This window comes from Manis javanica, chromosome X (assembly GCF_040802235.1).
Source record: "Manis javanica isolate MJ-LG chromosome X, MJ_LKY, whole genome shotgun sequence".
Taxonomy (NCBI): domain Eukaryota; kingdom Metazoa; phylum Chordata; class Mammalia; order Pholidota; family Manidae; genus Manis; species Manis javanica.
In genome coordinates this window covers 62,638-201,235 of record NC_133174.1, presented here as the reverse complement: position 1 = coordinate 201,235, position 138,598 = coordinate 62,638, and the positions used below count along the sequence as shown (strand labels likewise).

General features: G+C 56.4%; 4 protein-coding genes and 1 long non-coding RNA gene across 22 annotated transcripts; 3 read left to right on the top strand and 2 right to left on the bottom strand.

Moving 5' to 3' along the window:
• The first annotated feature begins 27,469 nt into the window (after positions 1–27,469).
• Positions 27,470–72,750, top strand: PPP2R3B (protein phosphatase 2 regulatory subunit B''beta). 3 transcript variants are annotated; one of them, XM_017681347.3, is made up of 13 exons: positions 27,470–28,043; positions 48,349–48,534; positions 60,546–60,649; positions 60,849–60,951; positions 61,744–61,818; positions 62,910–62,996; positions 63,381–63,537; positions 66,615–66,663; positions 67,181–67,270; positions 67,492–67,667; positions 68,790–68,908; positions 68,998–69,104; positions 72,020–72,750. In XM_017681347.3, exons 1-13 carry the CDS (start codon positions 27,732–27,734, stop codon positions 72,162–72,164), a joined length of 1,710 nt encoding a protein of 569 aa, XP_017536836.2. In that variant the 5' UTR covers positions 27,470–27,731; the 3' UTR covers positions 72,165–72,750. The 3 variants fall into 3 exon arrangements, with proteins under 3 accessions (XP_017536836.2, XP_017536835.2, XP_017536838.3); XM_017681346.3 differs by having other exon boundaries at positions 27,471–28,046; XM_017681349.3 differs by lacking the exon at positions 27,470–28,043 and adding an exon at positions 39,183–39,699.
• Positions 72,253–101,835, bottom strand: LOC108410330 (cohesin subunit SA-2-like). 10 transcript variants are annotated; one of them, XM_037013503.2, is made up of 32 exons: positions 99,153–100,199; positions 98,365–98,485; positions 97,582–97,731; positions 97,184–97,280; positions 96,786–96,862; positions 95,075–95,146; positions 92,287–92,491; positions 91,534–91,670; positions 90,419–90,492; positions 90,215–90,338; positions 89,718–89,816; positions 88,618–88,697; positions 88,223–88,330; positions 87,403–87,532; positions 87,013–87,127; positions 85,538–85,641; positions 84,538–84,630; positions 84,319–84,408; positions 83,375–83,581; positions 82,557–82,633; positions 82,111–82,198; positions 81,925–82,005; positions 81,431–81,523; positions 80,201–80,363; positions 79,656–79,801; positions 78,622–78,723; positions 76,174–76,325; positions 75,886–76,017; positions 75,385–75,563; positions 75,025–75,130; positions 74,421–74,502; positions 72,657–73,615 (listed from the first exon to the last, which is right to left on the bottom strand). In XM_037013503.2, exons 1-32 carry the CDS (start codon positions 99,173–99,175, stop codon positions 73,049–73,051), a joined length of 4,074 nt encoding a protein of 1,357 aa, XP_036869398.2. In that variant the 5' UTR covers positions 99,176–100,199; the 3' UTR covers positions 72,657–73,048. The 10 variants fall into 10 exon arrangements, with proteins under 10 accessions (XP_073084336.1, XP_036869398.2, XP_073084333.1 ...); XM_073228235.1 differs by lacking the exon at positions 72,657–73,615 and adding an exon at positions 72,253–72,569 and having other exon boundaries at positions 90,215–90,439; positions 99,153–100,205; XM_073228232.1 differs by lacking the exon at positions 99,153–100,199 and adding an exon at positions 101,799–101,835 and having other exon boundaries at positions 90,215–90,439; positions 97,582–97,762.
• On the top strand, positions 76,205–83,414 carry LOC118971545 (uncharacterized). 2 transcript variants are annotated; one of them, XR_012127603.1, is made up of 3 exons: positions 76,205–76,342; positions 81,400–81,541; positions 82,730–83,414. It is a non-coding gene; the product is annotated as an uncharacterized lncRNA (long non-coding RNA). The 2 variants fall into 2 exon arrangements; XR_005060022.2 differs by having other exon boundaries at positions 76,219–76,358.
• A 103-nt stretch (positions 101,836–101,938) lies between the features above and the next one.
• On the top strand, positions 101,939–120,635 carry GTPBP6 (GTP binding protein 6 (putative)). Of its 2 annotated transcripts, XM_073228113.1 has the most exons (11): positions 102,165–102,304; positions 105,017–105,157; positions 105,798–105,935; positions 106,365–106,537; positions 106,696–106,826; positions 107,185–107,255; positions 108,092–108,250; positions 118,580–118,788; positions 119,291–119,439; positions 119,888–120,040; positions 120,382–120,635. In XM_073228113.1, exons 3-11 carry the CDS (start codon positions 105,866–105,868, stop codon positions 120,503–120,505), a joined length of 1,239 nt encoding a protein of 412 aa, XP_073084214.1. In that variant the 5' UTR covers positions 102,165–102,304; positions 105,017–105,157; positions 105,798–105,865; the 3' UTR covers positions 120,506–120,635. The 2 variants fall into 2 exon arrangements, with proteins under 2 accessions (XP_073084213.1, XP_073084214.1); XM_073228112.1 differs by lacking the exon at positions 105,017–105,157 and having other exon boundaries at positions 101,939–102,304; positions 106,467–106,537.
• Positions 120,636–123,824: 3,189 nt separating this feature from the next.
• PLCXD1 (phosphatidylinositol specific phospholipase C X domain containing 1) lies at positions 123,825–135,321 on the bottom strand. 5 transcript variants are annotated; one of them, XM_037013419.2, is made up of 8 exons: positions 135,097–135,275; positions 133,987–134,036; positions 133,284–133,425; positions 131,920–132,056; positions 129,858–129,986; positions 129,103–129,258; positions 127,909–128,092; positions 123,825–125,056 (listed from the first exon to the last, which is right to left on the bottom strand). In XM_037013419.2, exons 1-8 carry the CDS (start codon positions 135,248–135,250, stop codon positions 124,818–124,820), a joined length of 1,191 nt encoding a protein of 396 aa, XP_036869314.2. In that variant the 5' UTR covers positions 135,251–135,275; the 3' UTR covers positions 123,825–124,817. The 5 variants fall into 5 exon arrangements, with proteins under 5 accessions (XP_036869314.2, XP_073084215.1, XP_036869315.2 ...); XM_073228114.1 differs by lacking the exon at positions 135,097–135,275 and adding an exon at positions 134,998–135,015; XM_037013420.2 differs by lacking the exon at positions 135,097–135,275 and adding an exon at positions 134,786–134,977.
• Positions 135,322–138,598: the final 3,277 nt, after the last annotated feature.

Genomic DNA, 138,598 nt, shown 5'->3' with positions numbered 1-138,598 from the left:
CCACAGCGAGGCTCAAGAAGCATTTACAAGCCTGGAGGCAGTGAGGCTGAGAGGCAGCAGCAGAAAGGAGACAAGCATTTTCTGGGCCCATCCAGGTGCCAGAACAACTTCCAGCCTGTGTTTTCCTTGCCCATCTCTGAGGCCACGCACACAATAAATCTTTCACCAGCGCTGCAGCCCACCAGGCTGGCCCCTTGCACATTGAAGCCAGCAGCCACCTACGTGGTGTGGCTCCGGGGACACCAGGAACAGCTCTGCCACCTCCAAGCCCACTGCATGCAGAAGCATGGCTCCCCCTGCCCTGCCCCAGGTGCCTAGGGACCCTGCTTTTTTTTTCAGGAAGAAATTGAAGGCAGCTGTCAAAACACGTCTTGTCTGGGTGGCAAAACACATTAGACATGGGCCAGCCATTAACACTTTTGCCCCAATGCGTTTATTGGGATTCACGGCAGGACCTGGGGGCCTGAACAGGAATGTCCTCGGGGATCCCCAGAACCAGGAAAGAAGGACAAGATGCAGGGTTTTGCAGGGCAAGTTTGCAAAGCAAAGATGCCCCCTCAGGCCACTGGCCCCAGACCCCAGCCTCACCTGGGGCTGCTGCACCTGGAGGGTCTGTGTCTCCTCCCACCCTACTGGACTGTCCTCAGGACACCTCCCAAGCCCTGGCCTGTGTGCTCAGCAACATCTGAAACAAACACTTGCAAGGAACCCACAGCCCCAAATGAGATGACGCTGTGTGAGGGTCCACAGTGCAGAACCAACCAGGAAATGGATAACAAGGTCCCAGCGACCTCGCCACTTAGGGCCGAGTCATCAAGTCAGAGACCCTGACAAAGATGTCTCCGTGAATGCTGCATGGATTGAGGCCTCAGTGCAAAGTCAGAGCATAACGAGGCGTCTGAGGAGGCACACGAGAGCCTTTCTGCAACGCTGGGACAGAGAAGGCCTCCATGAGGACGGGCATGAGGCCATGGTTTGGTGAATCCGGTGGCACAAACATTTTAGATGCAAAGATGTCAAGAAAAATGACAAGGCGAATGATCAAGCAGGGGCATCTTTCTTCCACAGCGCTCAGCAATCAGAAAAAGACACCAGTGGATATTTCAAGGGGGGGTAACACCTCACTAAAAAAAAATAGGAAAGTTTAACCCCATTGCTGGTTCCCAAAACATCCAAATGAAGCTATAAAGAAACATTGTTATGTGCTGAATTGTGGCCCCAGAAAAGGGACCTTGACGTCCTAACCTCTGGAACCTGGGAAAGGGACCTTATTTGGAAACAGGATCTCTACAGATAGAAATTAAGTGCAGGATCTGAGACGAGGTCGTCCTGGATGAGGGTGGCCCTAAGTACAATGACAGGTGTCCTCATGAGAGACAGAAGAGGAGAGACACAGACACAGAGGAGAAGCCACGTGGAGATGGAGGCAGGGAGGGCAGGGCTACAGCCACAAGCCCAGAAACACCTTGAAGCTGGCAGAGGCAGGAAGGAGCCCCCCCTGGAACCTGTGTAGGGAGGAGGCCCTGCCCTGCCTGGACCTTAGAGCCCCGCCTGGACGTCAGATGTCTGGTCTCCAGACCTGGGGGTGGATGATTCCTGTTGCCGTCAGCCCCCTGGTCTGTATTGCTGTGTGGCAGACACCCCAGGAATCTCACACAGAGCCGTTTTCAATCACCGAGTTGGCAGGCATTAAGGAAAACGATAACCCAGCAGGAAGACAGCTCTTCAATGGTCATGAGGAATCTCGCAGTGAAGCCTTCTGGGGAAGCAATTTGGCACTGGGCATCAAAGACTTCAAAATGTTCATCCCGTCCTTTCCTTCCAGGGATGGCTCCCAAAGTCGTAAATCAGAGCTGTGCCCAGAGTGCCTGCGTGGGCACCGTCCTCCCAGAGTGATTCACCGTGTTGAATTTGGAAACAAGAGAAATGCCCAACATCAAGGAAACGGTTGAATCAACCATTGAGTAGCCACTCCATGAAATATTATCCTTACTTTGAAAAACTGCTTTCAAAGAGTTTTAGTGGCAAGGGGGACGCGCATCACACAATCGAGGCAGAAAACTTCTGGATATATCTTCACACCCCGTAACTCAGTGAGATCCCGTTTGCAAGAGGACATGTGTGTTATCTGTTCCCAGAAGGGAAGATCGGGATGGGGGCGTTGTCACTGCCTAGAGGAAGGGCAGGAGGCCACACCGTGAGCGCCCACCTGAAACTCTCCAGGGGCTGGGGTTGTGGAAGCCTTTCATGTCTTTCAAGGTGGTCTCAAATTTTTCCCTTTATTGTTTTCCAGAATGTTCTACAAGGAGCCTGTCTAGACACCTTTTGTGATTGAAGGGGAGCCCCTTGTGAATTTCAAAAGACAAGACAAGGTTTCTGTCTTTGTTGGGAGGAAGGCAGTGCTGTGACCTGCTCCCGCCACCCCACAGCCCCATTTCAGGACACGTGTGGGCACAGCTGGACCCCATCAGAGCCTCTACAGGAAGACTGGAGGCCCCTCTCCTGAGACAACACCGAGCCTCCACCCGTCAGGGAGATGGGCCAGCATGGGGGACAGAATACCATATGCACCACCCAGCCTGCAGAGCCAGCAGGTGCCGGGCCTGTGGGCAGAGCCCGGCCACCCACCTCTGCGGGGCCAATGCCCACACAGATGAGTCACAGGTGAGGCACCCGCCTGGCACTTGGTGTCTGCCAGGCAGGGCCTCCACCCAGCAGCCGCAGACACACACGTTCTTTCGGGAAGCCCTGAGCGTCCTGTGTGCGGAGGTGGCCTGGAGGTGCAGCAGGATTAGCACCTGCAGATGTGGGCAGACGCAAGCCTAGGTCGCCGGGACCCCTGGGAAGCGAACCGTTTCCTCAGACACAACCCTGTGATGTGGGCGGCCGGCCTCGCCGTGCTGCGTCAGCAGTGTTTTCCCAGAAGAGAGCTCTCGCTGTTGGCCTGGGCCTCCACGGCCACTAAAGACAGACCACGGATCCTGGCCATCGGGAACGCAGCCACAGGCAGGATTTACTGTGTTTGTTCAGTTGTCTTCAGGGTGGGCGCCGCGTGAGGTGGAGCCATGCATCCGGGCCCTGCTTGGTCTCAGCGGTGTCCCTGGTGACCCCATGCTGCGGTGGCCACGGGCTGCCCTTTGCCATCTGCTGGCTGGGCCTCGGGTTTCTTCCTGTGTCTTCCTCCTGTGTCACCTCCCTGACTGGCCACGGGTGCTCAGATGCAGGAAGAAGCAGGTTTGAATGTGGCTGCAGTGGAATTCATGCTTTCTTTTCAAAACCACCACTAGGCCGGCTCTGAGTGGACACTTGTGAGGGCGGAAGGAAAGAGCACTTATTTGGGCTCCACTCTGTTTTGTGGGGGCAGCGTCCTCTCCATGCCAGGCACAGCACTCCACATCGGCTGGACAGAACTCCGGACAGGTGACAGGGGTCTCCCAGGACTTGGCATACCCACCGAGAAACCATCTGGCCCTTGTGGGCTCATAAACATTGCCGCCTCTCCATAGAGCAATGCTGGTCGGCCCCGCACTCTGGTGATCGTCCCCCACTCCCCCACCTCCACTGTGTGTCTCCCAAATCCGGGACGATGGGAAACGTGTGAGTGCGTATCTGCTGAACAGCCTGCCAGAAATACAAAGAGCGAGAGAAGGTGACAGTGAAGCCAGGTCTGAGGATGGTGGCCTTTGCTGGGGGATGGGCAGTTGGTAAAACCCAAGGAGACCTTTTCGATAAGCTAGGATCAGAGGGCAGAAGACAGAACCAGATGGGTCCAAGGCATGTGGTGGGGAGACGCGGGTTCCCACATCTGCATCTTTTGTGGACAGGGCGGGGGCTGGTGTTCCATGGGGACAGAGCTTCTGTGTGGGGAGATGGAAAGTTCTAGAGATGATGGGAGGATGCTGCCAACATGGTAATATACTTAACGTCCCTGAGCTGTGCACTCAGAACCTGTTACAATAGAAACTGTCATGTTACATATTTTTAGCACCATAAACAAAGGGTAAACGGCAAACAATACTTAACCAGGCACACCTCACTTAGCTTAATTTGTGTTTATAATTAGTCTGCCAAATGCTTTGGGTAGCTCGAAAACTAGGCATTTTGTTTGTCACCTGCATGAATTCATCCCATCTGGGGCGTCAGATGCAGAGCTGGAAAATAGTCAGAGAGAGTGGGTGACTTCTTTCATCCACGTCTGTTCTTCATGAAAGACGTGCAGCTTCCAGGGCTGGGATTCAGGGAAGGATCTGAGATGAGGTGGTCCTAGATGAGGGTGGCCTTCAATCCAGTGGCAGGTGCCCTAATGAGGGACGGAAAAGCAGAGACACAGATGAAGAGGAGAAGCCGTATGGAGGTAGAGGCAGAGATGAGAGGGACATCATCACAAGCCCAGGACCACCTGGAGCCCCCAGAAGCCGGCAGAGGCAGGAAGGAGCCTCCCCTGGAGCCTGTGGAGGGAGCTCAGCCCTGCCCGCCTGGACCTCAGACGCCTGGTCTCCCTGGGACATTAAAAATCCCCAGGGTTCAGGTCTTACTCTAGTGCTATTCAGCATGTGGCTGCCGAGCTTCAATAAATAAAGCAGGCAGAATGTTGGTAATGTTTCGGTTTCTCTTTTATTTAATAAGGAAAATTTAATTTCTTTTAATTAACTGCCTTCAAAGAGCCTATCCTTTTCATTGCTGGGCAATTCATAGCAAATAAGTACCACTGGATAGCAATTTTACTTTTACCCATAATAAACTCAAAAAAGGAACCAGAACCACAACATTGGCAGAATTCTCTAAAAGCCTTGTTCAAAATTAAGTAAGAGTATTTGTAATAGAGAATCATGTTCTGCATTTGCAAACACAGAGCAGCAGAGCAGCAGAAAATGTCACTGTATATAAATCATTTTATATTTGAACAATGTGTCAATTGATATTTCTAGAGCCCCTCCTGCGGCTTGAGTTAATTATATGGCATCAGCTAATGTAACATTCAAGGAACTGGGAAACCCAAAAAAAGTTATGACCACAGTTGAGAAAGTTAACTCTCCATGCAAAACAATTTTTTGGTTGTAATGACCCTGTTGCATTCCAAAACAACATGCAATAAAAATGTCCTGTCCAAATGAAACACTTAGTAAACTTGGGGCAAACTTTCTTAAAGAGTGAAACAGGATTGATTCCACACCTTCATGAAAAAAACCATACTCAACACCGTCCTCACACCAACAGGAACCCACCACAGCATTTGATTTTATTGTCATTTATCTTTCACAGAAAAAAAAGGTGTCATCGTGGGTTGAACTGGGTCCCCTCCATAAAAAGGACACATCCATGTACTGGCTGCAAGTACTAGTCAGTGTAAGCTCACTAGGAAGCAGGGTCTCTGCAGATGGGATTCAGGGAAGGATCTGAGATGAGGTGGTCCTAGATGAGGGTGGCCTTCAATCCAGTGGCAGGTGCCCTAATGAGGGACGGAAAAGCAGAGACACAGATGAAGAGGAGAAGCCGTATGGAGGTAGAGGCAGAGATGAGAGGGACATCATCACAAGCCCAGGACCACCTGGAGCCCCCAGAAGCTGGCAGAGGCAGGAAGGAGCCTCCCCTGGAGCCTGTGGAGGGAGCTCAGCCCTGCCCGCCTGGACCTCAGACGCCTGGTCTCCAGAGCTAGGGAGGATGGTTGCTATGGTTTTCCCCCTGTTGGTGGAGTGGACCTTCGTGATAAAAGCCAAGGGATCTCAGAAGCTCCACTGAGTCGTCAGGGAGCTGAGTCAGCTCTCCGGTCCTGAGGCACTGCCGTCTCCCTTTCCAGGAAAAGCCGTAAATCTTGTCAGCTCAGGAGCTTCCCAGGAAGTCAGCTGAGCCTCACTGGCTGTGGCCCGGGTCATCCCATCCACCACAGAAGGCCCCTCACACCCACATCCCTGAGTTTCAGAAACATTGAACAGTCACTCTGGACTGTCCTGTCACGTTGCTGGTCTAACGTTGCATCAGGAGTGCTGAGATACCCTGGCTTTCAGCTCCTGAAGGGCAGGGACCGGTCCTGCCAGCCTGGAGCCCCTGGTCCAGTCCAGGCCCCAGGAAGGGTGTCCTTGTGGAGATCCCGGCAGCGACCCCAGTGCACAGGCAATGTCAGCTCAAAGCACTGGCAGGATGACCTCCTGACCCGCAGGGTCTCGACGCTCCACGTGTCACAGCCCTGCACCATGGTGGCCTTCCCTCCTCCCCCAAAGTGCCCTTGGCACCACCACAGGTGCATGTGGTCCTCCTGGAGCAGAAGGATGGAGGCAGTGATGCCCGCCTGTCACGGAGCTCTGGGTCCCTGGAGTGGGAGCTGCAGTTGTCCCCGAAGTGGCAGCCTTGCATGAACCAGGACAGACCCGGGTGCTGCTGGGGCACCCCAGCTGGCCTGGAATGCTCACCAGACCTGTGGGCGGGTTTTTGGGCCGGCACAAGTGTGCCTTGTTCCTGGGCTCCCAGCCACTCCGGGACTACATTCTGCTGTCCCACAGGATGCGGGCCTGCTTATTCCAAGTGTAGCAGGCACCAGCCCCAGATCGTTGGCTGGCATATCCAGGCGGATGCAGGGCTCCAGAGCATCCCTGGCAGGGGGGCAGGAGGCAACAGCTCAGCCTTTGGCAGGGAGGGCACCCCATGTGGGTTTTCTGGGTGTTCTTGCCTCTGTCCACACCCGTCTGCACCAGGATGGCACACGAGCCAGAGCACAGGACTCTCATAAAATCCCGTTAGAGGTTTTCAGGCCTCAGTGCTTTCCTGTTCCTTCCTGACATCATCAGCTAATAGAGGTCCGTATCTTCTGCAACCGGACTTGGGGGTGCTCACTGAGGCCCCCTTCTTCACCCACCCACACTCCAGGAACAGCACACAGGCTGTGTTTGGAGCCACACTGAACATGCACGGACTGGTCTGCCTGTGGGCAGTTCCTGAGAACGGAACTGGGAACGCAGGGTGCCTGACCCTGTCCGTCAGGGTCTCCATCTCCCTGGCAAACAGACCCAGAGACACCTGTCCTAAGAATGCCCAGCAGCCTTGGCTCCTGGCTGCACCGTGTGCTCCTGGGCACCAAGCATGGACACGCTCCTGGGCACTTGGGGCCTGAGCTACGGCACTTTGTGTGGGAGGCATCAGAGTCCCCTACTGACCTGCAAGGGGCCATTTGCCCTGAGACCAGCCCCGCCCAGAGACACCGGGCCCTGTGATGTTGCTGTTTACAGCAGCCGGCCCGTGGCGCCCACTCCCAGGGCCCCGGCTGACCCTCTCCTATTTATAGTTCCCGGCGTCTCCCAGCTCACAGCACAAACACGGCTCAGCACAACAGCTGAAGGGCAAAGGACGGGACTTGCCAGGTCTTAGATGCACAGGCCCAAAACAGAGCCATGTGCTGAGTTCCAGGGGCCCCCACTCCTGAGCAAACTCTGGGGCAGCTGGATTCTCTGCACGTGAGTGCCCAGGGCCGGGCCTGCAGGATGGAAGTCAGCCGTGCCCTCTCCCCGAGAGGGTGGGTCCATGCCTTCCTAATCTGGAGGGTGTTATGTCCCCAAGGCTGAGGTCCAGCTGGCTGCTGGCTGCGTGGGGGCAGCCTCAGGGTCATCTCTCCAGTGGCCTGTGCGGGGAAGGCACCCGCAGACACTTACAGACCCAGGTGTGTGTCTTTAGAAGGTGCATGACACGGTGCCTCTGATGGGCTCTCACATTCCACTGATCATCTGCTCCAGCGACTCCCTCCCTCAGGCCGCCTCCTGGGCTCCTGGGAATGTATGAGTGAAACGTTTCCACCAGGCGACCACATCGGCCCCTACTCTGTGCCTATTCATAGCCACCAGCTTTCAGAAAGTCCCCGCAGCCCAGACACCCGCGCCAGCCCCTTTAAGCTGCAGGAAAGCAACAGCTTTGGAATTCCGGGCAGGCCACCAGCTGGCGTGGAAAGAAGCCGAGCATGGCAGCTGTCCCTGGCCACTGCCTTCTCCATTTTGCTTCCATGTCACTCCCTGGACACCTCACAATGGACCCACTTCCCCTTCCTTCTGCGGAAACAACCTATTTCACATCTCACGAGAAAGGGCGTCTCATGCTCCTCGTGAAGGTCCCGATTGGTGAAAGGCAGCACTGAGCACCCTGTTGGCCAGGTGGCCCTGTGTCCACCCTTTTCCTCACACCCACATCCACCCCACCAGAAGATTCTGGGGCCCTGTCTATAAAACGCGTCCCCACTCCAGCCACACGCTGCCCCCTCAGCCATTGCCTGGGGTGTCTGCTTCCTCGGTGCCCGTGATGGCTGATCTCACAGGGTGCAAAAGGCATACCCCCACCTACTCCATGCCCCAAATCATGCCTTTTCACAAGAGCCGGATGGACCCGGATGCTGCAGTTGGACGGGTGACGCACACAATGGGGTACATGCACACACAGGAATATTACTCGGCCCTAAAGAGGAGGGGCCCTGACATGCACACAGCATGGATGGACCTGAGCCCACGGTGCTCACGGAGAGATGCAGACACACGGGGACACACAGGGTGGGATCTGCTCACGGGAAACACCCAGAATAGGCAAATGATCCAGACAGAACATGGATTCATGGTTGTGAGGGGCTGGGAGCGGGTGGGGAGGCCTGCTCGTGGGGACAGGTCTCCTTTGAGGGGAGGAATGTTCTGGAACTAGACAGAGGGGCAGGTTGTACAATACTGTGAATGTGCTAAATGTCACAAAACTGTTCACTTTAAAAGGATTAATTTTATGGTATGTGATTTCACCCCAATAAAAATAAATGAGTTAAAAGTACAATAAAAATCTACCTATGGCCCCTTGTCTCACTCAGAGGAAAAGCCCAAGCTGGCAGCAGCCTTCCAAGGCCAGCGTTCTGCCCCCATCCTGCCTGGATTTTCCCCCCATTCCACCTGGACCTGCTCCCCAACCCTACCTGGACCTGTCCACTCCCATCCCCACCTGAACTTGTCCACCCCCATCCCATCTGGACCGCCACCCCCATCCCCACCTGGACCTGTCCACCCCCTTCCTCGCCTGGACCTGCCCACTTCGGCTCATCTGCTTCACACCTTCCCTCACACACCCTGTAGGGCCTGCGTTCAGGCTGCTCCTGTGCCTGCACCTTATCCTTCAGGTGTATGCACAGCACCTCCTTCACAAGCTGCAAAACTCTGCTAAAACACCACCTGGCCACGTGGCCTACCACACACAGACACGCATGCACACACAGACACCGTCTTGATATGCTCTCATCTGCTTTCCTTTCCTTCACAGCATGAATCTCTAATGGATGGATGGATAATAGAGATGATAGATAAACACATGGGTGGAGATACAGATCCCTGATACATAGATAGATGGCTAAATGCATAAATGGATGGATGCATAGATGATAAACAGGTGATGTATAGACAAAAGACACAGAGATTACTGATAGATGACAGATAAGTGGATGGGCAAGAAGATGTCTCAGCTGGGCAGCCCGCCGCTAGGAGAACTGCCTCTGGACCTCCCACAACTGCCAACGCCTCCACCCAGAGCCCCTCACTGAGCGTCCTCCACCTGTCCCCTGCTGTCCTTTCCTGGAGCCTGTCCACCTGCAGAGGGAGCCCATCCCTGTCTCCTTTGCAGGACTGAAGGGCCCCCACAGGGTGGACGGGGCAGGAAATGTCACGGGGAAGCCATAGCAACACACTGGGAGACAGGTCAACAGACTCACCGCCCTGCAGACAGGAAGGTGGCCTGAGGTCACCTCGCCAGCCTGGAGGTCAGCCCCAGCTGTCCCTGGGCTGGGCAGCGGCTCGCCCCCTGCCTCCAGCACCTGTTTGTCCAGGGCCACGACCTATGGTGAAGACTGGCCAGACAGCAGAACAGACACCTGAACGGGGCCATGGTCCTGGAACAAAATGATAACGGGGCAGGGTGCAGAAAGCAGCATGTGGGTAAGGATATTGAGCATGGGTCTTGGGGAGGCTTCAGCTCGGAAGGCCGCGTGACGAGGTCAAGCTTCCACGTAGCTTTAGGCGAGAACCCAAAGACACTGGTGCGGGTGAGAGGGAAGGCTGGACTCGGCCACAACTGCCTTTTCCCTCTGGCCCAAGAGGTGGCGCCCACCCCTCGGGCAGCCCTGGCATGCCTGGCCTCGTCCCCAGCACCATGGGGTCATCTTCATGCCACGTCCCTGCAGCTGCCTGGAAAGTCAGTGAGATTGCATGCAATCAACACGAGTGAAGTGAACACGAATGTCAGCAGCAAACATCGGCTTCCCACCACTTTCAACAGAACTTTTAAAGGCAATTATCGTGGGTCACTGGTGAGGATGGGAAACTATATGTGGTGGTTCCTCCAAAATTTAAATACGGAGTTAGCATGGGATCCAGCAATTCCACATCTGAGTGTGTAGACCTGAGAACAAAATCGAAGTCTCGAAGACATATTTGCACATCTGGGTTCAGAGCAGCATTACTCACAAGTGCTGATATAGGGAAACAACCCAGTGTCCATGGACGGTGGGATACCCACAACATGGTCCTTGCACACATGGGAATATTACTCAGCCCTGAAGAGGACGGGAGCCCTGACACACGCACAACATGGATGGACGTGAATACACGGTACTCAGGGAGAGATGCAGACACACAGGGACACACAGTGTGAGATCCATACACAAGCAACACCCAGAACAGGCAGATCCACACACAGAATGTAGATTTGTGGTTGTGAGGGGATGGCGTGGCGGGTGGGGAAGTTTTGTGGGTTTTGGCAAATTTTGTGTACTTTTCTGAGGAACACGTCCTGATGTTCATTGTGGGGAGTCTCTCAATTCTATGAGTACATTAAAATGTCCCAAACTGAACACTTTAAATGGGTGAATTGTGCCATGTGAATTACATCTCAGTGAAGCTCTTTTTCACAGAATTGATCCACAGTGTACACCATCTGCATTGAATACAGGACAAAATGGCACTGTCATCGCTGTCGGTACAGAAAACACATGAAAACGCTTTTCATGATAAAAATTCCATCAAAGAGCAATGAAATTGTACCTCCTCAACCTGGCACAGCATCTATAAAACATGTGCAGTTGAAGCCCCCTAATGGTCAGGACTTAAACTTTATTTGAATTTCACCTCAATTTGGGAAAAAGAAAGAGAATAAAAAAGCTAGCCAGCTGGTGATGTAACGAGCTTTGGGTGTCTGTGGTCCCCCAAAACCAAACCGGGGAGGATGGCAGAAGCTGCTGAGGGACGAGAGGGCTGCAGGAGGGTCTGGCTCATGGCACCCACAAGCCTGGGGTGACCCAGTCGGACGAGGACACATGGGGACCCTGCATGGGGTCCTGGCAGGAGCCTCGGCAGCATCTTCAGGCCCCGGGAAGAGGAGGAGTAGAGGCAGCACGTGGAGGAGAAGGGACAGCGGTGACCTTGACGAAGGTCGCCGGCCCTGGATCACCTCCCTTGTCGGAGTGAGGGGTCCAAGCAGAGTCTGGAAGGGCCGCTCGGCGTCTTTCTCGTCTGGCTGCTGACAGTCAGTCTTGTCTCGGGCTATTCTCGCCCCTGCGTGCCTGGGAAGGGGTGGCCAGCGGCGGACGAGGAGGGCGGGGGTGAGGCAGACCCTGGACCAGGCCTGAGACCTCAGCCAGGCCACTCGTTGTTTCTCCATTTTCACGCCTTTAAGGTTGAGTGACAGCAATGGGGGCCTTTTCCCAAGACGGTGTGAGAAGCAAAGGAAGCCACCTGTGCGGAGGCGGTGACTGGAAGGTGCTAGACGCGTGAGCACATGCAGGGCGCGTAAGGATGCGGGACCACAGCGCCATGTGAAAGGCCACACCGCGTCTGTCCTGCCAGCAAAATAAACAGATGACCCTTGATTGATTTTGATTCATCAGCTGCACATCACCCACAGCGAAAATTCCTGACAGAACAAAATTTAAATGTCTGGGATGGAAATACATTATGTTTTATTTAAAATACATAACAAAGCAAAATTACAAATGCTACAAGTGACAACCAAGCACATTTCTGTTACTTTGAAAAAGCGATGACAAAACGCTGGCTAAAGATCCAGGGGAACAAAAGTCACTGAAAGACTTTCGTGTGAGTTTTTTGTTTTTTTTTTTAACAGAACTTTTTCCCATTAAAACGATTAAGTTTTGTCCAGAATTATTACCTCCTTGAACAAAAAGCACATTTTTGTCTCAGGAAGAAAAAACAATTATGCTATTCAATTTGTGGCTACAAAGATGTACTGTAATATGAAGTAATAAAAAAGAAAAACAATATAAACTAAGAGTTAGACAGATTAAATTACGTGACAGAAACCGGAGAGAAGCGAGTTTGCTTTATTGAGAAAGCTTTTACGAACGAACCTGTAATCGATAATAAAGTTTATACATCTTGTCCTACGACTTGATTAAAAAATTCTTGTATTTATGAAATCAGCCCGCATCATTCTGAGAAGCGATGAGCCAGCCGCAGAGGGTCTGGCAGCGTTTCTGTGCAGAGGGCAGTCAGGACCCCACACACGCCTCCTGTGTCTCCGCCTGCCTTCCTCCAGCACCGGCTTCTGAGGCTGGAACAATTTGAATTCTTCTCAGACCGTCACCCCTAACTGTCCTTGAAGGAAGTGGGAAGACAGACACGGAGAAAACAGGTGTAGCAGGCAGGACCCCGAGTTACCCAGACAGTGTCACTTGTGGAACAAAACCGCATGGCTGTGACTCAAAACGATTTTTGTTTCCAACTGTAGGAAAATAACAGGGACTTGATTCCTGAGCAGGGAGACCTGAGGCCAGGCCATTTGGGCTGGACCCCTATTCCCCAACCAGAACTTTTGAGTGGCCAAAGACACGTTTCCCAGTGAGAGTAGCTGTAGCCTCAGGGAGCTGCTCACCTGTGCAGGAAGCATCAGGTGCCCAGCCAGCTCTCTGCAGGTGGCTGTCGACATGCAGGGTGGGTGGGAGCTGGGAGGTATAGACAAAGAACACCCACCTGCCCCCGGCCTTGGGTCCCAGCTCCACTGCATGCACCCCGACTTCAAGGGGGCTGCCATGGGATCTCACGGTCCACCCAAGTGTGGGGTACCCACCAAGATGGAAAACCAGGCTGCTGCCCACCTGCCCTCAGCAGGCACCTGCCCTCAGGCCCTCTCCCAAGACTTGTCAGAAGGGGCAGCCACTGGGTTTGCTCCCACAGGGCTGCCACGACAATGTCTCCCAGCCCAGTGATATACACTCACACAATCGCACACGCACATGTGTGTCATTACACTCATATGAATACATGTGGTCATACATTCATACCTAAATATCTCACACTCACACACATACAGTCACACACATAAACATACACATACTCACACACTCATTTCTGTCCACCGGTATTTCACTTCTAAAACCAAGGTACAGACAGGCAGCAGTGGGGAGCAGGGGGATTCTGGGCTGGTATCTCCCAGCACGGGGCACGCAGCCTCCATGCTGTGGGCACGTGGCTCACCCTTGAGGGAAGGGCCCTGGGCTCCGGCAGCCCCACCTCCTGGCAACATTCAGGAAAGGTGATCATTGCTGGGGCGGTGGGAGCGTTCCCCCCTCCCCCCGGCCCAGCCACCGGGAGGAGCTGAGAAACACCCCATCTCGCTGAATGAATAAACATCCCTTTCCTCAACTCACCCCTACTGCCAGTCAGTTTAAGGGAAATGCAAGGGCCGGGATGGCATGGTTTGCAGCCATAAAATCACCACCAGCAGGGGACACACAGCACCATGCGTGGTCTCCCACTATTCTGAGACAGGCATGGGGCCCCTCTGGTCCAGGAGAGGCTCCATGCCCACCCCGTCCGTGAGCTTTCACTGCAAACACACTCTCGTCTGTCCCTTCCAGTCACATACTGATCCGAATGCTGAGTGGAGACCTGCCCGGGCTGGGCACGTGAGGGGGCTGGGGGATGGGGGCCCTGCCCTCCTGGGGGTACGTCCCCACCGGGCTCCAGCGAGAACATCAGAGCAGAGTCAGCACACAGCTTCTTTCCCTCAGCAGCCACTTCATTCCCCAGAAAGCCACTCGCCAGAGCTTCACTTCCAGTCTGTGTGGAGTGACAGGGACCAGCTTCCCTCCCCTCCCCCCCGCAAACAAGCTGTGACGTGTACAAAGGCAGCAAAGGACGCACTCTGTGTGAGGGTCGTCTGGCGCTGACGGGGCAGCAACCCCTGAGCGATGGAAGCCAGCTGGCTGGATCCCCAAGTGCTGGCACACTGGGGCGTTTCCAGGCACCGGGAGGGGACCCAGGTGGGGCCCGCAGACCCCAAGCTGGGGAGACCCAGGAGGTGACATCCTACAAGCCAGTCCCAGACACAAGGCCACTGCACTGCCACCAGGGGCCCCTCCATCCTCACGGGGCTCCTTCCTGTGCGCACGTCTGTGTCCTGACTGGCCCTTGTTGGAAGGACGCTGGCCCTGGGGATCAGGGCCACCCTATGACCTCATTTTAACTTGACCACCTCTGTAAAGACCCCAGGTACAATGCAGCCCCATTTGAGGGCCTGGGGGTTAGCGCTTCAGCCTGTCAATTTGGGGGGCCCTTTGCAGCCCACAGAGGGTATCAACTACACACATCTGCCGTGTCCGGCTTCCATCCCCCTGCACGAGGGGGTCTCCTCTATCTGGAATGCCCCCCCATCACCCATCCTCCCTGGCTCCCTCCCACAGTGCTGACAGGCCCCCGGCGTGACTGTCCACCCGTCCATATGCTGCCCACAAACTCTGAGCTCCTGGAAGGTGTATCTCGTCAGCTCGTGTGTCCTCAGGATTCAACACATGGCCTGTGCCCCAGAGGGTTGTGGAATGCCTGTGGCCACAGGTCATTTTATTTCATTAAGACTGGGAATATGTGTGTGCACGCTTCCATCAAACAAGTCTACTGAGGACCCAGGAGGCCAGCTCCGGGGAGAAGGTTGGTATGGAAGGCAGGACAGACACCCTTGGGACTGTGTATGTTAAGAAGTAGACACTCCTGCGGGAAGAGAAACAAGACAAGCTCTCTGCGGCCTGTCTGTGCTGGGAAAGCCATTCCGCTGCCTCTGCTTAGACCAGCTTCCCTCGAGGCCTCAGCAAGAACTCCGTGCATCTCTGAGATTCCAGTGGGGCCACTGTGGTGGTGCGCTGCAGTGAGGCCTGGGTGAGAAACGGCCCCAAAGGGAATGATCTTCTGGGAATGGATGGCCTTTGGAAACAGTTCTGTGTTACGAACCCAGGAGAAGAATGTGGACCCCACATTCTGCAAAGCGATAAGCTTTCAGGATAGACAGGGGAGTCAGCACTGAACCTGGGTTGGGGTGCACACGACTTGGTGAGGACCAAATACATCCTGCTCCTCCACTTGAGCGAGCAGGCACACCAGCAGAGGGAGGGAGCGTGTGCCTCAAGGTGCAGCAGGGGGACGTCACCTGCCTTTGGAGTCCTGAAGAGACAACATGACCCTCTGCCTCAAGCACAGACCCACTACTGCAGAAGGCCACCTGGGGCTGGCGACCCTCCCTGTTCTCAGACCCTGAAATCAGAGATTTTGTGCTTCATAAGCAGAGGACATCTAAGAAATAAAAATGCTCAAAGGATGGGAATCCCTCAGTCTTCCCACCCCAAGCAGCAAAAGGGCACCATGCCACCCTTCCTCCAGCTGCCTTCCAGAAATAGAGTCACTCAGCAACCCGGATCAAGTGACGCCCGAGGGATGCGGCAGGGCCGGGTGCACACTGGGGAGGGACGCTTTTAGAGTGTTGAAATGCAGTCCACTTGTGCTGTGGCCAGAAATAAACTTCCCGCTCAGATCCAGGCGTCCGGAGACGTGGGCTTGGCCGCCCAGGGGTGGGAGGGGGCTGAGGTACAAAGCGGAAGGTCCTGTTACCCTGGCAGGTCCCAGCTCCTGACCAGGCCTTGCTGTTCCCCGGTTCCCAAGGACTCCCAGGGACATTTCCCTGCAGAAAACCAAACCAAACCAGTGTTCCCTGTGCTCATTCAGCTGTGTCTCTACCTTAGTCTTTTACTCAAGAGCAAAACATGTGGCTCGGGAGTTCTTGGCTCCAGGCATCTGTCCAGGGCTCCCTCCCAGGCAGGCTTTGCCTAAGCTTGGCCGTGTCCTGAGCGTGCCCCTCAGTGCCATGGTCCCTGCCCAGCACAATTTGGTGGACGCCTTGATGGTGGCACCATTACTTCCATATGGTATACCTCCCTATGCCCTCAGAGCCTATAAGATGGGTGCAGTCCATGTGTGTGGATCCGACGTGCTCCCTGCGTGAGCAGATGCGTCTCTGCTCGGGAGGACAGGGCTTCCACTCCTCAGGAAGAGTCGTAACTACTGCAGAGCAGTGGGTGGGCAGTATGGACGATGGGGAGCAGTTAAGAACGTCATGCCAATGCGTGCAAGGTCTCGGCATTGGGTGGCTCTCCTGTGCAGGGGGACAGGAGTGCGTGACGGCAGATGAGGAGTGGGCGGGGGACTCTCAGCCTCTGGGGATGAGGCAAGGCAGGAGGGACTGGTCCCGAATCCCCAGCCCATTAGGCAGGGGCAAGACACTGCCCAGGCCCCCGTGAGAGGGTCAGTAATGACACAACCTCACAGCCGCCCTGTGGAGAGTCAGGTTCCTGAGAATTTGCTCCGTGGGGCAGGTGCAGGGTCGAAATCCTTATGCGCAATTTTGAGGCCATCATGATGAGTCCTCAGGTTATAAAGATGATGCAAAAAGAGAAAACAAATTCGATGCAATAGAGCATACTACTGTACTGTTATGTATGCATGTGCGTATGCTATGTATATTACATATTATGTTGTACTGTTAATTATATAATACAATATGTAGCAATATACAGTATGCATATAATGTTACATGGCACACATGCTTGTATTACATAAAGTTATGCTATGTAAGGCATACACGTATGTAATGTATACTTTTAATGAAGTACTGTATCATTATGGAATATGATATGTACTATATATGCATATCATAGTATATATAGACTGTCCATACTATATAACACACATAATTTTTATGTATACATATACATGTACCTCAGAAAGTGTTTGCTTATCTCCAAGCCAATGAAACCTACACTTGCAGCCTCACACCCAACTCGTAAACAAGTGGCATCCACATATGTATCTTAAAGGAAACACATCTATCATCCTTCTGCCTGTCTGGCATCTATCAATCACCTGTCAATCTGTTATGTATCACATATGTGTCTATCCATCTATAGACCCACCTATCATCTATGTAAGTATCTCTCTGCATCCATCTATCTATCCATGTAGAATCTAGATCTCCTTCATCCTCAGGTCTGGATGGAAAATCAAACTCGACATGTGAACTGCTTTTCAAGGCTTCAGGGGCTAATCATCTCTGTGCATTTGAAAGAACTTAAACTGGTTTGGGCAAAGCCATCACATCTGCGTGTAAAGTGGGTCAGAAAGGGTTGGGAGTTAACAACCCACTTCTTTACCGTGACCCAGTTCTGACTCAATCATACTCCCTGTCATTAAAAAATGGCAACTGGACAGAACAGTTCACATGCCATAGGAGCAAGCATTGCTTGAACCGCCCATATCCAGGAGTATCCTGGGAACACGAGGTTTCTGGGCACTGCCTGGCTCCCTGAAGGCATTTCCTGTACTGGGACATCAGAAAGGCCAGAGACCTTGGAGACCTTTCGTGTCGTGGAAAACAAGACCAAGAAAGTGTGTTGGGAGTGGGGCAAGTCGCCTGCTCCCGACACCTCAGAGCCTCCTGTCCTGCGATACTGAGCCTGGCACAGCACAGACGATGCCCAACATCGCGTCTGCCTGAACCCATGAGAACTGTGTCTCCCGTGACCTAGTGAAAGGCTTGAGACAGCATCTCTGCCACAGAAGTGGCTGACTGCTGGGACTCTCAGGATCAGAGTTCATTACATACCTCACATTCTGGAGCCAGTCAGTAATGCGGCTCTAATGCCATGCGTGGTTGTGATTTCCTGAAATGTGCTGGTACATAACCTTTGGGGCACGAGTAAGAGCCCTTAAAATACCCAGCGTTATGAGCTGCCAGAACCCGACCTGGGGTCAGCTGTTGTCTCCAAGGGCATTCTTTCGCTGTTGTCTCCAAGGGCATTCTTTCGACACGGGCTTCTTAGGAGATGCGGCAGATGGTGGGGGACAGCTAAGTCAGGGTGCCCTCTCCAACTCTGAGGATGGCAGCAAATAAAGGACCGTGATGCCCAGGGCAGCCAGTGTGACATTTGTCCCAACACACCCACTGACCTGTTTGAGATCATCATCCAGTCAGACTTACCTGCTGTGGTCAATTTCCCAAGACCCCCATGGGGGCAGTGTCCTGGGGCAGCTATCATAAATGACCACAAGCTGGGCACTTAAAACCACAGGAATCACTCTTGAGACCAAATATATGAGATCCAAACAGTGTTCTAAGATCCAGGTGGGGCTCTGAGGTCCAGGCGGCAGGGCAGTGCTCCCTCCCCAGGCTGCAGGGGAGGCTCCTTCCTGCCTCTTCCAGCTTCTGGGGGCTGAGAATTTGCGGCCCTGGGCCTGTGGCCACATCCCTCCCGTCTCTGCCTCCATCTCCACATGGCTTCTCCTCGGTGTCTGTGTGTCTGCTTTTCTGTTTCTTATGAGGACACCTGTCATTGGCTTTAGTGCCACCCTCATCGAGGACGACCTCATCTCAGATCCTGCACTTAATCACACCTGGAGAGACCCTGTTTTCAAATAAGATGCCACCCTGAGCCTCCAGAGCAGTTCTGAGGGCTTTTCCCATGTCAGCTCACCAAATCCTCATCAGCATCCACGAGGTAACAGCTACGATGAAGACAGGGGCCAGGGAAGAAACTGACACTCAGGGCAGGGTCTTCAGGGCCCTGGTCAGCCGGCAGGTGGTGACACAACAGGATGAGCTCTTCTCTCCACCACGGCTTCATTGCAGCACAATAACAGGGAACAACCCAGCGTCCATGCACAGGCACAGATGGGCGGACACCATGTGTGTGCCCATCCACACAAGGGAATATCACTCGGCCTGAAGAGGAGGGGCACCCCAACACACGCACAGCGTGGATGGACCTGAACCTACAGTGCTTGGGGAGAGATGCAGACACACAGGGACACACAGGGTGGGATCCGTTCACGGGACATGCCCGGAACAGGCAGGTGCACAGACAGATGTGGATTTGTGGCTGTCAGGGGCTGGGAGGGGTGGGGAGGCCTGCTCGTGGGGACAGGGTTTCCTTTGGGGGATGGAATGTTCTGGAACCAGATTGAGGGGGTGGCTGTGCAACACTGAATATGTGATAAAGGTGTCTGGATTGTATGCTTTACAATGGTTAAAATGCTGATGGTGCACCACATACTTGCACCACATACACACTGCCTACTGTATATGGTCCTGTGTGTGTTAAGTTCTCGAAGACTCTATAGTCACAGAAAGTCTCTGCTCACTGCACTTTGAGGTAATCCCAGGAGAAAGGTGTGCTGGGCACTGTCTCAGCCACCTGGATTTCCACCTGTGTCCAGGTGCGGAAGGGCTGGCAAAGCAGGAACCTCAAAGAAAACGTGCATGTAGCAGGGGTCACAGAGGCCCTCCAGGGGACAGTCACAGAGTCACTCTGACTTCAGGTCACTCCTCCCCAAAGGTCCACCCTGTGTCTGGGTGTGCAGTGCGCCGCTTTGCCATTCAGACCCCATGAGGCCAGGCTGACCCCCTTCTTGTCCCTGAAGGCTGGAAATGTCACATTTTCAGTGGAACTTTGATGGGAAACCAAAGTCTTCCTTCTCAAGATGCCACAGAGAAGGCGATGCTGCTGCCCAAGGGGGCTTGCATGGGCCCTTATCCTTCCTCTGAAATGTGGCCCATTTGGTGAGGATGGGAGATAGAAACCCAACACCCCACATTCGCCATGTAAGGAAAAGCTTGCCCTTGGAAAACATATTCCAGAGCTCCTCGACGGGCATGTGCAATTAGACACATAGGCAAGGTTGCTATTATCACTAATGACACCAAAATAGATGGGGTTCCGGCACCCAAATGGCAGAGGCCACCGCGTGCAGTGCCTACGTCTTTGCCCCATTTCTCAGGATAATAAAACAGTACAGCCACCTGGAAACTGGTCGCCTCCTTCCAGGCTCCACATCTTTTCACTTTCAGATGCTAATTCTTGACCCCACCATTTTCATGCCCCTCAGTTCGGGTCCTGCATTCGCCTAATTTCTGAGGGAATTGGCCAGAAGCACCATCTCCTAGGTTCTCACAGGGTTCCATTCTGCAGGATTTATCTGTAATGAGGGGCTTCTCATTCTCCATCACCTCAAAAGAATTCATCTTTCCTTCTCCCTAAATCCTTCTTGGGATGCACAGTGCCATCTGGCGAGATTCAGCTGCTTATTTTTCCCAAGGAGACCCGCTTCTCTCTGGAATTTGTTCCCATAAATAGTGGCAGGCGTCTGCCACCTTTGCCCCATGCGGTGGCTGCATTCTACATGCCATCACCTACATTAACTCTTAATTTGTGGCCGCCTTCTTTTCTTCTGTGATGGAGCTGTTATTGGTAATAAGAGAATGCGGGGTCTCCTCAGCATAATGTTCATTTCTGCACTTTATGAGAATATTGAATAGACTTCATTATTTCTTTCAATACTTGAGTGCATTCTGCCACTTGATTACTTGAACCAGAAGCATTTCCATATGCCATCCATCACCCTGACCAGTGCAAAATGCTGAATATTCAGATTAAATTGGAACTTTTTCCCTAGGAATAAGGAATTTGATTCTTTTCTATAATGTGCACTGTCTCTGGGGACAGGAAATTGAGTTGAAGGTTGCTGAAGGCTAGTAAGAAAATTTTATTATCCAAATACAAAATTCTTTTCCTGATCATCAAAACCTGGAACACAGCCGTGGGGAAGCAGGGGGTCAGGAGAGAATTTGATTAGCGATGAAAATGGAAAAGGGGCATTTTCCAAGTTACCTTTTATTTTTCCAAACAAGTGTCGTCAAGAAGCATGTGGGACAAAGAGGCACCTGTCAAGCTGTGTAGCTTTCTTCCAGTAGACCAGGAGGCAGTCACGGTGAGTTCCATGAGGAGGTAAAGCGCCTGTGCATGCCTGGTGCTGCCAGGCCAGACCAGGCCCTTCCTCCAGGGAGCCCCCCTGCAGACCCCAGGGAGCCAGACAGAACTCGCTGTAGGGTGCCTTGGGGAGGCACCCTGAGCTCATTGCCAAGTTTGCTGCAATTAGTGTCTTAAACATTCAGGCAGTGAGGAGGGGGTGCAGTGGGCCTTTTCAAACGTTCCTGCTGTGGCACAAATATTCATGCATTAGGCTAGGGAAATAAATTTCAAACATGACTCCCATCAGTGGGAAAGTAGAAACTCTCGCGGAGTGCAGGTCCACAGGACTTTGTAAAAAGAAACCCAGTGCTCATGAGACCAGGCACCAGGCATCCTCACTTTCTTTGGGAAAAGGATTAATCTCTTTTGACTTGCCCCTAATGTTTAAAATGCACAAACTTGACAAAATGTACTCATTAGACAGAGTTTCTCAGAGCATCCTCAGAGGGCCACCTTTACCAGGCTGGATCAAAGCACCAATTCCTGGCCTTATCCCAACAGTCTTCCCATTATAGCAAGTACCCTTGCTGGGGGATAAGTGGATGGGGCGGGGACGGCAGTTCCCTGAGGCAGCTTGCAACAACGGACCACAAACCAGGGGCTTAAAGTACAGGAATCACCCTCCTCCAGCTCTGGAGACTGGACGTCTGAGGTCCAGGCAGGGCTCTGAGGTCCAGGCGGAGCAGGGATACGCTCCCTCTGCAGGCCCCAGGGGAGGCTCCTTCCTGCCTGTTCCACCTTCTGGGGGCTCCAGGTGGCCAGCCCTGGGCATGTGGCTCTATGTCTCCCGTCTCTGCTTCCATCTCCACATGGCTTCTCCTCCGTGCCGGTATCTCCCCTCTTCTATCTCTTATGAGGACACCTGTCATGGGATTTAGGGCTACCCTCATCCAGGATGACCTCATCTCAGACCTTGCACTTAATCCCACCTGCAAAGACCCTGTTTCCAAACAAGGCCCCATTGACAGGTTCAGGGGTCAGGACATAGGCATAACTTCTGGGGGCTTCACTGCACCCCCTGCATACAGGGTGAGAAGGGAACAGACATCTACATAAGAACATCATTCCACTTTTCCAAGGCAACGCTGGGTTTTCATTCACAAAACGTGATGCAAAACCCCCACCCTGCCATGGGAAACACCTTCTTCCAATGTCTGGTTTATCCATCATAAAAGAGGCTGGTTAATCAGACCTGAGTCACCCGATGGTTTCAAAGATTACACACGAATTGACAAGAGCGTGAGTGCTGTCAGCATCAGCCATGACCGCTCCTTCAAAAGTCATGTGTTCAGAAGCAGCCAGGTGGAAGCAGAGAACACTCCACAAACACAGAAGGGAGCTGGGGCACCCAGTCAGGTGCTCATGCCCACGCAGCCTTGCCCATCACCGTGAACAGTCATCCCCACCCCTCCCAGCCCCAGTGACCATGAATCCACGTTGTGTGTGTGGACTTGCCCTATTCTGGGCATTTCCTATAAGAGGAATCATCTGTGCCCAGGCATGGGACTCACACCATGGCTTTAAAATGACCTCCAAACTAAGCCCTAAGTGCTAAGGTTGATCTGGACAATGATGTCTCACCAAACACAGTATCTCTTTAAAGAAACAAGTTACATAACAAGCAAATAGAAACACAGTGTCTTCCCTGCCCCTGAGCTCTTTGCTGCCCTTTGCACAGCTTGTGTTTCCAAGTAACACATGTTGCTAAGACTCTCAGCACTTCACATGGACAAGAACCCCCACCCAACCCCCTGCCAAGCCCACCCTTTCACTGTTAGGGTCTGAATTATGTCCCCACCAGATTTTACATGTTGAGGCCCTCACCCCAGGACTTCAGAATGGGGCTGTATTTGGAGACAGGTCTTTAAAGAGGGGATTAAATGAGCTCATAGGATGGATCCCCCCAGAGGACTGGTGTCCTTACAGGAAGAGGAGATGAGGACACAGACTCGCCCAGAGGGACCACCACAGGACATGGGGAGAAGACGCATCTGTACACCCAGGAGGCTCCACCCTGCCCTCACCTGGACCTTGGAGCCCAGCCTCCAGGATGGGGTAAGGACACATCTGTGCTGTGAGCCGAGGCATCTGTGGCATTGTGTTACAGCAGCCCAAGGCCACCAACAGCCCACCAAAATCCAGCAGCCTCCTAACCGCGACCTAGACTCTCAGGCCTATAACTGACCTCCCTCCTCGCTGCAGGGGCTGAATGCCTCCAACACACCTGCTCCCTTCAACACCCAGCTTGGAAAGCTTCACTGGCTCTGCATGCGTGTCAGTCAGCTGTCAACGTAACAACCATCCCCACACTCGGTGATTAAAATAGCAATCTCTCGTTCTCAGCATGTGTCTGTTCCATGGCTGGGATTGGGCCTGTGTGGGCTGGCCTTGCCCCCCCAAACCCGGTCACAGGGCCTCGGGACTGCTCCTGGAAGCCCATTTGCCCTGTCCATCTTATTTTTTCAAGGGCGACTGCCCCTGCAGAGGGTCATCTCCCCATGTTGTGATGGACATGCTTCTGAGAAATGGATTCTTTTTCTAACCCTGCAATTGTGAGGCTGTCTCATTCTCTCTCGAATCTGGATTGCTAACTGGCCCACCCTTTTCTGAACTTGTGTGTTGCATGGCGCAGCTTATCCAAGGCAGCTGGTGACAACCAGCCTACGGTGCTGCTTTCAAAGCGGCAGGCAAACCGGACACATTCTCCACCTCCCAGGGTGTTGCGGGCAGGTTTTGCCCAATGTTTCACCACCACGGGACACAGATGTGCACTGCTCCAGCCTCCTAGGTACCTGTCTCTGGCCAGCAAAGCCCTCACAATAAGGCCTCGCATGAGGTTTCCAGCTTTTTGTCTTGTGTTCTGCAAGGCCCCTGCTTTCCAGGACCAACTGTCCTTAATGACTCCTGAGACAACACCACCTTGACGAGGCTTACCTTCCCTCCCTTCGTCCAACTGTCCTTTCTTCCCATATCTACTTTTTCTATTGGCACTTCCACGTTGCCTGTATAACTACATACTGAATTAGCCAATTATGTCATTCCCTTCTCCTGCCCCATTAGACAAAATCTCTTGAGATCATGAACTGCCTTATTTGTGTATGTCCTCAGGCTCATGGTGTACACTAAGACCCAATACTAACCAGTTTAATTATGCTGCATTCCAGTATAATAAATACATTGTAAATAAATTAAGAGAGAAAAGCTGATGGCAGGAGGCTCTAGCTAACAGCCGACCTGTGGACAAAACAATGAAAATGCTATACCTCTCAACAGCCAGCCATCTAGAGGATGGGGGGCCCCATGGCTCTACCGCCTCTGAGTTCTGAGCCTCCACAACTCAGTGTTTAAAACTGGGTATTGACTCAAGAAAGCACGTGGATGTCTGATAATGTCCGTCACGAACAGTCCAATACCACACACGTAAACCTTGGTGAAACTGTCCTGTGGATAAAGACCAAATGTGAACACTTCCCCACAGTTTATTTATCAAGTGTGTTTTGTTTGGTTAGCAGTCCTACAAATTCACTTTTCCTCTTTTGTTCAACACCTTTATTCTCCTCTGAAAGCTTACGAAAATGGGTGCTAACAATTAATTTTTTTAATTGCCCGTCTATGAGGCATTTTGCCTCAGACACTACAGCTTAGGTAGGAAACTATAATGGACGTTTTTTCCTCCCTTTTGTCCCATGTACTGTGAAACCATAGCACAGAAGGAGTGACCCTAAAACATCTTTGTTGAAAAACACCTTCACATGTCATTTCATCAGGATCCTGTCTCTGGAAACCCATCACCGAAAACAGCTCTGCTTTTAATAAAGGGAACAGCCATTCTGGGTCTGAGGTTGTCAGCATCCTGAAGGTGGGAGGGCAGGGCTGACGGGTCCACACGAAGGGAACATTTTGGCAATAGTAACTGAATATTTGATATTCCTGTAATGGGGTGTATCTGCGGGGCAGACCCTTCCATCTGTCTCCCCATATGGAGCCAACACCACACAGCACAGGAAAGGAGCAATTCCTCCATTTGCAGAAAAGACTCACGTGGAGCCAGAGGAAACCAAATGTCAGCCTGGTTAGCCACCGAGTGAAGCAGACAGAAATGAGGAAGGGGAAGGCCGACGCAAATTCACAAACAGCATGAGGAAGGAACCTGGACACAGTCTTTTACTGAACTCCTCACCAGCTGAATGGAGACATCAAACATACGCCTATTTATGGCTATTCCAGAGTCTGTTTTAATGAAAAAAGGTTTTTAAAAAGAAGAAAAAGCTCATAATTTCCCAGGCAGATATAAACTTGATCACCCCTGACCCCTCAGGGCACAAAGCAAGTGTATCTGGAGCTTAGGGTCAGCCTGGCACCTGTGAGATCTGACCTCTCAGCACACGCACTCTCTGGGGCGTCTTCACCCCTCAAGCCTCAATGCGCAGCAAACCCCCTGGGGCTCAGGAGAAAGGCAGATTGCGCTTCAGAGCAAACGGATGGGGAGAGGTCCCGCTTTTCTTAGCAGCCAGTCCCGGTGGGGCTGAGGCTGCAGGTGTGCAGACCAGCTCTGAGGGGCCAGGTGGGTTCAGGAAGGGGCCTCCTCCTTGCCACCTCCCCTCGATGACCTGATAGGGAAGCCAGCTCAGTGCTGTCCCCCACCCTCCCCTCTGTAGAAACGCCCACCCCCTTGCAAAGCCCTCTGGAATCTCCCTTTTCCACCTGCACCCTCCCCACCCAACCCTTCTGTCCCAGGACCTCCCGTCACCCCTGGAAACGGGACAGCAGCAGGTCCATTGTGCAGTTAGTAGACTCCCTGTCCTGTTTAGGGCAAGCACACACATCCTACCCTGCAGACCTTGGGGTCCCACAGCACCGCCTTATCCTCTTAGGGCTGCCCTTCACCCGGACAGCAGACAGAAGGTGCATTCTGTGTCTGTCCCAGCGTGTATTCTGCTCCCTTGGCAGCCGCACTGGTACCACCATGGCCTCACCACTGTTCTGGGTGTACAAAGCTGCCCTGTGCAGGCTCCCAGAGACGCCGTCTCTCCCACAAACCACACGGATGACTAGAACAGTAGCTGGCAGCTCGTTTACAGACCAGACTGCACGGCACGTTCGCTCTTGGACAAGAGGTCTGTGTGTGATAAACCAAGTAGGCATCTGGGTTACTATTTACTTCTCTGCAGAAATGACAGCATGCACAACCATTTGCTTCCCAGTTAACAGAAATACTGTACAGGATTCCTGTGGGATGGCCCTCACATGACTGAGTACACACACGTCTTTACCACCAATCAGGAAACACAGAGAATGCTGGAAAAGGTGACACAAAATAAACCCATGGTTGGAGAGTTTGGTGACTCCAGATATAAGGAACTGCTGAGGAGGGGGAAAGCCAGCTCACAAGACCTTGAAATTACCTCCTAAAGGGAAAGAAAACCTGAAAGTACGTTTATAAAATTATAGTAAGAAAAAACTATCTCACCAAAGGAAAAAAAGGCAAGAGGTGAATGTGTGCAATGCGGATGAAGTACGGGCCCCGTTAAAAGTAAACGCTGAAATGAGGTGACCGGGTGATGGAAGGTCATTTAAGTAATTTCACCTCCACCAAAAATAATGTGTTCTTGCAATCGTAAAAGCGGTGCACTCTCATCCTATAGAGCCAATGTTTTATGGAGGCGCCCGCCTCCAGCCCATCATTACCGTTTTAACGTTAACGTGAACGTGAACGGGCCCCTTGGGTCCGAAGCTGCCCGCTTTATCCAAAAACTTCATCCCACAGCACCGTGCGCGCTCCCGAGCTCCGCAACACACACGCTCAACCCCGTGCTCGGCGGGCACGCTCCGCGCATACCCGCCAACTTCCGGCGGGTACTCACTGCGCATGCCCCCCTCCGTAAGCTTCCCTAGCCGCCCTCTACGCTGGGCCTCGGGCTCGTTCTCGGCGGGCACGCACAGCGCATGCTCAACAGACGGGACTCCCGGAGAGCTCTACCGCAGGCCCGCAGCACGCCTGCTCTAGTCATTCGCGGGGTTCCCTCACTATGGTGACGGGGCTCGGGTGCATGGTCGCTCCGCCGCGGCCCAGAGGTCGCCTCGCCGGCGCGCGCCGCATGCCTAAGACAGTCCAAAGTTAGAGCTCGGGTGGGGCGGTCACCATGCCTCGTCCTTGTCCTCATCCCGGCTCCGGAACGCCCCCCTGCCCCACCAATCCTCCCCCAGACCCCACCACATTCCGGCAAGTCCCGGCAGCTCGCCGTCATCAGAAGACTCGAAAGCATCCGCGACGGCGTGCGCCCCTTGATGACGCCACGCGTCTCGGTGACGCGCGACGTAAGCGACCTTCTTCGGGAGCGAGGCCGGCGCGCCCGTTTTGAAGCTGCTGTGGACAGTTGTTGGCCCCGCGGCGGTCCCGCCCTCCCATCTCGGTCCTGACCCCAGGCCCGCTACTCCCTCCAGCGGAGCGCCGTCTGCCCCTGGCACTCTGGTCCCGGATCTCTGGCCCGCGCCGCAGTCGGGCCAGCACCTCCGAGAACCTCGTAGGCCGCTCTCGGGTACCTGGCGTCGGGCAGGGGCCTCCTCGGGAAGGAGGGGCCGAGCCTCGGAGATGCCGCCCGGCAAAGTCCTGCAGCCCGTCCTGAAGATGAAGGTGGATGAGCTGTTCCTCTGCTGGCTCAGCGAGTCCAGCACGCAGACGATGCTCCAGGACTGCTTGCAAAGGATCAAGATGCCCGGGAGGACCGAGATGGGCGATGGAGACTCGGGACAGCCCGGGCCCGCAGTGGCGGCTGCAGGCCCCGCCTGCAGGCAGAGCGTGTTGGACAGCCCGGGCGCGTCCACCGCGCTCCCGCTGGGAACCGGTTCAAGTCCCAGACTCGGGTCCCACGTCCGGGGAACTCGTAGATCCGCGGGGACGAGGGTAGTAAGTTGCTCTTAACTTATGCTAACGCCTACAAAGGTAACTCGGATCGCAGGTCGACTGGGCAGTGGTGGCGGAGGAGGCTGGTAGAGCCTCAGACGTTAAAGCACGTCCACATTTAGTCCGTCCCCCAGTAGAGTCTTCCATGCTTTAAAATTTCACCATTGACAGGAGTCTCAAGTAGGTGGTAACGTTCGAGTTGGTTTCGAGTTTTCTGGGTTCGTTTTAGTTACCCACTTACCACAGTGTTTGTATTGGGGTTATGAACATAGAGGTTTTATCTCCAATTTGTCCACAGTAATTAGAGTTAGATAGCAGTGTTTTAAAACGGTGCTTTCTGCCACTTAATGCCGTGTTCAAACGTTTAAAGTAATGGAACGTTGCCTCCAAGTGTTGGAGAAAACTTACGGTTGGTGGATATTGTACACCTGGAACTCCTAAAACATGAAATATTGAGAGTGTTCTATGGGAACTTGTGTATGACAATGTGGTTAATTTGGAGCCAGGATCCCATTAACAGCACTAAACTATCATGAAGTGACATTTGTGTCATTTAAGCTGAGTTTCCCAGCCACAACGAGTGAAAGGAGACGGACAGGTGGACGTGCATCCAGAGAGCTCTTTGCCTGTGGGTTGCTGTGGTTTTTGGACATGTGCTAGTGGATCTAGGAGAATTAGTCTCCTCGGAGAATGGGAAGTAGGTCCGGAGGTAGCTTTGGAGACCACCAGGCATAGACCCTCCATACACCCACAGGTGACTAGTGTGGACCTGTGGGGGTGCATAGCCCTGGACCCATCCCCAACTCCTGCCCGGAGCATGTTCCCATGAGTGCAGAAGCAGGAAGACCTGCCTCCACCCCTGCTTTTACTGAGGCAGCAAGCACAGGAGGCCCAGCGCCCGGAGAGCTCGCTGGGGTGCCAGCCATGTTCTACCTCCCCCAGCAGGCAGTCCCCCTCCCTGGGATCACTGAGAACTGACTTACAGGGCTGCCCACTTTGCCATCAGTTAGGTTTCAGTGACAGAACCCAACACAGCATGAAAATAAATTGTGTCTCATGACCCCATGGCTGTGAATCCTCTTAGGACTGGAAATATTCTTAGGTCAGCTCAGCAAGGAGGGCAGCTTGGATGCATGTGAAAATGTATTTCTGTGAAGCAGGTTTTGAGCCTCAAGGGGGTGGACATTACATTCCCCACACATGCAGAAGAGGGAGAGGCTGTTTTTCTGCTTGGAGGGAGATTTGTGGAGGAAGTGAGTCGTGGGGAGTGCAGTGCACTTAGGGGGCACAGGGCAGGGGCCAATTTCTAGAGAAGGCAGAGAAGAGTCCTGCTAAGTCCACAGCCACTGGAGGGCCGAGGCAGGCTGGTAGCTGGGCCATGAGTGCTCTCACTGCTGACTAGGCACGCAGAGTTTTGGGCTGCTAACTCGCACTTGGTGCCGTGGCTGGTGGCTAGGTCTGTGGGAGGGGGATGCATGGTGGGAGAGCTGCATTGGCCAGGTCCTCGTGGTCCATGCTGTGGCTGGAGTGTGAGGGGTGGAGGGCAGGAAGGTAGGAAGGACAGGTCATGATCAGTGGGGTTGCGAGGTGAAATGAGAGCCCCCTCCTCTGGCTGCAGGTCCTGGGATCAGTAGAGTGAGTTGGCAATAGGAAGCAGCTTTGCTGGGGAGCAGAATCATTTTCTCTTAAACATCCCAAGAGTTTTCAGTAGTAGTGATTGGTCTTGTCTGGGGCCTGAAGTTGGCTTTAAACATGTCTTGGTGTGTCTGGAATTGATGGACTTATTCACTGAATTTCGAGAAGGGAGTGACCCAGAAGGACCCATGTTTTCATCGGGACCAGTGGTAAGAGCTCATTTCTGTTCCACATAAACGTAGGTGTGGGGCAGTGTTAACAGGCGCAGTTCCAAACACAGATGCTGGGAGTTGTCAGGCCTGAGGAGCTCTTGGTGGGTCAGGTGCCCAGCCACAGAACTGCGTACAAGCTGAGCCATGTGACTCCCCAGCCAGAAGGAGGGACACCCACAGGAGACAGCACACGGGATGCCCATACCCACTCGTGATGAGTGCTGGGACTGCAGGTTTACACTGCCCAGGAGTGACACAGTGGACATGGTGCACGATGTGTCACAGAGCACTCCATATGTGGGGGGCAATCACACCATCCAGGGTGTCAGGCCAGGCACAGCCCTTGGGGTGTGTACAGTTGTCCTCTCAGGGGCAAGTATAATGTGGACGCCCTGTCCCTCCACATGCTCAGTAACCTAAAGGACCCCTGGAGGGTGCAGTCCAGGGGTGCCTCGGTTGACCTGCCACCTCCTTCCTCTCTGGCTCACCACCACACACACACACACACCTGGTCCTGGCACAGTCTTCCTGAGTTGGGGGTCCACATGTCACACATGAGGAGCAGGAAAGGGTGCTTGGGCGACACCAGGGTTGTCCCAGGCCGCAGCTGCTGCAAGCTCTTGGGGGCCTCCTTCCCTCCCACTCCTGCCACTTGCGGGGGCCTGCAGCTTTCCCCAGGACTCAAGCTGCTGAACGGCTCCCCAGTACCTATCGCTCCATTGGGATTCTGGGTGTCTGTGAAGAGACGTAAGCGTCTTCTTGATACAGGCCTACTTTCTGCTATTCTACATGAATATGAGTGGACTTAACTAACGTGCAAGTGATTTTACCTCAGACGTGGAGTCCGTACGTGGATTCACATGCAGCTGAGGCTGGTCCAAGGCAGTGAGTCTGGGGCAGCTGCCTCATGTTAGGGTGACAGGAATGCGCAGAGCCCTTCCTCTGCCTTCTCAGCATCGCGGCACCGTCGGGAGAGGGGCCGCTGCTCAGCGAGAGCTGGGCTCACGCACCGGCCACAGGAGGGGCGTGCCTGGTACATACGGTACCGAAGTTTGTTGTCAAATCCGACCTTCTGCAACTATCCAGGGTGCTGCTTGACACACAGCTCCCACCAGGCTCTCCTGTACACTCGCATGTAAGTATGTTGCCCCAAGAACTGGATAATGACTTCCAGAACAACATCCATACGTAAGCGACGTCCTAAGTCATTTTCTTTAAGAACTACTAGGAAGTGACGAGTCCGGCAAGGCCGTAGGGTGGGAGGTTATGGGGAGGCGCCTGGGTCCTGGATCATGTGTGCAGATCCCAGGGCCGCCCAGAGCTGCGGAGAGCTATGGGTGCTGACACCACCTCCCAGCACCTCCCAGCCCGCGGGTCCTGTGGGGTCCATCCTACCTGGGGTTGGACCCAGCAGGAGGCCACTTCTTCCGGGTGCAACCCCGAAAACGGGTATCAGACCAACGTGGAGAGCTGGTGGTCCCATGGGACTCTCACTTGCCTCCAGCCCTAAAGGACATGTGCACGCTTCTCACAGACTGAACAGCAATGTGCACTTGTCAAGGAGCACCTTACGTATTTTAGGAAGTTGGATTTTACTGCCAAACTTCAGTGCTGAGTGTAACAGGCAAGACCTTCCTGTTGCTGTCCGTGAGCCCGGCTCTTCCTGAGCAGTGATGCTCTGACATGAGCCCATCTCCATCCTCGACAAGTCCCATTCACAAAGACCCTGTTCCCGGGTGAGGCCACTCTGAGGCCTGGGTGGGGACATTCCTACCCCTACCCTGGGTACTGGTCCTGCCCCTCCCTAGGTCCATCACCCCTGTTCCATCTGAAGTGGCTTTGGTGGGTTCCTTTCCCAGCCGCCCTTCCCCACCTGGTGAGGAGCCTCTGAGGGCACACATTTTGTGTGTCAGCACTAACACTGGTCCCTCCGTGAATGCATGCAAATGGGGACCCCCAGGGCCCCACGGGACCAGTGATACCCAGGTGTGTGGACGTAGAGACGCTGGGGAGGGGTTGGTTTTTGGTATCAGCTCTGTCCTGGCCTTGCGCGCACGCAGGGAACAGGGCCCTTCGAACGTGTGGGGTGTTGGCATACCACGTGTTCATGAACCCATTGGATGCAGGACGTGTCCCTCCGCCCAGAGTTCCCCGCACCCCTTGGCCCTGGGCAGGCACTGCACTTCTGGAATCTCCTCTGCCCCTGCCTACCCAGCCCAGTGTGTTTGCAATCTGCACGCAAGTATTAGATACGCGTCTGCACCCTCCCCTTGCCCAGTAGGAGTCCATGGTCTGGGTGTGCCAGTCTGCTTACAGTTCAGCTGACAGCTCTGGCCCATCATTCCTGGTGAGCTGAGCTGCTGACGCCATCGCGTGGGCCTTCTGCGCAGGTATGGCATTTTTCCTGGCAGGCAGCCCAGGGCTGGGATGCTGGCTATGTGGTAAATGTGCCTAACTTGCAAGTGTGAACGCTTCAGAAGCCCCAGGCTGCCAAGGGGTCCATTGTACACCTGTTGCCGCGGACAGGTGCTCTCCCTCCACACACTCACTGGATGCCATCCCCAGGTTCACTTGGCCGTTCCTGCCAGCCTGCCGCGTGTCGGCCTCCCAGCACCTTCGATTGCTGGGGGAGTGCAGTGTCTTCTCACATGCTCACCAGCCACGTGAGGCTTCCCTTCCACTCCATCCCCAGCTTTAAAATTGGGTTGAGCTTGGAGGTGTGAGAGCCCTTTCTCAGATTCAGGTGTTACCCATTTTTCTCCGCTTATGGCTTGTTTTTCATTTTCTTGACTGTGTTTTTGAGTAGAAGTTCTAAGCCTTCAGTTTTTTCTTCCATGGTTCTTTTATTACATCCTGCCTACAACATGTTTGCCTTTCCCAGGGTCTCAAAGGCTTTCTGCTATGACTCTTCCAAAACTGCGGGTCTCAGCTTTTCCTTTGGACCTCTGGTGCATTTCCAGAAAGTTTGTGTGTATGGTATAAGCATCCAGATCCTCCAGCAGCTTTTGTGGAAAACTCTTCCTTTTTCCCGAGTGGCATTATTAAAATTCAACTGGCCGTGTGTCTGGGTCTCTTCCAGACCCCGTATTCTGTTCTGTTGACCTGCAGGTACCCTGTCACCTGTACGCACCGTCTAGAAGCATGTAGTTTCATAGTAACTGTGGAGAGCAGGTAGTGCGAGTCCAGCTTTGTGCTTTTAAAATGGCTCTGGCCCTTCTGAGACATTTCCATTTGCCTGTAATGTCAGCTTCCACAGAAAAGCCTATTGGAAGCTGTACTGGGATGGCCTTGAACCTATACATGAGTTTGAGGTAGTCACTACCTTAAAAACGTGGAACTGTCCAGCGTGTGAACACAGGTGTCTCTCCTCGTAAGTCCTGTTTCTCTAAGTGTGTTGTCACTTTGATTGTACAAGTTGTGTAGCCCCTTGGCTGAGCTGGTCATGTGCCGACTTGAGTCTTTAGTGTCCTGCATCCCTTCAGTAGTAGTTTTCAGTATCTGGTAAACCACCAATTTCCTCAGAACACGGGGCTACATTCTGGGATGTTAGAACTGGGCCAGTTGGAGAGAGAGCTGTGGCTCTGGGGAGCATGTGCGTGCACATGTGTTACATTTGCACACGTGCATACGTGTCTGGTGCCTCATTTGATGTTCGTGCTGAACGTGTAGGAAACAGATGGGCCTGGAAATGCTCAGAGCTGGAGCTCGGATTCTGGAAGGTTTCTGCCAGAACCTCGAGTCTTCTCTGGGTGGCCTTCTGCGTCGGGTTCCTGCTTGGCTGTGCCAGCGGGAGGGAGGGTGTTCAGAGCATCCACACCCCTCAGGACCTGCAGCCGCAGACACTGGGTGAAGCAGGGGTCTGGTTTGCTTCTGGACTCTCAGCACTGGTGCAGCCCTCTGTTCACAGCAGCATCTCTCTGTCTGGTCTGCGGGAAGTCAGCGCCCACCGAGTAGCATCGTGGTAGTTTCTCCAGGCCTTGGCCTTTCCATGCACTCCCCTTGTAAGTGTTACACAGAAGCCGCTGAGTTTTTCTGGGGACTGTAGTGCGCTGAGGGCATGTCTCAGCTGTGTCGAGTGCCCAGCCCGTGTGTGAGACTCGCCTCCACGTGGGGGTGTTCAGCTTTTCCCAGCAGTGGTTCCTCAGTCGGGTGCAGGTCTGGCGGCTCCTCTGTGAAACGGATCCGCCCAGTGCCTCTGGCCTTCAGCACTGTCAGGAGTGAGCTGTCTTCTCCCTGTCGTCTGAGTTGTTGCTTGTTTATGCAAACACTCCATTTCTCATGGTCGCTGTGCATCCTGGGAAGTGGCTGACCACGTACTGGTGTTGGGGGTATGGGGGCGCCTGAGGGCTGTCTGCTCACAGGCTCGCGGGATCAGAGCAAGGCGGTCGGTCCCACTGCTTCCTCCGGGCCCTGTGCCTGTAATATCCTTGTCTGGACTGTTTTCCGGGCTGGGACCAGCCGCGTGCCCTCCCTGGTGGAGCCGACAGCAGACACCCTCGCTTCTCCCGTTGTAAGTGGGCTGCCTCCAGCCTTCCTCGAGGACAGAGTCCGTGCCAGGCTTCCCCCAGACAGATGAAGTTGCCTCACACTCCTAGCTTGCTGGGCGTTTCCACATGAACCCTGTCAAGTTCCTTACGATCGTGTCGCTAGTCATGTGGTATGTTGCTCTTTGAACTCTGGATGTCAAACTGATAGCGTCCTGGGAGGGGTGCGCTGGATTCTAGCGCTGACCCCAGACGTCACAGGGCTTGTGCATGGCCAGCCTTCTGGGTGAGGTCCAAGTGTCTGCCAGGGCCCGGCTCTAGCTTCTGTCCTGATGCCCTGGGCTGTGGTGTCATAGTGGTGCTGCCCTTGTGAAATGAGCCGGGACACGTTTTGTGCCCCTTTTCTGCAGGAGTGTAACACTGGTGTCATTCCCTCCTCAAGATGCTTTGTGAAATGTGGGCAGGTCGGAAGGCTGGGGCCTGACCTTTGCTGGTGGGAAGTGGGGTCTGCCCACTGCGTCTGGGGAGGTCTCAGGTGGGAAGTGCTCACCAAAGAGCAAGTCTCACAGGTGCCACCGTGTGCCCTCATGTGCCCTCCTGCGGCCCGTCCTCTAGCCATGGAGTGGTTGGGCTGTCATGTTGGCAGAGAAACCCGGAAACCTAACAACAGGCTTCTGAGGAACTCACTAGTCAGAAGGACACTGGTGGGCGTGAGAGAACTGCTAGGAACGTCGCGCTGGCCGATGCCCCATCACCCAGCTGTGTCCCATGCAGGCCATGGCGCCTGTGGCCCAGCCTCCAGCCCGTCCTCCCCAGGAGCCAGGAAAAAGGCTCAGAGCGGACCCAGGCCCCCTTTTGTGCCTGCTTCTACCCCCAGGCATTGTCACACAGGTCTGAGCTGATTGTCAAGAATAGTTACTTACAGTAACTTGTGGGGAACAAATCACCTTTGGGTTTTTCTGGCCAACATTTGGATCCCTGCCTAGAGACTCATGGGATGAGAATGTGGCCTGGGGGATACTGTTGTCCCTGCTGGAGCCCAGGGACTTCACTCCTGGGCAGGGGACCCAGGCCCCAGAGGTGCTCTCTCCTACTGCCACCCAGGGCTCCCCACCCCCAGAGCCAGTGTGCATGGTCCACATCCAGCAAGGATGGGAGTGGCGTGTGTCGTCGTCCCGTGGGGTGGGGATACTGACTGCTTCCTCGTGTGGCTGGTGGGATTGTCGTGAGTACATACCCAGGAGCATGTGCTGCCTCCCCACGGCAGTGGGCTACCTCCCTGTCTAGTGCTGTGCTTTGAGTGGCCCATGGCTCAAGTGTGGGAACACAAGGCCCTGGGCTACTTCACTGAGGTGGAACGCGGACTGGCCCCCATTTGTGAACGACTGCATGCTGGGCTCTCAGAGTGCCAGCACAGTGGGGTACGTCCTCCCTGGGAAGCAGCCTCCATGGCCAGCTGGGCCTGGGGTCGCCTGCCCGCCTGCCTGCCCCAGGCCCAGGGCACCCCACTAGCATGGACATGGGCACCGGGCCCTGTGCCCCATTTCCTCATTTGTAAATGCCACACAGCCATGCTCCTGGGCGCTATGGGGGTTTGCAGTGGCTCCTGGGAAAAACATTTTCAAAAATTAGTCAGGAAGTGGAAGCCTCCCGCTCCTAAAATACCTCTGAGGTTGAAAAGCTTCTCCTCTTTCTGCAAGTTTATTTACAGGTGGGCAGGGAAGTAAAAGCTTTCTCTTTGTCTGGAGTAAAACCTCTGTGACCTGCCTGTGCTGTTTCAGGGCCACTGTGCACTCCCCACACTGGAGCTGGGACACAGGCCCTTGCATCCATCACTAGAGGAACAGCACGAGTCGTGTCGGAGCGGCAGGTTCCCTGACCTGGGGGAGCAGCCAGCTGGTGGCCGTCCTAACTTCCCCACCAGCCTGAGCCTGGGCAGCCCCCGCCAGCGACGCGGTGCTCTGCCTTGCTGCGTGGACAGACCGCCCCACATGCAGGAGCCGCCCACTCTCCCTGAGCTGACCGTGTGTGCTGGGCTGGCCGCAGTTCTGTGTCTGTGGGACAGCGTCTGCTGCAACGGGCTGTCACCCCAGCCCACTGGCCTGTGTGTGGGATGTGCGGCCACCACCGAGGCCAGGGAGAGTCAGGTGGCCCAGCCCAGATCTGAGGGGGGTCCACACCCTGCCTCCTCGTGGGACTCGCCACACTCATGTGGCGGGTCGGGGGCTGGCAGAGGAGGCCCTCGCCACTTTTTCAAGCACACGAATCGCATCTCTTCCAAAAGGTGTGCAGGAAGGAGGGAGGGACAGAGAAAACCCAGCAAGGTCATCCTGTGCGTGGTAGAGCAGCAGGTGTGAGAGACGTGTGCATGGATCTGGCCCGGGGCTTGCATCCTGAAATGGGAAGTTTGCTCCCAAATCAGCGCCATCCCACAGTGTGGCATTTGGGTGGCCTTCCTGCATGTGGTGTCCAGTCTGAACCAGCAGCAGGCCCTCTCCCCACGGCCTCACACAGCACCTCCTGGGCGGCACCCTGGTCCCTGTGGCCCCGTGACGTGCAGACCGCACCCAGGTCTCTGTGCACACAGCTTCCAGGGCTCAGCGGCAGACCTGTGGATCCTTGAGCACCCTCCAGCATGGGGAGGGCTGGGTGGGGCAGACACAGAGGCAGAAGAGAAAGAACCCGGAGGGCTCCCCTCAGCAAGAATGGGGTGTGCAGAGAGGCCCAGGAGGCGGGAGGGAGAGGCTCGTGCACAACAGGCTGCAGGCCGGGCCACGGAGGCAGGCGCAGGAGCCACCGGGCCAGTCTGGCCAGGGGTGGGGAGGGAGGAGTGGCCAGGGGGACCACAGGAGGCTCGGGGGTGACCATGGCGGCCTTGGGTGACTGGGTGTGTTTGGGGAGCTCAGTGGGAGCAAGGGGGGCCTGGGAGGTTTGTGGGTGACAAGGGGACATGGGGTTAAGGGGTGATGGAAGGGGCAGGGTGCTCGGGGGTGACTGGGGGAAGCATAGGGTTCAGGGGGACAGGGGACTCGGGAGTGTCTAGGGGGCTCAGCTTGGGGTGTCGTGGGGGTGGGGGGGCTGAGAGCTCAGGGTGACCAGAGGGTCACAAGGCTCAGGGGTGTTGGGGGGAGGCAGGCGGTTCGGGACAGTGACATGTGGTGTGTGACTCTGGTGGGCATGGGACATCACACCCTGAGCCCTCCGGGATGCTGCCCTTGGGGTAATGAGGTCATGTCATCCAGCCTCTTCAGTGGTGATGGGGTTACCACCCCGTAGGATGTTGATACAGAATCTGAGGAGGGTGTCGAGGGCTCCTTCCTGCTGGGTGTTTCTGTAAACCTCATGCTGCCCAGAAAAGAAAGAGAAGGTGAAAGAGCAAGGGGGGGTGGGGGGAGGGGCCATGGGCTGGCGCTGCGCGCCGGCTGTGGTTTCGGGGACGTCCCTTCCCGGGGGCAGGGGGCAGGGAGGGTAGTGCGGGGCCTGGGCCCTGTGAGAGCAGCATCCCTGGTCCTGCCGTGCTGGGGAGGGCAGCTGGCTGTTGGGGGGAGAGTGCCATCCAGCGCCCGTGGGCCCCATGGTGCCCGGCTCGCTCCTGTTCAGAGAGGGCCCTCGTGTTCCCCTGGGGGGAGGGCAGCCCACAAGAGGTTTTGCAGTCCTGCTCGTGGCCGAACGTGGTGCTGCCCCAGACCGGGTATATCTGCCGGCCGCAGGGCTGTCCAGTGCCCTTCCCCAGAGCACAGCCACACACTCAGACCACACGTCCAGCAGAAAGGTTCTCTGGGGCAGGTGGCGATTGCCTAGTGCAGCCCATTTCGTACCCTCCATTACATTTGGGTCCAGGACAGGGTGTGGCCAGGCCTGAGGCTCTGCTGTGGTTCATTGCTATGCATGCTTAACATCGGGGTGACCTCTGAGCAGTTCTTCCAGGACCCGCCTCAGGTTCCCCAGGCCAACCTCTGGCAGGCGTGCCAGCAGCATCCAAGGTGAGCAGTGTACACAGGACTTGACCCTCCCAGTGGTGGTGGCAGGGGGTGCCTGGGACTCCAGTTCATCCTGCTTTCACCCCACTGTCACCTGCTCCCATGCGTCAGCCTCGTGTTATATTCTGTGCTGTCTGCATTGTCTGTTATATTATGCACTGTCCATGTTCTGTTCCGCACAGTCTGCCATCTGCACCATCTTCATGGGGTTCTATATCCTCATCACCTTCTACACCCCCTACAGTGTGTCCCACACACAGAGGATGCACATCACCTCCTCACTCACTACACTGTGTCCCACACGACCTGCAGGATGCATGTCACCTCCTACACTTGTTACACCGTGTCCCATACAACCCACAGGATGCATGTCACCTGCTACAGTCCCTACAGTGTGTCCCCCATAGTCCGCAGGATGCACGTCACCTCCTACACTTGCTACACCATGTCCCACACGACCCCCAGGATGCACGTCACCTCTTAATGCGCACTGTGTCCCAAATGACCTACAGGGTCTGTGTCACATTCTCTTATCTGTGTCACACTGCACTGTCCACATTCTTGTGTTGGCACAAAGTTATGAAGTCTGAAAGGAGCTTCCCTTGCCTCAGTTTTTCAGAAGGAAGCCTTGGAGTGCACATTAAGTTTATTTCTCAAGGCTTAGTGTGCTTAGGAAGGCATTGCACACAGACCTGGTTTTGACCTGTGGTCTGGGAGGGAACAGCTGCTCTGGGGGGCATCTGGGCCCTAGGAGGCCAGTGCAGAACCAGAACCGCGAGCCCTAAGGGGATCTGCAGCGTCCTGGACAGACGTGGCCGCTTTGGGGAGTGCCGTACCCCGCCCCAGCCCCAAGACCAGCAGGTGCCTGCGCGCCCCGTTCATGTGCGCGGTCCGGCAGCCGGCACGGCCCTTGTCCCTGCGGAGCTGCTCTGCGCGCCCACCCACTGCTCGGCCAGATGCTCGGGAGGGCGGTGGCGGCTCCTGCACAGCCCGGCCTGCGGGGAGGGGCTCGGCCGCCTCCCCTCCCTCCACCATGTGCCCTCCTCAGCCTGTGGAATGCGCGCGGCCCGGGGCCGGCCCCCAGAGCACCGGCCGAGTGTGCGGAGCCGGGCCACCCAGACTGTCCCGCTGGGCGCACGCAGCTGCCGCCCGATCCTGCCGGCCCGGCAGGCCTAGCCCGGAGAGCGCAGCCCTGTCCCGGCGGCCGATGCGAGCCGCCATGCGGCTCCGAGAGGTGTCCCTGCGCCAGGACCCCGACCTGCGGCAGGAGCTGGCCTCGCTGGCCCGCGGCTGCGACTTTGTGCTGCCCTCGCGCTTCAAGAAGAGGCTCAAGGCCTTCCAGCAGGTGCAGGGTGGGGGCAGCCTAGATCCTGCCCCGGGGCCCCTCTGCAGGGCCCCGGAGGCCAGCTTGGGGCTGCTCAGGCCCCAACTCCCAGCCGTGCGTCCCTCCGGACGGCGCGTCTGTGTGGAGAACCAGATGCCCCGTGTGGCTGGCTGGCTTGTCGGGGAGGGAGCGCTGGAGCAGGACCCAGCATTGCCTTCCGCGGCCCCGCGGCAGGCGGCTGAGCGCTGGAGGAGGCACATACCTGGGCTGGGACTCTGGGGAGGCCTGGGTGACCCGTGGAGGGGGTGCGTGAGCCCCTGGGCCGTCGCGGGGATGCTGGGGGCCTGCACCTCCGTTAATGCCCATGGCGACTGGGGTGGAGCTGCAGTGTGCCGCTCGCTGGCGGGCTTTCCAGAGGGATTCACTGAGGTCTGCATATACCATCCCAGCCCGCTGCGCAGTTCCGGGGTCCGGTCACCACCCCCTTTTAAACTGCACGGGCCTTTCCCCAGTGCTCAGAGAACTGAAGCCTGTCTGCGCCGGTACCGCGTGTGACTTTATGATGAGCTTAAGGAGCCATCATTTAAAGGTTGTGGCCTTGTGACCACGTGGAGTCACTTTGTAAGCAAGGTCTACGTGGTGGGGGTGGCCCGCGCGGGGGCGGGGCAGGGCTGCACCCTGTCCACAGCTCCCAGGGCCTCGCGTCTAGGTGTGCGGACGCTGGGCGGGTCAAACGCTTGAATTTTCTCTCCAAGCAAGTGCTCTGTCTTGTCGTGTCCCCAGATCAAATTGAATCAGACAGTGCCATTTGGGGCAAAAAGGCTGCTTCCTGAGGATATCTTAGTTGGAATTGTTTCTAGGTTCACATCTCAGCTTTTACAGAATTTCTGAATTTCTATCCGTTCTGTCTTCCAACTTTTGAAATTTTCTCTGCAAGTGGGTTATGTTTGTAAGTTTGCTCCTTGTTTTTAAGGAAAGTCTATCTAAAATCATGTTAATGTGGAGACCTTAAAAACAGTCACGAGAGGAAAATGGATGTTTGCTATTTAGCATTTTCATGTGGTTTGCTAGCATGCTTGCAGATTCGGACCCCTTCTGCCTTTCCCTAGATGGTCGGGACCTGATACCAGGTCCCCGGCTCCTGGCAGCGCCCACCCATGATCCTCTGGGCTGTTTTAGGACTGTTCGTCTTACAAACACCACTTTTTGGAAAACAGATCTCATGATTCGTTTAACAGGAAGCTGTCGCAGTGATGTTTTCAGGAGCCATCCTGGGGGCTGTTGCCCGGGAACAAGGGTGTTCCTCGGGTGTGCCCGAGAAGGAGAGGGTCTTTTCTTGGGGAGGAGCAGGGAGATTTCCTGGATTCCAGATGCAGCCCTGAGGGGTTTGCAAGTGTCTGTTAGAACTGGTGGGAGGTGGGACATGGAGGGATGGAGGAGAGTGGAGCCGGGGGGTGGGGGGGGCAGCATTGGGGGAAAGGGCGGATGGGTGGGGTGCAGTGGGAGCTGAGAGGGGTGGGGTGTGGAGAGGAGTCCGGAGTCTGGGATGTGGAGGGATGTAAGGACATGGAGGGCAGTGGGAGACCCAGGGGAGGGAGTGAAGGACGCGGAGGGGCGGGGAGGCTCGGGAGGATCGAGCAGATGGGTGGAGTGCAGTGCAGAGGGTGGGGGACGTGGAGGCATGGGGAGATGGGGTGCTGCTTCAGAGGTGACAGCCATGGTCAGTGTGAGCCCACTGGCCTCTGGAGGGTGGCCACCTGGTCCGTCTGTCCGGAGGGTGGCGGTGATCTGTCTGTGGGCTCTCCCTGCTTGCAAGGGGCCTATCCACCTGCCCAGCTGCCGGGGATTCTCCGCCTTCTGTGCTGAGCAGCCCTGTGCCCCAGCCTCCTCTGTGCTCGCCCTCAGTCCTCCACGCTATCTGGAGGGCTATGCTGCCTGGCCTGCGTGCCAGTCTTTGGCCTTGGCGGGGGCGAGTCACCTGCTCTCCACGCAGCAGCCCTGTCCCCACTCTCCTGGTCACCTGGTCAACATGCTCCGGTCCCATACACACCCCAGCCAGTGCAGCCTCCTTGCAGGGTCCTTCAGGTGGGTGCACAGGCCCTGCAGAGCGCCGTTTGAGACCCCCAACCAAGCCATCCCCCAGGGACCATCCTGGATGTGGAGATGGCCTCTCCTCCTCATGGGGACAGTCTGGCCTTGGCTGACACCAAGGGGGTTCCCTTAGCACGAAGCTGTCCCAGCAATCACGCCCAGCGGGGTGGGCCCTGCCTGCCCCCCTCCATCCATGCTCCCTGAGTGGGAGTCGGACATGACCCTGCCTGCCCTCTGGGCTTGGGGAAGCCACACCATGTGTGCCTGGCTGTGGGTACCGAGCTGACGTCCGTGGTCAGGCTGTGGAGCACTGGCCTCATGCCGTTTCTGTGCGCTTCCTCCTCCGTGTGAGGGGCTCTTCTCCAGCCTTGGTCGCTCCTGTGGGCTCGGGCTCTCGGGGCAGCCCCCTGGTCTGTGCCACCCTGCAGGCCATCCCACCGAGGCAGAGGAAGGACTTGGGGACGCCTCCAACAGGGCCTGCCTTGCCTCCTCCACTAGGCTCCTCTGCTTTACACTCTGACCTTTGACCCCTGTCCAGTGTGCTGTCTGTAGGGGGGCCTCCTGTCAGCCAGTGTGGGGGACCCAGCAGCTGAGAAGCCTCACAGTCTGCAGGGGCCTCCCAGCGTGTGGGGCACGGGGTGGGTGCCTTGCCTGGCTCCACGACCCCATCCTGCTCCCAGTCACCCAGGGTCTCGCTGCTGCAGCTGCGGCTCAGGTGGCGTGCCCCCTGGGGTCCTGCCGAACCTGGGTGCCGTGTCGGCAACCCTCTCCCTGTCCTGCTCTGCCTCGTCTGCTGCACCGCCTCCCAGCTTTCACTGCCTGGCTCGCCCGGTCAGAGTTGGAGCTAGGGCAGCTGCTGACATCCCAGCACATGCCCCCTGACCCTCTGCTCTCTGGCCGACCACCCAGCACGAACCCCCTGACCCTCTGCCATCTGGCCACAGCCAGTGTTCAGAGATGTCCCCAAAGGCACACGACCTCGGCTGAGTCTCATGGGACTTCCACCACTCACAGCACTCATCTTTCCCAAGGCCCTGCTCTCTGTTGTCCATGGATGTCCTGCGCTGTGCACCCTGTGAGGCCGGCCGGCATATTTTTGATTTCTGGGTTGTGATGAGTCAGTGCATCTGCAGAAATAGCTCCTTGTGAGGCAGGGTGTCATCTTTATCCATGTGCTCGAGTGGCCCACGCTTAGTGAGTTGCTGACAGGTGAGGGCACAGTGTAGTTAAAGGCCGTGCTTTGGAGAACACACACCACACCCCTTGTTCCCATGTTGCTTTTTTTTTTTAAGTCATTACAAATGTTTTTATTTTTATTTATTTATTTTATTTTGGTATCATTAATTTACAATTACATGAAGAACATTTTTTACTAGGCGCCCCCCCTTCACCAAGTCCCCCCCACATACCCCTCAGAGTCACTGTCCATCTGCATAGTAAGATGCTGTAAAATCACTACTTGTCTTCTCTGTGTTGCGCAGCCCTCCCCATGTCCCCCATGCACTATACATGCTAATCGTAATGCCCCCTTTCTTTTTCCCCGCCCTTATCCCTCCCTTCCCACCCGTCCTCCCCAGTCCCTTTCTCTTTGGTAACTGTTAGTCCATTCTTGGGTTCTGTGATTCTGCTGCTGTTTCGTTCCTTCAGTTTTCCTTTGTTCTTATACTCCACATATGAGTGAAATCATTTGGTACTTGTCTTTCTCCACCTGACTTATTTCACTGAGCATAATACCCTCTAGCTCCATCCATGTTGTTGCAAATGGTAGGATCTGTTTTTTTCTTATGGCTGAATAATATTCCATTGTGTATATGTACCACATCTTCTTTATCCATTCATCTACTGATGGACACTTAGGTTGCTTTCATATCTTGGCCATTGTAAATAGTGCAGAGATAAACATAGGGGTGCATCTGTCTTTTTCAAACTGGAGTGCTGCATTCTTAGAGTAAATTCCTAGAAGTGGGATTCCTGGGTCAAATGGTATTTCTATTTTGAGCATTCTGAGGAACCTCCATACTGCTTTCCACAATGGTTGAACTAGTTTACATTCCCACCAGCAGTGTAGGAGGGTTCCCCTCTCTCCACAACCTCACCAACATTTGTTGTTGTTTGTCTTTTCAATGATGGCGATCCTTACTGGTGTGAGGTGATATCTCATTGTGGTTTTAATTTGCATTTCTCTGATGATTAGCAATGTGGAGCATCTTTTCATGTGCCTGTTGGCCATCTGGATTTCTTCTTTAGAGAACTGTCTATTCAGCTCCTCTGTCCATTTTTTAATTGGATTATTTGCTTTTTGTTTGTTGACGCGTGTGAACTCTTTATATATTTTGGATGTCAATCCTTTATCAGATCTGTCATTTATGAGTATGTTCTCCCATGCTGTAGGATACCTTTTTGTTCTATTGATGGTGTCCTTTGCTGTACAGAAGCTTTTTAGCTTGATATGGTCCCACTTGTTCATTTTTGCCTTTGTTTCCCTTGCCCGGGGAGATATGTTCATGAAGAAGTCACTCATGTTTATGTCCATGAGATTTTTGTCTATGTTTTTTTCTAAGAGTTTTATGGTTCCATGACTTACATTCAGGTCTTTGATCCATTTGGAGTTTACTTTTGTGTATGGGGTTAGACAGTGATCCAGTTTCATTCTCTTACATGTACCATGTTGCTACTTTTTAAGAGGCTTGAGCCCTGCGTTAGGGCTTTTCTCACATGCACGCCCATGCACACACACGCATGTCTGTTAGCTATGTTTGTTTTACGTGGATATATAACCACACAGAGGTCAGGGAAGGGTCTGCACAAGTCCTCCAGAGGCCACTGAGGTCTGCTGAGAGCTGCTTCACAGTCCAGGAGGCAGCCGCTCCCAGCTGCGCCCTGCGTGTCGGCAGAGAATGTGTGTTCTGCAGCTGTGCTGAGGCCGTGGTCTATTTATGTCCAGGAGATTAAACTGGTAAATCTTCTGTGTCCGCACAGGGCAGTTCCGTTTCTTGTTGTCTGGTCAGCTCTGTCATCCACACCGGGGGAGCCGAGCTCGGCCTCCAATCGGCTGGATCTCTGCGCCTCTAGTGCCTGCCTCGTCTGTGCTGAGGCTTCCTGGGAAGGCCCCAGTCGGCGCAGGGTTGTAACAGTGTTCTGTGACTGACCCGTCAGCCCGGAGTGACTGTTCCTCTCCAATAATGTCGAAGCCTTGCTTTACTTTGTGGCAAGTTTGTGCTTTACTTTGTGCTTTACTAATGCAGCTATACCACCTTTTCTTGGTTAGTCTTGGCCAGCTGTATCTTTTTCTGCCTTTGAAAAAATTACAGCCTCTGTGCTCTAATGTCTTGTATGCGTTTCTTGTAAATATAGTTGATCTTTGAACCACACCTCAGTCTTTGAACTGCAGAGGTCCATTTATAGGTGGATTTTTTCAATAAACTTACAGGATTGGTATTGGACATAAGGCAGATTCCATGGATAATGTGGTCAATAGAAATGGGAAAGAAACACGTGATGCTTAGTGGCCCTCCTGGGATGGAGCCCGTGACCTTCGTGTTAGCACGTTGTCCTAAGGCGCTGAGCTAACAGGCACGCTGGGGAAAAAGCCTTTAAAAGTCAAATCCAGCTGAAGGCGACAGTGCTTTTCTTCACAAAATCTCAAGGATTGTTTTTTCTGTGAAGAAAGGAAAAGGAGAGATTCCAGCTGCCGTCATGGGTGGCCTGTTCTTCTTCCTGGGAAGAAATGCTTTTCAAAACTGACCAGAAAAAACTCAGATAAATCTCCCAAGTGGGGCTTCCTTCCCACTAGTTAACTGACTATCCTGGAAATGCCAACTACTTAGCTCGTCAAGGGGCAAAATCATATCTTTACTCATCATATTAAACCCCAGAAACACTCAAGCTCCATCAGCCTTTCGTTGGCGCTGTTGTTCTCTCAAGGGATCTGAAAAGGCATGGAGCTACACCCTGATGGCTGACGTGTGATCAGCGTGTTCAGATTTACCTCCGTACGCTCTGCTTCTTCCAGACAGACCCTCCTCAGCATCTCCGTGAGTGCTTAGTGGCAGACCCCTGTGCTTTGGTCGGAAACCCTGTTGGAAAGTTACCTTCGCGGGGGCAGAGATCCCGGTTGGCACCACTTCTGGTGTGTGTTCTGTGGGGCAGCTGGGAGGCCTGTGTGCTCCACGGCAGAGCACCCTCTGTGCGGTTGTGGTTGGGCTGGTTTGGAAGCTGTGCCTGTTGTCATGATGCTGTGTCTGTGTGTGGGTTTCCGGAGCGAACCTGCCTGCGGTTCCCTGGCTCTGCACATCTTCCAGCACGTCTCCGCTGCCCAGCTTCAGCGTGGACGCCTGCTTCGCGTCTGCGTCCGGGTCCAACACAGCCCCAGAGCTGTGCTGGGTCTGCCCGTCAGCCCGCTCAGCATGGGTGCTTGTGTCAGTGTGATTTCCATTTCTGGAAGTCTCCCTGGGTCTGTGTTCAGTGTGCACCCGGTCTTGTATCTTCACGCCTGCCCTCTGTTGGTTGAAGCACGTGAGGCCCATCAGTTCCCGTTTCTGAGGTGCCGGCATCTGAGGGCCGTGGGCTCAGACCTGCCCCAGGGTTCCTGCTGCATCTCCTGGTGCCTGTTCCCACGTGATCGCTGATTTGGGACGTGGGCTGCGCCCATGCCACCTGCACGTGCTGCTCACATGTCTTGGATCTGGGGAACTTGCGAGTCCTGAGACAAGGAGGGTTCCCTGAGGTCATGCTGCACCCACACACTGCCAGTCTGGGTCGACTTTACATCTTTGGCTTGAGGGCTTGGGGGCCATCCAGATGGTGTGAATTTGGTTTGTGAACTTGAGTGAGAGTCTGCCTGGCTTTCTCAGGGAGGCTCCCCCACCCCAGCTCTTGCAGCAGCAGGTTTGGGGCCCACACTTTCCTCTCCAGGGCATAGGAGTAGCTGGGAGCCATTTCCCGTTCATTCTTGGAATGGAAGGCACAGCTGTCTGGGACACCCCTTGAGGCAGCCAGCTGACCCCCTTGAGCCCACATCCCCGATGGCAACAGCGGTCAGGGCCCACGGCCTCACCAGGCTCCCTCTCTTCCCGGGGTCGGTGGCTGAGGGTTCCTGACTTCCTGGCCAGCTCACGGTGGCACTCAGGGAGGTGTTTGCACAACATGCTGTTCAGCCTTCGTACTTGCTTAGGGCAGACGGGTGTCTGGGCACCGGGCGTCTCATTGCCAGAGAGCCGCCCTGTGAAGGGGACTTCCCGAGCCCATTCTGTTTCCAGCAGAATGCGTCGTGTGTCCCCAGCTCTTCTTCCCAAAGGAAAGAATTCTGTCGAGAGACAGACGAGGGCCGTTCTCAACTGCAGTTATTAAGCAGAGCGTAAGCGTGCTCCCTAGGAGGGTGGAGAGTGGCCTGCCATTAGGGTTAGGGTGGCTTTCATACGTCCTTTCAGTGACAGGTTGATTGACAACTCAAGGTTACATGACCTTTTCTCAGTGCGCAGGCGCCTGACCCATGAGTACCTAAACGAAGCCCACTGGGGGGGCCAAACCTCAGTGCTTAAGTAGAGTTAGATTCATTTTAGCAAGGGGGCTCCTTTGGGACAAGGTCTTGGGACCTTGTGCAGGCCCTGACATCAGGGAAGCCCTGTGGTCCTGGGCCTCCTGGGCATGTTCTGGGCCTCCTGGTGATCTGGGCATCCCTGACTGGAACTGGGAATGACAGAAGGCTGGGGGGTGGCCAGGGCACAGCCTTCCTTGGGGACGGGCTAGCCCACTGCCCTGCTGTGTCTAACTAAGGGCCCATCTAAGAATTGTGCACACCTGAGGCCACTGGGTCTCCTAGGCTTGCTCCCAACTGGGGGCTTCCATTCAGGGAAGGGTCCCTTGGATCCGGCCAGCAGCAGAGGCAGCAGATCCAGGGGTGGGAAAGACCCATGTGGGCCATGGGAAGGCTGTGTCATGAGCCCAGCTCTGTGCTGGAAGCTTCCTAAAGCAGGACAGCTTGCTGCGTCACCAAGGGCGGTGTCCTGACACATGTGAGGGACCTGGTCAGGGGCTCACTGCTCACTGGTGGTGTCAAAAGCATTGGCTTTGATTCCAGGGTGGCGCATCTGCCGTTCCGCTCCTGGCAGGAACGAGACCTTGCAGCTGAGGTCTCCGTGGGACCGCCTGCCTGCAGGGTGGTGGCGTGCCCACCTCTGGGAGTCCATGGGCGGGAAGGTGCGACTCCAGGCACAGCCCCAAAACGGGGACACCCCCTTCCTGCGTGTGATTGATGGCCCAGGCAGCCCGGGTACGAACCCTGGCCTCCCAGGGGCAGGTTCTCCAGGCCCTGCGTGGTGGGCTGCCCCTGTTCTGAGGGGTCTCCCGAGGCGGGTTCAGAGGAGGCATGGATCTGCACTCCTGCGAGGCAGTCATGGGTTGTGTGACCTCGTGTGTCCTGGCCTCCTGTGGCCAGCCTGTGGGCACTGTCCGGAGTTAAGTCAGGTAGATGGGCCCGTGCATCCCGTCCACCAGCTCCGCCTGCGTTCATACTCGTTAGCATGAAGAGGACAGTCAGGGTTCCCAGGCTCTAACTGGCCCACCCCTTCTGCTTCATAGGTTCCGACGCGGAAGGAGGAGCCCCTGCCGCCAGCCCCAAGCCAAAGCATTCCAGCGTTCTACTTCCCGCGAGGCCGCCCAAAGGGCACAGTGGACACAGACGCCATCATCGCCAAGGTCGAGAGCACGTTTGCCCAGTTCCCGCAGGAGAAGGCCACGATGGCGGACATGGGCAGCGTGGCAAAGGTGGGTGTGTGGGCATGGCAGGCGGCACCCGTCTCTGCTGCTTTGTAGGCGTGCTGCTCTGGATCGTGCTTGCGACGCCACTGCTAAAATCCAGCGCAAATGGGGTCTCATGTTAATTCTCATCACAAACTGAGTGTACTGAGGGTGCAGCACCCTGCCACATTCAGTGAGTGTAACCTCTGCGTCTTGCGGGACACCTTCCCTGGAGGTCGGCGTCGCCCTCCCTCTGCCCTTCCGACCCGTGTTTCTCCCTGCCTGGCACAGTGTGCCTCTATTCTGCACGAACTTGGACCCACAATCCCTAGGTAGCAATACAGTTTGCGCGGTTTGAAACTTAGCTTTAAGGACCATCACACTGTGCATCGTAACGCCTTCGGTATTTGAAGATCAGCCATGTTGCCGCATGTAGGCTCAGGCACAGTCAGTCAGTTTCTGCTGTGGGGATGCAGCACCGTTTACTCACTGCTCCCCCCAGTGTGTATTTGTGTTGCCAGGGCTCCTCCAGTGCCTCACCCACCAGGAAGGTGGCGTTGCCTGGACACTGTCACCGTCCCATGAGGTAGCCCGGGTCCCTCGCCTGGTGTGGAACCCAGGACCCTGAGGGCTCCTGCTGCCTGCGGGCTCCCTGTCACCCAGCCCTTCCCGGCTCTCAGGGCCACCTCCTGGGTGTTGGGCTCCCACTGCCTGAAGTTCTGCTCCATAAAGCGCTCTAAACCGGATGTCAGGTGCGATCAGTGGCTTGTCCCGCCCCCTGCCTCCTGCCACTCGGGTGCTTTTTCCTTGGCTCTCCCATCCATCCCCTGCCCTCCCCTCTTGTAGAATTTCTCTGTGTTCTGGACACTTGCCCTCTATCCGTTGTTTGTATTGGGAAAACGTTTTCCTGCTCTGCACGCTCTAAATGACACCACCTACTTCCATCTCCTTTCATTCGTTAGGGTGGCCTTGGCCATCTGTGTGCAACAGCCTGATTGAGAGAGAATTCCTATACCACACGATTCACTCATTTGCAGTGTGGTGTTGAGTGTATTCGCAGTTGTACAACCCACCACTGCTGTCAGCATCCGGGCGTTTTTGCCACTCCAAGGAGGAACCCTGCACCCTTGATCCCTGCGGAGCCCTCACCCACTAGTACCCTCATCCCCACTGCGAACTCATCCACCCCCAGCACCTTCATCCCTAGTGACCTCATCCCCTCATACCCCCAGCGCTTCATCCGCAGTCCCTGGGAAACGAGTCACCGGCTTTCTGTGTTCTCAAGACATTTCGTGTAAATGGAATTGTATAGTACCTGGGTTCTGTGCCCGGCTTTGGGCACTCAGCATGTTTTCGGGGTTCCTTCATGTCTTGGTGCAGGTCAGGGCTCCGTCCCTTAGCTTTGTGTCCCACGGGGGCTGCCGTTTGGGCTGCTGTGACTGTCGTGCTGCTGGCGTCTCCATATCTTGGATGCACAGACTTAGGATGGAATCGTTGGGTCAGGTGGGAACGCTGCATGTCATTTTTAGAGGAGCTACCAGACTTTTCCACAGCAGCTGCACCGTTTTGCGTTCCACGCAGCAGTGCACAAGGGTTCCAGGCTGCACCCTTGCCAACACTTGTTATCTCTTCGTGGACAGCCTGTCTAGCGTCTGTGAGGTGGCATCTCGCGGCTGTAATCTGTGTCTCCCTGATGACCAGCAATGTCGAGCATCTTTCACGGGCTTACTGGTTACTTGCGCATCTCCTTTGGACACTGTCTGTTTAGATCCTTTGCCCATTTTCAGTTGGGTTATTTGTCATTTTGTTGAATTGTGAGAGTTCTTGATAGATTCTGGATGCAAGTCTCTTATCAGATACACAGTGTGCCGATATGTTCTCCCGTTCTGGGTTGTCTGTTCATTTTCTTAACAGTGTCCTCTGATGCAAAGAAGTCTTTGATTTTGGTGTTCATTTTTGTTTTCATTTGTTACTTGTGTTTTGGTGTCATATCCATGAAATGTTACCAGATCCAACATCGTGAAAATTCACTTTGGCTTTTCACTTACGAGTTTTATCTCTGACGTCTACATCTTCAATCCTTTCTGATGCCAGCGTAGAGTGGCGTGGAGTCCAGCTGCATTCTGCAGCCTGTGGATGCCCAGGGTTCCCAGCACCACTTGCAGAAGAGACTGTTCTTTCCCCAGCGCGGTCTCGGCCCCCTTGCTGGAATCAGCTGACCATGTACGTGCAGGCTTAATACAGGGTTCTGACTCTGTTCTCCCTACCATGTTTCTGTCTTTATGCCAGTACCACCCTGCCTTGATGTACTCTGGCTTTGCAGTAAGTCTTGAAACAGGGGCATGTGAGTCCTTAACTTTGTTCTTCTTTTTCAAGATTGTTTTAGCTCAGGGTGGCCCCTTGGTCTTCCACATGAACTGTAGGATCACCTTGTCAGGTTCCTACAAAGATGCCAGCTGGGGTGCTGACGGGGTGCATTGAATCTGTTGATCAGCTTGGGAAGTATTGCCATCTCAGTGATAGCAGTCTTTTGATCCATGGTTGTGGAATGTCTTTCCATTTATTTATGTCTTCAGTTTCTTTGAGAAACATTTCATAGTTTTCAAGGTAAAGTTTTCTATAGATTCTATTATATTTGTTCCAAAGTATTTTATTATTTCTGATGCTATTATAAATGAAATTGTTTTCTCAATTTTATTTATGGATTGTTCATTGCAAATGTTAAAAATACAGTTGTTTTTTGCATATCGACCTTATATCCTGCAAATCTTCTGAACTCAGTCATCAGTTGTACTGGTTTTTAGCGTATTCCTTAGGATTTTGTATAGAAGTGATTGTGGCTCCTGTGAGTACAGATAGTTTCATTTCTTCCTTTCCCGTGTGGATGTCTTATTCTCTGCCTTGCTGAACTGCTGTGGTTAGAACTCCACTGTGGTGCTGGAGATAACGGCCAAGTGCAGGCTCTGGTCTTGCTCCTGGCCTGGTGGGGAAAGTCTCCGTGCTTTCACTCTGACATGACATCAGCTCTGGGCTGCTCTTACACACCCTTTGTCAGGTGGAGGACGTCCATTCTGGTCCACGTTTGTTGAGTGTCTTTGTTTAGGCGGGATGCTGGGCTTGTCAGATGCTTTTCCTGCTTCTCCTGAGATGGTCATGTGGCTTTGTTTGCTTTCCTGATGCGGGACATGACATGAGTTGACTTTTCCAGTGTTAAACCAGCCTTACCTTCCTGGAAGGACTCCTGCTTGGTCATGGTGTGCAGTCCTTTCTGTGTGTTGCTGGATTCTCTTTGCTAGTTTCTCCATTGATGATTTTTGCCCTGTGGTTGTGGAGACCTGCTGGTAGGCTTCTGGGTGTTCCTGTGTCTGGTTTTTGTGGTAGGGTAACACTGTTCTCAGAGGAAGACTTGGGAAGTGTTCCGTTGTATTAGAGATTTGCCTTGTGAGAGTTTTCTAAAATTGTTTTGTAAGTGGGTAAAAACAGGGTTATGAAGTCAAACCAAAAATCCAGAACTACTCAGGTAAGTCCAGATGGTCTACTCCAGTCTGGCTCCTCTTCCGGTAACAGTTTTCACAGCCCTGCGTTGCCTTTTGGCTGTTTTTCTTCTTAGCCTGAGCAAGTACGTGTAGATATGCATGTGTGTACGTGTGCACATACTGAATTTCTCCCATTTCTTAGGTTGAAAGTGCCACAGTCTGCATGTGGGTGTCTTCTCAGCAAACACTGTATGTTGCAGATCACCCCAAATCAGCATGGAGTTCCTTGCTTTGCCCTCCTGCCTGCAACCGTAAAAGTGACCGGCTGCCGAAACCATACAAAGCCATCTCCTTCCGAGGGAAAGATGACAGCCGTTTTGTGACCGCTAAAGCTTGCTGAAACATTAAAAACTCTCTTACAGGTGGTCATTAGTGTATAGGGAGATGGGAAAAGTAGTGAGACTGATAGCATGCTGTTTTGTAGAAACACTAGAAATTAACATGTTTCACTTCTTTGTGAAGAGCGTGGTGGCATAGCTTGGACAGAGCACATCTCCTTGTTGAGTGGCATAGGGTGCAGAGGGGGCATCTTCTCTGAGCCCGGGCTAATGCATGTTACCTCTCAGTCTGGTCTTACCCTTCATGTTCCCTGTGCTGTGACACATCTGCAGGCGCCTCTACCTCAGGGCTCTGCTGGCCTCCCTTCTGCTTGGACTGTTCTGTTTCCATCACAGCCTCGCCAACATTGTGTGCTTTCACTAAATCCCTCTGGCTGTGCCCAGAACCTCCTGCCCCACTGCGGGCATAGCATCCTGCACTCAGCCATTTCTTCTGTGGTTCATTTGCCTTACGTCAAATCCTGTGTGCTCTGTGTAGTGTTTCTTCACGACTTAGCCACCCATCCGCCTGGCCTCTACTATCCACCGTCCAAGCGTCCACTGAGGTAGTAGGTTCTAAACACTGAAGTTGCTCGTTGGCCATCAGCCGAACAGAGAAGTGGGGTTTGGTGTTGAAAACCAGACTTTCACCTGACAGAGAACTAGGGCGCCTGCAGCTTATGCACCCAGGGGTGAGCTCACAGCCAACTTACTTCCTGACAGCATGTCCCTGCTGCCGGGATGTGGGCCTCATAGCCAGACACCTTGCTCTCTGTGTGTGACCTGAGCAGCAGGTGCAAGGACAGGCCCCCATGGACTGGGGAAAGAGCAGTGTGCACCTCACGCTCCTTTTGTGGTGTGTGGTATCCAAGGCCGGCGGCTCCTCTTCTCCCGCCCGTCCTCACACTTGTGTGCTGGTAAGACGAAGTTGGAACCGTGCTCGGAAGGGGAGCCTGGCATGTCTCATGGAACTGTGGCAGCGGGACTTTTCCACCATGAGTACCGCCTGCACCCTGTGTCCCCTGCCGGTGCCTGGCGCCCTGTGTGTGGGTGAGCCGTGGCCTGTTCCCGCGGAGGCTGCTCCTTTTTGCAGGAATAGCCATGTGCATGGTTTCATGTCGTCTGTCTTTGGAACTGCTTTCCCTAAGAGCATGCCCGGGTCACAGTGGAGGGCATGTGGGCTGTTATCCAGGGTTCCCAGAGTCCCTCCAGAAGGGCTCTGCAGTCATGAGTTCTCACTGTCCACCGTGACAGAGCCAGCGAGTGGCTTGGGGCCTTGTCGGTGGGAAATGGTATTTCAGGGCTCTTTCGGTGTGCATTTTTCTTCATCTGCTAATCTTTCCCATGAAATTTCACCCCTGGTTGTTAAGTGAGATGTACACACACTCCAGGCATCCAGTTGTTCTCGCCCAGTTTGGGAATCAGGGTCAGCCACACGGGTTAGCCTGTGTCCGCCTCATTTCTGCCCCGCTTTCAGCTTCTCTGCTTCTCAGGCTCCCCCGAGGCCCCCTCACCAAGCCGCCATCTCCCAGCTCTGCTGTGATGTCACCACTTCACCGGGGATTTTAATTTCTCCAGTCAGTTTTCATTATTTATACTTCTTATAAACCAATTATTTGCTTGACTTACAAATTTATTACTTTAAAGCTCTTCCTTATTTTATTGTATGATTTTGGACATCTTTATCAGGTGCGCACGCACCGCCCTTTCCCTTGTGGGGTCAGTTACTTCTGCCCCCCGCCACAGGCCGTGCTGGAGACCGGTCTGCATCGTCTTTCAGGGAAGCTCTGTCAGCTTCCCCAGTTCCTTCCTGGATTTGTGTCTTTTCCTGAATTTCTGCTCTCGGGTTTGTTGCGCCCTCACACTTGTCTGTTCCGTCATGTTTTCCGAGCTTTTGATGGGAACTAACTCTTATGGTCCCTTCACTGGTCTGTAATTCACATACGGGAAGATCTCCAGTTTAAGTTTGTACCTTCAGACTTTCTGAGAGTGTGTCTCCTCCTCCACTGTTTGGGGGACATGCGCCCGGCCCCGGCCCCTTCCCTGCCCCTGGGGCCCCTCCCCGCATCCCTTCTGTGTCCCTCAGAGGCCCTCAGCCCCCATCTCATCCCGTGAGAATGGGTCCTGCCCTGCCTCGCTGCCCCAGGACTGCCCCGGGCCTGCTCCTGGCATCAGGGCCTGCCTTGTCTTGTGGGATTCCCCATGAGCGGGTCGCGCTTCTGTGTGGGGTTGGAGCTGTCCTCCCAGCCGGTCAGCCACGTGCGCACACAGGCCATAGCTGTGTGCGGAGGTGAGCACGTGGTCGCCCCCAGCACTCTGTGAGCGGAGCTGCTCCCCATGCTGGTGTGCACGGCCGTTGCCTGCATCGCATCCCCAGGTTGTCAGGATGGCAGAGTTGAGCCCTGGTCGTCAGGTGCCTGGGTGCCAGTCGTTGGAACAAGCACGGCGACTTTCCGGAGCACGTGCAGGTACACGCAGTGGGCTGTCCTGTGGCCCTGCAGCTCCCAGCATCGCCGCGGTTGGGGCCACCCTGCAGGACGTACCCCCTCACTGCAGCTTCAGTGTCCTCCCCCACACGATGGCTCCCCACGCCTTTCTTGTGGTGGGCTTTCGTCCGTGTGTCCTTCCGCGGGTGGTGCTTGGGCATGCGTGGGCTGCCCGTGGTTCCGCAGGTATGTGCAGTGGTGGCGTGTTTATGCCAAGGTCCATGCAGTGAGCCCCTGCTAGCTGCCCAGTGCATGCGGGCTGTATGCTGTCACGGAGCCGTCACCCAGGCCACAACACCTCCTCAGTGACTCCCCATCCCCCCTGCGCCGTGCCCATGGCAGCCGCAGCACCACGTATGTGACATGTACGACCTAACAGGCTTTGGCACTGGGTTGCCTGCCCCATAGCAGTGGGGTGCAAGTGTTCCCAGCACCTGCAAGGCCCACTCCTCCCATCCTGGCACCCCCCCCCACTGCCCCTGCCCACCTACTGTCACCCAGATGAGGTGGAGTCTTCTAGAGCTTTATATGCACAGGACCTTACAGTAGGCAGCGTGTGTATGTGGTCACATAAAACCATCAGCATTTTAACCATTGTAAAGCCTACAGTCCAGAGACCTTTATCACATATTCAGTGTTGCACAACCAACCACCCCCTCTGTCTGGTTCCAGAACATTCTACCTCCCTACAAAGAAACCCCATCCTCAGGAGCAGGTCTCCCCACCCTTCCCAGCCCAACAGCCATGAGTCCATGTCTGTCTGTGCATCTGCCTGTTCTGGTCGTTTCCTGTGAACAGATCCCAGTCGGTGTGTCCCTGTGTGTCTGCGCCTCTCCCTGAGCACCGTGGGCTCAGGTCCATCCGTGCTGTGCGTGTGTCAGGGCCGCCCTCCTCTTCAGGGTTGAGTAATAGTCCCCTGTGTGCATGGCACATGCTCTGCATGTTTGGGTGGCTACCATTTGGAATAATGACTGTGACTTCTGTGAACACATTCAGGTACACGTGTGTGAACCCCTGTTTTCAGCTCTTCCACGTGCGTATACAGTTGTGAGGTCCCTGCATTATGAGTAAGTCTTTGCTTAACTTACTGGCACCATGTTAGATCCCCACCGGCCCCGTGTGAGGGCCCGGTTGTCGCACACCCTCACCGCTCTTGTGTGGCTGCTCTCTAGCCATTTGTCTTAGTCAGGCTGCCCTCCCAGTGCCCAGGCTGGGGCTCGTGAACAGCGCGCATCGATCTCTCACAGCTCTGGGGCTTGGAGTCCCAGGTCAAGGTGCCAGCAGCTCGGTGTCTGGTGAGGCCTCCTGCTCAGGCGTCCTACCTGCACTTTGGTTCAGTTCCGACACCACCACCTGGCGTCAGCGAAGAAGCCACTGCATAAGGGCTCAGCTCCACAGGGTGCCCCTTCAGATGCCAGTGCCAGGTCCCAGGTGCCTCTGACCGACCGGCTGTAGGTTCATGGGGCCCCACAGCCCTTCTCACAGTCCCTAATTTGCCGTAAGAGCTCACAGAACTCAGGGAAACACCTGCATCTACCAGTTTATCGTATAGCTGGCCTCTGAGTAACACAGTCTTTAGGGGTCAGTCAAAAACCCACATACAACCTGTGACTCCCCAAAAACTTAACTGGCAATAGCCTACCTTGATCTTATAGTACAAATGATAAAATTAACTAGGATCTGCATATTCTGTGCATTCACAGCACACCTCTTTCTTAATTGTTTAGATACCTGTGTGCTGTGCCGTGCATCTGCCTGTTTGTTTCACACAGTTTCTCATCTTCAGAACCATCTCCAGTGCCCACATTGAAAAGCCTGTTTAAATGCACTTAGGCATTTCAAACCTGTGCTGTTCGAGGGTTAGCAGTATAACACAGGGTGGATAAAGGACACAGATGGAAGGCGCAGAGGGCAGGGTCCCGGAGGGACCTGTGGGCTGGAGCGTCTGACCCCGAGGAGTGAGAACCATTGCCCTCCTGGTATGTGGACCCATGCTCCAGCCCGGAAGCTCTCTGAACCACATACTGTCTTTTTATGGAGGCTTCGTCACATTGGCCTGATGGGTCACTAACCCAATCCCCATGCCTTCTTTCCCAGACCATAGGTGGGGCTGCAAGTTCTAGCTTCTAACTAGGGCTAGGTCTGCCTGGTGACCAGCCCCGTCCACAGCTCCCCACAGGCACCTCATTAGGACAAAAGACCCTCCTGTCACTCAGGACATTCCAAGAAATTTAGGGGCTCTGTGCCAGGAACTGGGACCAAGACCAGTACATGTATTTCTTCTTATTTCATGCACAGAGCAGCGTGATGAATCTTGGATGCAATTTACGCAGTGGAAGGAGCCGACAGACCAAAAGGCACCAATGCCACAGTTCCATTTTATGTGACATTCTGGGAAAGGCAGACCAGCTCCCTGGGGCAGGGGAGGACTGGTGGGTGCTGGGAGGGGTGCATGACTGAGGCACATCTCTGCACCCGACAGGGAATGGATCTTCCTCTGTGCACTTACAAAATGTGCTTTTTTATAAGCAGGCGCTTACATAGCATTTATAAAACATGGGATCTTAATATGTGATGTACCTTTTCCTTTGGAGTGACAGTTTTATAATTTTTTACAAAATGTTTCTTTACATCTTTTGCATTTTAGAGGTAATGCTTCCCATTCACTTCAGAATATGACCAAGTCCTGGGAGGTCACTTAGGTCAGGGCCAGAGCTGTAGGGTTACCAGCTCTCCTGTAGGACTGGATAGGCTTGGGGCCACAGTCACACCAGCACATCCTGGGAGCCGAGCATAGGTGACCCCGTTCAGGAGAGTGCACAGGTCGTGAAGGGCACGGACCACGGGCGCTGACCAGGGCCTGGAGCCATGAAGTAGGGCAGTGCTGCCCTGGGCCACCCGTCCTGAGCCCACTGGGTTCTCACACCCACACTACCACCACCCAGAGCGAGATGCCGAGGTTTTCCAGCACCCCAGGTTAATTCCCTCTGCCCGCCCCTTCTTGGTCACCAGCCTGGTGCTGCATGGCCTCACGGATCACTTCTCAGTTGTCAGGCACGAGCCTTGTTCCCACCTGGCTTCTCTGCTCACCTTCATGAGACCGTCCACACTTGCAGGTGGCAGTGGGTTCTCACTGCTGCATTTTATCCCACTGCGCGGCTTGGAGCCGTCCCCTCCAAGGTCCGTCGTGCGCCCCCTTACAGGCAGCATGCGCCCCAAAGTGCGTACACTGACCCACTGTTCATCCAGCCTGCTGCTCTGGATGGCGGGCTCGTTGCGTCAGGGCCATTGTGAGTAGAACCATGAGAACACTGTTGGCCGTGTCTCCCAGGAGCGGAAGCCCCTGTTCGTGCGCTCTTGGGACAATCCTGTATGACTGTGGTGGCCCGCGTGGCAGCACTGCCCCAGCAGCTGCACCACTTCCCGCCCCCTGGCCGTGTGTGTGAGTCCCGGCTCCTTGCACTCTCGCCCACTCCTGGCATTTTCAGCCTTTACCTTCGAGCCTTCCTGTGTGTCCTGTTGTCTCGTGCGCTCGCTCCTGAGTGTGGAGCCGTTTTCACAGCGTCCGTGGGCGCTTCTCCCTGCAGTGCCCCTCGGGCCTATTGCTCTGAGGTGGCGTGTGCCTCTTCGGGCTGATGCTTCCTTTACACATTCTTCCAGAAAGTTCCCTGTTACCGTTCACGCTTAGGACTGCTCCATCATGCGCTGGCTTTTGTGCACTATGTGAAGTAAGCAGGGTTTTCCCAACGACCCAAGATTCGGGGAAGAGACGTTCATTTCCTGCCAAACTGCACGAGGCCCTTCCTGGGTGACAGCATGTGGCGGAGGCTCCCCAGCTGCATCCCCGCCCACTGATCTCTCCGCCCCTCTCCGCACTGATAGATGAAACCTTCACTGGTGTACTCCAGGAAGTCTTGAAATCTTCGAGTGAAATCATTTGGTACTTGTCTTTCTCCGCCTGGCTTATTTCACTGAGCATAATACGCTCCAGCTCCATCCATGTTGTTGCAAATGGTAGGATTTGTTTTCTTCTTATGGCTGAATAGTATTCCATTGTGTATATGTACCAAATCTTCTTTATCCATTCATCTACTGATGGACAACTTAGGTTGCTTCCATTTCTTGGCTACTGTAAATAGTGCTGCGATAAACATAGGGGTGCATCTGTCTTTTTCAAACTGAGATCCTGCATTCTTAGGGTAAATTCCTAGGAGTGGAACTTCTGGGTCAAATGGTATTTCTATTTTTAGTGTTTTGAGGAACCTCCATACTGCTTTCCACAGTGGTTGAACTAGTTTACATTCCCACCAGCAGTGTAGGAGGGTTCCCCTTTCTCCGCATCCTCGCCAGCATTTGTTGTTCTTAGTCTTTTCTGTGTTGGCCATCCTAACTGGTGTGAGGTGACATCTCATTGTGGTTTTAATTTTCATTTCCCTGATAATTAGCAATGTGGAGCATCTTTTCATGTGCCTATTGGCCATCTGAATTTCTTCTTTGGAGAACTGTCTGTTCATATCCTCTGCCCATTTTTTAATAGGGTTATTTGTTTTTTGGGTGTTGAGGCAGGTGAGTTCTTTGGAAGAGCTTTATTCTATTCCTAGTTTCCTGGTCTGTTGGTTTTTAATTAATGGGTTTTTTTTTTGTATTGCTGATCTCACTTTGCTCACATGCGTTCTGTGCAGGATTTTTGTGCCTGTGCCCTTGAGAGATGACTGGCCTGTGAGTCTCCTTGCGTCCTTGACAGGCTTCAGTGTCTGGGACATGCTGGCCTCGTAGCGAGAACTGAGAGACGTCCTTTATGTTTATTCTTTGAAAGAGTTTGTATACAGTTAATACAATTTCTTCCCTAAATGTTTATAAGAATTTACTGGTGAAGCCCGTTGGGTTTGAAATTTTGTGTGAGTTTTAAATCTCAGATTCAATTTCTGGAAGTGTGTAGTGTTCACATTCTCTGTGTGTTTGTTGTGGTTTGACACATTAATCAAGGCATGTGTCTGTGTCACCGAAGTTGTCATATTTATTGGCATAAAGTCACTTGTGTCCACTTCCTGTGTTCTTACCACTGGTGGGGTCTGCACTGGTGGCTGACATCGCTAAATTGCATTGAGCTTTAAGCCCCTTTTTGAAGAGCTGGCCTTTGTGTTGCTGAGCTTTGCTGCTGGTACCAGCTTTATCTTTCACAGCGGCTGTGTGTTTTCTTCCTTACTTTTTGAGATGGAAGCTTAGGTTGCCAGTTTTCAGCCTTCCCCTTTCCTGGTATGTCTATTTAAAGCTATAAAAGTTAGTCCTGATATTGCCGTGTCCTATAAGTTTGCATATGGGACATTTCCATTATTGCTCTCAAAATATTCTCTAGTCTAACTTCCCAGGGTCCCCTCACTTACGCTGCTTAGTTTCCAGAGTTTGGGGACTCGCCAGGCCTGCTGTTATGGTTGCTGACTGTCCCCTGCTCTGGCTGGTGTTCTGTGTCCCAGACTGTGTTGCTGTCACCTATGTGACCGCTGGGATGAGCACGTGTTACTGACCCTAGGGTGCAGGAATGAACACACTTTGCATTTTGCAGAACCCATGAGCTCACCTCTGACATGCCTCCTGTTCTGAATGTTGGGTTCTCTGCAGCAGCGGTTCACTTTGTTCGTCCTTGGGGAGCCAGCGGTGGGTTAGCCATGCTAACCGCTGTCCTGCCCACTCTGCTGCAGGCTTGTGGCTGCCCGCTGTACTGGAAGGCGCCGCTTTTCTGTGGCGCAGGGGGAGAGCGCACGGGCTCTGTCTCCGTCCACAAGTTCGTTGCCATGTGGAGAAAGTGAGTCTGGGCCTGACCCAGGGAGTGGGCGAGGGCAGGGCAGCGGGTCCCCATCCCGGTGGCCGTGCCTGGCTCTCCACCCCGGCCTCTCACTCCTGCCCCTGAGCCGCTTGGTTGCACCCCTCGCGGCAGAGTGTCTCCGCCCTACCTGGGAGGGGCCTGTGGGCACATGCGAGGAAGCTGGGCCCCTGTCCCCCAGGATCCTGCACACCTGCCATGACGCCGCTGCCAGGTTCCTCCACCTGCTTGGGAGCCCCGGCTGCAACTACCTGGTGCAGGAGGACTTCATCCCCTTTCTGCAGGTGCGTTCCCAGGCCTGCACTGCAGCCCTCCTTCCCACTGTGGGTTCCCACGTCTATACGGCACCCCTCCCTCTCCTGTGCTGCCTGCAGGTCTACACCACACACAGGCATGTACACATGAGTCTGGCTGCCCTTCCTCGGGCACTGCTTCCAGGAAAGATGGTTTGAGGAACACCCACCCGAGTGTGGTGGGCAGACACTTCCCAGGCCACAAACCCACAGAACGTGGAGTCTTGGAGACAACAGATTAGCACCACTGCGGCCCCTCTTCCTACGTAGAAGCAGGTTGGGGAGCTGTAGAAAAGGGTCTCCACATGGCATTCCTGCTCTGTGCACAGGAGCGTGTCCACAGGACGTTCCTACTCTGTGCATGGGAGCGCGCACTCCACAGTGGGTGGGGGTCCAAGGCGACTGGTGGTGAGGAGTCCCTGGACACCCACCTCCAAGTGCGGGAATCACCAGAGCTTTGAGTGGAAGTGACTCACAGGGTTGGCATGACTATAACCCTCGATAAAATGAGCATGTGTCACAAATCAAATGGGCTGATGTGTTTGGCCCTCCATGTTTCTGCAAGTCCAGGTACCGGGTGGTGAGGGGCCATCAGTAGCTGTCCTGTACTCTTAGCGGGAGGGTTAATGGTTGTTCACAATTGCACAGCATGATTTCGGGCAGCAGTGCCCTGGCTGGAATGTCTTATTCACCCCTTGGTGCAGGACCTGCAGGGTGTATTCAGAAAGGGTGGGTGCTCCGGGGTCCTGCGTGTCCATGAGGTCTCTTGTTTCCTATGTGCAGGACGTGGTGAACACTCATCCCGGCTTGGCCTTTTTGAGGGAGGCTGCGGAGTTCCACTCTCGCTACATCACCACTGTGAGTATACGTGCCCCACAGCCAGCCCTTCATCCCTGGAGAGCAGGGAGTGAGGGGTCTGTACCTGGCCTGGAGCCCAGTGAGCTCTCTGAGAGGGGGTCTGCGCACCGGCAGCAGCCAGCAGACCCTGCTGGCTCCCCCAGGCAGGGAGGGGCCCTTCGGCTTCCGAGAGTACTGCCCTGCCCGCGGCCTCCCCCGCTGGGCAGCGTGCAGGCGCAAGCCCCCCGAACCTGCACCCGCATCTGCATGCGCCCATGGCACACCTGTAGCCTCATTCAGCTGCAGCTGTAGTCACATGGCCCCCGCATTCACAGCCGCACCTCACTGCACCCGCAGGCCCAGGCAGCCTGGGGGGCGTCCCACGCTCCTGCTGCGCAATGGGCACCCACTCCCGTGTCCTGAGACTGCGCATGAAATGCATGGCGGGGCCCATGCCTCCGCGCGCTGGTCTGCCCTGTAACACACGGAGTTCACATGGGGGAGCCCCGTGTCTGCCCCACTATCCTTGCTCCCCTGTGCTGGCCTCGGCTCATTGAAGCAAGGCGATCGGAATTGTGTTGTATGAGTCACTGACTGCAGAACATGAACGGGCTTTGTGCAGACCGCCCGCTGCTGCCCTGCAGGGGAGGGGAAGGCGTGGGGTGGGGGGTGAGAGTGGGAGGGGACCCCAGGGGAAGGGAAGGCGTGGGGTTGGTGGGGAGAGCGGGAGGGTGCCCTGAAGGAGGGCATCCCCATCTGAGTCCAGAGCTGACTAAGCCTTTTGGGCCTCTCTCCAACCTTAAACTTCAGCTTTTCATCCAGGGGTGAGTCAGGTGTGGATGTGTTCAGAGCTGGTCTTTACAAAACCCCGCTGTGCGACTTCCACCCTCCGCTCCCGTCCACGCCACCCCTTCCCCGCTCAGGGGTGTCCGTCTGAGTGTGGTTTGGGCAGGCCCCTGTGGGGGCTGGGGGCAGCCCCTCGGGACACCTCCGGGCCTGACTCCGCCCCCTCCCTCACCCGCCTGCCCAGCTGTGTGTGGCGGACGCCCTCTGCTGGCGGCGCGGGGCCCTGCAGCTCCCGGTCTCGGCCCAAGTCCCGCCTCCTCCTGCAGGTCATACAGAGGATCTTCTACACGGTCAACAGGTCCTGGACCGGGAGAATCACGTGCGCGGAGCTCCGAAGGAGCACCTTCCTGCAGGTAGGCCCCGGCGGGCCAGCAGGAGCACACGGCCTCCCAGTTGCCCCGTCCACAGTCCTCCACTCACCCGCCTGCCCTCTGTGCACAGGTTCTGTAAACACGTGGCCTTAGAATGACCTGCCCATGTCAGTGTATGCGGGATGAGAGCGTGCAAGCTGCAGGGCCACAGTTTACTACTGGTGGGCAGCCAGGCCAAGCCTCGGGGCAGCCCCTACCCAGGGGCTCCCAAACTAGAGTGCCACCCAAGCAGGTGCACCCCTGCTCCCAGTCATCGCAATCCTGACGAGCTCTGAACCATCCGCGCTCAACGAGAGACACCTGGGGGGTCGCAGGACAAAAGCCTGCACCCCAGGGAAGGCAGTGGTTTCCTCGGTTTGCCCGCAGAATGTGGCCCTCCTGGAGGAGGAAGCGGACATCAACCAGCTGACAGAGTACTTCTCCTACGAGCACTTCTACGTCATTTACTGCAAGTTCTGGGAGCTGGACACAGACCACGATCTCCTCATTGATGCCCAGGACCTGGCTCGCCACAACGACCACGGTGAGCATGTGGCTGGGGCGGGTGCACAGCTCCCGTGCCGGTGCCTCCCTTAGCCCGACGCACCCTGACTGCCCACCCATGCCTCCTCCACAGCCCCACTTGGGCTACTCCGCCTGCAGCCCGCCCCCGCCCTGCAGCCCCGGCCTCTAGGAGTGGCCTGTCATTGCAGGGACACTGGTGGCTTATGTGGGTTCTGAGTGCAGAGAGCGGGACAGCCTCCCTGCAGGGTCCGGGGGTGGGCCCTGTCCTGGCAGCACCAGCTCCACGTGCCGCATCCTTCCTCACCCGCCCTGCCCACCTAGTTCCTTCCCGCGGTGTCCTCCAGCTGGTGGTTTTCCCCACGTGTGGAGGGACTGCCCTTCCCCCACCGTGAGGTTCACGCCAGGTCTGCTGGGTGAGCCCTAACTTGGCAAAGCCCCCGGGTACAGCTCAGTGAGCTCCAGCACCCACTCGCACAGCTGAGCGAACACCTGCTCAGCAGGGGAGCTGAAGGCCTGTCCCTACCCAGCCTGTCTCCTGCTTCCTCTCCTTCCTGGGTCCCTGCAGTTCCGGCGTGGGGGCTGCGGGGGGCCTGTCTGTGGGCCGGCCTCTCCGCGAGGATGCAGCTGGGCGCTGTGCTGGGACAGCAAACAGCCGGTTCTGGGCGGGCAGGGTCTGGAAGGGTGCTGCGTCCAGAACCCAGAGGAGCGTGAGCCTGGTGCCCGCGATGACCGCTCAGCGCCCAGATGCCTTTTTCTCTGAGCCTCATTTCCTGCCCTAACAGCAGAGCTCTGTGGGCTTCTGTCCGTTCTCAGCACAGAGGGCCAGGCAGGTTAATTTTAGGCCCCCTCACAATTCAGACGTGGTGGGAAAGAATCCTGTGTGGGTGTTTCCTTAGCAGGAAAGTTAGGTCGTTCTACTTTCTATTGCAAGAGGTCAAAATTCCTAGTACATAGATCAGCTGGAATTTAAGTATGCCTTCGGGGTTTTAAGTTTCCTGACAGATTTCCTTACTCTCGCACCTTCTCATGTGATTTTTCCTAATAACCACATCCATGAGAGAATTTCTGAGCCCCGCTGGGCATCTGCTTTATTTGTGGTGGTGTTCTGTGCAGCGTTTCCCAGACACCAGCTCTCTGGGCTTATCTCCTCTCTGTCTCTCTGCCTGGCATTGTGCCCCGGGCAGTATCATCCCTAAACTCACCACGCATCTCAGTTCTGGCATGGGCTCCAGGATCAGCCCGTGGGGGCTGGGCACACAGTTTGCCCAGATGACATCAACCCAGCCCACAGGCCCTCCAGCTCCCCAGCCCTGGTCCCAGGTCCCTGCAGCCTGGCCCTGACCCTGTGGCCTCCTGCCCCGTGCACTGAAGCATCACACCCAGACGCTCTCACGAGGTCTGCCTTGAGGGTTTGTCAACAAGCAGGGCTTGAAGCTACTGGCATCATGGCCTCGTCTGCCCTTAGAATACCAGTAACTGTGGGACAGTGGTCTTGGCCTGGACGGGACACTCAGTGCCTTGCAGAACAATCCACATGGTGATACGGGTGCCATGATACATCCCTCCCATTTGGGCCAGTTTCAAAAGCTAAAAGGGGCTTCTTCTCAAGCAGCAATGGGACTGGCTTCACAGAATACAGGAGCAAGCAGTCAGTGCTGACCCTGTCCTGTGCAGCCCAGGTGGGGGGTGGGGATGGGGGGTTCCTGTGGTGCTCTGTTTGCAGATCACTGGACATGGGAATCTGGGTCAGCTGTGCTAGTTCCCTGGGGCTGCTCTGACTGAAACAGCAGGGTATTGTCCTCTCACAGCCAGGAGTCCAATATGAAGGAGTTTATGAGGGCTTGTCACCCAGGAGGGGTGTGCAAGACTCTGCGGAGGTTGCTGTAACTTGCCACAGACTCCATGGATTAAAACAACAGATTTATTCTGCCCCAGCTCTGGAGACCAAGTGTCTAAGGTCCAGGCGGCACAGGGCCTGCTCCCTCCCCAGGCTCCAGGGGAGGCTCTTCCCTGCCTCTTCCAGCTTCTGGGGGCTCCAGGCAGCCCTGGGCTTGTCCCTCCCATCACTGCCTCCATGTCCATGTCACTTCTCCTGTGTCTGTGTGTCTCCTTATCTGTTTTTGATGACGGCACCTAATCCAGGACGACCTCATCTCCAATTCTTCACTTAGTCAAATCTGCAGAGACCCTTATCTCCTCATAAGGTCCTTTTCACAAGTTCCAGGAGTCAGGACATGGATGTGTCTTCTCAGAAGACACAATTCAAACTCTGACACATACAGGCATTTTCCATTAGGGGTGACTTTCATTGAGTTAGGGTGAAGTGGAGGTTAGGGGAAAAGACTGTCTTTATTTCCCTATCTTGTGGGCATATGCTTAGTATGGGCTGAACTGTGTCCCCCCAGATTTGTGGGATGAAGCCCTCACCCCAGGACCTCAGAATGGGGCTGTATTTGGAGAGGGCCTTTAAAGAGGGGATGAAGGTAAAATGAGACCATAGGGTGGGCCCTGATCCCATAGTACTTGTGTCCCTATAAGAGGAGATGAGGACACAGACACACAGGAGCAACCCCCTGAGGACACAGGGAGAAGACGGTGTCCACACACCCAGCGGGAAGGCTCAGGAGGCCCAGCCCCACCCACAGCTGGACCTCGGGGTCCAGCCTCCAGGATGGGGGACGTGTCTTCTTAAAGCCCGTGGTCGGTGGTGGTTACAGTGGCCCAGGAAACTATTACGTGTCCTCCAGCACTCCTGCCTGTGAGTTGGGTGTTAGCTGAGGTGCACGTTTGCTCTGACCAGTCGCAGTGACAGTGTCGGGAAGCAGACACCTGGGGGTGAACGCAGGCGTGTTGCGCTCCTCACGGGCTTCTCCTGCCTTGGAGCCACAGCCGCTTTTCACCTGTGACTCGCATTTGGGCTCAGCCCCCAGGATGGGAAAGCTCAGTGGACAGGCATGTGCTGGGGGCTTCACATCCCCCAGCTCCGCCCCGACCAGGCCTGGCTCTCAGCATTTCAGCCCTCAGCCCGCCCACCTGTTCTGGGGCCACGGGCCAGGACCGCCCTGCAGGGGCTCACGGTCTGGTCCTTCTTTGCAGCTATATCCACCAAGATGATCGAGAGGATATTCTCAGGAGCCGTGACGCGGTACGTGCCAACTCACTGCTTCTTGGTCTTCCCTCTCATGACAGTGGCCGGTTTTCTGTGCCTGAGCTAGTTCCAGCTCAGGTCCTGACACGGGTGTGTGTTCTGAGTGGTGCCACCAACGAGGCCATAAGGGAGAACACATTGTCACGTGATGCCGTTAGTAAGGCACATGCACATCTCTGTCCCTGGCATCACCCGGAAGGGGGGACACGGGCCCCGTGTCAGGGGTCCAAGTCAGGCCCTGGGCGTCCGAGTGAGCACTAGAGTCCAGGCATCAGAGGCTGGCAGGTAGTGGTGACTCAGCAGTGGCAGCTGCTCCTGCCCCTCCCGGGACCCCGGGGAACCACCTTTGGGGTCGCACAGCTGCTCACACCCTCAGACTTCCTGTCAAGTAGGAACCACGTGGGATTGAGCAAACGTAGGCCCTACTCACCCAGGGGAGGCGGGCACAGCCTTCCTGGCGCGTGCTGCTCCTCCTCACTCACATCTCTGGCTCCCGTGCTGGCCCTGAACTCAGAGGCAGAAGCGTACAGAAGGAAGGGAAGATGAGCTACGCTGACTTTGTGTGGTTTCTGATCTCCGAAGAAGACAAAAACACCCCAACCAGGTAGGTGCTCGGCAGCTGCCTGCGCTTCACCTGCTGGAACATCGGGAGCCGTGGATGAGCGGTCATCCTTGAGGGTCCATCTGGGTGCGGTCAGTCCTGGGTGGGGCACCCCCCAGGCAGGGAGCCCGGAAGGGGTCCATCTGGGGGTGGCCGGTCCCCCGCGAGGTCCGTCCTGGGTGGCCAGGCTGCCCGAGGCCCGCACTGACTGGCGCTGACGGCAGCATCGAGTACTGGTTCCGCTGCATGGACCTGGACGGCGACGGGGCCCTGTCCATGTTCGAGCTGCAGTACTTCTATGAGGAGCAGTGCCGCAGGCTGGACAGCATGGCCATCGAGGCCCTGCCCTTCGAGGACTGCCTCTGCCAGATGCTGGACCTGGTGAAGCCCCAGCGGGAAGGTAATGGCCCACGTGTCAGACGGGGCAGCTCACATGTGTGATGGGGCCTCCCGTAAGTCAGTGTAAGAAGTGGCACCACCGTGTGTGAGGTGTGGCGCCCTGTGTTAGAGATGGGGTGCCGTGGGTGAGGTGGAGCACACCCCTTTGTTTAAGAAGGGACACCCTCATGTGAGATAGGGCAGCCCCTGTATGAGGTGAGGCATGCCCCTGTGTGAGACAGGGTTCCGTGAGGGGGCGCCCACCAGGGCACAGCCATCCCCACTGAGCTGGTGTCAAGGGTGAGCAGGGCCTCAGGGGGACTGGTCCCCCTGTCACCGCCAATAGCACCCTGGGCAGGTGAGCTAGTGTCATCACATGGGACATCAGCTTTGTCGGGGCCAGTCACTAAGTGCTGAGCAGCACGGTGTGTCCGGCCCTGCCTGTCCTCCTCAGCCCCCATGTGACCCCTCAGCACCCCCACCCCATGCTGGGGTCTTGTCCTGTATGGGGAGCACACATACCTTCCAGGGCCAGGAGGTGGGTATCCTGACCACACGTGCAAGTCCCCCTGCCTGTGCTCCTGGCATCTTCGGGGAGCTCTAGTCTGGGTCCCCTGCCACCAGCTCGAGTCCCAGACTTGTACGTCCCTCCCCCTGTGGCCAGGACCCCTGGGTTGATGGGGTTGTCCTGCCACACAGCTGAGAAGGCTGTGCCCAAGAGGGTGGATAGCTGCCCACGTTGGGACATGGGACACCCCCCAAGGTCAAAGGAACACAGGGAGTTGTCCCGTGAACTCAGACACCTCAGTTACTGTTGTGCCTGTGTTTGGTAATCCTCGTCGGGGGCATTGTAGCCGACTGGCCTGGACCCCCGCCCTGACTGGGCCCCTCCCGGTCAGTGTGTGTACGTCTGGCAGCTCATGTGATCTGCTGGGAGTGCCCTGGCAGCCAGAGCTTGTGTCCTTGTGCCCCCTCCACCTGTGTGGGCTTAGATCCTCGGGGCCCTGCTCCACTGCTCACGCAGAGCCACCTCGAAGGCCTCCTCTGTCCGTGGCATTGTCAGAGCACAGGGTGCTCATGAAGGTGGATTGCCAGGGCACGCTGGGCCCAAGCCCTCCTGGCAGTAAGTGCTCCCTGCACACAGGGCGGATCTCGCTGGGTGACCTCAAGAAGTGTAAGCTGGCCTACGTCTTCTTCGATACGTTCTTCAACATCGAGAAGTACCTGGACCACGAGCAGAGAGAGCAGGTCTCCCTGCTCAGGGTGAGCGCAGGGGGCGGGGCAGGGTGACGGGCACGCACGGGGGTGGGGTGAGCGCTCCGCCTCCGCAGCCCTGACCTGTGTTCCTCCAGGAGAGCGAGAGTGAAGGCCCCGAGCTCTCAGACTGGGAGAAGTACGCCGCCGAGGAGTACGACATCCTTGTGGCCGAGGAGGCTGCAGGGGAGTCGTGGGGGGACGGGTGAGTGGGGACCCGGGGGACCCAGGACGCGCACTGCCTTCTCATGTGCGAGTGGGGGCTGGGAGCATGCAGAAGAGAGGTGTGGGGACCAGGCTGGGGATGTGGATGGGTGGCAGATAGGCAGCAGGCACCCCCTTCCCCACACCCACCTCACCCAGAAGGCCCCTTCAGAAGGGCCTGGGCAGTCCAGTGGAGGGGGGTGGTGCTGCTGAGCGCCCCTTGGAGCACCCGTGACAAGCGTGAGAAGGGCAGTGGGTGGGGACGGAGGCGGGCGGGTGTCCTCTGTCCAGCTGCGGCCCCAGAAGGCCTGTGTGACGTCTGGCTGGAGCTGCCTGCTTGTCCTGGGGCCTCCCAAGGCAGCCCAGGGCCCAGCGTCTGCCCCTCCCCGCCCACATGGGCACCTCAGCTTAGTTCCACATCTGCTGTCAGGCCCCCAGACAGACTGCCTTCTCCTGTGCCCGTAACACATTTGGTGGGACACTCCGTCCCGGGCTCGCAGCGTGCAGGCCAGGTGCGGGCGGGAGTGGGTGTGTGGCTCCCAGGCCTGTGGCCGGTCTGGGGAGGGGTGGGTGTCGGTGCTGGCGCTGTGCCAACAAGCACGGCCACACCCGGGTTCCCATGGGAAGCGTTGACGCTGCCACATGCAGGATGGTGTCTCCCCATGGGCGCTGCTGGTTCGGTAACAGTGCCTCCTGCCACCCCTGGATAGTTCCAGAATCGGTAGGCCAGCACCCCAAAGCCCTCTCCCTTCACCACCCGGCAAGTGCTACTCTGTGCTTTGGGATTCCCTTTTCCAGAACATCCAGAAATGCAATCTCACAGGGCGTTTGCAATTCACGGTGTGGCTGGGCAGCGCTCTGACGCACGGGTGGCCACGGGGCTTACCAGGCAAAGGGCCTGGGTGGTTTGCCACCTTCCCAGTTTCAGGGGAATCACACCGCTGTGAACATTCACACACTGGCTTTCTGGGAACCTGAGCTTTCCCTTCTCTTGGCTCCATCCTTCGGAGTGAGATGGCACTTCACGTGGGAGGAGCCTTACCTTCTTGGCGCTGCCCATGTGTCTTGGCCACAGCACCCTGCGGCCCCACGAGGGTTCCCCCTCCTGGCACTGTGGAGTACCGCTTGTCTTCAACTGCCGCGCCTTTGCTGAGGAGGCAGTGCCCGTGCCTGTCCTTGCTCGCGGTCAGTCATCTTGGTGAAGGGCTGCATCCTTCGTCAGCGCCCAGTTGTGCACTGTCTCCTCCTCGCGTGGTAAGGGCTCTCTGTACCTCCTAGACGCACCTGCCGTCAGGAACAGGGCATCCCGTCTCCTCCCTACTGGTGGCACGCTTTTGTCCTCCCACCGCAGTGTTTCGGAGAGGAGCCAGCCTTCATCCTCATGAAGTGGCCTTTATCAGTGCGTGGTCCCCACAGCCTGTGTTTGCTGTCACACGTTGGAAACCACCGCCTCGTCCGTGGAGGTTTTCTTCTAGAAGTCTTAGTGTTTTACGCTCACATTCAGGCCTCTGGTGCTCCCACTTCCCATGGGGTGCTTTTCCATGCGTGTGGACACCCGGTTTCCCCACACTGTTGTAGGAAAGCTGTCAAATTGGCTTGGCGTCCTTACGGATGGCACACCAGGGCCATGTGCGCGCTGAACCTCATGGTGTGCCTCTGGCACACGGCAGCATGTGTGTTGCTACAGCTTCATGCGAGAAGTGAGATGGCAAAGCAAGGCCCCAGGCACCCCAACCGGACTCGGCTGAGTTGCCGGGGGTGACAGTCGGCACCATGGCCCCACGGCTGTGAGACGCATTTGGGGACCGCCTGTCCCACTGATCCGTGTGACTGTTGTCACAGCCACCCAGCCCTGATTTCAGGAGCTCAGCAGCCGTGGGATGAGATCCTGCCAGCTCCCTCTTTCAACGCCCTGCTGGTATTTCTGGTCCCTTTGCCTCTACATGGGAGTAGTGTTCCTACAGAGGACCGCATGGGGGCGCTGCGGTTCTGGGGAAGGGAGCCCATGTGGGACACTTGGAACCTTACTGACCCTGCGTCTCCTGGCCCACAAACACACCATCTCTCCATTCACTGAGCTCTTCTCTGATGTCTCCCATCTCTTGTGTCGTTTCCAGCATATGAATCTTGCATGTATCTGGGGAGATTTCTAGGGTACGCGGTAGTCTTTGGTATTGGAAAGTCGCTTTAGAACAGGGCCTCTCTGTCGGCAGTGCCTGCCCCGCACTCTGCACTGACCTCACCGCCCGAGCGCAGGCAGCCGTAGTCCTCCTCTCCTCCCCGTGCACCTCCCAGCTCACCCAGGACAGGCCTGGATCAAGCGCTGAGGGTGACGGCCTTGCCTCGCTTCCCAAGCTGAGGTGGGACGTCCCCTTCATCCACCGCGAAGCACGGAGTTCGCTGACGGGCTATCCATACGTCCTTCAGCAGCCGGAGGACAGTCCTTCCTACTCCCACTCTGCTGAGACCGAGTACTGAATTTGGTCACATGCTCTTGGCTGATGGGTTTCCCTTCTACCGTCGGTGGGTCCGTGAGCTGAGTGACTTGTGGTGGCAGCAGCCTTCCTTCCCAACAGGAACCCTGCCTGGAAATGAGACCTGTCGCCCTTTTCTGTTTTTGGGGTTCACTTGACGGGATCGCTGGTGATCCTGTGGCACTGTCTCATTTTGGTCTCAGGAAATGCTGACCCCCCCTAGAGCGCAGCAGAGTTGCTCCTCCCCCGTTTGCTCAAGCTGCCTGGGGTGCCATCCACCAGTGATATCTTGGGCCCCATGTTCCCTTGAGCTGCTGCATACACTGATCGGGGAGCCGCTGGGCCCACGGGCAGTGCCTACAGGGGCAGATATGCTGCTCTGATTGCAGGGGGGGGCTGCCCCCACTCTGCGCCCACGATCTCACCCAGCCCCTCCTTGCAGGTACGAAGCCGAGCTCAGCCCCGTGGACCAGAAGCTGAGCATGCTGCGGTCTCCACTGGCCCAGAGGCCCTTCTTTGAGGTGCCGTCCACTCTGGGCACCATCGACCTGTGTGAGTGTGGGGATGATGACCTGCCGCCCTCGTGACCTGCGCCCACATGGGACTCCCTGTGCAGCTTTTGTGTCAGAGAACGAAACCGTTTGTTGAGCTTTTACAGAAAACGAGGTGCGTGTGTATGGAATGACAGATGTATTTATTCAGCACAAAGCTGGTCACAGGTCACTGGAGCGTCAGCCACCTTGGAAGGGCTGACATGCTGGCCCTGGGGAAAACCCTCCCCAAACCAGGTGCCCGTGGCCCGCAAACTCATTTTTGGCTAAGCCATCGGAGACTCACCGTCCTGGCCAACGACCTGGAGGGGAACTGGTCTCTCCGGGAGGGTCTGCCCTGGGGGCCATGTGGCACATGCTGACCCCAGACCTCCAGACGTGTGCTGCATTCGCCATCTAGTCTGGAATGTTCCAGGAGCCGCAGCAGCAGGAGCCTTCTGTCTGCATGTGAATTTTGGGCACTGTGCCCTTCACACGGGGTGCAGGGGTCCCCTCAAAATTATTGGAACGTTTTTATGTCAATGCACAGAACGTGTAAAGTTAGCTTTTATTTGTCATGTAGAGCAGTTTTAAAACGTCTTACAGATTCACGTTTGCATTTTCAATAAAGAACTTCAGGGTTTTCTGGTGCGGGCTCAGCTCCCACGATGTGGACACACAGCAGCATGGCTCACAAGGGACACAGTGATGCGCTGGGGCCTCCACGGGACATGATGGCCTTTAGGGGCAGGAACCCCAGCCAAGGTCACAGGCCCTGAGAGCTTCTGCAGCCTAGCTCTCCTCAGCCGTGGGGCCTGCATTCTGGCCACAGGGACCCAAGAGCCACCCTATAGGCCATTCTTCCAGCTCCCAAAGCTTTGGGAGGACAGGGGACACAGCCTGAGGACCCCCTACCCCTCCATGCCTCAGGCAGCAATGTCCTAACCCACTTGGTGCAGAGGCCCTGTGGAACCGGCCCACACAAGGATGTGCAGCTCCCATTGGGGTGAGGGCCAAGGGAGTCCCCTAGGCAGGACAGCAGAGACCCTCAACGTCCACTCTGCTGTGAGGGGAGGCTGTTTGGCACCAGCATGAGATATGGAGTGAGGAGTGGTCCCACTATGCGTGCCCAGGAAAGGGCACTGACCAGCTGCCGTGGCCCTCCTGCCCCAGTCAGGCTCTACCAACTTCTCTGCAACATCCATGCACTGAGCAGACACCCAGGGGAGCCTCCCTCCCTTGCAGCTGGGCAACAGCACTGGAGACAACCCTCCAGCACTCAGGCCCTGAGCAACAAGAGGGGGAGCCCACAGCCCACACACGACCGGGGCTGTCATGAGACAAGGGAGCCAGCTCCCTACCCAACTGCTGGGGGAGAGCTGGTTCTGGAATTTTCCTTCCCAGTGGAGAGTGGTCATCGGTGAGTCCAGCAAGGAAGCCATGGGGGGAAAGGCACCTGGGTGGGCAAGTGGGCACGCCAAAGGCCCCCACTTCACAGCTGCAAAGCCCTGTCCCCATGAATAGGGGTCAGATCCATGGGTGCAGACAGCAGGGTCAGTGCCCTTCAGCCTGGAGGCCTCGGGGGCCCTGGTCAGCTGCACTCAAGGCCACTGGTTCCCCCACCCAGGGACGGCTGGCTGGGACACCACGGTGACAGGCACTCCTCACACAGGCCACCAGAGCTAGGACCTGCTCAGTCAGACACCCCCTGGGGACAGACGGGGCAGACCCTCAGTGCCCGTGGACACAGACAGGTGTAGGCAGGCTCAGACATGCAGGTTGGAGACAGTTCTGGGTCTGACTGTTGGCAACCAGCAAGTCCCCAAACGCCAAACTACCACAACCTGCAGGGTCACAGGGACTGTGGACACAGAGAGGGTGCCCAGCCCACACTCCTGCTGCAGGAGCTGCCAGGTGGCTACAGAACTCTCCCTGCCAGGAGCACCCCAGCTCTCGCTCATGCACAGCCAGGCTTGGGGACAGCCAGGCAGCAGCCAGAAAAGGCCAACGACCCAGGATGCTCTGAGATCAGTGTCCCGAGCCACACAGGCCTGGGTTCAAGGATCACACTCAGCCTTGGCCATTTTGAGCCCACATGGGCCAGAGCACCTGCGGAGCTAGGCCCCCAGGAAGTATCAACACAACAGGCACCCAGTGACACACCCACACAGGGCCCTCGGTCCCAGAGCAACCATGCAGGGAACGTGCTTTCACCCCGCATCCAGGCACAGCAGCCTTGAGGCACACCGCCTGCCCCACCGGGGCCTGGAGGTGGTGGCAGGAAAAGGACGTGCGGCCCATTCCAGGACGTACCTCTGGGGTGGGCACATGCTTCACGTCGATATCTTCGTCGGAGCTCTCGGAGTCCGACAGGAAGTCAGCATCAAAGATGTCCCTGCGGGCAGATGAAGTCAGTCCCAGAGTACTGTCAGTGGGTGAGACCAGACAGTCCCCTGGGGATGCAGCCTCTTTTTGGGCCCCTGTCCCTGTGACAGACTGAAGCAGGGGCCACTTGGGATCAGGAGCCCTGGTGAGGACACACTGGCAGGGCTGTGGGAAGGTGGGGGGGACACTGTGACAGTGGAGGGAGAAAGGGGGCCAGGTGGAGGAAGAGGTGAGGAGGTGGACACCAGCACCTCTGGGCACACCACAGTGTGCCTGCAAGCTGTAGGAAATGGGGGGACAGAAGGGGCCCCTTGCATCCCAGGCGCACAGCCCATGCCAGGCACCTGTCCCTCCCCAGTCCCAGCCCCCAGGGACCCTCCTGTGACCAGTGTCCCTGACTGACTAGCCAGCCCCACCTTGGGACAGCTGCCGCCCCAGAGCTCCACTCGAGAAGTCAGAAACCATGAGGCTGACGTTCCAATCATGCAGCGGACGCCCCACAGGCCAACCTACCATGGACACGACACCTCACCTCTTGGACTTGCCGCCCCGGGAATGGTTTGTCAGCTCTGTATCTGTCCCAGTGGAGCTGGCCAAGGTGTCTGGTGTCCAAGCAGAGCACGACCCCATGGGCAGCTCTGCAGCGTCAAGAGCATCAGCTGTGGCACCCTCCCCACCCAACACCACAACCCCAGTTGGAACAGCAAATCCCCACCTGGGGCACCACACCCCGACCCAGCACAGCCCTGCGCAGAGACATCCCACCTGGGGGACATCCTCCCCACTATGGGGGGCCATGTCATCCCACCCCAAGTACACATTCTCCCAACCCCGCAGACCTCCTCCCCTCCTTGGGGTCATCCTCCCCACTCCCAGGAAACATCCTCCCCACCTTGGGCACGCTTGATGTGCTTGCATATGGCGTCAAACGGGTTGGCGGCGGGCTCCTTCTCCCCGGGGAAGACGTCATACGTCCTCATCAAGGACTTGCGGTAGACCACCAGGGGATCCACGTCGCCCTCCCCGAAGATGGGCAGGCCCTCGGGGATGGAGTCCCGGAAGTGGGCAAGTCTGCAGGTGACAGGGGACCCGTTCGGTTGGGGGACTACGTGAGGGAAAGGGGCACAGGGGCACCGCGGGCTCAGAGGGAGCAGGGGCAGTGCCGCCGGCCCACATGCAGCACCCCAAGCCCGCGTGGACCTGGCCCCACTGGAGGTTCCCTCCCTGCCCCGCCCCCCACACCGGGCTCACTACCCGCCGCCAGCAGACCCGACTCCACCCACCCAAAGCTGCCCCCGAACAGGCCTCCCCGACCAGCCCAGGGCCCAACCCACCTCCGGGTCCCCCAGCTCCGGGGGGGCCGCCCCCATACCCTCAGGACCCCGGCACTCACGCGGCCCCGCGCTCGGCCTGCGGGATCTTGCAGGAGAACTCGGCGAGCAGCAGCAGGAAGCCCAGGTTGGGGAAACGCAGACGGCCCTGCTCCAGCTCCGGAGCCTCCGAGAAGGCGAAGGCCAGACCGCGCCTGCGCGGTCCAGGGGGCGGGGCATCAAGGAGGCCGGGCTCGGGGGGGCGGGGCATTGCGGCTCAGACGCGGGCGCCACGGGGAGGCGGGGCTGCTTCCTGCGCAAGTGCAGGGTGGCCCCCACGCTCACGCACGCGCACACACGCGCACACGCACCTGTGGATGAGGTGGGCGGCGTCACGCGCTCGGTCGAAGCCGAGCGTGAGCGCCAGGCGGCGGGCGAGCAGGCGGATGGACGCTAAAGGGCCGCATATGAACTCCACGGGGCTGAAGCCCAGGCCGCAGGCATCCGCGTGCTTCTGGAACAGCTGCAGGACAGGCGGCCGTGAGTCCCGGAGCAGGTGTGGGGGCGAGGGCAGGGGTGGAAGCGGCTGAGGGGTCACGGCCCTGCCCCATGACCCGCAGGCTGGAGGACACCCTCGTCCGTGGCTCAGGGCTCCCGGGCACTCTGTGTCCCGGTGCTGGGCGGCCGTGTGCCAGTCTCGGGGTCTGTATCTGCAGATTCCCTGCTGCTCACCAGGAACAGACCTGCAGAGTCTGGAGAACCGCTTGGGGATGCTGCCCTCCCCCACGGCAGGCCGGAGCCCTACATCTCTGCCCAGGTGTAGGTGACCCACAATGGGGTCAGGTCCTGAGGCATGGTGGGGCCTTTCCCACACCCCCAAACTTCAGAGGAGAGTTGGCAACACCCCCACCAAAATCCAGACCAGTGTCACCAGCCTCCACCTGCCCCCTCCCCACGGTGGAAGGTGACAAGTGACCATCTGGGGAATCTGTGCTGGGGAGTGGCTGGGCTGTGTGTGGACAATGACAGGGCCGACTTGGTGAGGAAGCCCCCCAAGCACAGGGGCAGCGGTACACAGGTCACCAGTCCACAGTGGGGCTGGGCAGCCGCAAGTGTCCAGCACACACCTGCACCAACAGAGGCACCCTGGGCCTTGCCAGGTGAGGGCTCCATACCATGTCACAGGAGACATGCACGCTCGCGATTCACCCAGTGAGAGATGCCTGCACAGGACAGGGTGGGCCTGCCGGACCCACACGCTCCACATGTGCTCTTTGGAATTCTGGATCATGTGACCATCTTATGAGCATCTGCCCTTCCACAGCAAGAAGGGAACAGTGGGGCTGTTCCAACCAAGCAGCAAATCGCAGGAGAAATGAGATCCAGTGTGGGACCTCAGCGTGAACGTGGGCAGTGTTCCCTCCCGAGCTGGGAAAGGGACCCCATGTTCCAGTAGAACACTGACAGAGCCCAACAGTCATCTAGGAAAGACCTGGTCACTTCAGCCCAGATACGGTGCTGCATCCTGGACCACAGGCACCTGGTCATAGGCATTGCCAGCAAGCACACACTCGGTGCTTTCAGAGGGCAGCCCTGATAAGCCACAGAAGCACAGAAAGCGGAAGAAACCCCGGCAGCACCGGGAACAGCTGAAGCCACTGAGCAGTTAGCTGTGATGGAACCACATCCACAACACGGAGGACAAAGAGCTGAAAGACACACGATCCCCAAAACATAAAATATGGAAGGGTCTCCTCCCACAGTTCCAAGACTACAGTGGTGCCTAAGTAGTCCAACATGGGCTTATGGGAGTATCTGCCAGTACTTCTCAGGGGCCACTTAGGATGAGAGAGGCAGACACGTGGGTCTGGAGAACAAAATGAGGCAGCACCACAGCCTAAAACAGACTGTCTCCATGGCAGATTCTGTGCATCTGGGGAAAAGACAGAAGAATCTGACTTGGAAAACTGACATGGCCTCCCATGTCTTCACAAGTGACAATGAAGATGAGATTTCCAACCTGAGTCACTTTTGGGGCAGCACAGAGGTGCCTGGGGGCCTCATGACAAGATGGGCCACAGTCTGCCACTCACCTGAAAACAGTGAGTGCTCACACACCAGCCTGAGGGACACCAGTCCCCAGCAATGGCCAACCCAGCCCCACAGGAAAAAGCACCTGTAGCTAACTGGTGGCCTCACGGCATACAGAGTGACCTCAACTTACCTACATCTGTACAGCCTCAGCAGGCAGCGAGGTCCCTGAGCTCAGCTAGAAAGGCCACCTCGTGGGGAATAGGTGCAGGCACACCCAGGCCAGGGCAGTGGGCGAGAGACCCGTCTGCCTGGGATACCAAGGGCTGATGAGGACTACATATATTCACAGGGTGGGGACTCCATGAAGGGCTTAGAGTCCTCAAATCCAGAGAGCATGCTTCCCCTCTGCTGTCCACCACGTGGGCACACAGGAGACCCTCTCCAGAACATGACCCTGCTGGCACCCATCTCAGACTTGCAGCCTCTGGGACTGAGAGACCAAAGTGCCTGGGGTCTAAGCCACCCCGTCTATGGGATTTGTTACGGCTGCCAAGCTAAGGCACCAGAGCACACCATCATCCTGAGAAGCTGCAAACACACACTAGCTTGGGTGGGTGATTCCTGAGGCAGGAAAGAGCAGCAGCGCCTGTAACCAGGCATGTGCCTGTGACCAGTAGTGTCCCTGACAACACCCACCATCCCGAAGGCCTGGGCCACTCACAGGGGCTGCACGTGCCTGGGAGTGGCCTTGGGTCCCGTCAGACCTTCCGGAACAGCACGCTCACCTGCTGCAGGCACAGGAGCAGGGACAAGGCGTTGCGGAGTCTGTCATTCTGCCTCGTCCTGGTGATCGTCTCCTTAATAATGTCACCAAAATGGTGGTAATGCTGTAAATTAAAAAGAGCATTGTTAACCATGGTCGTACTTGAGCACAGACTGGTTCCAAAATCAAACAGACCGTCGTGGGTCACACACAGCTGTCACACTGTCTTCACATCCCAGGAACTGAATCCCGCTGTGCACTCAGCACTAGCCACCAAGCAGGTGGGCCTTGCACTACAGGTGGGCCTTGGGCAAGTATGTGGCCCCAGGTAAGCAGGCAGGCATCCAACAGGGACCTGGGAAAGCTGGCACTCCAGCCACTGGGCATCACAATTGCCACAGCCAGCTGCATGCTCAGCTGTGGACCCAGGCCAGTGGCTGCTGTATCCACCCCCCGCCCAACAGGGGTATGCACCCATGGGGAGGGCAGGGCACCGAACGAATGATGGGGGTGAGGAGCAAAGCCAGCACCACACTGGCTGTAAATACGCACAGCTGAGCCAGGCCAGGATGCACAGCTTCAAGAACTGACCAAATATTGGACAGCGAGCAGGTGCCCCAACATGGCTGCCAGCATGTACTGAGGCTTAGCATACGACTGCTTAAAAGGCGCATTGTGTGTGTGGCAGAGAACCAACCCAACCAACAGGAGGCTGAGGAAAAGCCCACTGACAGTGTGCCCTTATGGCCGCACCAGAAAACTCAGGAGAGTTTGAGGTATAAAAGGAAAAAAAGATGTGTCCCAGAAATAAAACAAAATTAGAAAGCAGTCTAGGGAAAGACTGGCAAATAACAAAGGGTTCACGTCTTCATTGTATCACAAGACAGATATGCCACAAGCAAGTCTCAGAATGCCACTGCCTAAGTAGGTGGATGTTTCCCGTTTCTGTTCACCATATTTCTGGAATCTGTTACTGCAAGTGTGTATCTTACGGAGGAAAGGTAAGTTAGAACAGGAAGGAGGGGCGAGTGAACTCAGGACCCACAGCACACAGACCTTCAGATAGAACTGGTAGACCTCGGCCGCCGCGTTCATCTCCAGCACGTTGTAGACAATCAGCTTACAGAACACAGCCAGCATGTTTCTCCTCCTGAATAGGTTGTCCAGCTTGTCTGTGTCATCCTTGCAAACCCTGCTGGAACCTGGGGAGACACTCGGGCTCTGCTATATCTGCCCGGTGGCTCCCACGCTCACGGGACAGCCATGCACAGGGGGTGGTGGATGCTCCAGACCCACGGTGGGCTCAGGTGCTACACCCTCTCCTGGGGCCGCCAGTGGACACCTTGGCGCCCGTGCCCCCAACAGACACTTGGGGTGTCACACAGAAAGCACCTGAATGGCCAGGGTCCCTGGGATTCCTGATTCTGCTCACCTGGTTGAGGTCCCCAGAACCCAGATTCAGGGCGCTCCTGAACCTCCTGTGGTTGTGTGAACCAAAGACTCCTGGGAAATGCAGCTCCCAGATGGGACAGGCACCCCACAGCCACAGAGGGCACCCCCTGAGGCCCAGCCCACCTCCAACCTGGCACCAGGGAACTGACCTGGGGGCCCCGCCTCCTCCAGGAACACATGCTCCCTGACAAAGGCGATCAGCTTGCCCTGCAGGACGTGGTTGGGGATGAAGAAGAGTAGACCGAGGCCCGTGTGCTCCTCTGGGCCCTGGTGGCTCAGGATGAGCAGCAGGTCACAGAGCAGAATGAAAGCCTGGGGATCAGGCGGGGGTGGGGGTTGGGGGTGGGCATGCATCCACCTCCATGGGCAGCTCTTCTGACCCCAAGTTATAACCAGGATCTCCTGGCCCTTCCGTGGGGTGCACAACAGTGCTGGGCAATACCCACAGCAAGGGGTGGAGGACGTCAGCCAATCCCTTGAAAATACACCCACCTGTGCCCAACCCTGCACATGAAACAGGATGAAGGATCAAAACATGGACGCACAAATGAACCTGCACGGGATGTTTAGTGACATCAGAGGACCTTTCAGATGCCAGCACACAAGGCAGAGGACAAAGGTACATACAACATACATACAACATAAAGACAGCACACAAGGAAACAGCTGCAACATCACAGCAGGAAGGCCAGTGCCGGGACCGTCACCAAGACATACACACTAGGGACGGACACACGCAACAAACCAGACAACATGGCAGCAGGTGAGGTCAACACAGAACCTCCTCATCATCAAAGGTCAAAAAGGAGACATTCTCAACCTAAGAAATTGGTAGAGGTTCTTTTTAAAATCAGCACCCAAATGCTCAAGGGGCAGGAACGTCATCGGGCACGAGTAATGGTGGGGGAAGCAGTGTCTCAGTCCCACTGTGTGAAACTCGTCAATGAGCAGCTTCACTTTGATCAGCCTCCAAAGATATTAGCCGTGGAAACACCTGAAGACACGCTCAGGACTTAAGTCTTACCACACCCAACACAGGAAAACCCAACAGGAGGCATGCAGTACATAGGTAGAGGGCGCCCATGGAGTGCGTGCAAACGGGGTTCACAGGAGCACATGCAAACAGGTTTCATGGCAGTGTGTGTAAATGGTGCTCATGGAAGTGTGTGTACACAGAGTTCACAGGAGATCCTGTAAACTGGGGCTCACGGGCCTTCACAGCATGTGAGGGAAGGTATCATTGTACCAGAAATGGTGGAAGATGTGTGAACACCTCCGCATGAAACACCAAACACTGACTGTCACGGGCAGGGCCTTCTTAGCTTCCCTCTTGCTGTCCCGACCCTAGGAAGCCGGCGAGGACAGAGCTGCACACCCACCCTCTCGCTGAGCACCTTGCTCTCGTGGCCCAGGTACGCCCGGCAGACCAGACAGAACTTCATCAGCCTACTCCGCAGGCCCAGGAGCACCTCCTGTCAGACAGCAGGAGGGTAAGCACAGGGGCATCCCCTGCACCCCCACACTCACCCTCCTCCCATCCCAGTCTCCATCACGAGGAATTCTGACCTGCACTTTCCAGGAACCCATAAAGACACCCATGTTTTGATGGGCGTCAATGCAGGAGACTGGCCAGTAAGCATGTCCTGGGGGTTCAGCCAGCCAGCATGGGGGCAGGTGCTCAGAGATCATTTGAGCCTCACCCCACAACCAGTGGACAGACAATGGCCCACGTCCAATGACCACATCAGACCCGAAGCCCAGCCTGCCCTCGGGATGACAAGTGCCTGTCTAAGCTAGGACACTGGTCCCCCTGATACCCCATCTCCCCGGGGCCACACACCTGCACCTGACCTCCACCGGGTCCCTTACCCACCTGGGGCGGCAGCCGGTCTGTGGCCGCAACGATCTGCCACAAGAGCGCATAGTAGGTGCACTGGAGCGCACAGTGGACCACCTGCAGGGTGCAAGTCGGGGGATGCTGGTGTGACTCCACCTTGGGCATCCTCCTCACTGTGGTCCCCAAACTTCTGGCAGGAACCCCAAAGCTGGCTGCCCTCACCTCAGTGGGCAGGTTGCCCTGCTGCCTCCGGAAGGTCAGCAGGCAGTCCACCTTCTCATACAGGTTCCAGCCGCTCAGGTCGTGTGCACTGGCCAGAAACACGGTCTCAGGGGCCCGCGGCCACTAATGCTGCTCAGCAGACCCTGGAGCTGAGGGAACCCCTCCTGGCAGACTGAGGGGGTCGTGCCACAGAAGGCCTGGGGGTCCCCTGCCTTGTGATGTCCAGCACCTACCTGCCCAGCCGGGGCTTCTGTCTCAGCCTCAGGGGATGTGGCTCAGGGCCCCAGATGGACTCTGAGTGCCTAGGGCCCCCCTGCACACCCAAGCTCTGCGTCCTCCTCCTCACCACCGGGACCAGGGAATTGGGGCCGTGTTTCCAAGTGAGGACAGCAGGCAGTTTGGGGGACGTGCGTGACCCCCCAGGGAGCTGGCCGCCACCTGCTCACCTGTAGAAGGCAGCCAGTCTGCGCAGCGTGGAGCAGATCCGCACCACCTCGCCATGTCTGGGGAACAGACCTTGTTTCTGCACGGCGGGGAAAGAAGGGTGGTGATGTGTTCCCGGCAGGGCGCCCTCAGCCCCGGCTTCCCTGGCACCCACACCTCTCCTCCCACTTTTCAGAAGGCGGCTCTTAAGAACAGGAAAGGAGGGAGAACCGCTGGCTGATCTCCCTCCAGCTCTGCAGGAGACAAGCAAGACGAGGCCAGACGTGCGGGTGCTGCTCACAGGCAGACACAGGAGCTGAGGCCGCCCACTCCAGGCCCTTCCCACCCTGCCCTGTGCTTTGGGTGTCTCAGAGGACCGCACCGTGGGACGGGTGCTCACTGTACAGCTGAGGAGACAGGTGGGCAGCACAGGGCCAACCCCCAGCACCCCAAGTTCAGGGCCAGCCCTGGGCCACAGTTGCATGAGGAGCCTGAGCCCAGGGTGAGCAGCAGGTCCTCACGGTGCCCGGCCCTGGACACCCAGCCCAGAGTCACGCGGCCCTCAGCCTGCCTCAGTCCCAAGTGTCATCAGATCACAGCCCTCGCAGCCTTGGGTGTGGTGCTCTCACACAGGAGCAGGACGACCCCGAGATGTGTACAAGGTGGTCCTTTACAGACACCACCTGGCACCGAGTGTGGACAAGCCAAACGCCTGCAGGCTGCATCTTCCAGGGCTCCCGGGAGGCTCTCCGGTAGCAACAAGCCATGATCATTTGTGACCCCCTACTCACTCCTACAGCACATCCACACGCCCAACAGCCCCACCCCCACATCCACACACCTCCTGTTGCATGAACGCGTCCAGCAGCGGGGTCAGCATGTCCACCAGCATGTCCACCAGCCGGCTGCAGGCAGGGACAGCCTGGCAGTGAGCAGGGCCCCCCTCATCACAGTAGCTGCCGTAGGCCTGGGCGCAGGCCTCCAGGACCGCCACGTCCGAGTGCCGCTGCACCAGGCAGTCCAGCTCCAGCAGGGCAGCATCCAGGTGCTGCGGAAGGTGGCAGGCAGAGATGAGGGCAAGCCAGGAGCCACGGGGCAAGGTCAGGGGCCGGGGACAAAGGTCATGGGAGCTGTGTACACGGGGGCCAGACCCTGCATGACAGGAGCTCACCAGGGGGTGGCCGGCCACTACATGTGGACAGAACACACCAGTCCAGCTGCCAGGGCCCCCTGGCCCCTGTTCCCCACAACACAGCCCTGATAACAGCATATGGTTCACATAAAGAAAAAGGACATCAAGGCTTGTGCATGCAGCTCATTCCAATGGCAGATGCCATCAGATCCTGGGCCTGCAATCATGCCAATTATCAGAGCGGGGGGTGACCTGCAGTCTGGCAGCAGACTCCCACACAGCAATGCCTGGGATCGCCGTCCCCATGCCTCAACACCATACCCCTCCTGCCCCGCCCTGTCAGGCCTCACACCCACCCCGGCCACAGGGCTAGTGCTGACTAGGCATGCTAGCCTTCAGGACAGAGGCCAGGCTCCCTGCCCCTGGGCAGTGCGCCAGCATGACACATGCCAGCATGTCCTCAGAGGGGTGAGGCACAGGCCTCCAGAGGATGGCAGGAATGGTGATGGACACTGATGGCTAGTCACCATCCCACCCTATTCCCTGCCAGACCCTCCGTTAGAAGGGGTCACTGTCCCCACTCCTGGCACTCGGGAATGGGGGATGTGTCCCCACCCTGCCCCTGGGAGGAGGGCCATGCTCCCCTTGCTCACCGGGTCCAGGCCATCTGTGCCGTACATGTGCAGGTTGCAGTACTGTGGGATCTGCAGGAGGTGGGTCACCTTCTCTTTGTCTGCTGCAAACTGCCCAGAGCACATGCATGAAGGGGATTCTCTGCCTCCCTCTGCTTCTGTGGCCCCCTGGCCTGCTCTGCTCTGGGGCTCCCTCAGCCTCCTGGGCAGCCCACCCCAGGGCCCTTCCCCCGTGGGCACCTTGGACAGCAGCTGGGGCAGCACCTTGACAAAGTGTTGGCTCATGTCAGTGTGATCACACCAGTGGTGGGCTTTGTCCAACTCCCTGGAGGCCTGCAGATGAAGCATGTGTAGCCTGAGCCCACAACTGACCCACAAGTCTGAGGGTGGCCTCAGAATCCCCCCCCCGACATGGCCCAGTCACTGAAGAGCTGCCCCCACATCAAAGGGAAGCTCTCAATTGCTACTCTCTGGTGTTTTGTTTCAAATAAAGGAAACCGTGGTGAGGGGCTGAGTCCTGTCCTCCCAGGTCACTTGATAGGATGGTCCTGAATGCAATGACAGGTGTCCTCATAATAGAAAAAGAGAGACACAAGAGAGCTCTGAGAAGCCACATGGAGACAGAGGCAGAGGCTAGAGGGACCTGGCCACATGTCCAGGGCTGCCTGCAGCCCCCAGAAGCTGGAAGAGGTGGGAAGGAGCCTCCCCTGGAGCCTGTGCAGAGAGCATGGCCCTGCTCCACCCGGACCTCAGACATCTGGTCTGCAGACCTAGAGGAGATGATTCTTGTGGGCTGAGCTCCCCATCGTGTGGTCCTTTGTCCCAGCCACCCCAGCACACATACGGAGGCTGACTGAGTGCTATGTGCAGCTGCATCAAGGTGGCGGGCAGCACACAGGACACAGGAATGCGGAGCAACCTCCCCAACAGGGCGGACAACAGACATTGGAACCAGCTGGCGGATGGTGCGGCCACTGGCAGAGGGCAGATGGGCATGAGCAGTGACGTAGAGCCAACGGGACCCACCTGGACGGGGTGCCCAGAAGCCCCGCCTGCAGGACCAGCACCCAAGCAAGCAGCCAGCTGGGGTGGCAAGCAGAAGGCTGAAGCCACAGCAGGCAGCCACGCAGAGGCGGTGGCAGCCAGAGCCCTGGCACTCAGGGCCGAGAGCGGCAGGTGGGACGGCAACGGGGCGACCAGCACAGGGGACGAAGCATGTCTGGCCGAGGGTGGCACTGACTCTCTTGCCCAGGCAGCGGCCAGTGGGTGGATGGCCCTCTGCGACTTGTCGCACGGCCGCCACGAGGATCTCGATGAGCACTTGCTCCTGCCGGCTCGTCAGCGCTGCAGGTAGACAGGGGCCCGGTCAGCCATGCCAAGCCCTTCAGGAGGCAGAACATTCTGGGGCCACGCGCTGCTCTCCGGGAGCCTGCTGTGTGCCCAGACACACAGGAGGATGGCCGGGGTCTTATGGGCATATCTGCGCCCCAGCACGTGGCTCACAGGCTCAGTGGGGTCCACAGACAATGTCGACCAGGGCCAGCCCTCTCCTCAAACTACACACGACAAAAGCCACCCTCGCCCTTCCACCCAGCGTGAGGCTCAGCGCACAGCCCTGTGCCCAAGACGGTCCCACGTGTGCTCTCAGCAACATACGACAGCCCTTAAAGCCTCACACCAGATCCTACGGGCATTGTTCCAGAGGGACTGCTGCCTCCCTGAGCTCACGTCCTCCCAGAACCTCAGCATGGGACCCTATTAGGAAACAGGGTCTCTGCAGATGGGATTAAGTGCAGGATCTGACATAAGGTTGTCCTGGATGAGGGCGGCCCTAAAGCCATGACACGTGTCCTCATAAGAGACAGAAGAGCAGAGTCACAGACACAGAGGGGAAGCCACGTGGAGATGGAGGCAGAGATGGGAGGGACACGGCATGGAGCGCAGGGCCACCTGGAGCCTCCCGACACTGGAAGAAGCGGGAAGGAGCCTCCCCTGCAGCCTGGGGAAGGAGGAAGCCCCACCCCACCTGGGCCTGAGCCCCGCCTGGATCTCGTCTGGTCTCCAGACCTAGAGAAGAGGATTCCTGTGTTTTAAGCCCCTGGTTTGTGGTGATTTGTGACGCCAAACCAGGGGCTTAAACTGGCCTCCGGTTGAGCCTCCTGCATCCTGGGGTGAGTGCTGCTGTATGCCCATGTGCCAGACCACGAAACTGGTGCTCACAGCCAAGAGGCAAGGGGACCATGCGGCTGAGCTCAAAAGCCCAGGTCAGAGGACAAGAGGTGTCCTCGTGACACAGTATCTCCCGTGTTCAGTGACCATGGGGAGTGTGGTATGGTGGCCACGGACCCAGACAGGAATGTGACTGGGAAGGGTTGTTCCAGAGGCTTCAGAGGCCCCCAAGGCTGTTCCTCTTCCAGAATTTGGCCCTCATCCTGTGACCCTACCCAACACCTGTGACCCCCACCTCTCAGGACCTGAGGACCCTTAACCTGGGACACAGCCACAGGTGGCCCCTTCACCACAAGGTGCCCTTAGTCTGGGGGAGTCACTGATAGCACTCCTGGCCCCATATGCTGCCCCTGGTGTCTCAGACACTCCAACAGTACTTCAAGGATGCAGGGCTACGAGGACTCGGGGCCACGGGATGGCAGGGCCACCTGCCACAGTCCACACTTGCAGCAGGGCCTCCGGTCAGCCTGGGCTGTGCTCACTCACCTCGGCGCCCGCCATGTGGCTCCAGCAGCAAGGCAGTCATACACTCCCAGTTCTGGACCAGGGCAGGCGCGGAATCCCACAGGCCGTCCACCAGGTACGGGACATGTCTGTGGAACTGACAGGGACACGCCAGACATGTGAAGACATGAATGTTGCAGGATAGTGTGTGAAGATGTGTCCGGATGCCTTGCATGGCAACCCCCTCCTCCCCTCCCTGCGTATGAGGACATGAGGACGCCAGCCCCGAGTTCCACAGCTCACACTGAGTTGTTCACCAGGAACCAGATCCCACTGCAGACGGACCTGGGACATGGGACACAGGACATGCGACACAGGACTCAGGACACAGGTCATGCCTCACAGAGCCCCATGCAGGCCCAGCATCCCCACCTCGCCCTGCAGGTAGAAGTCAATCAGTGTCTTCATGCTCTGGAAGTTTCTGTTGAACTTGTCTGGGAGCTCCGGACTAAGGAAACTCTCCTGGGGTGGCAGTGCCAGGAGCCTGGGGAAGACAGACAGACTGACAGCAGATGGACCATGTGGGTGACCGAGCACCTCAGGGCCAGACTCCTGCCACTCCCTGCGGGGTCAGCCTAGCTGACACGCACACAAGGGTGGTTTGTGAGGGGCGACCCAGGGAGGCCATGATGCCGGGACATGTGGAGGCCATGTGGCCGGGACACGGAGAAAGTGCTAGAAGCAGACATATGCAATCACTCATGCAGCCAGTGTCTGGGGTCAACGGCTGACTAGACAAGCCACAGTCTCTGCACCTTGGACCCTAGAACAGAGACCCTTGCCTGACAAGGACCCAGGACACTGAGGATGATTCAGGACAGAAACCAGGGGGACTCCAGGGACAGGGCTGGTGGGCCTGACCCCCGTGGGCACATGCCTTCACCTGGGGACCTGTCAGCGTGTCTGGTACCCATACGTGTGTGTCGCACACACCAGATCAGCATGTCCAGATCAGCATGTCCCCACAGGTGGTTGGGGTCTGTGTTCCTACCAGGGTCCCACACCCTCCTGCCCTGCCCTGCCCACTCCTGGTGACGGGCCCCCACTGCTCCCCATGTCCTGGGGCTCCTCACCCTCCATCTGGAAGAAGGCAGCTCAGGTCCCAGGACCCTGTGCCTGACATTACAGTGATGTCTCTGACACCTGGCCCTTCGGACGTCCCACCAGGTGCCCTGGGGCCCCGCCCACCTACCTCTTGCAGACAAGCTGCCCCGCAGCCGTCGCAAGGGGCCTGTAGGCGGCGTACACAAACTGGAACAGGAAGATGTACTCCTTGTTGGAGAAGACACCCTCGTAGTGCCTGGGCAGGGACGGGGAGAGGGGAGGGGCAATGGGGAGGGCGGGGTGATGGCGTGAGGGTGAAGAGGCAGGGACCAGAGGGACTCTGAGCCCAGAACCAAGGAGCTCTGCCCAGCAAGGGCCCTGAGGACTTCCATTCCTCAGCCCCTGAAAGTCACAGCTCACGGTACTTGCAACCACCCCACACCCCCCACACACACACCTGTGTGTCCAGACACGTGGGGCTAGTGCCACGTGCTCCATGCAGGCCAGGACGATCAGGGATGCATGCGCCCAGAGGCTACTTACTCAGAAATGAGCCCCAAGAGCTGCATGCATTCCGAGGTGATTTCCGGCTGTCTGTCCTGGGTCATCGACAAGATCCGTTTCTGAGGGAACCAAAGCAGCAGATGAGAGTGCGTCCTGGTCCTAACCCTGACCATGCCACAGGACTGCTGAGACTTGCCATGCATCGGCGAAATGCCAGGCCGGCTGCTGCAGAGCTGCCCCTCCAAAGTCGGGGGCTGTGAGCGCCACACATCCTACTGGACCTGCGCCCACTGGACCAGCACCCACCTCTGTCCTCCCACCCCAGCTCCCACGCTCCACGGTTCCTGGCATCCAGCCTGCCTTAGTTCCCTGGCCCCAGGGCATTTGGAGGCTGCCTCTGGGTAGGTGGCCTTGCGTGGTGGAGTGCTGGGCAGCCTCCTCATCCTCAGAAGCCAGCAGCACCTCCCCACCATGCTGTCAACCGACTGTGCCAGACTTTGCCAAGCATCCCTGTGGAGACCCTGGCCTGCTGGGACATGACATGCCCCATCCTGGTGGCCACTGGGTGAGACAGGACAGCCCAGTGGACAGCGGTCTTTGCATCAGGGCGCCCGCAGCTACATCCCCCCCCCATCAGCCTTGCTGGGCCAGCAAGTCGCTGGGTCCACAACGATGGCTGTGGAGGGAGGGCGGGTGGGTGAGGCTGACCTGCAGCAGTGCAGAGCCCCACGGGCACCTCCCGCCAGGGTGGCGCCCTGACCTCCCATGGGCCTGCCCCTTGCCTGGAATCTCCCAGCCCAGCCCTTCTGGGGCCTCGCATCCCTCACACGGCTCCCCCGACCAGCACCACGGGAAATGCTAAATAACCACGTGCCCATCTCCCAGTCATTGGTCCCACCACTGGCTGCTCGGACCCTCCATGCACAGTGGGCCCTTGGAGGCAGCACATACGACTTGGTCTCCATGCAGCAGGTGGCCTGGCCCTAGGCTCACACATGCACAAGAGTCCCATTCTCCTGGGAGAGGCAGCTCCTGCCTGGCTGGGACGAGCCCTGCCCGGCCAACTAGCCCAGACCCCCACACACACCGTGAGTGCTGGCAGCCACCACAGCCACATGGCAGATGGTGAACAGGCTCACCTTGAATCTGTGGAAGAAAAGGCCCAGCTTCATGGCTGACTCCCTCTTCTCATAGAGCACCTTCAGGGCCGTGATGCACTTCAGCCGCACGCTGGCGTCCTGTGGGGCGGGGGCGGGTTACCAGCTTTCCTGTGGCCTCCAGGAGGGGTCACGTCCACCCCTCGCATCAGCCCAGAGCTTCAACCTGGCACCTGAGATGCTATGTGACACCCAGGGCTGGGGGGTGGCAGTTAAAGGGAGGGGCTGCGTGGCGAAGCATAGGGTGTGGCAGGAAAGGCCGAGGACACTGGATGGCAACCTGAGCCTGGCCTGTATCTTACATCCCGGACGCAGCCCATGTGGCCTAGACTGCACCCACCACAAAGGAGGGGACTGCAGCAAAGCCACCCTTCATGGCAACCCTCACAAGTGTCCTGAGAGTCATGGGAAGGGCTTCTCTGTGAAGGCACCAGACGACAGGACACGACCTACTCGCCCCTGGCCGGGGTGACTCGCACCTTGTCGTAGAGCATCCAGCCGATGTACTTCAGATAGTTGTTGTCCAGGAACATGTCTGGGTAGAGCCGGATCCAGCAGCCGAGCTCCGCCACGCAGATGACTCGGATGTCCGAGCTCACATCCCTGCGAGCAGGGTTCAGAGCATCAGCAGCCACAGGATGGGTACAAGGGACGACACAAGGCTGGACGTGACCACACCTTACCGATAGCGAGGCACAAACGTCCTTTTAAAAAGTGAGCAGATGATGTTATCGATGGCCTCTGGTTTGCGCTGGGGCTGCGGGACCACAAGCACAGCTGTGTGGGGGCCACCCAAGGCCAGGATGGTCACCTCTTGTTACACAGCCCTGCATGACACTAAGGATTCTGCTCCACAGCTGCCCACCCTCCTGCCTGCCCTGACTGCAGCCGGCCATGCCACTGCACACACAGGCGGCACACCACACATGTGCACATACACGTATATATGCATACATATGCACCACCTAAAAGCAGACAACACAGTAGTGTGAACTCACGTGGTACACTCTGAGCGCACATGCATGGGTATGCACATGCCCAGATGCACATGTAGGCATGCACACAGCCATGTGTGCAAGCACACCTACATGCACACTCCTGTGTACACACACACACCCATGCACAAACAGGCACAAACACACATTTGTATGTAAACAATTCACAATGCAAATGAGCACAGGAACACACAAATACAAGTTTACACACGTGCACACTGAAGCATTCGCACAGACTTGTGTCCACACCTCTACAAGTGCACACAGGCATAAGCAGGTGTGTGGCCCATGCCCACGTGACTGTGTGCCCGTCCTGCATGGGCTTCTCTCCTGTCCACAAGGCACCACCAGGGGCAGGGCTGGGGCGGTGGCCTCATCTGTGCCCCCCAGGGAAGTGTGCCCCCTGCTGTGCTTCTGCACTCAGACACCTGGTGGCAGCCAAAGCCAGCTCCCCCATGGGAGCACACGCGGGAGCAGCAGGCGGGGTGGCGGTGGGGGATCAACAGCACCGCAAATGAAAGGGAAGCAGAGTCTGCACAAGTCCTCTGCCAACTAAAACAAAAACCATGACAGAAAAAGAAGCGGAAGCCTAACGGAGCCATGTGGGAGGAGGGACAGACATGGCTGAGGACGCTGCAGGGAAAACAGCTCTGGGCCAGCATGTGAGGGGAAGTGCCATCCTAATCCAGCCACCCACTAGACAGGCCTGCGGCACACGGGGCAACCGGCACAGCCCCACGTGCGGGCAGCAGAGTGAGGGGCCAGGGCAAGGGGCCCCAGGTGCACCCACCCTACCCCCGCACCTGGTGCCGCTGGCCCAGCAGCTGTCCGCAGGACTCACGCCTGCCCTTAGGCCGGCTCACGCTCTCGATGTCATACAGCCGCTGGACTGGGCACGTGCCCTGGTTCATGCTGGCGAGCGCTGTTAGCAGCTTCATGGCTGCAGGCAGAGCACAGGGAGAATGTGGAACCTCTGGGGGTGGCTGCGGGTGGCAGGAGGTGGAGGGCGCGGGGTGGGGAGAGAGGCCAGGACTGTGGGGAGATGGCCTGGCCAGCCCATCTCCCTCCCAGGCCACAAGTCCACTGGGCGAAAACCAACAGCTGTGTGCATGCTCTGAGGGCACACTCAGTTCTAGTGAGCCAGCCAGAGTCCTTTGGGGACAGGACTCACCCAGGAGAGCCAGCCCGGGCACCTCTGGGGAGGGGACTGGATACACCCGAGACCCCACAGCCCCACCCCTCCCAAGCATCCTCTTGTACCACGTGGTCAGACACACTGGCGCCCTCCACAGGCCAGGGAAATGGGTGCGCTCTTCGTCCTACTCTGCATAGAGTCTCCTTCCTGCAAACACCCTGTAGCTCTGGCCTGCTGGGCCTCCCTGCGCTGGCGCCCCTGGCCTCTGCCCTGGCACCCTGCCCTTGACCACTACTAGGTGCCAGGGTGCCCCAGGTGTGGACACCCCCTTCAGGGACAGGAGCTGCACAGGTTATTGCAGCCCCACCAGGCCCAGTGTGCAGCCCCTCCAGGCAGGCTGGGCCCCTCCGCGTGGCCTCACCTGCCAGTGAGCTGGTGTGCCTCAGGCTGTGCACGGCGGAGGTGGTGAGGCCAGTGAGCATGCAGATCACGGTGTCCACAAGCTGGCCATCACACAGCGCTGAGCAGTGCATCTGGCGCACCAGCAGCTCTGTGAACTCGCAGAAGTTGGCCCGGAACCGCTTCCAGAAGGGCCCCGGCCCCACAATGGGATAGAAGTCATTCTCCTGTCAGAAGACAGCACGGATGGGACAATGAAGCCCTGCGCCTGGACCCTCAAGGAGCTCGCCCACACCAGCACCTCAGGGCCTTTGGCGTCCCAGGGCCGCGTCACGTCCTTGTCCATGGGATTTCCAGGCGCCTTGCCCACAGTCAGCTGGAGGTGATAGCATGGCTGCTCCAGGCGCTGCTCACAGCCCCAACGCTGTGTCCCGTGCAGGATACCTGTGCTCTGGGGGCTGCACTCCATGAAGCCTGCAAGCCCACTGCCCCACAAGAAGAACCCCCACCCCAAGAGCAGGAAAAGCCAGTGCCAGCACTGGCCAGCAGGGCCTGGGCCCACTCTGTCCCCAAAGGATGCTCGGGCAGAAGACCAGCCCTCCCATAGTCACCATCACCCACGGGTTTGCCAAGATGATAGCCACCCCGCAAACTATGCATCCTAAACAGACAGGGTCCACTCGTGGTGCCAGAATGCAGGCTCAGAGCTGGAGGGGGCTGGCAGGACGGCAGATGGATGGGGACAAGGGAGGCAGGTGGGACGGGAGTGTTTCATGCTGCAGAATTTACATTGCCTTTTATTACAACAGATTGAAAACAATTTTAAGAATGGTGTCCTGCTAATGGGACCGGTGGGCTCCCCCCCTTGGTGGTGACACGTGCAAGGACAGGCCACAAGCTGCTGCGAGGCCATCTGCTGCCTCGAGGGCTGTCACCATGACTCATGTTGCACTGGAAGACCATCCTTTGGGGAGCTCTGTGCTACGTGAGCCCTTTCCAGGGGACCCTGGAGAGCGGGACCCTCACGCAGACCAGGATAGTCAGAGGACGTGGAGTTCCTGCCCATGAAGGGCCTGTCCCATCACATGATGAGATCTATAGGGCTGACACGGGCCCCAGAACTTCCTCGGGCATCACCCCATGTCACCATGTGGGGTCCCACAGGACCACATACCAGGACACACAGGGTCGCCACTGAACAGCAGCCTGAACCCACCATGTGGGTGAAACCACCCGGCCCTGATCTGGGCTCTCATGTCCACCCTGCCAGGGGTGACCCTACCCCAGGGTCACGCGCCACCTGGTCGGGGCACCAGGCTAGTGGGTGGTGCACATTTGGTGAAGCAGGCCCCTAGACAGAATCTTGAGGGGATGGCCCTTCTCCTGACCCATGGTTCACCAAAGACAGGCTCTCCTGGTTTGCACTCCAGCTCTGAGTGAGTTTGTTTTGAAATGCTGGGCGCTACAGTGGAAACTGCTTAAGACCCTACCACGCATGAGCAGGCTCCGCCAGGGCCTCCCTCACTGCAGGATGGAAAACTCTGGGTGAACCGGGAGCACAGGCAGCACAGTGACTCCACCCGGTGGGTCATGTCCCGCAGGACAGAACTGCACAGGCCTCCCAACTCCATCCATGTACCCTGCAATCAGCTAGCCAGGACCGCCTGCCTGCAACGGGCCTCAGCTATGTGGGGTGAACTGGTCTGAACTGCCAGGTACTCCACCTGCAAGGACCCCCAGGGAGTGCGAACCCTGCAGGGAGGTCAAACCAGAGACCAACAGCTAGCTGGCTGGCCCAGGGTGCCCATGAGTGATGGGGCTGAGGTCCCAGGGGTGCACCGTGCTCCCACCCCACTCCTGGGCCCCAGGGCCCTGTGCCCTGCCCCCACGTGCTGCACCCCCACCCTGACCCCGTGCATGCACTGCGCCCCACTTGCACAGCAGAGAAGTCCCACTTGCACAGGGCACTACAGCACTGGCCCCTCCCTAGGGTGCCTCATGCCCACCAGGACACCTCCTTCTCAACCTTGCCCAGCACCACACCCTCACCATCCTGGGCTGGACTCCTTGCGCAGTGTGGACCCCTCCCCTCACTCCCTCACCCACCCCACCGGCACAGTAACCAGGGCCAGGCCCTGCTGGTGGAACTCCGGGATTCGGTCGGTTTTGCCCAGAGGCCTCCTAAGAAGCTGCCTGACCTGGGGCACCACCTTCAAGGCCCCAGGCCACTGAGGTCCATCTCTACCCAACCGCGCGGGCCCTGAAGCTCCCCGCGGAGGCAGGGCTGTGTCTCTGGCCAGGTCTCAGAGGTCTGGTGTAGGCGGTGCTGGTCAAGGCTGTGGACACTCAGTGTAGAGGAAACACGGTCAGGTATAATGTCCTCTGTATACATAGGGCTAAATGTCCTCAGTACACACAGGCACGGTCAGGTGTAAATGTCCTCGGTGTGGATGGACACTGTCAGGAATAACTATCCTCAGTATAGACGGGACACAGGGATAAATGTCAGTGTGGATGGACCAGTCGGGTGTAAATGTCCTTAGTGTGAACAAACATGAGGGGCTGATGCCCTGGAGACTGGACCTACTGAGGGCTAAATGCACTCCGTGAGGCAGAACTTGGTCTGTTTTGAGGCCACTTCCCCTGACAGCACAGCTCTCCCCAGGGGTCCCTCACCTGTTCGGAGCTCACCTGTGCAGGGAACCAGCCCTTCCTCCACAGCTGAGAAGCCAGCACGGGCCCACACCCACCACATCAGCATAACCAGACTGTCCCTTCTTAAACACTTGAGACGTGCAGGGAGACGTTACCGGTTTCTCCGGCCACATGACGGTGAGGATCCAAGGGGAGGCCACAAACTTCTTGTAGTACAGCCCTGTCTCCTGCAGGGACAGAAGAGGCGTGAGCCCTGTGTGCCCTCGGCCTCAGCACTGCCAGGCCTGGGATGCCCGGCTGCGGCCGTGGGATGGGTGGGGCGCCGAGAGCCGGGCTCAGTCCCACGGGAGTGGAGCCGGCTCAGGGCCGCCTGAACAGTGCAGGCTCTGCCCTAAGTCTCAAGGTCACATGGGCACTTGTGGGAGGGGAACTGTGCACACGGAGGGACCTGACACACAGTGTGTCCTCTCTGAAAGGTACTCAGAAGACCTTCCCAGTAAACCCAGGAGGGCTCGTGCTGCTCACTCGCCCACACAGCCTCCCGTGTGTGCTGGCCATATGCGTCCACGGCCCGTGGCGCCTGTGCTCCCCCACCCCTCTCTGCCTCTCGCCACCCTTCCCTGAACGGGCAGGGGAGTGGCTGGGGCTGCAACCTGCACACCTGATGCTGAGGGCGGATGAATCGGAGGCCCACACATGCCGGGGGCTCTCCAAGGGAAGGACCCCAGCCCAGCCAAACAGGGCTCAGCGATCTGAGGGGCTCAGCTCAGGGCCATGGGGCCAGGATCAAAGGACAGGGAGGGAGGGTTTCATGGGGACAGAGCTTCAGGTCGGGGAGATGGAAAGTTCTAGAGATGATGTTGGGGACGTTGCACAACATGTGAACGTGTTTAATGCTCCTGAACTATACACTGAGAAATGGAGAAAATATAAATTTCATATACATTTTGCCACAATCAAAAAAACATTTTTTATATGAGCAAATAGTCATAACTGAAATGGTGCTCAGCTTCCATAAGAATCCAGAGAATTAAAACCACAAGAAAATACTATGCATACACCTACCTGACCAGCAAAAATCGAAAACACAATATCCAATATTAGCAGAGCTGCAGAACAACCAAGTATCATACATGACACGTGTACACAGACACACGACCACATTCACCAGGACGTGGGCATGTGGCCATTCACTGCCGTGAGGAGCCTACACCAAAGGGCAGGCAGATGACATCGAAAATGGGTGGCCAAATGAACCCTGACTCATGCGGTAGGTTCTCCACAGCAACAAAGTGGGTTTTTACTTAAAACCATTAAAATTATAAAAATCGTTTTAAAACCTGTATCTACAAGATGGAACAATCTTAGACATAATGCTGAGGCAATAGGAAAAAGCAGCGTTCATCCCACACAGGAGCTCAGCCCCATGCAGAGCCTGGCCACCGAGCTCACGGAGGCCCACAGGGCAAAGCCTGAGGATGAGTGAGATTGGCAGACACTGGGGGCACTGGGAACCCCGTGGGTGTGGTGACAGGGAGGGGCCCTGGTCCCCTTGGGGGTGGGCAAGGGCGTGGTGACAGGCAGGGACCCTCTGGGTGTGCACTGGCCATGCTGTTTCTTGATCTGGATGAAATACCTGATCACCACTGTATAATTATTCTTTCTGTGTAATCAGCATAACCTCCAATACATAATTTAAGTTTTTAATTTCTCTTTAGAAGAAAGCTGGTCTTCCCCAGCAAAGCGCCTGGAGGCCCTCTGCTCCGAGGGAAGCAGAGCAGCGACATGGGGCCTGGCTGTGCGCCTGGCCCCCCGCGAGCTCCACGCAGGGCGCAGGGGACGCTCCGAGGAGGCGGAGCCGCCCACCTGGTCAAACCTCTCGGTCACCGTGTGCGCTGCGCTCCCGCCCTGGCTGCTCTGGCACAGCTCGGCTGTCACCATCCCTGGGGGCGGAGGGAGGAAGGGTCTCAAAGCGGTGCCCCCGAGAGGGGCCAGTGCAATGGGACCTGTGCCCGTGCACGCGGGTCCCACCCTCCCCTTTGGGGCCGACTCTATAGGGGCGCGGGAGGCACCCGGGTGTCTGTGACACCATCACTGAGCTGTCATCCCCGAGCTGCATGGTGCACGTGTTTCAGGAGCAACAGCAGGACCCCGGAAGCTCCCAGACTGAGCAGCATCAGGGCACAGTTCACATTCCTCACCCTCAAGCCAGCCTTGCGGCCACGCGCAGTCCCCCGCCCCAAGCCTCACAGGGCTGCGCTCACCCTCACAGCCGCAGCACTGCATGAAGAAGCTGATGAGGTCCAGCAAGGCCAGTGCCCGGTCCTCCTTGTAAGACTGGACCCACTCCTCCACAGCTGTCTGGGGGCGACAACCAGTGGTGAGCACGCGAGTGTGCGCACGGGACGGGCCAGGACGAGCACGAGCACGTGCGTGTGTGTGATCAGGCACATGGGGCAGGCCAGGGGCAGCAGAGATGTGCACACGAGTGTGCGATCAGGCACATGGGATGGGCCAGGGAGAGCACGGATGTGCACACGTGTGGGCAATCAGGCCTCAGCCTGGGCATAGCAGCACACTAGGGTGGTCCGTGCCCCCCAGGGCCTCCCACGCTCACGTCCCCAGCCCTGCCCAGCGCCACCGCAGAAGCAATGGGTGGTACCTGCATGGAGTTCTTCCCCAGTGCCACCATCTCAAACAGGGTCAGCTCGGTGGTGACGGAGACCTTCCTCTTCCGCAGCTTTCGGGGAGGCCGCCCTTGGGGGCAGCTGCCCTGCCCGCTGCCGACCTGGACTGAGGGTGCCCCCTGTGCCTAACAGCAGAGGAAGAGATGGGGCCGCGCCCTGGGTGGGAGCACCGAGTATCAGGAATGCTGACACGGCATCCGCCCGACACACGGTCTCCATTTCGCCCCCTTTGCCCAGAGAGCAGGGTGGTGGCCAGCCTGCGGCTGCGGGGTACCCCAGGCTGTGACTGAAACCGGGGAATTCGGAAGAGAACAGTAGCGGTGGCAGCTCTCTGGGGCACCTGCGCATCACCCCATCCTCACTGCCTGCCGTCAGGCACAGCTCTACACGAGGCTCCTGCCCAGCCCATGTGGTCCATGAGCCCTGGACCTCAGGAAAAGGGGCCTTCCTGACTCCAGGAGGGGTCAGGCTGTGGGGCTTGAGAGGGAGGAAACCAGAGGAGACCCCAGCCCCCAGTAGCATGGTGCTAGGGAGAGGATGCCCTGAGGAGGGGGAGGGGACACATATCTAAGGCTGGCGCCTGGATGTGTCTGGGAGAGGGACAAAATCCTTGAGCACAGGGATGGCAGGGCACTTGGTGGTCCCAGGGGCCCAGACGGCCAGTGGGTAGCACAGCAGGGATCAACTGGCTCCAGGACCAGATACCCAAGCCACCCAGCCCCGCAGCCCGTCCACCTGGTGCCCCAGCAGGTCAGTACCAGCATGGAGCTCTTACTCCGGGTCATCATCTTGAAGTCACTGAGATGAAGGGGCCCGGCTCTTGAACCTCCTGCACGAGAGCTGCCCTCACCACCCAGGGCCACAGGCTCTTCTGTGCACCTGCAATCAAAGAGCAGGAAAGATGGTAACTGAGGCCAGCCCTTAACCTCCGGACTCAGCAAGCAGGAGCAGGTGTCCCCTAGACCTGCCTGCTACAGCCAGGGACCCCCAGGGAGGAAGCGTGACTGAGGTGTCCTGCGTACCTGCCTGTTGTCACCAGAGGCCCCCCAGGAGGAAGCACGACCTGGGGTGTCCCCCAGAACCACCTGGTGTCACCACGGACTCCTGGGCGTGGAGTGCACACCCATGTCACCCAATGCTGCTGCAAGGCAGAGGCTGGGCCTCAGTTTCTGAGCCTCCTCAGGCCATCAGGTGGGTGCTCACAGCAGCCTGGAGCCCAGGTCTTCCCACTGCTGTGAACCACCCTCGTCCAGGGGGCTCACCATGAGGGTAGCAACCTATCCTGAACGCCCCGAGGCTGTGTCTCAGGACTGTGGGCACCCCTCTCCCCCCATCAGGGCCTAGGATGGAACCCAAGCCATGACCAGAGAGGACAGTGGAGGTAGGTCCTTGGTACAGGTAAGTCATGAAATGATGGGGGGTGACCCATCTCCTTGTCTTCAGGGGTTGGCAGGGCCCAGGGGCCCAGGAGGAACAGGGCTGAAAACCACCGTAACCTCAAGGTTTTTATTTTTACTTTTATTTCCTTCTGTGTTCTTTTCCTCACCTGCTAATTATCTGCGTGAACATGTCACTTTTTTCCTCAGAGGGAAAAACGCATTTCAGATCCCAAGTAAGAAATGTATGAACTTGGCCAGATTCTCATCAGCATTGATCCGCTGATAACACACTCACCAACTGGGGTCCCTGACTCCCCTTTTCTGAGAGATGCCATATCCTGACATTTTCGATAGACCTTCCACGAAGACACAGAAAACCCAAAACGCTAAAGGAAGCCGGTGACGCTGTCGACCGGGCAACTAACTACAAAGCCACCCCCACCCCACGGCATACACAGGTAGATGATTCCAAACGCTGGGGATTTTAAGTACACAGTCCACCACTAGACACTGTAAGTGTTTGTCAGTAGAGGGAAGGGAGTTCCAGAACTTAGGAACGGAAAGAGGAAACAAGTGAGCTGACAGGAGCTGCAGTACCAAAGGAAGCCACCCCAACACCTGCGATGGTAGAGGCAAAGATTACCAGTGTTCCTGGTAATGGTCCCAAGATGCACAATTGTGCGTGTTCTGGTGTCTCAGAAATCTGAGTACATCTCACCATCCAAGTGAATCTTAATAGTCTCAGGGTTTGTTTGTTTTTTTTTTTGCAAAAGTATCAAATCAGCGATGCATCTTCAAAGTGACTGGTATTTGAGAATGAGGGAAATAGCATACTTTCAAAGGGAAGCTACAGAGCTAGCCAGCTTCTTCCTGTTGAGGGTGCGCTTTTGTTTGCTGTTCAGACGGTGTGCCTGTCTCAGCTCAGCCACACCAGGCAATGTCATTTGTTACTCCCCACCCCTCGCCCTGCTGTTCCCTAGCTGTCACCCCAACACCAACACTGATGCCTTCATAAAAAAGGCAGATGTTTAATGACCTCTGCATGGTCTCCAGAGAGGCTTGGATTTTCAGTTACTCAGGCCGTATGTAGGATTGTGAACTCGCACAGAAGGAAACCATCGACTCTCTATCACCAGCCATGTGGCAGTATCAATAACGCAGCCATAAAAATGCGTTGCCTCCTTGTGAGGAATGCTAATCCTCGCTGCTGCCCTCCCCCCACCCCCCACCCCAGGAACCGCCGGGAAGGCAGGCTCCTGGGCACAGCGCCAGCGACTCAGCCAGGACAGCAACCAGAGAGAAGCTTGCCAGGGGAAAGAGCCCGGAGGTGTGTTTGCCTCGAGAGGCTCCATGCGGTGAAGCCCACGGGATTAGCTCCCTGCAATTCCCGAAAAAAGGCTGCGCTCCATCTGCAATGAGGTGGCCTGCCTGAACAGCAATGGGGCAGCACCTGTGCGCAGGCGTCCACCCTCCGAGGGCCGGGCAGCCCCGCAGGCAACCCGGCACCTCCAAGGATATCCTTGGAGTGACAGAGCATCTCCTGGTTTCTCCACGGACTTACGGATATTCCCCGAGCCTGTCTGTCTCCACCAGCATGAAGTGGAGCGCGGTGTGCCCAGCCACAAAATGAGACAGCCCACCAGAACGCACAAATCCGTAAATTCCTTCCTGTACATTGTAATTCAGACCCTCGGTCTGACAACACGGAAGTGGCACCCGGGGAGAAGCACCTGAACGGGGCTTCACTGGCAACGCTGGGTCAAGATGCCAAGAGGTAACCCACCTTCCTCAAGGCTACCTCTCCGTTCAAGTGCCTAATTCTGTACCGCCTGGTCACACGCCCTCCAGCTGCACTAGGACGCATCCTGTCCTCCAGCCCCCGCCCAAAGGCTCCTCTTCGTCCGCTATACATTTCCCAGACGGAGCTGGGCATCCACGCCTTTGCAGCTACATCTCTGCTGTGCCCCGGCATTCCATTCATTCTGTTAGAATGGCCTAGTTGAACATCATCTTACAAAAAACAAGAAAGGCCTCGGCTTTCTGCACTTAAAAAGGAACGTTTCGATTGAGACACTTCTCCGGTGAAAACAGAAGCCTGGGTGCCTCTGAATTCTGCCTAGAGGGTACAACCGGCAAGAGCTTGAATGGGAGGGGCACTCCTTGGGGCCGGCCTGCCTCTCAGTTCTGCGGGACCCAGCCGAGTCCGCTAGCATGTTCCAGCCCCATCCAATAGCCAGGGCAGGGCCTAGATTCAGCAATGGGCTCGATCTTGCAAGGTAGAGCTCCAGAGCCCCTAGGAGTTGCTCAGATCCCCAGGGCAGGCCCCGGGAACCGCCCCCACCCCCACCCCCACCCCCCCAGGCAGGGTCTCAGACCCCCGGGGACGGGATGGGACCACCCAAGGCAGGGCTCAGGACCCCCCCCCCCCGCGAAGGCCCATGTGGACACCCGCAAGGCAGGGTCGCTGGGCCACAGTCTGACCTGTGGGGCCACACTTCGGCTACCCACGTGGACTATGGAGCCCCCCGGGGCTGGATTCGGTACCCCGCCTCCAAGACTCGAGCCCCCGTGGCAGAGTCCGGGACGCCAGGGACAGAACTGGGCCCCCGAAGGCAGCGTCTTGGATCGCGAGTTAGAACTCGGATTCCCAAAGCGGAGTTCCCCACCCCGGGGGCCCGCTCGGACCCCCGAGGCAGGGTCCGGAATCCCCGGGTACGCTCTCGGACCCGGAGCCCCGACCCGCGCGGAGGCCGCGGGGGTGAGGGGGCGCCCGCCGAGGGTGGGGATCCAGCGCCGGCCCGTGGACGCACTACCTGGCGCGGGGACCCCCGCGAGCCTCCCCGCGAAGGCCGGCGCGTCCCCAGCCGCGGCCCGGGCCCTGCCCCACCCACAGGCCCGCGGCCGCGCGCGCCGACCCGCGGCGGCGAGCACGTGACGCCGGGCCGCCCGAGGCCCCGCCCACCGCGCGCGGGCGGACGCGCCATGTGGGCCCTGCGGGCCTCCGTCCGCCGGGGCGCGCGCCTCTCTCGCGCGGCTGCAGGCCGCCCCTCGGTGGGGGCAGCCACTCCGCTGGCGCCCTGGCCCGAGCGCTCGCGAGCCGCCTTCGGCCTCTGGGGCCCGGGGGGACCGGAGCGGCGGGGAGGCGGATGGCGGAGCTGCCGGAGAAGCGCTGCCGGAGAGGAGGCCGCGGGGCCGGAGGATGCGGAGGGAGACGAGGAGCTGCTGCACGGGGACCCTCTGCTGCCGGCGGGGTCCCAGCGCGTGTGCGTGGTGCACCCCGAGGTCAAGTGGGGACCCGGAAAACCGCGGCTGACCCGAGGTGACCGGGGCCGGGAGCTCGGGGGTGGGACCCCTCCGCCCGTCGCCGCCTCCCCTGCCCCTCGAGCGTCCGGAACGTGCACCGTTTCCGTCGCGGCCCCGTGGCCCGGGCAGCGCTTTCAGTGCTGTCGGTCAGGGGACCACGGAAGGTCGTCCACAGATCGCTCCTCGCTTTGGTGCTGTGCGTCTGTGTGTGCCGGTCGCCGGCGTCAAGCCGGAGCCCCGTCCGGTGCGGCACCTGCACAGCAACCCAGCTGGACACACGGGTCCCGGGGGCGGGGGGGGCCGTACGGGGAACATGCGGAAGGCCGCCGAGTGCTGCAGAGGCCCCGGGACAGGGGGCTGGGACCGCTCAGCGGGGTAATCCTGGACGGTGGGGACGCACCCTGCGGTGCAGACCGAGCACCTAGGTGTCTGGGACAGCATCCGGGGACGTGAGGGAGCGCTCCTGCGTGCTCCCAGGACAGCTGAGCGCAAGCTGTTGTGTAGCCTGGGCACAGGGCAGCCAGGTGGTGGGGGTCGTGCAGCCAAGTAGGACTGGGCTTAGGGTGAGTACCCTGGGCTAGGAGTGACCCACTGGTGGGGGGGGCTGCTCCCTGTTGGAGGTTTGCTGAGTGTGGTCCGCACTGCACCCCAACTCGCTGTGAAGGGCGCAGTGTGGTGCGGCCACCACCGCTCTCCCTTCCATCATCCCATCTCCGGGCTGCTACCCACCCGCCCCTGCGGATGACTATCCACTTTCTGCCCCTTTGGATCTGCCTCGGCACATTTGACAGCCCCGCCCCCCCCCGTATCACCATGTGTGTCCTGTGTCTGGCTTCTCTCCCCAAGCCCCATGTTTTTCAGGTTCCACCACAGTGAAATGTCTGTCAAGGCCTCACTCCTTTCTTCCTTAAAGACTTTCTCTTGCAGTAGTTTTAGTGTCTTAGCAAAACTGAGGGGCAGGTACAGAGATTCCCCATAGACCCTCTGTACCCCACACGTGCCCAGCCACCACCCCGCCCCCAGGTGGTGCATTTGTGAGACCGATGCATCCGCACGGACATGGCATTGTGCGCCCGAGTCCACAGTGTGCATTGAGGTTCCTGGACAGTGTGCGTGCTGTGGACTGGGCAAAGCGTGTGATGGCCCAGATCCACCCCTCCGGTGCCATGCAGAGCATTTCCCTGCGTACATCTTCTGGGTTCCATCTACTCAACCCTCCGTCCCGCTGCCTGGGGCAACCCCTGTTATCGTCCCCGTAGCTCAGTGTGTTCCGGGATGTCACAGAGTCAGAGCCCCAAGGAGTTACACGTAGGGTGTGGCCTTCTCAGACCAGCTTCTCCCACTCAGTGATGGCATTTAAGGTTCCTCCAGGTCTTCATGGCCTAATGGCTCAATTCTTTTTAGCCCTGACCAACATTCTGCAGTCTGGGTGGGCCCCAGTTCATCCACCACCTGCTGAAGGGCATCTCGCTTGCTTCCATGCTGCTGCCAACATCCCTCTGTAGGTGCTGGTGTGGATGCCAAGCTTCCATTCACTCGGGTTGATACCAGGGCGCACAGCTGCTGCACCTGTGTGAGGAGTGTTTGGTCTGTAAGAAGCCAGCAAGCTGGCTCCCAGACTGGCTGCGCCATGCTGCTTGTCCACCAGCAACAAACAGGAGTTCCTGCAGCTCCACATCCTCGCCGGGTGTGCTGGTGTTGAGTTCTGGGTCTGGGCCCTTCTCCGGGAGGTGCAGTAGCGTCTCATGGGTGTTCTTATGTGTGTTTCCCGATGACATAGACTGTGCGGCATCGCTCCCTGAGCTCATTTGCCAGCTGTACATCTTCATGGTGAGGCATCTATGATGGGCCTCAGCCCATGTGACCACATGTGGTCTCTCATCTGTGGCTGTGTGAGTTCTTTGTGTGTGTGTAATGGCTCTCTATCAGGTGTGTGCTTTGCACATGTCTTCTCCCAGCCTGTAGCCTGACTGTCCACTCTCTGGACAGCACCTTTCGCAAAGCAGACAGCCTTGGTTCTCATAACTGCCATCCTCCAGCTGGGCTCCTTCCTCAGCATGCCCAGCCTTCTGAGGACCCGCCAAAGATGTCCTCATTTCCTTTAATGGTTTTGGCGTCTGGTGTCCTCTTGGGCTCCTTCCTAGGATTTCCACCTCTCTGCTTACACGGCCCACCTGTTCTTGCCTGCCATCTGCCTCATCTGTCAGAGCCCTGAGCATGTGATTCATCGTTTCAGCTTCCCAGGCTGACCATTCCAACATCCCCGCCATGTCTGAGGCTGGTTTGGGGCCTGTTATGTCTTCACTTTGTGCTTTTTGCCTGTTGTCGGACCCTGTACTGTTCTCTTGCTAGTCCGGTGCAAGGAACTGCATGCAGGCCCAGAGCAGTGTGGTGCTGAGTGGGGGGAGCCTGTGGGGTCCTGTGAGTAGGGCTCAGCCTGTTAGTGGGCCTGTGCCTCTGGGCTGTGAACTTCACAAGGGCTTCTCAGCTTTCATTCCCACTGAGTGGACACCTCGGGGGTTGCTGGTGCTGGCATGGCGGTTTGACCAGACCTGTGGTAACATGGCAGCAGGGAGACAGCAGGAAACTGCTCTGTGATCAGGACTGAGCTGGGGAGGAACGTCAGAGGTGACCCTGGCACCTGACCTCAGAGACCAGAAAACTGGCGGCGGGGAGGGTGGGGCTCATCAGCATCCAGACCAAGAGCACTGTTCCTCCCGGCCCCAAGCCAGGGGGCCCCACCACAGGTCCTCAGATCCCAGCCTGCCGCTCTACCAGCTGCCACTCACATCTCGCTAGCCTCAGTTTCCACACTGTGTCTGGGCCCTGAGGAGGATTAAGTGACCTGACGTGCAACACTGCCCCAAAGGTAGCCACATCCAGGGGAAGCCCAGGCTCTGCTGTGAAGAAGGGGCGGCTCCCTGAGGTTGGGCTGCGGGGGATCCTGGGGGCAGCTGGGCTGTTAGGTGGGAGGGGTTACCGCGGGGTGTGCTCAGGACCAGACCTCCCTTGCCTCCCGGGGTCACTCGCCACACAGCCCGTGGGGAAGAGCCGGGGAGCCCGGCCACACTGACCCCGTCCCAGGCTCCCAGCCCCTCACAGCCCTGCTGAGGCCAGACTAGCCGCAGGCTCTGGGGATGTCCCCTCCTCAACCATGGGGCTCCCAGCTGCCCTGTGGCTGGTGGGAGGCCCCAGGGCCCACCGCACGGGAGGTGCTGTGGGGCAGGTCTCAGACTGTGTGTCCTCACTGGGCCACTGCCCCTTTCCCTGCACAGCCCGCTGCCAGCATGAGGCCTGCCTGCGTCCCCCACGCCTCAGGCTCTCCCCATGCCTGGAAGAACATAGTTGTGTTGCAACAGATGCCCATTGGGATCCTTCTTAGGATCTTCGCACAGGCCTCTGGAAGCCATCCAGACCAGGGGACCCGGCCAGCTTGTGTGGGCGGGGCTGGACGCCGCTGGGCCCAGCCCGGCAGAGATGCGTCCCTCACTCCGGCCCATCTCCCAAAGCCGAGTGGCAGGTGGCGGAGGCTGAAGCTCTGGTCCACACTCTGGACGGCTGGTCGGTGGTGGAGAGGATGGTGGTGCCCACCAAGACGCCAGACGGGAAGCTCATCTTCAGCAGAGGGACCCTGCAGCACCTGACAGGTGGGTCCAGCACACACAGCCTCGCCCTGCCCTCCTCCTCCTGAGAGAAGCCAGCCAGTTGGGCTCTGCCAGTGCTCTGTGGAAGAGCCATCGACATTCCAGATGGAGCAAGTGCCTGGGTGGAGGGCACGTGGATGAGGCCACCCATGTCAGCTCACACTGGGCCGCGTGGTGCAGTCAGTGCCGTTGATGAGGGGGAAGCCAGCCCCAGCACCCCTCCAAGCAGGGTGCTGCATGGGATCCCACCGTCCATGGCCCAGGCAGTCCCCACATCGTTTTCCAGCCTAGCAGTCAGAGCGGTGAGCCCAGGGAGGTGTCTTGTCACCCTGGATCTCAGATGCATCATCCACACGGGGCCGTGTGTCGTCCATGTGCATGTAGGCCCCACCCCTGAAGGTGGACCTGGGTTCTCCCCTCTATCCCCGACAGCACTCATGCCCAGAGAGTTGGTGACCAGGGCACAGCCGTCCACAGGGTGGGCGGCCCATGGGGGCCAGTGGGGAGTGCATCTGACGGGACCTCTCTCCTCAGAGAAGATTAGAGGGATGCCGGGAGTCACAGCCGTCTTTTTGAACATCGAGAGGATGGCCGCGCCCACCAAGGTACCAGGACCCTGCATGATGATCTCCATGGGCGGGCTGGGGGCGAGGGGCCCCTCCCTCCGTGGAGGACAAGGACACAGGACCAAGGGACAGTGCCCTGCTTGCCCCTTGGCCGTGGCCCCACTGCTGGTGGCCTCACTCACTGCCTCCTTTTCCAGAAAGAGCTGGAGGCCACCTGGGGCATCCAGGTGCTGGACCGCTTCACCGTGGCCCTGCACATCTTCCGCTGCAACGCCCGCACGCGGGAGGCCCGGCTCCAGGTGGCTCTGGCCGAGCTGCCCCTGCTCAGGTATCGCAGTGCATAGGTCTTGCACGGACCACCGCCTCTGCGCCTGCATGTGGCTGTTCCCTGGGGTGCACGCGGCCCCAAACATGGCCTAGCAGGCTGTGCCCTCCAGGCAGTGGGGCAGCTTGGTGCCAAGTCCACACAGCATAGCGCACCTCCAGGCATGTCCTCCCATTAGGAACGTCACTACTGTGGGACCCAGGGCCTGCCAAGGTGGAGGCCCATGCAGGAAGGAGGTTCCCCAGTGCACGTCCTCTCTCTCCACAAGCCCCCACCCACCCACAGTGCCATACTCACCCTCACCTGATGTGTGTCCTCTGCTCCAGGTGTCTGCTCCTGAAGTGCCCCTTTTCCATGCCAGGTCCAACCTGAAAAATGTTACTGCCCACCTGGAGAGACGAGGAGGGGGCTCTCGCTACATCATGGGGTCAGGTAAGATATTTGAGGTCTTGGCACCCAGCACTCCGAAGGGGGATGTCACGGCAGCCTTGTCTAGGAAGGGGACGACCTCCCAAGGGCTGCATGTAGACTTGATGTCTGGTCACATTCACATACACTCAGGCACCAAGGGGGTTCCTGGGGCGGCCATCACAGAGCAGGGCTGTACACCACAGGAATCATCCTCCCCAGCTCTGGAGGCCAGACGTCTGAGGTCCCAGCGGGGCAGGGCCTGCTCCCTCCCCAGGCTCCAGGGGAGGCTCCTTCCTGCATCTTCCAGCTTCTGGGGGCTCCAGACAGCCTTGGGAGTGTGGCCACATCCCTGCCTGTCTACCTCTGTCTCCACATGGCTTCTCCTCCGAGAGTATTTCTCTCCTCTTCTGTCTTTTACAAGGACAGTTGTCATTTGGTTTAGGGCCACCTATATCCAGGAGGACCTCCCCTCAGATCTTGCATTTAATCCTGTCTGTAGAGACCCTGTTTCCAAATAAGGTCCTTTTCCCAGGCCCTAGAGGTCAGGACATGGATTTATCTTTGGGGTACTCCTCAGCCTGCCATGGATACCGTGGGGGCTGTCCTAAGTCTCTCTTCTCAGGCTCTTCCTTCTGAGTGATGGGGAGCCCTGGTGACCTCAGGGCAAAGATGTGGAGTGGAGGCGCCTCATCTCAGAACAGAGGCAGGCAGCGACTGGCTGGGAAGCAGGCAGGAGGGTCCCAGCAGTCCCAGAGGGCACTTAGCCGCATTGCCTGCAGCGTCCCGCTGCGGTGTGGCTTACCTCGGGTGTTTCCCTTCGGTGTCTCCTCCCTAACCCCTGTCCTGGCTGTTTGCAGGAGAGTCTTCCATGCAGGTGCAGCAGCGTCTCTTGAGAGAGAAGGAAATGAAGATTCGGAAAGCCCTGGAGCGACTCAAGGGGAAAAGGCAGCTTGTGGGGCAGCAGCGCAGGCGGCGGGAGTTCCCAGTCATCTCCATGGTGGGGTACACGAATTGCGGTGAGTGGGGCTCAGGAGGGGGGCCCATGCCAGGCTGATACCCGTTGGGAGAATCCACTCTCAGGCACAGCAGGATGGCAGCACTTGGGGGCTGGCAGGGGACAACAGACTGGAAATTGGGGTTCGCCTCCCCACAGTTCTTGGGGCCATAGCACCCAGTCAGGGCACTTGCCTCTGCTGAACGCCGGATGGCACACTGGATACCTGCTTGCGTGGATGTTTTCTAGACACTGAGAAGTAGAAAAGCTTTGGCATTTTTTTTTTTTTTTTTTTTTTTTGAGAGGGCATCTCTCATATTTATTGATCAAATGGTTGATAACAACAATAAAATTCAGTATAGGGGGGTCAATGCTCAATGTACAATCATTAATCCATCTCAAGCCTAATTCTTGTCAGTCTCCAATCTTCTGAAGCATAACGAACAAGTTCTTACATGGTTAACGAATTCTTACAGAGTGAATAAATTCTTACATGGTGAACAGTACAAGGGCATTCATCACAGAAACTTTCGGTTTTGATCATGCAATATGACCTATAAACCATCAGGTCAAATATGAATATTCATTTGATTTTTGTACTTGATTTATATGTTGATCCCACATTTCTCCTATTATTATTATTATTTTTATTTTTAATAAAATGCTGAAGTGGTAGGTAGATGCAAGATAAAGGTAGAAAACATAGTTTAGTGCTGTAAGAAGGCAAATATAGATGATCAGATGATCAGGTGTGTGCCTATGGACTAAGTATTAATCCAGGCTAGACAAGGGCAGCAAGACATCCACGGATGCAGAAGATTTCTCTCAAAGCAGGGAGGGTGAGGTTCTGAGCCTCACCTCTGTTGATCCCCAAATTCTCACCTGATGGCCCCCCTGCGACTGTGCCTGTCTTAGGTTGTTCCTCCCTTGAGGAATCTTACCCGTCTCTGGCTAACCAGTCATCTTCCGGGCCATACAGGGAAATGTAAAGTTGGTAAGTGAGAGAGAAGCCATATTGTTTGCAAAGGTTAGCTTTTTACTTCTTTGCAGATTTATGCCCTGTGGCTTCTATGCCCAGCACTTGTCTCGAGGTATCTTTACCACCTGGAGGAATTATGATACTCGGTAAATTCGATATGAGGCACGAATTCTATTTAAGGTTTGTAATTAGGAAGGAAGAAGAAAAGCTATAGATGTAGCATACGAAGGAAACTTGGGAGGATTGATTATTTCTTTGACATATCTTCTTGTATAGTACCTTAAGTATGTATAGGTTTTAAACTACTAACTAATTTGCACACACATATTAACATAATAGGAATACGGTGACATAAACAAAGCAAATCTATAATTACCAGCCATCTCCAGTGAAGCCAAGAAAACCATTTAGGCACCCTAGGCATTTGTGAAAATTTATCTATGATATGATGGATATTGTCCAACTGTACTTGAACCATCAGACAAATTAAAGCAGCCCATTTCTGGGATCTGTTCACATCCCATATGTTCTTTTAACCATAGATAGTCTATAGTCATGAGATTTTGGGGTGCTACAACTTGCACCCCTCCCAACTCCTGGTTGAGTTCCAACAGTACAGATCCAGTCAAATTCGTTGTCTCACTGTATGCACATGCCAGCCTAGACATCTCCCTCCTCATTCCTATGGCAAGTCCAGGAGACGGTGGACTGGATGCAGCCACAACCGCAGCATCGTCCGGATCCCTGTGGAGGCTTTTTGATGATCATCCCCCGGCACGAGTCCTCCAGAGAGTGCTGATGCCGGAAGCTCCTCCTCATATCGTATCTTAGTTCATTTTCTGGGTATCCAAGCTAGGCCTTGATCTTCTGCGTAGAAACAAACAGACCCTTTGCCCACACTTTGACATGCCCTCTATACCACTGTGCAGAACTCATTGGAGGTCAGCACACAGTAACTGCTTTTTTTTTTTTTTTAATTAAGAGAAAGGAATATTATCAGAAAAGAGTACCTCCATAGCTGATCATCTGACACCCTTTAAGTGATCAACATTAAGGATATTTAAAGCATGCGTTGATCTTTGATTTACCAATAGTTTTATCCTGTTAAGGAGTAATCCCCCTTTTCTTTCTTTCTTTCTTTTTTTTTTTTAAATTTTTAATCTACACTTACCTGAAGAATACTATGTTTACTATGCTCTCCCCTATATCAGGTCCCCCCTAACAACCACATTACGGTTACTGTCCATCAGCTTAGCAAAATGTGGTAGAGTCACTACTTGTCCTCTCTGTGTTGTGCAGCCCACCCTCCCCTTTCTCCCTCCCCCCCATGCATGCTAATCTTAATACCCCCCTTCTTCTTCCCCCCCCTTATCCCTCCCTGCCCACCCATCCTCCCCAGTTCCTTTCCCTTTGGTACCTGTTAGTCCATTTTTGGGTTCTGTAATTCTGCTGCTGTTTTGTTCCTTCAGTTTTTCCTTTGTTCCTATACTCCTCAGATGAGTGAAATCATTTGGTATTTCTCTTTCTCCGCTTGGCTTATTTCACTGAGCATAATACTCTCCAGCTCCATCCATGTTGCTGCAAATGGTTGGATTTTTCCACTTCTTATGGCTGAGTAGTATTCCATTGTGTATATGTACCACATCTTCTTTATCCATTCATCTACAGATGGACATTTAGGTTGCTTCCAATTCTTGGCTATTGTAAATAGTGCTGCGATAAACATAGGAGTGCATCTGTCTTTCTCAAACTTGATTGCTGCGTTCTTAGGGTAAATTCCTAGGAGTGGAATTCCTGGGTCAAATGGTAGGTCTGTTTTGAGCATTTTGATGCACCTCCATACTGCTTTCCACAATGGTTGAACTAATTTACATTCCCACCAGCAGTGTAGGAGGGTTCCCCTTTCTCCACAGCCTCGCCAACATTTGTTGTTGTTTGTCTTTTGGATGGCAGCTATCCTTACTGGTGTGAGGTGATACCTCATTGTAGTTTTAATTTGCATTTCTCTGATAATTAGCGATGTGGAGCATCTTTTCATGTGTCTCTTGGCCATCTGTATTTCTTTTTTGGAGAACTGTCTGTTCAGTTCCTCTGCCCATTTTTTAATTGGGTTATTTGTTTTTTGTTTGTTGAGGCGTGTGAGCTCTTTATATATTCTGGACGTCAAGCCTTTATCAGATCTGTCATTTTCAAATATATTCTCCCATACTGTAGGGTTCCTTTTTGTTCTATTGATGGTGTCTTTCGCTGTACAGAAGCTTTTCAGCTTAATGTAGTCCCACTTGCTCATTTTTGCTGTTGTTTTCCTTGCCCGGGGAGATATGTTCAAGAAGAGATCACTCATGTTTATGTCTAAGAGGTTTTTGCCTATGTTTTTTTCCAAGAGTTTAATGGTTTCGTGACTTACATTCAGGTCTTTGGTCCATTTTGAGTTTACCTTTGTATATGGGGTTAGACAATGGTCCAGTTTCATTCTCCTACATGTAGCTGTCCAGTTTTGCCAGCACCATCTGTTGAAGAGACTGTCATTTTGCCATTGTCTGTCCATGGCTCCTTTATCAAATATTAATTGACCATATATGTTTGGGTTAATTTCTGGGGTCTCTAATCTGTTCCACTGGTCTGTGGCTCTGTTCTTGTGCCAGTACCAAATTGTCTTGATTACTATGGCTTTGTAGTAGAGCTTGAAGTTGGGGAGTGAGATCCCCCCTACTTTATTCTTCTTTTTCAGGATTGCTTTGGCTATTCGGGGTCTTTGGTGTTTCCATATGAATTTTTGAATTATTTGTTCCAATTCATTGAAGAATGTTGCTGGTAATTTGAGAGGGATTGCATCAAATTTGTATATTGCTTTCGGCAGGATGGCCATTTTGACGATATTAATTCTTCCTAGCCATGAGCATGGGATGAGTTTCCATTTATTAGTGTCCCCTTTAATTTCTCTTAAGAGTGACTTGTAGTTTTCAGAGTATAAGTCTTTCACTTCCTTGGTTAGGTTTATTCCTAGGTATTTTATTCTTTTTGATGCAATGGTGAATGGAATTGTTTTCCTAATTTCTCTTTCTGTTGGTTCACTGTTAGTGTACAGGAAAGCTACAGATTTCTGTGTGTTGATTTTGTATCCTGCAACTTTGCTGTATTCCGATATCAGTTCTAGTAGTTTTGGAGTGGAGTCTTTAGGGTTTTTTATGTACAGTATCATATCATCTGCAAATAGTGACAGTTTAACTTCTTCTTTACCAATCTGGATTCCTTGTATTTCTTTGTTTTGTCTGATTGCCGTGGCTAGGACCTCCAGTACTATGTTAAATAACAGTGGGGAGAGTGGGCATCCCTGTCTGGTTCCCGATCTCAGTGGAAATGCTTTCAGCTTCTCGCTGTTCAGTATAATGCTGGCTGTGGGTTTATCATATATGGCCTTTATTATGTTGAGGTACTTGCCCTCTATTCCCATTTTGCTGAGAGTTTTTATCATGAATGGATGTTGAATTTTGTCAAATGCTTTTTCAGCATCTATGGAGATGATCATGTGGTTTTTGTCTTTCTTTTTGTTGATGTGGTGGATGATGTTGATGGATTTTCGAATGTTGTACCATCCTTGCATCCCTGGGATGAACCCCACTTGGTCATGGTGTATGATCCTTTTGATATACTGTTGAATTCTGTTTGCTAATATTTTATTGAGTATTTTTGCATCTACATTCATCAGGGATATTGGTCTGTAATTTTCTTTTTTGGTGGGGTCTTTTCCTGGTTTTGGTATTAGGGTGATGTTGGCTTCATAGAATGAGTTTGGGAGTATTCCCTCTTCTTCTATTTTGTGGAACACTTTAAGGAGAATGGGTATTATGTCTTCTCTGTGTGTCTGATAAAATTCCGAGGTAAATCCGTCCGGCCCCGGGGTTTTGTTCTTGGGTAGTTTTTTGATTACTGTTTCAATTTCTTTGCTTGTAATTGGTTTGTTTAACTTTTGTGTTTCTTCCTTGGTCAGTCTTGGGAGGTTGTATTTTTCTAGGAAGTTGTCCATTTCTTCTAGGTTTTCCAGCTTGTTGGCATATAGGTTTTCATAGTAGTCTTTAATAATTCTTTGTATTTCTGTGGAGTCTGTCGTGATTTTTCCATTCTCATTTCTGATTATGTTGATTTGTGTTGACTCTCTTTTTCTCTTAATAAGTTGGGCTAGAGGCTTATCTATTTTGTTTATTTTCTCAAAGAACCAGCTCTTGGTTTCGTTGATTTTTGCTATTGTTTTATTCTTCTCAATTTTGTTTATTTCTTCTCTGATCTTTATTATGTCCCTCCTTCTGCTGACTTTAGGCCTCATTTGTTCTTCTTTTTCCAGTTTTAATAGTTGTGATGTTAGACTATTCATTTGGGATTGTTCTTCCTTCTTCAAGTGTGCCTGGATTGCTATATACTTTCCTCTTAAGACTGCTTTTGCTGCATCCCACAGAAGTTGGGGCTTAGTGTTGTTGTTGTCATTTGTTTCTATATATTCCTTGATCTCTATTTTGATTTGTTCATTGATCCATTGATTATTTAGTAGCATGTTGTTAAGCCTCCATGTGTTTGTGAGCCTTTTTGTTTTCTTTGTAGAATTTATTTCTACTTTCATACCTTTGTGGTCTGAAAAATTGGTTGGTAGAATTTCAATATTGTGGAATTTACTGAGGTTCTTTTTGTGAGCTAGTATGTGGTCTATTCTGGAGAATGTTCCATGTGCACTTGAGAAGAATGTATATCCTGTTGCTTTTGGATGTAAAGTTCTGTAGATGTCTATTAGGTCCATCTGTTCTAGTGTGTTGTTCAGTGCCTGTGTGTCTTTACTTATTTTCTGCCCGGTAGATCTATCCTTTGGGGTGAGTGGTGTGTTGAAGTCTCCTACAATGAATGCATTGCAGTCTATTTCCCTCTTTAGTTCTGTTAGTATTTGCTTCACGTATGCTGGTGCTCCTGTATTGGGTGCATATATATTTAGAATGGTTATATCCTCTTGTTGGACTAAGCCCTTTATCATTATGTAGTGGCCTTCTTTATCTCTTGTTACTTTCTTTGTTTTGAAGTCTATTTTGTCTGATATTAGTACTGCAACCCCTGCTTTCTTCTCACTGTTGTTTGCCTGAAATATGTTTTTCCATCCCTTGACTTTTAGTCTATGCTTATCTTTGGGTTTAAGGTGAGTTTCTTGTAAGCAGCATATAGATGGGTCTTGCTTTTTTATCCATTCTATTACTCTATGTCTTTTGATTGGTGCATTAAGTCCATTTACATTTAGGGTGACTATTGAAAGATATGTACTTATTGCCATTGCAGGCTTTAGATTCGTGGTTACCAAAGGTTCAAGGTTAGCTTCTTTAGTATCTTACTGCCTAACTTAGCTCGCTTATTGAGCTGTTATATACACTGTCTGGAGAGTCTTTTCTTCTCTCCCTTCTTATTCCTCCTCCTCCATTCTTCATATGTTGTGTGTTTTGTTCTGTGCTCTTTTTAGGGGTGCTCCCATCTAGAGCAGTCCCTGTAGGATGCCCTGTAGAGGTGGTTTGTGGGAAGCAAATTCCCTCAGCTTTTGCTTGTCTGGGAATTGTTTGATCCCACCATCATATTTAATTATGATAGTCGTGCTGGATACAGTATCCTTGGTTCAAGGCCCTTCTGTTTCATTGCATTAAGTATATCATGCCATTCTCTTCTGGCCTGTAGGGTTTCTGTTGAGAAGTCTGATGTTAGCCTGATTGGTTTTCCTTTATAGGTGACCTTTTTCTCTCTAGCTGCCTTTAAAACTCTTTCCTTGTCCTTGATCCTTGCCATTTTAATTATTATGTGTCTTGGTGTTGTCCTCCTTGGATCCTTTCTGTTGGGGGTTCTGTATAATTCCATGGTCTGTTCGATTATTTCCTCCCCCAGTTTGGGGAAGTTTTCAGCAATTATTTCTTCAAAGACACTTTCTATCCCTTTTCCTCTTTCTTCCTCTTCTGGTATCCCTATAATACGAATGTTTTTCCTTTTGTATTGGTCACATATTTCTCTTAGTGTTGTTTCATTCCTGGAGATCCTTTTATCTCTCTCTATGTCAGCTTCTATACGTTCCTGTTCTCTGGCTTCTATTCCTTCAATGGCCTCTTGCATCTTATCCATTCTGCTTATAAATCCTTCCAGGGATTGTTTCACTTCTGTGATCTCTTTCCTGACATCTGTGATCTCCTTCCGGACTTCATCCCACTGCTCTTGCATTTTTCTCTGCATCTCATCCCATTGCTCTTGCATTTTTTTCTGCATCTCTGTCAGCATGTTCATGATTTTTATTTTGAATTCTTTTTCAGGAAGACTAGTTAGGTCTGTCTCCTTCTCAGGTGTTGTCTCTGTGATCTTTGTCTGCCTGTAGTTTTGCCTTTTCATGGTGATAGAGATAGTTTGCAGAGCTGGTACAAGTGACCGCTGGAAGAGCTTCCCTTCTTGTTGGTTTGTAGCCTTTTCCTGGGAGAATAGCGACCTCTAGTGGCTTGTGCTGGGCAGCTGTGCGCAGACAGGGCTTCTGCTTCCTGCCCAGTTGCTTTGGGGTTTATCTCCGCTGTTGCTGTGGGCTTGGCCTGGCTGGGGCTGTTCCTCCAAAATGGTGGAGCCCCGTTGGAGGGGGAGCAGCCAGGAGACTATTTATCTCCATAAGGGGCCTCTGTGCTCCCTGCTGCCCAGGGGGTTAGAGTGCCCAGAGATCCCCAGATTCCCTGCTTCTGGTCTAAGTGACCTGTCCTGCCCCTTTAAGATTTCCAAAAAGCACTCTCCAAACCAAAACAACAGCAGCAACAATGAGAGAGGGAACAGAAACAAAGAGAAAAAAAAAAAAGAAAAAAAAAGGAAAAAACAAGCGATTTTTTTTTTTTTTTTTTTTTTTGTCCTCAGGTGCTGGTCCCAGGCACCCGCTCACTGGTCCTGCTGCCCTGTCTCCCTAGCACCAGGGTCCCTGTCCTTTCAAGGCTTCCAAAAAGCACCCACCCACCGGTCCCGCAGGGAAGGAACGCTCAATATTCTTTGTCCTCAGGCACTGGTCCCACGCACCCGCTCACCAGTCCCGCCGCCCTGCCTCCCTAGCACCGGGGTCCCTGTCCCTTCAAGGCTTCCAAAAAGCACTCGGCAAAAAGAGAGAAAAAAAAAGGGGAAAAACGCGCGATTTCTTCCGTCCTCAGGTGCTGGTCTCAGGCACCCACCCACCGGTCCCACAGGGAAAAATGCGGGATATTCTTTGTCCTCAGGTGCCGGTCCCAGGCACCCGCTCACCAGTCCCGCCGCCCTGCCTCCCTAGCACCGGGGTCCCTGTCCCTTTTAGGCTTCCAAAAAGCACTCGCAGAAAAGAGAAAAAAAAAAGGGGAAAAACGCGCGATTTCCTCTGTCCTCAAGTGCCGGTCTCAGGCACCCGCCCGCCGGTCCCGCAGGGAAAAACGGGGGATATTCTTTGTCCTCAGGCGCCGGTCCCAGCCACCCGCTCACCAGTCCCGCCACCGTGCCTCCCTAGCACTGGGGTCCCCGTCCCTTCAAGGCTTCCAAAAAGCGCTCGCCAAAAAGAGAAAAAAAAAAAAAAGGGGAAAAACGCGCGACCTCCTCCGTCCTCAGGCACCGGTCTCAGGCACCCGCCCCCAGGTCTCGCAGGGAGAAACGCGGGATATTCTTTGTCCTCCGGCGCCGTTCCCAGGCACCTCCTCACCGGTCCCGCCACCCTGCCTCCCCAGCAACGGGGGCCCGTCCCTCTAAGGCTTCCAAAAAGCGCTCGCCAAAAAAAAAAAAAAAAAAAAAAACCGCTCCGGTTTCTCTCCACCCGCCGGGAGCCGGGGGGAGGGGCGCTCGGGTCCCGCCGGGCTGGGGCTTGTATCTTACCCCCTTCGCAAGGCGCTGGGTTCTTGCAGGTGTGGATGTGGTCTGGATGTTGTCCTGTGTCCTGTGGTCTCTATTTTAGGAAGATTTTTCTTTGTTATATTTTCATAGCTCTATGTGTTTTTGGGAGGAGATTTCCACTGCTCCACTCACGCCGCCATCTTGGCTCCCTTAGCTTTGGCATTTTTAAGTGCATTTCCAGGGACCAGTGACATACTCTGAAAAGGAAGGAGGCTCAGTCATAAAACAAAATTCCAGCACGTTTTAGGTCCAGCTTAGCCTGCTTGTCCCGTGGAATGTTTCCCAGGAGCCTGGACTCAGGGTTTCTCCTGGCCACGGAGTCACTGGTGCACTTGGATACATAAGCACCCAGACTCCTCCCTCACCTGCGTTTGCTGAGCTCCTGTGAGGTCAGCCCCTCTCCCTGGGCTCGGAAAATACCAGGCACCACCAGCTCCCTCCTCTAGGAGCTTATGGTCTGTGTCGAGAGGGAGGGAATGTCCCACAAAGCCGGGAAAAGGCTGTGGGGGCATAAACGTTTCCAGGAGGCATGAGTTCACGTACCAGAGTAGATAGATGGCCTGCCATGGGCCCCTTCATCACAGACAAAATAGGTCTCTCTGAGATGATGCCTCCCGGGTCCAGGTGTCCCCAAGCGACCCAGCACAGAGGAGTCCATGTCCTGGGATGCACGTTGTGAATGTGGCCTGTGCCTGAGCCAAGCTGTCCAGAAATGATCACCTGATGCACCTTTGGATTGAGCCAGTGGGCACCAGTGGGTCTCTGCTGGCCACTGGTGTGGCCCTGCACGCTGGGGGCAGGTGTGAGCGCCTGTTCTGTCAGAAAGGCTGAGGGGAGGGCATGTCCTAGCGAGTGTGCCACCTTGGGCATATGCAGCCCCTGTCTGTGTACACCAGCCTGTCTATACCACCGTTCTCCATCTATACAGATGTCCAGCCCACCTTATGTACCTGCCCTGACACCACCATTGCCCCACTGCAGCATCACCCTGCCTCGTAGCATCACCCTCTGCACTTGCACCTTGTCTGCCCATCGTATCTACACCACCACCCTCCATCCACACCATCACCCCATCTACACCATCATCTTTGTGTATACTATCACCTGTCTGTAATATAAGTCTCCATCCACACGGCTGCCCTACACGTGCAGGCTCACACCGCACCTGCCTCGTCAATAGGGATGCTAGGTCTACATCATGCATACACAGACATGCGTACATACGTGACCACCCCGTCTACACAGTCGCCCTTGTGTACACTGGTGCTCGTCCCTGGTCTGGTTTCCCCAGAGGCATGACAGTGCAAGTGGGTCCTTGGTCCACCTGTGTGCCTTTCGAGGGTCGTGCAGAGACTTTGGAGCTGAGGCCTTACCCCAACCCCCCAAAGCACATGGGTCTGACACAGGGTGGCCCAAGGTCCAGCAGTGGACGTGGGAGACACGTTAGGGCCTTTCACGCAGCATGTCCCCTTACAACCTGCCTTCCAGGGAAAACCACACTGATCAAGGCCCTGACGGGAGACCCTGCCATCCAGCCCCGGGATCAGCTGTTTGCAACACTGGACATCACAGCCCACGCTGGGTCGCTGCCCTCCCGCATGACTGTCCTGTACATGGACACCATCGGCTTCCTCTCCCAGCTGCCCCACGGCCTGATCGAGTCCTTTTCTGCCACGCTGGAGGATGTGGCCCATTCGGTGAGTGTAGAATGACACCAGTGCCCAGTCCCCCACCCAGGGCGCACAGCATGTGTGCAGGGCTGGCTAGACAACCAGGCACCCCACAGTGACAAGTCCTGGACACGTCTGGGCAGGAGGGCCTGCCGCTTGGTGGCGGGTTGGCTTCGGGGCATGTGACTGCTGCCCCAGCAGCCCGGACACCGCAAGAGCTTTGGGTTTGTGGGTTTTCTCAAAGCCTAACTTTTCTGAAGTGAACCACTTTGTAGAAAGAAAAATTAATTGTGTCCAAAGAGGAGCCAGAGTGATCAGAACCAAATGTACATGGTGACGGAACGAGGGGGCACGGGGAGGGCTGCTGTGCGTGGGCCTGTCCGGGCAACCCCAGAGGGGAGGGGGTGGGCCTCGCCATGCAGAGCAGCCCCGTTCCAGGGCTCTGTGTGGGGCCCCCACCCCCACCGTGGGCCGTCATGGGGTTGGTGTGGTGGCCCCACTTCCGACTGTGTGGCCTGATGGTCCCCAGGATGTGATTGTCCATGTGAGAGACGTGAGTCACCCTGAGACCGAGCTGCAGAAAGCCAGCGTCCTGTCCACGCTGCGAGGCCTGCGCCTGCCTGCGCCGCTGCTGGACTCCATGGTGGAGGTGCACAACAAGGTGGACCGCGTGCCTGGGTGAGCGTACCTTCCCAGGACCCCTCCCCAGGGACCCACCCCTCCCTGGGCCGCCCCCCCTCCGGCTGGGTCCGTGCCCCGAGTTGCCTCCTCCCTGGGTGACTGGGGCGCCCTGCTGCCCTCCTGAACCTCCTCCTGAACCGAGCACGCCAGGCACACAGGAGCTCGGTCTCCTGCTCGCAGGAAGGACAGGGCGGCCACGGTCCTGCCCTGTTGGGCTTCCAACTGCAGAGACCCTTGTGCCCAGACCAGGTGGAGCTGCAGGTGGGGCTCTGAGCGCTTTCCCCGCAAAGGCTCATTCGTAGTTGCCCGCAGCTTCTGTCTCTCCGTCCAGCAGGACGTGTCCTCTCATGGGACAGTCGTCACAGGACAGGCACGGGCAGGGGACTGTCAGGGACCCTCACTGGGTCTTCCCGCAGCTGAGCAGGCCTGCTGGCCTCCCCCACAGGTACAGCCCCAAGGAACTGCATGCGGTGGCCGTGTCTGCCCTCCTGGGGCTGGGGCTGGAAGAGCTGAGAGCCCAGCTGGAGGACGCTGTGCTGCAAGCGACTGGCAGGCGGATCCTCGTGCTCCGAGTCCCGCTGGCAGGAGCGCAGCTGAGGTTTCTGGGGCTGGCCTGGGGCCAGGGAGTGGGGATGGGAGGTAAAGGGGGCAGGGAGCAGGCAGGGGAGCAGTGGGGGGTGCGGAGGTGAGGGGGCAGGGGGAGCAGGGGGCAGGGAGCTGTGCGCTGTGCATGCAGGTGTTCCCTGCAGCGAATCCAAGTTAGTTTGGGGCAGCCCGGTGGCCTGAGTGGTGCCCGAGGCTCCCAGGGCTCACAGCGGTGCCTCCTGCACCTTGGACATGCAGTCCGTGCAGACTCAGTGCCGTGCTCCCAGGGAGGTGGTTACTGGGAACGGGTCGTCAGGGTCCTGGCTGGTCCCCTAATCCGCACCTTCCTCTCAGCTGGCTGCACACGGAGGCCACGGTGCAGGACGTGGCTGTGCTTCCCGAGGCGGGCGTGGCCGACGTCAGGGTCGTCATCAGCCACTCTGCCTACGGCCGATTCAGGAAGCTCTTCCCGGAGTGACAGGAGCCTAGGGCTGCAGCGCCCCTCCGCCCCACCCCTACCTTCACTCAGGACGTGGGCTCGGGGTCCAGCACGTCTCCCCCAGGAGGCTTTACCCGGATACAGTAAAGGCTCCGCGGGTATTTGCCAAGCTGCCTTCCTGGTCCTTCTGTGAGCGCCCGCTGGGAAGGAAGCAGGTGAGTCTCCCCTGCTGCTGTTCACCACGTGCAGCTGCCAGGCCCTGCTGCTTCCCACAGGGTGTTGTGGGGACAGATGTCTCCCCCCACCCCGGATGCCTCCCCCCAAGGGAGGGCTGAAATAGTGTGACCTTGAATGGCCAGAAACTGGAGTGCAGTGCATCGCAGTCTGCCCGTGGGGACGGGCAGGCAGGAGACTCTCCTGTATGCAGGTTGGCAGCCACCCCCACACACGTGTGTCCTTATTGTTCCCCACCCCATCCCCAGGGCAGGAAGCGGACCCCTGGGGCACAGGCTCTGAGTCACAGAGGCCCCAGGGCCTAACAGACACCCCTGAGACACATGCTCCACGCGTGTGGACAGAGTGACACCCCCAACCCCGGGCGCACAGAATGAGGTCCCCAAAGAAGTCCACGTCCTCACTCAAATTCTGAGGGTGTGTGGCCTTTCTTAGCCAAGAGGACTTAGCGGGTGAGGCGAGGGTGACCCTGGACAACCTGATTGGGCCCCCGGTCATCCCCGGGGTCCGAGTACAGGGGTAGGGGAAGGTGAGCACAGCGTGGAGGTAGGTCAGTAAACTGCGGCAGCTGCCCTGCTGGCTTGGGGGCTCCGGGAGCCAGAAGAGCTGGGAACGGTTTCTCCCTACAGCTCCGGGGAGCGAGCTGTGACTGCCTGTGAGCATGTCAGGCTTCCCGCCTCGAGGTCCGACCCGTGTCATGTGCGGCCACCCTTTGGCCCTGTGGCAGCTGCCCCCGACACTGACCCATGGGGCCCTGGGGTGCAGGATGCACAGGGCAGCCCCCGAGAGCCAGCTGCACGCCCTGACGGCCCTACCACCTCTCCCCGAGGCCTGGCAGCACTGTGTGGAGGGGCACAGGGTGGAGACGAGTGACGTGCCTGGCGGCATGTAGGAAGGAGCAGCAGTAACCCCCCCAGAAGGGCTGACCAGGCCAGCCTGGGCCTCAGCGCCTGCCACTCAGTCTCCCCCTGGGGATTCACGCCTGTGGGGTCTCCGAGCCACCAGGGGTCCAGTGGGTGAGAGGCACCTTGCTTGTCCTCGTCCCGAGCTCCTGAGAGCCACCATCCGCTAGCCCACCCGGGGTGCCCACTGCTCCCCCCAGCCTAACCCCACCCTCTGCTGTCTGGATAAGGCCTGCTCACTCCTGTCTGCTGCACCCCAAGCCCTCCCTGGCTGGAGACTATGAGGGGCGGGGCTGGTTCTGGTCTTGGCCGCTCTCCTCCTGGGACACCCCGCTGCTTGGTGTCCCCTCCCCACCCCAGAGGCTCTCCCTGGGGACCCGGAAGGAGAGCTCAGGCCTGCAGGGTCTGAACACAGTATGGGAGATTAGTGAAGGGGGGCAGTTGGAGGTCCCATCGTGCCTCAGAGGGAGGGGCTCAGGGCCCCAAAAGGTGAGGGTTCTGGGGGTCCCACAGAGAGGGTGGGGGACTTGGGGCCCACAGAGAAGGTGTTGGGCTTTCCCAGAGGGAGCAGGTAAAGCTGTCAGCACCAGGTCCTCCCTCTCTGAGATGGGCTTCATTACCCACCCCAACAGCCTCCTTCTGGGGTCCGTGGTTCCCAGAAAAGTCTGCACCCTGAGAACGAACCCATGTGGGCAGGAGGGAGGCAGGTGTCAGGGCCGGGCAGATGCCTGGTGTCCCCACCCTGTGTCTGACGCAGGAAGGTGCCCTGGGCCACCGCTGAGCAGCAGCCCCCTGAGCAGACATGCAGCACCACTGACTCCTGCCACACGGACTTCCGCACTGGCCACGGCTGTGGAGATGGGACAGGATTGCGCCTGCCCCTCCCACGCGCTGTAGGCGCTAAGGCGTTGTGAAGTCACCCTCCTGGGAAGACCCTTCCCAGAGAATGTCACCCTTCGTACAAGTCTAGGAAACTCATCTTCTCAATTAAATAACTAATCTTTGGTTAAAGTCCCTGTGGCAGAGGTTAAACTATCCCAAAACTCAAACCTGGTCCATTCCTTGAATTTATAGAGGAAAATAAGCTGAGTAGAACTGTACACTGGGATTTTTCTTCAGTGTCTGTGACCCAAAAAAGTGCAAGACCTGACATTTCTAAAGATCCTACTGTATAACCAAAAATGGGAACCAAAGTCCGTCAGTGAATCTGACTTCATTGTCTTCTGTTTAGAGTTCAGTGAGTTAGGGGGAACCATAGCCGACACACATGGGAGGTGACCATGGGATGCATACGCGCCCACTGTGTCCAACTGCGGTCAACACGTTCCTGCGTCTCCAACTGCTCTCCTGAGCACGAGGGTCTGGTGGGAGCTGAGGCAGAACACAGTGGGATGGCCAGGAGCCTCCTTTCCAGGTTTTGGGCATGTTTGGTAAATAATGGTACTGAGAGCACAGCAGATTTTCCTCTGAGAAAAAAAGACTAATTTGGTAGCAAAGATAACATGCTCCAGCATGGGTTAAATAGTGCTGCTTCAGACTATCCAAGACAACACTGTGCCTAAAACCTTCCTTGATAGGAGGAACGCTCCCGAACACAGGGCCACGTGGGAAGCCCTTCGACCCTCTTACTGCAGATGTGAAATAGAGGTGTGCTTAGGGCCGTCATCTGGCCAAGAACTTGAAACCATCGGGCCTGTGAAGGTCCCGCACAAGGCACGTTCCTGTGACCTCTGCACTCATGGCGCTGGGTTCCTGGTCTCACAAAGTGGAGAATAGGCCTAGACCATGCCCTGCCTCCCACAGAATGGGCAGCTCAGGATCTCTGTTCCCATGAGCTTCAGCTTGTAGAGTGGCTGAGCCCACATGGAGTCAAACCACTCTGACTATTTCCACTTCCCAGAAGCAGGGGGAATGTAGTGGGGCCACAGCGGATGAGCCCCATTGGGTCTGGAAGCAGAAGCATGAGGCCACAGAGCTTGCCAGGGAGGGTTTGGCAGGACAGCAGGTAGGATGGGTCTGGCTGTCTAGAAGAACCCTGCGGGTCTCCAGCTCCTGGCCCTGGGCGACTGGGGCAGGAGACATCAGCACGGTGTCTGCATGTCACATCAGGGGAGCGGCCTGCTGCCAAGTCATTTTTGTCTCTGGGAGTCAGCCAGCCCCGGACAGGCAGTCTTGCTGGGTCTGCAAGGCCCGCAAATGCCAGAACATCAAGAACACAGAAAATAAGGAGATCTAGTTAATATAATGAGCTTTGTGGCAAATGGATGGAGAAGAGAGTCTAAGAAACCTAAGAGCACAGGGGAAGTTGGAATAGTGACAAACACTCCTGCGGGCCTCGGAGAGAATCACAGGTGAGGCAGGGTCCGCAACGCAGGCACAGGCCCGTCAGAATCCAGGCACCGAGGAGGGCGTGTGGCTTTACAGCTGCGCAGAGCAGGCAGGCTGGGACCCTTACGTGAGTGGCCGGAGGAGAGCAGGGCCTGGGCAACCGAGTGTGCCTCAGCCCCGTAGCGGCCAGGGCGGGCCAGGAGCCTGTGCTACACCTGCCGTCTCACACCTGGAGACGCTGCTACCGAGGCCTGTGGGCCACCTGCCACGCTCTTCATGGCAAACTCCCAAACAGCCCCAACCGGTCCCAGTCCAGCCAGAAGAGGCCGAGAGCAGTGAGCACGCAGCAGCCTGTTGGCTGGGAAGCGGCTGGTGTCCTCAGAGTTGGAGACAGGTTGTTCACATCAGTTCTTAGGTGGTTTTCTCAGGATCCCAGCACACTTGGTGCTCCCCGTTCACATCAGCCCTGGAGCTGTGGGGATGTCACTCTGCTGCTCTCCCAAGCCCCTCATGGGCGATCACAGCACAGCTGGGCTAGGCCCGGACAAACAGACCCCCACAATCTGGGTAGGCCTTCCCTTGAGGAGCTTTAGTCATCAGCACATGCACTGAACCCTGCAGGGTCAGGAATCCACCCCAGAGATTCTGAGGGATCCACAGAGATGCTAAGGAATCCGCAGTGACGCTGAGGAATCCACCCCAGGGCTGCTGAGGAATCCACAGGGATGCTGAGCAGCAGGGGGCATTCGGAGGAAGGAGGCGGAGGGACCCTGTCCCACCCACATTGCCCAGACCCACTCCTTGCCTGCACTTGGCAAAAACCACACGGCCACACGGGGAGAAGGATGAATGTCGACATGTCCTGAGTGCTGAGCTCGAGAAAGGACTCAGCATGGAAGCAGCTTTTCATTGAGCCGTATGACATCGCTGGTGAAAGCATCCGTGCCAATGAAGTCGCCCGCAATGATGTTGGTGCACTGTGCGCCCGGCCCAGGGCACTGCTCCCGCACCCACCTGCTCAGGTAAGGCAGGCTGGGGAGTGTCATCTTCTTGAGGGACTCGGACGGGTGCAGGAGGATGTAGGCCAGGTTCTCCGTCAGGTTGATGCCTGCCACGAACAGCCCACCTGAAATGGACGTGAGACAGAGGGTACATGGGGCTCCCACGTCCGATCACCGGCCATCAGCCCCCGTCTCTCCCCACTTCTCTTCTCAGCCTCAGCTCTTCCCCCAGAAGTTGGGGTCCTGACAGGAAAGATGTCTATTTCCCATACTTCCGTTACACAGGACAGTGGATGGGAAATGCCCCCACAGACACCTTGTCCTCACCCCTGGATCTTGTGGATGTCTGACTTTATAGGGCCAACAGACTTGGGGATGTAATTCCCTTAAGGATCCTGGGATCACCGTGGATGACTTTCAGCTCAGTGTCATCAGAAGTGTCCCTGTGAGAGGGTGGTCTGGGAGTCTGAGGGCAGAGAGAGCTGTGGGGCGATGGCATCAGACATAAAGAAGGTGTGAAGGGCCCACAGCTGAGGACTGCAGGTGCCCCAAGAAGCCAGGGGAGGTGTGAGGTGGATTCTCCCTGGAGCCCCCAGAAGGAGCCAGCTGTGCCCACACCTGGACATCAGCCAGGGCCACCCGTTTGGATGTCTGCCCTCAGAACTACAACAGAACCCATTTCTATCATGCTAGGCCGTGAGGTTGTGGCGTTTGTCACAGCGGCAGAAGGAGACCTGTTCACCGAGTTGGCCAATGGTTTCCTAGCACAGTCTCCGAATCCTGAGATGTGCGGGTTGCCAGGCCACCCCGGGTCTGCTGAAGCAGGACCGCCAAGGGGCTGCAGCCTGTGCTTAGGAAGCCCCAGTGAGGCACAGCATGTGTGCTTGCCACTGGCCTGAACTCAGTGTGTGGCGAGGGCAGAGAGGTCTGTAGGCACCCGAGGTCCACGCTGAGCCACACAGCCTGCCTGGCTGCCACTGGGCTGGGTCCCATGCTCTCCCTTAGGATGCAGCCCATGTGCTGGCTGAAAGGCTGCTTTAGAGCCTGAACAGCCACTGAGAGCCGGGCCTCGTAGGCACCCAGGATCTGGGAGGTGCGGAAGGGGCAGCAGGCAAGTTCCTACTGCAAATCCCACCCCACGTCTGTATGGGGAGGCCCCTCATAGCCCCAGGACTCGATATCCCACCCCCCATGGCTCTGAGCACAGGCCGTACACGATGCCCCCAATGATAGCATTTTCAAAACAGGTGAAATCCATGAAAAACCATGAAATCACCATTTTAAGGGGGTTGCAAATTTGAAATTCAGATGCATTCAGCACGTTCACAATGTTGTGTGAACATCATCTGTATCTGATTCCAGAACATTTCATCCCCCAAAGGAGACCCATCCCCACGAAGAGCAAGCCTCCCCACCCTTCCCAGTCCGACAGCCACGGATCCACGTTCCGTCTGTGGATCTGACTGTTCTGGGCATTTCCTGTGAATGGATCCCACACCGTGTGTCCCTGTGTGTCTGGCTTCTGTGAACCTCATTTTCCTGGTTCAGCCGCATGGCAGACCTCACTCCTCTCCGTGGACAGACATACTCCACTGCAGTGGGACCCCACGTGTCTGTCAGCTCATCCCACGACCACCTGGGCCATCTGCACTCCAGGGACTTTTCAAGCATCTCCCACCCCCCACAAAGTGGAACCAGCTATATTCAGGATCGCACCAGGCTTGCGCCCAGACATTGACCCTCAAACCCCATCCCCTGGAAAGCCCACCTAGCAGTTCTCTTCAGCCCCGAGCAAAGCTGCCCTGGCTAAGCAAGGGCTCTAAGAGCAGCAGACGAGCCACGAGCTGAAGCCTAGCGTCCAGGACGAAAGCAGGCCATGCTGGCTGACACCAGGTGCCATGCAGCTGGCATCCAAGATGCTCCCAACCTCATTAGGAGCCTGTGCAGGCTGGCTGCACTCAGTATATGCAACACCGTGGATTTCACTCGTTTGAAACGCACAAGGTTGACTCAGACAAAGCTGGTCACCACATGGAGCTAAGCTAGCAGCCAGCCACGCACAGGCACCTGGAGGGGGACAGCAGGACCTGGAGAACAACGCGTCCACCTCGCACCGCACACCCTGACCATGAGGGAAGCGTGACACAGCGACTCCGCATCAAGAGAAGGTCCCTCTACCAGCACTGAGCACGTGCCGCCAACACCACAACCATCCTGTGACAAGCCGAGGCTGCTGTGTGCAGCATGCTTGCATGAAAGGGCTGATTTCCTTAAAGAGGCTAAAGCTCCATGATGAGAAGCGTGGGAAACGTGTCAGGGATTTCCCTGGGGAGCCATGTGAGCATGCAAGCCCGCGCCACCTCTCACCCCGAGTTGACCGTTGGGCCACATCAGAGCGGCTGCTGCCCGACCCCAAGGGACCGAGCTGGCGTGAGTGCCCAGCAGGCTCTGCCCCACAAGGGCGGCAGCGCACAGGGCAGGCAGCCCAGGACAGGCTTAGTGAAATAAGCTGTGTTACCGATGCAGGGAGGATTCCACACAGAGGAAGCTGCAAATGGAGGAAGACACCAAATCTGATAGAAACAGAGGGATGCAAGAGGCAGGGCTGCAGGCCCTGGAAAGGGGGAATCAGGGTCTGGCCTCAGGGCTCGGCGAGGAGGGTGCCCAGTGTGACCATGTATGTGTCTTCCTAGGACACATGTGCAGTGAATACGGGCAGCATATGCGAGGCCACACCATGCACATGGGTGTCATCAGGTCTCACCTGGGACTGGTGGCCTGGACCACCCAACGCACAGACATGGCAGGGGCTGCCTCTTGCACCTGCGTGGGTGTGTGCGTGTGCACATGCTTACGCGTGTGTGAATATTTGTGCATGTGCGCGCTCATCTCTGTGTACATGTGTGTGTATGTGCATGCACCCTGCACATGACCTTCCATCCCTGGTTGCAGCTGGTGCCCCTCGTGGCCCATGTACCTGGGCGGCCTCCACTCTTCATGCTCTCCAGGTAGTGGACGAGCTTCTCAGGCTTCACCTGGTCCCCCCACCAGTATGGGATCCTGGGCCACAGCGCCCCATGCCGGCTCACAGTGCCCTCATCCTCATAGGACACAAGCACCTGCTGGCCTCGTGCCCATAGCTGACGCAGCGTTGGCACCTCCTGCAGGGGAGGGGCAGTGGGTCAGAGGGGTGGTGGCTTTGTGGGCCTGTGCGCAATGATGGTGGTTTTGTGGGTTGTCCATGTGGGCCCCAGCATGTGTGTGAATGCCCTGGGCAGCCTCTCCAACATTCTGCCCGGGGCCTGAGGCCCTGGGGGCTCCCAGCTCATGGCAGCCCTGTTTTCCCTGTTTTGGCCCCAAACCACTGTGGGCCTGGGCTGCCCAAAACAAAGGGCCACATCTTGGCCAAAACAGATGTGGACTTCTCAGGCCCCCTGTGGACTAAGGGGGTACACAGCAGCCTCCATCAGCAAGCAGGAGTCAGTCACCTCGATAATCAAAGTTCAGGATGTGTTGTGGGCTGAAATGTGTCCCAAGTCCACATGCAGAAGCCCTCAACCCAGGACCTCAGAATGGGGCTGTATTGGAAGATGGGTCTTTAAAGAGGGGATTGAGGTAAATGAGGTCATAAGGTGGGCCCTGATCCCACAGGACTGGCATCCCTATAAAAAGAGGAGATGAGGACACAGACACGCACAGAGGGACAACCCTGTGAGGACACAGGAAGAGGACGGCATCCACAGGAGGGAGGCTCGGGAGGCCCAGCCCTGACCACACCTGGACCGCAGAGGGTCCAGCCTCCCAGAATGAGGCCATAATCTGCCCTGAGCCTCCGACCGTGTGCTCTGCTTTGGCCGCCCCGGGGCATGTATACTCAGGGTGTCAGGATGTGGCATCTTCTGAACCAGCACCAAGTGTGACCCAAGAAGTAGGAGAGGGGCCTCTCTGTGCTGTGTCCAGGATATCCTGTCTGCACGGGTGGGGCTGGGCTGCATGTGGCACCCAAGGGCAGTGCCTCTGTCCTGTGTGAGCCTGAGCAGGCCTGTCAGCAGCCTCACCAGCACCAGGACACTCAGCATCACGCAGGGTGGGACCTGGCGAGCAGATGGCGGTGACTGCACCCCTGACCACCACCCTGCCAGGGACAGGTGTGTGTCAGGGCCCTCCTCACCCCTCGGGGACACAGCATGTCCCCAAAGATGTTCTGGATGCAGGTGACCAGGTACTCGTGCAGGCCCTCTGTCATGCCCTCGAAGTTCCTGCATGCCAGGATGACTACCTCCCGAGGGTGCTGCTCCAGCCAGTCAGAGACCTCAGTAAGCGTGTCCTGGCAGGGGAGAGGGGCGCTGAGCTGCAGTGGGTGCCTGCATAGCCCAAGAAGATGGGGACGTTCGCAGTCACAGGGGCTTCCCCAAGAAAACTGGACAAACTGGTCAGGTTCTGTGCAAGCGCTTAGAGGAACACGGTGCTGTCCTCGTGACCTCAGCCTCCGTGAAGGACAGCTGGGCCACCTGCCACCTTCTTGGGGGAGAAGTGCATATGTGTGACCATATGTGTGTGTGTCAAAAGGCCGCGTGTGCAGAACGTGTGTGATGTGTGGCCATGTGTGTGCACATGAACATGTGTGACCATGTGTGTGTGCACGTGTGAGCCCATGTGCCTGCCCCCTCCAGAGGGCACGGCATGTGTGAAGTTTGGAAGCACCAGGGAGCATGGAAGGGCCAGCAGGTGACATACAGCCTGAGGTCCTGGAGGTTGTGCAGTGGGGCACGTGTGCCCAGATATGGATTAGTCCTCAGAAAGGCACGGGGGCAACGACTGTCCATGCTTGGTGGACAGAGGCTGGCATCTCCCATCTGGCACACACACATCTGGCTGTGGCCTCCCCCACACTGCACACCTGGGGCCATGTCCTTTGCACCTTACCTCCACCAGTGCGGTTGTGTACACCAAGTGCACAAAATGCAGGTTCTTCTCGGAGCCCTCCAGCATGTGTGCAATGCGAAGGTCCAGGTACCGGACCCCGGCGTCCAGCTGCTCTGTGACATTCAGCGTCTGTGAACAAAGGTCAGTCATCTCTGCCAGGGTGAGGTGGCTCCCACCCAGGACACCTGACAGGAACTGGGAAGTGGGTTTGGGTTGCCCACCTGCTGTTTGTGGCATCAAAAGCTGTTGGTGCTGGCAGGGTTTGGGCCCACTCGGGCCACGCATTTGGGAACCTGCTCTCCAGGGGACCCTGGCCATGTGGAGCCCCAGGCAGAGCCTCGGGGGACCCTATCCCTGTGGTGAATGCCTTCTGGGCACTGACACTGGTCTCCCGACGTGCTGCAGGGTCCTGCCTCAGCCTCCTTCCAGACAGTTTCAGGGAAGGGACCCCACTCTGGTCCTCAGTTGCCCTTTGCCAGGCTTCCAGATGCCACACCTGGACCGTCAGAGGTCAGGGGGAGGCGAGGAAGGCAGCTACAGTGGGAACGGTCCCCACCCCACTATAGCATGAGGGAAGGCAGGAAGGAATCCAGAGAGGGTAGGGAGAAAAGACTCTACTGCACGGGCAGTAAAAATGGGAAGCCGGAAGTAATTTAACTCATAGAAGTAAGAGGAAATGGCATTATGCTCTGTACACACAGTGACAAAGGGAGAGAAATTAGTATAAAGAGAATGAGACTTTCCCTCTATTCAAAATAATAGAAAACACAAGAGTAATATTAACACTGAAGCGTGGAAGAAGTGATACTGTGCTCTTTGTGGAAAACAGCCACGGGAAAGCAAGAATCCACGTGAACTAAAGTGAAGGAGAAGAAACGAACTGTAACGAACTGTACGCTCTACCCAGAGTAATGATGGGAAAGCGGTGATACAAAAATGCATAAAGAAAAATGTAGTGTGCCCTCTACACAAAATAATAGAAAAAGCAAAGCCAAAGAGGCAGTGGCTTGCTTTCTCCACATGGTAATGATGGGAAAGCGAGAATCCTCAGGGACTCCAGGACCCCAGCATGGGGGGATCCCAGCTTGGCAGCTTCCCCAGGCTGCTGGGGACCCTCCTCCCTCTGAGGGCTCTGGCAGCTGACCAGCTCTGCCAGCCCAGGCACCTGCCCCAAGGTGGGAATGTGGTTTGCCTACATTCCACACCTCCTCCCTGCCTGGCAGGTCCCAGAAGAATCCAGCTGCCACGTGATGAAACTCCGGAGCAAATCCATACAAAGCAGAGCCTGGGGCTAGGGGCTGCCAGCTGAGAACACAGTCTCTGGCGGCTGAGTGCCTGTCAGCAGAAAGCCCTGCAGACTGAGTGCCCCCAAAGCAGAGGCGTGAGGCCCGGCTGCTCCCCAGGTGCCCACATGGCACCGGCACCAGGGGACAGCTCCCTGGAAGGTGCTGGCTGAGCGTGTCCAGAGTGACAGGCCATGACTGACTCGCCAGGAGGCTCGTTTCTGTCCTCCAGGACCTCTCTCCCAGCTGCTCTGCAGACCCCAACAGCGCTGACCCACACCAACGACAAGGGCTGGGCTTGAAGGATGCGATCAAACAGATTTACCAGGTGGGGTGGCTCCTGCTCCCTCCCCAGAGCGCTTACTGAAGAAATCTGGTCATTGCAGCTTCCTCCCATTTCCAAATGTGTGCAAATGTCTAGACAAGCCTGTGGGTGACTCCACAGCCAGGGGACATTTCCCGCTGGCCGGAGCATCTCAGACATGTGCTCAGTGAGGAAGAACATGTATCGCCCACCAGGCTCCTAGCTGCAAAGCCTCCTGGCCCAGGACAAGGAAAATGAGAGACTGTTCACACAAAGGCGGTTCCCGGCTGGCAGTGACATGCACCCCACGTGATCCCCCAGGAGTGCAGCCACATTCTTCCTCCCCTGCTTCCTGGAAGGTTTTCTGGGCTGGCAGAGTTTGCTTTCAATTCTACTTCCCCAGCAGGAATGATGTCACCTGCCAGGGTGGGGTGATGCTGGTCAGGAACCAGTCTCTGAGCCCACGTACCCTTACCTGCGTGACAGACCACTTCATCACCACAGGGCGGGTAATGAATGGCAGGACCTTGTCCAGAAGCTGCAGCAGCCAGGACTGGTCATGGCAAATGGAAGATTTCTTGTTCAAGCAGTATGTCATCGTGTCATGGCTCCCTGCAAGCAAGTGGGCACGTTTCACGGCACCCACCTCTCTGAGCTGCACACAGCAAGGAGTGGAGGGCGCCCCAAACCCACATCCACCCAGAATCCAGCAATGGAACCTGTGGGGAAATAGGGTATTTCAGGAGCACGGTGGCCCTAAATCCAGTGACAGGTGTCCTCATAAGAGACAAGGGGAGAGACACAGACAGAGGGGAAGGCATGTGGAGACAGATGGGAGGTGTGTGGCCACATGCCACCAGGAGCCCCCAGAAACTGGAAGAGGCTGGAAGGAGCCTTCTCTGGAGCCTGTGGAGGGAGCTTGGTCCTGCCCTGCCTGGACCTCAGAGCCCCTCCTGGATCTTAGATGTCTGGCCTCCAGAGCTGGGGAGGATGATTCCTGTGGTTTAAGCCCCCAGACTGTGGTGCCTTGTTTTAGCAGCCACAAAAAACTCATGCCAAATAGATATTAATTGCAGAAAATGGAAACATACAGGTACAAAAATTAAGTCCTCCACTGACATATATATTTATGTGTGTGTATCATTTTATACGACATATGGATCCACTTATACATGGGCATAATCCATAATCCAAAATATAAATCAAGACCAAACTGCATGAGTTCTAATCTGCTTTTTACTTAACATTCTATTATCAGCATTTTCTTTATCAGCAGAGATGAGCCTTAATATTGTCTGAGTGCCTGTCTTCTCCATGGAAATATGTCTAGAAATGTATGATAGAGTTCACCCAACAAGAGGGTTTTCAGTGTGCATAGCACCTGACGTGTGTTCTGCATACCACCGGTCGCTTCTTTCTGACTCAGCCTTGGAAGTGGACTCTGCCAGGTGGTAGGAGGGGAGCCCATTTTGCGGCCTCCACCCTCAGCCAGTTTGAGTCTCTCCAACCCGAGGGGCCCCTGCAGCCACCTGCCTGGCTCTATCCGCTCTGTGTCAAGAACCTCCCTGGCTTCACCGTCTTCCCATGGGTTCCCTACACAGAGGGATGGAGTGGCCAAGGGAAGCATTGCCAAAACACTTACATGGCCATGCCTCCCGAAAGCCATGCTGACCTGGGGCCTACCACGGACCTGCCTTGGCCAAATCAGAATAAAGCAGATGGAGAATGGGAGATGCCATGTGTGCGCCTGCATGTGTGTGCACATGCGTGCGGTTGGTGGGGCTTCCCTACTTGGCACCCATCCCACAGCTGCTTCCCCACGGCACCTGGAGGCCTCACCTGGGATGGAGAGGTGGTGGACGGGCACATCCCAGAGCTGTGGGCACAGTGCTGACATCCAGTCCGTGTTCATGGTGCTGGGCAGGCTGGGGAAGCTGCCAGAAGAGCTCACCTGCCCGCCCATAGGTGGTGAAGCTGTGCCCTGCGGGAGGAAGCAGGGTTTTACAGTCTGACAAGGTGCACGGAGGACACCATTCTGGCCATGTGGACATATGCACATTGAGAGGGAAGAGCTGGCAGGTGTCCTCCAGAGGAGGGTGGAGGGCAGCCCGAGACAGGGCATCCACCGCCTCCACGCCAGGTACATGTGCAGAAACGGACTTACTGTCCGGATGAGCCGACAAAATGAGCACCACACAGGGAAGGGAGGCTGAGGGTGCATCCGCTGTGGTCTATGGGGGCCGTCCGGCATGACCCAGGGCCAGGATGGCCCCCCAGGGCCAGGCACCCCCCCAGGGACAGGATGGTCCTGCATGGTCCAAGATGCAACCCCCAGGGCCCAGTGACGGTGCCCCAGGGACCAGGATAGACCCCAGCACAAGGCCCCCCGTGGTCCAGAGGCAGGACCCCCAGACCAAGACGGCCCCCCAGGGACCAGGACAGACTCCCAGGGACAGCCATCCCCTACTCCAGACAGGATGGCTCACTCCAACAGGGAAGGTCAGTGTTTCCAAGGACAGACAAACCAGCTGCTGAGCCTCACCTCCAACCTCCAGACCAAGTGGGGGCACTTCAGGCTTCCGAGAGTGTAAACTGCAGAAGGGACAGAGTATGGGTCCAACCCAGGGCCCCAGAGGAGCTGGCAGGCCAACAAGTGCTTGTTGTCGAGCCAGGAGCCATTCTAACTGAGCAGTGGGTGTGTGTCACCTGCCCTCCCACATCCCTCAGCAACGCCAACCAGCTCTCCCCATGTCACCAGGTCACCTGACCACTGAGCGTCTTGTCTTGTCCCCCTACTGCAGACCCTGGCCTTCCTGCTTTAAGGAAGATACATCTGTGATTTCAGCCCCAGAGTCGGATGCAGGTCGACCCTGGTAACCCCATCCCCAGGTGCAGCCCCCAGCCCTGCCTGACAGACACCTGTCTGGGAGAGCACCTGTGCACCCGCCCCCCACACCTCCTCACCAGCACCAGCCCCTCCCCCATGGGCCCTTCCTCCCTCCACACCGTCCAGGCACAACCCAGTTGAGCATCTGAGGCCAGGCTGCAGGGTGAGCTAAGGTTCCCAGTCCCTCTGCCCTGGCCAGGTGAGGCACCTAAGCTCCACCCTGACCCCACAGGGAGGCTCCTTCTGTCCCCACACCACTGGCAGGAAATGGTTCTCAGGTGAATAAGCAGATGAATGTGCATGGCTAGCAATCCCTTGACATTCTGTCCTCCTCCTCTGGCCCCCTGCCTGCTCCCAGGGACCCCACCCACTCACTCAGCCCCCACAAGCTCACCCAGCCCCCTATCTGCTCACCCAGCCTCCTATCTGGTCACCCAGCCCCCTATCTGCTCACCAGCCCCCACTGGCTCAGCAGCTCCACATTTGCTGACCCAGCCTCCAGCAGTGTAGCACAGGCCAGAAGAGCTCAGTCAACAAGTCCTTGCCCTGCCAACCCACAGGGTGAGCGCACATGACAGGGCAGGCACGTCACAGCCCTCAGGACTCCGAGCCATGGCCCAGGGGCCTGGCAGCTCTGCCGGTCTGAACCTGAACAGGGGTTCCCACCTGGGAGCAGGGCACGGGAGGCAGGACCTGCCCCAGCCTGTGTGGAGACCACATGCGGTGCCTCCCCCTGGGCTCTCCCCCCTGCGGGGCGTCACTCACCCAGGCTGTCACAGACCCTCCTGAGTTTCCAGCAGCAGCGTCCTTCTCTCTGGGCACTTCCTAAAATGCTCTGGGCTGGGATTGGATGACTGGATATTGTGAAACCCACTCCTTCGAGGAGGAGGAGCTGCCCCACGGATCTGTCCCAACACATGACAACCCCCAGCTCCAAGCAGGACCCCACTGTGGGGGCAGCATTGCCAACTGGGGCCCATGGGTCCTCACAGCCACCAGTCTTCAGTGACTGGACCCTCCTGGATGCCCTGAGTGTGACCAGGTGTCTGGAGGTCAGAGGTGGGAGTGTGAGGACAACCAGAGGTCCAGTGGATGGGACGGGCTTGAGGGCACCTGACTGCCTTACCCTGCTCTGGCTGCTGTCCCCTTTGGGGTCACTGTAGACACAGGGCCAGAGCAAACAGATGCCAGCAAGGGCGGGTTGCATCATCCCCTTGGCACCCACACCTGTGGTCTCCGAGCAGGACGGACACCTCTGGGCCAGGCCCTCAGGTGTCCGGCCCTCCTAGTGCTGAGTGGCCCTGGACCTGCCCTGGTGGTGGCCCCACAGTGGGTGGGCATGGATTCTCGGCGCAGGAGCGCACCGACCCAGGGCACCAGGAGCCAGGCTGGTTGTTTCCCACCCCCCTCCCAGTCTGCTCCCTGGGATGTCCATGGGGCAACTAGCCCTGTTACTGTGCCCCCCATGCCTGCTGAGCCCCCCAGACCAGACAGGTCTTTGGGGTTGCCAGTGGGTTGAGGTCTCCACACCTCTCTGAGGCCTTGTCTCACTGTGGCCGCAGGAGTTCTGGGGTCAGCCGAGGTCAACCACTCCTGCTCAACTGCCACCTGCTTCTCTGCCCCCTCCACTTAAGCCCATTAGCTCCCACCTTCACCCCACCCAGTCCCCTTTCCCTCCCCTCTCTCTGCCCTCCTCTCCCCCTTCCCTCCCTTCACCCTCCATTCCCCCTGTGCCCATGGGAGTCCTGTGCTCATGGTGAGTGCTGTCCATGGGCCTCTGTTCTCATGGGGGACCCTCTGCTCATGGGGCCCTGTGCTCACGGGCCGTGTTCTCATGGGGGGCTCATGTGCCTTAGCAGCTTGTTTGAGGAGTGCAGCTTTGTCTTTTGTCCCCCGGTTGCCTGACCTGGGGTTGGGGAGGCATGTGTCCCACTCCAGTCCCCATCTGCAGCCCCACATCCCTGCGTTGTCCCTCTGTCCCAGGTCTGAGGCCTTGATTTGGGGAGCAGCTCTGGTGCGGTGAACAGTGGGAAGACCTCTAGGCCCTTGGTACACCTCTGTGCGAGTTGGGGCCATTGCAGGCTCATGAGAGCCTGGTGGGGGCCCGCTGGTGTGCAGAGCCGGGGGTCACCCATGTCAAGCAGCTGGTTCATTTCGGGGTTTTTAGCATCTCTTCCAGGTCGGGTCCCCTCCGACTCAGCCAAGCCCCTCTCCTGCATTTGCCTTGATTTGGGGCTGGATCGCACATGACAGTGGGCTCCTGGCAAAGACACTCTGTCCGGGTACACCTTCCACGTGTCCTGCTCTCCCCACTCCAGGTGCTGTTGTTTAGCAAAATCCACAGCCCTTTCCTCTGAAATCCTTAGAGCTTCTGCCCCAGACAGTAAAGCCACGTTACAGTAAGGTGTTTCCACATTTACTAGGAAGAAAAAGTACAGTGTGAATTTGGCCATAAAGAAAGAGTATTTTTAATTGTGGTAAAAAGCATGAAACACAAAATGTACCCTCCCAGCAGTATTTAAGCACATTTTAGGACCATTGACTGTATCCCACTGTTGGGGAACAGATCTCCAGAGCGTTGTTATCTAGTAGAGCTGAACTCTGTCCCTATGGAACGGCTCCCCACTCCCCTCCCCAGACCCTGGTAACTGGCCCCTGCTTTTGTTTCTGTGATTTTGATGACGGCAGGTATCCCCTATGAATGGAATCACACAGGACTTGTCCCTCGGTGTCCAGCTTGTTACACTCAGCATCATGTCCTCATGTTGTGACATGTGACGGGATTTCTTTCTTTAAGGCTGAACAGTGTTCCACTGTGGTTGGGCCGTGTTTCCTTTGCCCATTTGCCAGCGGGCACTTGTGTTGCTTCCACCGCTTGGCCACCACTGTGAATAATGCTGCAGTGAACACGGCTATACAGATGTCTCTGAGATCCCGCTTCCAGTTCTTTTGGACATGTACCCAGAAGTCTCATTGCTGGGCGATGATGGTAATTGTATGTTCAGTGTTGTGAGGAATCGCCGTACTGTCTTCCACAGCAGCTGCACCATTTTACATTCCTGCCAGCAGTGCACATGGCCTCCAGTTTCTCCACCTACACTTGTCTTTTGGTTTTTGATAGTGGTTATCCTACTGGGTGGAAGACGGCATCTCACTGTGGTTTGCTTTTCTGTCATGATGACAGGTGTTAGCACCTTTTCATACGTCTGTTGGCCAACTGTGCTTCTCATTGGAGAAATGTCTCTCTGGTCCTTTGTCCACATTACAGGTAGGCTGCCTGGGCTCCCCGCGTCTCCTGCGGGTCTCCTTCCCACTGAGCGGCTTGTTTCCACTGTGCAGAGCTTCTCAGTTCGCTGTGACCTCTTTTGTCTAGTGTTGCTGCTGTTACTTGTGCTTAAATGTCCTTTTGATCACCTGAGATAAAGGCAGGGGTGACTGCACCAAGCTCATCACATTCATCCCGAAGGAATCGGCACCATTAGTTAGCTAAGAATCCCTTATCAAGCATGAACATACAATGTTTGCTGAGAATTTTTGTTGAATTTTATTTTGACATAATGATAGCGTTTTAGAAGGGCAACAATAGGTCACCAACAGATCTTATGCATCGTCCATTCACAGTCCCCAGGTCTCAGCATTTTATGTTATCTTTTTGCTGCATCAGAGCACAGAGGAGGGCATGCTGTTTCCCTGGCTGTCTTCATGTCTGCAATAACACATTACATAAACCAGATGGCTTCTAACAGCAGGGATTTATCTTCTTTCGGTTCTGGAGACCACACGTCCAAACTCAAGGTGTGGGCAGGGCCACGCTCCCTCTGCCGGCTCCAGGGGAGGCTCCTTCTGGCTTCTTCTAGCTCCTGGGGGACTCCGGGTGGCCCTGTGAGTGTGGCCACATCCCTCTCGTCTCTGCCTCTGTGTCCACATGGCTTCTCCTCTCTGGGTCTCTCCTCTTCTGACTCCTATAAGGGCACCAGTCGTAGATTACTGGCCACCCTCATCCAGGATGACCTCATCTCAGATTTTGCACTTAGTCCCATCTGCAAACACCCTTTTCCCAAATAAGGTCCCATTCACATGTTCTGGGGGAATATCTTTTGGGGCCCAGAAAATGATGCTTTATTTTAGGAGATGACCAGGACCCTATATTGACTGGCACTGCCAGCAACTGTGGTATGGTGGTGGGGGCAGAATGAGGACCCTGGCAGCACCTTTGATGGGAGGGATCAAGGCTGGGCTCAGTCAGAAAGTGACTTTCTACCTTGAG

What these genes read in the sequence shown, in the direction of transcription:
- GTPBP6 (XM_073228112.1), top strand. Translation starts at nt 101,968, where the DNA reads ATGTGGGCCCTGCGGGCCTCCGTCCGCCGGGGCGCGCGCCTCTCTCGC. An exon ending in TGGAGGATGTGGCCCATTCG is followed by an intron (nt 118,789 to 119,290) that starts GTGAGTGTAGAA and finishes GATGGTCCCCAG; the next exon opens with GATGTGATTGTCCATGTGAG. An exon ending in CTGGCAGGAGCGCAGCTGAG is followed by an intron (nt 120,041 to 120,381) that starts GTTTCTGGGGCT and finishes CCTTCCTCTCAG; the next exon opens with CTGGCTGCACACGGAGGCCA.
- LOC108410330 (XM_073228227.1), bottom strand. Translation starts at nt 99,175, where the DNA reads ATGTTCACGCAGATAATTAGCAG. An exon ending in TTCACGCAGATAATTAGCAG is followed by an intron (nt 98,486 to 99,152) that starts GTGAGGAAAAGA and finishes CTTTGATTGCAG; the next exon opens with GTGCACAGAAGAGCCTGTGG. An exon ending in ACTTCTACCTGCAGGGCGAG is followed by an intron (nt 87,128 to 87,402) that starts GTGGGGATGCTG and finishes TGTCCCTGTCAG; the next exon opens with TTCCACAGACATGTCCCGTA.
- PLCXD1 (XM_037013418.2), bottom strand. Translation starts at nt 135,250, where the DNA reads ATGTGTTGGGACAGATCCGTGGGGCAGCTCCTCCTCCTCGAAGGAGTG. An exon ending in ACACAACCGCACTGGTGGAG is followed by an intron (nt 129,259 to 129,857) that starts GTAAGGTGCAAA and finishes CTCCCCTGCCAG; the next exon opens with GACACGCTTACTGAGGTCTC. An exon ending in ACATGCTGTGTCCCCGAGGG is followed by an intron (nt 128,093 to 129,102) that starts GTGAGGAGGGCC and finishes CCTCCCCTGCAG; the next exon opens with GAGGTGCCAACGCTGCGTCA.
- PPP2R3B (XM_017681349.3), top strand. Translation starts at nt 39,235, where the DNA reads ATGTGCGCGGTCCGGCAGCCGGCACGGCCCTTGTCCCTGCGGAGCTGC. An exon ending in ACATGGGCAGCGTGGCAAAG is followed by an intron (nt 48,535 to 60,545) that starts GTGGGTGTGTGG and finishes ACTCTGCTGCAG; the next exon opens with GCTTGTGGCTGCCCGCTGTA. An exon ending in GACAAAAACACCCCAACCAG is followed by an intron (nt 67,271 to 67,491) that starts GTAGGTGCTCGG and finishes CGCTGACGGCAG; the next exon opens with CATCGAGTACTGGTTCCGCT.